At 37.7% G+C, this 144,179-nt stretch overlaps 3 protein-coding genes across 4 annotated transcripts; 1 reads left to right on the plus strand and 2 right to left on the minus strand.

Annotated features, from left to right (window-relative positions):
- Positions 1–28,595: 28,595 nt before the first annotated feature.
- Positions 28,596–29,939, plus strand: LOC110589013 (CCA tRNA nucleotidyltransferase 1, mitochondrial-like). Its single transcript, XM_021699397.1, is given in 3 exon segments — positions 28,596–29,337; positions 29,398–29,414; positions 29,416–29,939. Coding segments are annotated over 3 exon segments (1,251 nt in total). The 3' UTR covers positions 29,908–29,939.
- A 13,874-nt stretch (positions 29,940–43,813) lies between these two features.
- Positions 43,814–93,553, minus strand: IQUB (IQ motif and ubiquitin domain containing). The gene is made up of 12 exons (XM_021699346.1): positions 93,124–93,553; positions 90,141–90,275; positions 86,786–86,947; positions 86,527–86,699; positions 85,808–85,963; positions 75,072–75,282; positions 68,930–69,105; positions 60,306–60,476; positions 57,614–57,790; positions 53,989–54,237; positions 47,703–47,888; positions 43,814–43,996 (listed from the first exon to the last, which is right to left on the minus strand). Exons 1-12 carry the CDS (start codon positions 93,551–93,553, stop codon positions 43,814–43,816), a joined length of 2,409 nt encoding a protein of 802 aa, XP_021555021.1.
- A 10,745-nt stretch (positions 93,554–104,298) lies between these two features.
- NDUFA5 (NADH:ubiquinone oxidoreductase subunit A5) lies at positions 104,299–121,137 on the minus strand. 2 transcript variants are annotated; one of them, XM_021699318.2, is made up of 5 exons: positions 121,013–121,137; positions 120,649–120,693; positions 114,676–114,792; positions 109,448–109,513; positions 104,299–106,512 (listed from the first exon to the last, which is right to left on the minus strand). In XM_021699318.2, the coding sequence occupies exons 1-5, from the start codon at positions 121,031–121,033 to the stop codon at positions 106,411–106,413; spliced, it is 351 nt and encodes a 116-aa protein (XP_021554993.1). In that variant the 5' UTR covers positions 121,034–121,137; the 3' UTR covers positions 104,299–106,410. The 2 variants fall into 2 exon arrangements, with proteins under 2 accessions (XP_021554993.1, XP_044775923.1); XM_044919988.1 differs by lacking the exon at positions 120,649–120,693 and having other exon boundaries at positions 121,013–121,033.
- Positions 121,138–144,179: the final 23,042 nt, after the last annotated feature.

Genomic DNA, 144,179 nt, shown 5'->3' on the forward strand with positions numbered 1-144,179 from the left:
ATTCTTAATCTAAAAAAGCACATCAGATACTGAAATGTAAGGGTTAAAGAAAAGAATAAGGAGTCATGATGACAGTCACAGTCTCCCCAGTGGTTGGAGTTGGGGTTCTCCTACAGTGGAAGGAAGGCTCCGAGTTCATAAGGAAGTCAATTCTGAAGGTGAGGTACAAGTGAACAGAATAACAAAATTTTGCTTAAGGAATAAAAATTCGCAGTCAAATCATTTCCTGTGTCCTTATCAGTGTGTTTTCTTGGTATCCATTGTGTTCACAATAGTATATAAAGAGGGGAGGGACAGTCTCCAGGACCCACACAAATCAGCTTCCCAGCCCAAGTTGAGCTTAAGTCAAGACCTCGGCGATGGCGATAGAAAATAAGTTGGAGAAGAATTCTACTTGGCATATCAAGTACTCTATTTCTTTGGAGAGAAAATACCATACCTTGGGCATAATAGCAAATATTGGCAAATCTTAAAGGATATTTATTAAAGTGTTCTATTTTACTATAGATATGCCTTTTAGTATAACGAAGGGAAAAATTTTTTTAATCTCCTCATAAATGCTTTCTCACAAATAAGAACTGAGGAGAAAAATTTTGTTAACCTCTTTCCTTGTGCACCCTTGGAGAAGAGTCCCTTCCCACAAGAGACATGAAGGGCTTGAGGGTATGATTCACATTACCAAGCCACTGGATTAATTTCCCATTTCTTCTGTGTGTTACAATGGCTTTCCCAACCTGAGAGGAACATTTCATTTTTGGTGAACATTTTTATTTATTTATTTTATTATTGTTTTTTAAAGATTTTATTTATTTATCTGACAGAGAGAGAGACAGTGAGAGAGGAACACAAGCAGGGGGAGTGGGAGAGGGAGAAGCAGGCTCCCCGCCGAACAAGGAGCCTGATGCAGGGCTCGATCCCAGGACTCTGGGGTCTTGACCTGAGCCGAAGGCAGACGCTTAACGACTGAGCCACCCAGGCGCCCCTCTACCTTTTTTATTCTCTGAGTAAGTCAAATATATCGAGTACCAATATGTAGAATAAATAATATAGCCTGTAGCACAGCCTCATGGGTAGATACCATTACTTCCAGAAGTGACCTAACACACTGGAATTTTATATCCTCATGAAGTAAGTAGAGGGAGTATTTTCTGGAGGCAGGGTGAGCTGGGCATTCCATTTTCTGTCTGCTAAAACAATAGGAGTTCTTTCCTTCCAGTTAAAAATATTAAGCAAGTCAAGGCCATCTATGGGCAATAAATACTGGGCATGTAAGGTCTAGAAGACAAACACCTGTTGTACTAGTACTAAGGCCATCTAATGGTTTTTGTCCTAGACAACTCAAGGAAGGATATTTCCTAAAAGTTGTTTTTGAAGTATGTAGTGTTTTATGAAAAAAATGAAGATAATAAATATTACATATTAAAATGTTTGTAACAGGTGCATTTAAAGTCTTTTCTAACCTCCTGCCCCTAAGTGTGTTCACGTGATAACTTCCTTGAATAAATACTTAGTCTGGAGGCTATTCTGGAAAGCAGAGGTCCCTGATACCCTTGGTAACTATAGTTACAGTTGTCTCTTCTTTTCCTGGAATATAAAATAATATATCATCATCTCAGAAGTCATTTTGAAAGCCTTAATGAGATAAACACTCATTTTTTCAGGCAATATTCTTATTGTTGAATGCCAGTCATAATTTCCTTAATGATAAAAATGATGCCTAGCCATAAAGCAGAGGCGAGATGTGAATCCTAATGCCTTACAACTTGAAGAACAAATCTATTAATTAAAAAAGGTATTTCAAGGAAAATGTTTTTCTTGTCTTTATTAAAATAATTTAATTAATGATTATTCCAGAAAATGATTGTCTTGTGTTTTAATTGGCTAATCCATACAAACTTGGCAAAACATTAATACAAAACTCATTTTTAAAAATGTTCACCAAGGGGCACCTGGGTGGCTCAGTTGGTTAAGCAACTGCCTTCGGCTCAGGTCATGATCTCAGGGTCCTGGGATCGAGCCCCGCATCGGGCTCCCTGCTCGGCGGGGAGCCTGCTTCTCCCTCTCCCACTCCCCCTGCTTGTGTTCCTCTCTCACTGTCTCTCTCTCTCTGTCAAATAAATAAATAAAATCTTAAAAAAAAAAAAAGGTAGAGTCTAAAATCAGGTACCTGAATTTGAGTGCTGGATACTTCATTAACTAGATTTGTGAGCATGACCAAGTTATTTAATCTCACTGAAAGAGTAGTATCTTCCTCATAAATCAGTTTTGAGTTCTTAATCCTCAAGAAATCAGTATTCTTGAGGATTAAATGAGATAATTCAAGTATAACACAAAGTATAGAAATAGCAAACACTCAATAAATGTTCCGTATTATTGTTTTGTTAATGATGTTACATATGCATATCATAGCTCAGAAGTTAAAATTACATTAAAGAAGATATCCATGAACTTATTTAAATTGCTATATAAACCCAATTGTTAGGCTTCCCTGCATCAAGTGTTGTCTTTCTTTGGTACATTTGACAAATGGGTTGTGGGTTCTTATGTCCTCCCCCAAGTCATCCTCTTAGCACTCTGTGGCTCTTCTGGGCTTCCCTTGCTTCACTGAGATCTACTGTCCTTCTTGATGCAGTTTTAATGCCACAAGCTGCGCAAAACCGCACTTTCCTTAACTCCTCATCATGGCACTGTCCACATAATGCACAGGCTACAGAAGTATACCAGAAATGAGAAGGGTAAATTAAAGAAATTAGAACATTGGGGAAAAAATTTTAAATTACCTGGTAAGTAAAAGGCTGCCCACAGTCCTAGGAAAAAGAAAGTCATTTTTTTTTTTCACAAATCACCTCTCTGCAATGATAACCCAGTTGTTATCTTTGCTTCTCTGAGTTGACAGCTGCCTTTCTTCCTTCTCCTTAAAGAGTCTCTCTTCTTTATACTTTCACAGAGCCAGTATCCACCACCTTTTAGAAAAACATCACCCTTTCCTGTTCACAGATGTTTCTTCTAAGGATCCATTTCCCTTCTCTTACTAATGTGATTCATAGAACATAATGTACTCTGACACCTTTCCCAAAGATGTAGTTATTCAATTTGGAATTACATCTTGAGGGATAGCTAGTCGTTAAGCACACAGACAGTAGAACAATCCCGGTTAAAAATTTAACTCTCCAAGGCTTAGAATCTTCCAAGATATCTCTACCAGTGTTAAGAGAAGATAATCTTTCTTATCCTTCCAAGATAATCAGTAGGAAACTATTAAATACATACACACACCTCCAAAGGGGAGCAGGGGGGATTAGAGGCAGTATAACACTGAGGAAGGCATTTTCCACAAAGATGACAGCCTGTTACATTACTATGCACAGTGGCAGGGTTCCCTTTTGTCATCTATTTGAGATATCTGGATTACAATCCTAACCTCAGGCTATTCATCCTCGTGGGATTTCAACTCCCTTTGGAGAACTTCAATTATCCCGACTGTCTTAGCCAGAGTTGAGGGGAACCAAGGCAGTCTACCTAGGGCTGTTGCTATTACTCGCCAGGAGCCAATACAAGTCGTAGTATACAGAAAGGCTCTTGATTTTGTGACCAAATTATTAAGTTATCTTATTAGATATAATAAATTTCAGTTTATTATTTTAGATTTTCTAGGTATAAATAACAGCATTCTAAATTATAACTCAGAAATTCCTTATCTAATATTTATGCCTCAATTTTCATGACCACATTCTTAGAGGAAGCAATCTTAAATATACTCCTTAATTACTGATGTTGTTACAAATATGAAGGTTCAAATATTTGTCAAATATATCTATTTTTTTAAATGACCATTAATCTAATAGAAATAGTTTTGATTTCAAATCACACCAAAAAAAAAAAAAGAATGAATGAAATGTATTCAATCAAAATAAATACAATATATTTAGTCAGGACAAAAAAAAAGATAAGAACATGGTGAAGAAGGCATAATAAAAATTAAATAAGACTTCTATTTCTGAACTTGACAGAGCAACTGGTATAAGCAGGGTTGTCACTTGTGCTGTAAAAACTACACAATTGGCCAAAATTATATGAGGTCACTGTTTTCAGGTAGTGAACAACAGGCAGCACAGGACTATGATTCTCCAGAGAACAAAAACACATAATGTGAGCCTCATAATAGCCCTAGACTTCTGCCTGGAGGTATTTTTCTACTCTGACTCAAGGAGTGGGCACTAAGAGGAGTAACAGAAGAAAAGGCAGCAAAAATTGGAGTTCCGAGTTGCTAAAGAGTTTAGAATTTAGAGGGAAACTATCAGAGTAATAATGGTAGAGGACAAGCAGAAGTCTGCATAGAGACTGAACTTGGGTCATTAGGGTTGGCTGAAGATGCACAAGGTAAGACTTTGGGAAACTGAACAGAGATTGTCTGCTACAGGACAAAGAACTTTGAGTTCAACAAGTTCTGAAAAGGCATTTTCCAAGTGATTTACATTCATTTCAAGTTGATCACAAGGGAGATATTATTAACAATTACCTTTATCCAGCCTAATCAGAAAATGTAAACAAACACACAGGCTACTAGATGGAGAAACTAAATGAGAATGCAGTTAAATTAGCAAAGTAGCAAATTAACCCAGAGTGCACAACAGTCAGGTCCAAGAGTATTACACATAAAGAGCTTCAATGAGTTTCTCTATACTTGTTTTAAGAATTATTTTCTAACTTCCAGAGAAAATAGCAGAGTAGGAGGACCCTATACTCATCTCAACCCCTGGATACAACTAGATAACACTTGCGTCAGAGCAAATAACCCAGAAAAGGACCCAAAGACCGGCCGAACAAACTCCATACCTAAATGTAGAGAAGAGGCCACAGCAAAGAGGGTAGGAAGGGTGAGGACATGGTGGAAACCTAAACCCCAGTTACCTAAAGGCCAGAGGGAGGGAGCCACAGGTGTGGAGAGGAGCAAGAAACAGACTAGCATACTGGGGAGCCTACAGGGGGAAGAGAAATCTCTGTGGCATTTGGCTTTGAGAATCGGAAGGGCCAAATTTTGTGAGTGCTTGCAATCAGCGGGACTTGGGAATCTGGAACTTTGAAGGCCAGTGGGCTTGGCTGGTGGGGAGTTGGCGGGGGGGGCGGGGTGGAGGGCAACAGGGGGCTGAGCCCCTGCCATTGAAGGGACAGCACAGCAAATGGCTGTGGAGATGCAGCCTGGGAGCAAGAGTTTAGGGGGTGCCTGGGGCTCACAAGAGGGACAGTTGGTTGCTGATCTCAGTTCACTAAGAGACTACTCCAAGAACAGGGGAGCTGGCCAGTACCATTTTCCTTCCCTGCCCCTCATCATAAACACATAGCGTCCTGCAGGAACCAGCCCAGAGCTAGCACTCACTATCTAACTTGCTTACACTGCACCCACTCCCTCCAGCCAGGCCTGCCTCAGTCCTGGTGCTGCAGATCCTCTCCCCCCAGAAGACCAAGGCAAATCTCCCAACCTCCCATAGAGGATGCATGCATCTTGTTAAAACTGCACCCCTAGCCCGCGCATGCTTTGTGGATGGTAAGGCCGGTCCACATCTCCATGAAAGCTGCTCATCCCCTGTGGAGGAGGACCAGCGCCACCTAGTTAAAAGTGCACCTCCCACCCACTACTTTCAAAAGCAAGAGACTTAGCTGACTTTTCTAACACAGAGAAACAGACATAGAGACGTAGGCAAAATGAGGATACAGGAGTATGTCACAAATGAAAGAACAGGACAAAACACCAAGAGATCTAAGTGAAATGGATGGATATAAGTAACATGCCTGATAGAGAACTTAAAGTATTAATCATAAAGATATCCACTGGACTTCAGAAAAGAGTGGAGGACATCAGTAAGATCCTTAAGAAAGAGAAAGAATACAAAGAACCAGTCAGAGATGAAGAACACAATAAATGAAATTAAAAATACACTTGATGAAATAAATAACAGACTAGAAGAAGCAGAGAAATGAATTAATGAACTCGAGGACAGTAACAGAAAGTAATCAAACTGTACAAATCAAAGAAGAAATAATTATGCAAAATGAGAACAGACTCAGGGAACTTAGTGACTCCATCAAACATAATAACATGTGCATTATAGGGATCCCAGAAGGAGAAGAAAGAGAAAAGGAAGCAGAAAATTTATTTGATGAAAAAATAGCTGAAAACTTCCCTGATCTGGAGAAGGAAACAGATGTCTAGATCCTGGAAGCAGACTCCCCCAACAAAATCAACCAAAAGAGGTCCTCGCCAAGACACATAGTAAATAAAATGGCAAAAAGTAGTACTAAAGAAAGAAAAATAAAAATAGCAATAGCGAAGAAGACAGTTACATATTTAAGGGAAAGCCCAGAAGGCTATCAGTAGATTTTTCAGCAGAAACTTTGCAGGCCAGAGAGTGGAATGATATATTTAAAGTGCTGAAAGGGAAAAATCTACAGCCAAGAATACTTTACCCAGCAAGGCTATCATTTAGAGCGAAAGAGGAAAGAAGAAAAAAAGAGAGGGAGCAAGAGAAAGAATGAGACAAACCAAGAAGCTGACTCTTAACTATAGAGAACTGGTAGTTACCAGAGGAGAGGAGGGTGGGGGTGGGGAAGGGTGAAACAGGTAATGGGGATTAAGGAGTACACTTGTCTTGATAAGCATTGGGTGATGTATGGAATTGTACACCTGAAACTAACATAACACTGTGTGTTAACTATACTGGAATTAAAATTTCCAAAAAAAAAAAAAAAAAAAGAGAGAGAGAGAGAGAGAGAACTATTTTCTAGTAAGTCATGTAGAAAATATAGATCACGATTTTAGATATCTAGCTAATAAATATCATAGTAGATTTGTGGCTCATTTCTCTTTCTGTGGATCAGTTCTTAATTTTGCTGGACAATCAGAGCAAGAAAAACCAAAGAGACCAATATGGGCTGTGGTTTCCTCATATGTAAAGTAGAGGTAAATATAGGTGGGCTTCAAACATGAAAGGTACTGAATGAATACATTTTGATTATTTAGATTTATACTGCCAAAAGGGGCTATAAACTGCTTACAAACCATAATTTTATTATATTTCCCTGATTAACTCATTCAACAAATGATTTTTAGTATTAATATATGACAAGTACTGTTTTGGGCATAAGAATTAAGCAGTAAACAAAACTAACAAAAATCTTTGCCCTCATGGAGCTTGAACATAATCACAGTGTAATTAAGTTAACATGATCTAGAGGACTGAGTTGGCTTATTTTATTTTTTCTTAGTTAATATTTTTAGGAATAAGTTACCCTTTTCATTTTTTTTCAGTTGGTCTGGCTTTCTTCTTTATCTTAATATTTAGACTGCTTCTTAAAGAAAAATTACATCTGATTTATTAATAATAATCAAGTATCAGTAAGTAGTTCAAACATGCATAATATACTTGAAAATTGTACACACTGAAAATTTATTCTGGAAATAATTCAAAAATGGATAAAAGTATTTCACCAAAAAGATATTCATGACAGTTTTATTAGGGCATGCTTTATTTTTTTAATTCACATTTAAGTTTTTCTACAATGACTGTGCAGCGCTTTTGTTAGAAAAAGAATATTTTAAAATTTTAAGCATATTTCCTTATATGTCTATAGAAAATTAAGTCACAAATAAATAAATACAAAACTTGCTTTTAACATAATATTTTCTTGAACCTAGAAGTCTAGCTTTAACCTAGATAAATGGTGCAATTAGTTGAGACCTCTGACTGAAAAATGAGGACATTTCTTAAAGCAATGGACTGGAAAAAAAGCTTTTTGTGAAATAATTCGTTGGGTAATCAAGCTTTAACTTAGTCCTCTCTGATGTGCATTATAATATATTTTTATATGAAAGAACCATAATCTGTAGAAAGCAAGTTTTCTGTTGCTTAAATTGAAATGCCATTACATCAGTGACAACTGTCCTAAATTGAAGAATTGCGCTGGATGAATAATTAAACCCTTCACTGTTAACACTCCCCTGAAAGGAGCAGCTGAGGAACTTTTAAAAAAATGAAGTCACGTAAGTACAAAGATGCAGATTCACATATCCCATCTGACTGTCTTCAGAAATTTAAAAGTAAACTACTGTTGAAAGTCAGTCTAGTGTTTGTAGGTATAGATCTCGCTTTAAAAAACTGAACTAAAATAAAAGACACAGAAAGGCTTAGCCATTGAAACCTGTCAGTGAATTGGGCCCAAAGTCAGTATTTCCTGAGCCCCCTTTTTGTGAGTGCACTGTTCTGTGAGTTGCTATGCATTAGGTTTGAGATTATTGGTACATGAAGGATTAACAGAATACACCGTGTTTCTACATGCCCAGAAATGTGGGCCTTGGTAACAAGAAATATTTGGGTTCTTTTATTTTTAGCAAGTTATATTAGACTGAAGAAAATTTTCTCTAAATTTCATTTCAGTTTAGAGTTTGGTTCACTGATTGCTAATATCTGGATTTTTTTTTTAACGGAACTTTAAGAAACTCCCTTTCTTTTTGCAAAGGTAAATTAAGCTCTAATTATGGGTACAGTCACTGATTTCATCAGCACAAATAATTGCTATTGTAGTATAAAAAACTACTACCTGGACCTTTTAGGATTATGATTCTATAAATCTAGTGCTCTTTAGGTTCTTACCTCATGTTAGAGTGTGTTCTCTAAGTATTTTGTATTCAACAAATACTTCCTGAACATCTACTCCAGACTACTATGAACACTTAGGCACTGTGTGGTAGGCATTTGGAATTTGAAAAGAAGTAAGATAGACAAGATCCTTGCCCTTTGGAAAATAGATTAAAAATAAATGGATTATGTAGGTCTTGATGCATGGTTTTTTTAAGGATTTTATTTATTTATTTGAGAGAGAGAGAGCACTCATGCATGAGTGGGGGGAGGGGCAGAGCGAGAGGGAGAAGCGGACCCCCCCCCCACTGAGCAGGAAGCCTAGAGAGGGGCTTTATCCCGGTACCCTGAGATCACGACCTAAGTCAGCAGATGCTTAACCAACTGACTGACGCATGTTTTAGAGGAAACAAATAGGGAGCTGAGCAGAGAAAAAGAGAAGAGAATATACTTTAGATGGGACAGTCAAAGAGATGAAATGTAAGCTAAGACTTGCAGTCTAAGAAGGCGTCCAGGGAGTGAGGATGGGTGGAAGGAGGACAGGAAGAGAAGGGAAAGTATCCCACATAGAACAAAAGTCCTAAATGAAACAAAGTTCATTGTGTTCAATCGACTCAAAGAAGATTGGAAAGAGGTAAGGTTAGCCTCCTCTATGTCGTGAAGGCCTTCAGTTTAAGATTAGGGACCCTCATCTCAAAAATGAAAATTCACATGAAATTTTGTGTACAATTTTAGGGCTTTTCAAAGAATAACATTCATACCTGATTTGTCCTTGGTAGAAAAGACCCAGACCACTTCATGTGAGTGAAACACTTTCCTTCGTTCAAAGCCTCCCCGCAGACACCTGGAGACAATCTCTCTGCTGGAGAGCCCAGCAGGCTGCCCTCAACTCCCCAATATACAGGCACAAGCGCCAATGAACAACAGAAGGAAGTTTTAATTGACAGTGTAGAAAAATTCAAAGATGTTTCTCTTCACCAAGCAAGTTATGGTTTCTCAGTAACTTCATAATGTCTGACCATGAGTATTCCCACATGACACATAGGGTCCTGGTTCAAGATTTTTTCATCTTTCCTCAGTGAGATGCTCCCACCCTGTTCTTTTTGTCCTGTTATCCAGAGGCAGACCCTAACATGCAGGCTTCCGTTCTTCATGTGGACCTCTCCACAATCTCCTGAGCACTTAAATGTATATTGGCTGAGGATGCACAGAAGTCCTCATCCAGGCACATCAGCATGTCACTGTATGTGGAGATAAGACTCCAGAGTGAGGCTGCTCATCCTCAAGAGTGAAGCCACCCAACATGTTCAGTGCTAAGTCTGCCCCCACCCCAATCTGTTTCTTCTGCTAGCTCCTGGGACTAGCCTTCAAGTTCCTCAAGCAAATTTGAGGACTGGGAAGTGCTAAGTTCAGAATCCTTCCTCTGGCCACAGAGTGTTACACATACATCCTGACTCATTTTCTTAATACCTACAAACTCCTGAGACCACTAAAATTACCAGCTTTTAAATCTTATTATAGCAAATATCAATAATATGAAAACAACATGAGATTTTCCTGCACCAATCTGTAGCTGAGTCATTTCAAGTCAATATTCTGGGAAAATAAAGTATTCTGAACAAGTCCTTTAAGATTTGCAATAATGGAACTAATGAATAAATAGCATTTCATTGACTATGCACTCAGGCATGGACTCCATCTCCTAGTACAAGACTTCTGCTTCTAATATGTCATCGTGGTGCCAGTATAGGCTGAATTGTATCTCCCAAAAAGATATGTTGATGTCCTATCCCCAGTACCTGGGAGTGTGACTTTATGTGGAAATGGTGTCTTTGTAGAGATATTCAAGTTCAAATGCGGTCATCCTGGATTAGGGTGAACTTTAACCCAATGACTGGGGTCCTTATAGGAAGAGGGAAATTTGGACAAAAACACACAGGAGACAAGGTCATGAAAGACAGAGGTAGAGATTAGAGTTACGTGTCCACAAGGCATGAACACCAAGGATCGCCGCAACCACAGAGGCGAGGAAAGGAACGTGGAACAGATACTCTCCCAGAGCCTCCAGAAGAAACTAACCTGGCTGACAACTTGATTTTGGACTTCTGGCTTCCTGAACTGTGACAGAAAAAATCTCTGCTGTTTGAAGCCACCATGTTTGGGGCACCCCGTGATGGCAGGCCTAGGAAGCTAAAATAGGTACCAATGGCTTTATACAAAGGGAGGGCCAAACAGGATATCTTCTTTATTATAATATGCATAATGTCATTTGAAAAAAGAGAACAAAAAAATCTAACAAAATAGGAATGCTAAATACAGCTGATAGTCATTTTAATGCTTGAACTTCTATAATTCTGACTCTTAAACCAGAAAAATTGTGTAGTCAAGCAATTATCCACACAAATGGTCTTCATAAGGACCAACTTACTAATGTAAGAACTCTCCAAAATGTGGCAAGGTAGCCTTACAGTCTGGGTTAGGAAACCTTCACCTGTGCTCCTTGATGAAATATTATATTGATATTTCTTTATACCAAAGGAAATTTTTGGCCTAAATTATCCATCCTGCCTATCAAAATCAAGTTCAACAAAATTGCATGTATTGTATAAACATGGCTTTACTGTTCATATAATTGTGGTTTTTTTCAGAAACTAAATATTTAAAATCCTTTAAACCAGAGAAATGTTCATTTCTCTTCTAGGATACATATATTTCTAGTGTAAATTTTTTAAACAAAGGAAAACAATATAGATCTTTTCAACAAATGTATTTTAACCTTGAACCAAATAGAAGCAATTTAGTATTTTCTTGGAAAGACATGCTCATATAAAACAGAAAAAGAAAAACAATGGAAATGGTTTAAAACAAAGAGCTTGATTGGTTTAAGACAAATATAAATAAAGCAAAACAGAAAAGGTCTCACCCCCTACCAAACACCACAGAAAAATGTCAACATAGCAGAAAATGTCAAAAGAGAAAAAAATTTAACCTTCTCTAATTCCATTCATTTCTCACAGACTTCAAGAATCTTTCCTTTTTAAATAAAAATTGTCTTATTTTTTTCATTGCAAGAAAGAATATAAATCAATCTGGCACTGCCCTAAAACCAGACTGACACTAAATAGGAGCAACAAAAAAATGATCTTCCCTTTCCTAGCGCTGCCTTTCCTTCAAGGGCCTTAGAGCATCAAAAACAGAGACTACCTACAATCTGAGGCTATTCGCTAGAGAACAAAATAAGGGGAATTTAAGTCCACCCTTCTCTTTGCCCAGGGCAACAGAGCCGAGTGAAAGGACTGCCATTTTCACAGACCCAGGGGTGCCCTTCCCCTCACATAATCTTTGCAGCATCTCAACAGAATGGTTCAGAGCTGACCTCAGGAGTGAGTGGGTGGAGCCAATACGACTTCATTGCTTACTAGCCATGTCACCTTGGCAAGTTATTTAACTTCTGAAGCCTTAGGTTTCTCACCTATTGAACAAGACAATAATATCCCCAGGGTCATAAAATAATGCAAGTCCTTGGCATGTAATAAGGAACTCAACAAATCATATATCTATTGTTAATTATATAAGTTTAGGATATGGAAAGTGAAAGTTTAAACCTTTCTTCTGGGTCTCTCCTCTACAACTATGTTCATATATTTGTTACCCACTCTACCTCCTGACATTCTTATCTATTTTGTCTTAGCTATTATATTAAACAGCTAAAATTCCAGTTATGAGGTCAGATGTCGTTGAGAGAAGAGTTCCTTAGGCTGATAGAGATTTACCTTCCAATTTCCAACAAACAGTGAGAGACATTCAGGCCTCTACACTGATGCTGTATCAGTGGCCTCGAGAAGGCACTACTGTGAGTGAGGAGAGAGTGAATTAGAGACACAACTGGAGCCTTCATTATGCCCGTCATTAGATAAACATCTGGGGAGTTAGTGGCTAGACGAGTGTCCTTTCTGCCAAAACACTGGTGCTTTTTTTAAGATTTATTTTTTTATTTCAGAAAGATAGAGAGTGAGAGAGAGAGCTCATGAGCAGGGGCAGGGGCAGAGGGAAAGGGAGAGAATCTCAAGCATTCTCCCTGCTGAGTGCAGAGCCTGACATGGGGCTTGATCTCAGGACCCTGAGATCGTGACCTAAGCTGAAACCAAGAGTCAGACACTCAACCAGCTGAGTCACCCAGGCGCCCAACACCAGTGCTTTTTGACCAAAGAGCCAAAAGTCTCAGGCCGGACTGCTAGTCCTTAGTTCTTTAGGCACTAAGCCTCAAGAATGTACATTGAATTGAAGCTACAAGGTCACCCATGTCCAACACAAGGGAAGCAAGTTGATTCTGGGTACCTCTCTCGAATGTCAACTAGTGTGTCAACAATCTTGTGATGGAGTCGTTGGGCCAAGTATCAACTTCCCTTAGTACAAATAGTCCTCTGAGTATTTGACCCATTATATGAAGGCATCAATTGTATAAGAGTTTCTTATATTAAGTCACAGTACTACAGAGCTGGTACTGCCATGGCCAACTGGGGCTTAACCTTACAGGGGCCCCTTGACAAACCACATAGAATGCACCTCAGGATTAGTATTTAAAATCATAGCCCAGCTGACATCACCCAGAGAGATGGAGATGGGAAAATGAGATGAGGAATAGTAAGTTCTCCTATAAGGTCAGGGTATCAAAGGGAGTGAGCTGGGCAGAGAGGAGGTGGTGATCTCAGAAGGATACTTGAAATTGAGATTATAGAGTGTTATGTCGTAGTTCTTACATTGGCCCTTTTATTGTAGGACAGCTTCTTCCCCTTTCCTGATGAGGAAAGAAAGCCCAATTAAAGTAACTATTGGCTCCTCTCTGTGCCTCAAATCACTCTACCCCTGTGCAGATTAAATGGTTTATAAGAGCAACCCATGCTTGACTCAGCTCCACCCTTCCTCCTTTTGGAAGCACCTCCTCCAGAGAGCGCCAAGTTCTCCTCTGCCCTCTGTGCTGTAAGGTATGCAGGGCTACCCCATGGTAGGAGGAAGGGGAGGAAGAGAGGCCTGCTCCCACACAGTGTTGCTCAGGACAAGGTGAGAAATTTGCCTGATTCTTGGGTTCAGAATTGGAAGTTCATGGCTTATGAACCTAAAACTCCCTGAGGGAGGGTAAGATTGCTGCTGAGCATTTGAAACTCAAAGCTGACCTTATTCTAGAATATATGCCTCTTTGAAGTGGTAGAATCAGCAGTTTACAAAAAATGTTCCTTAATTAAGGAGAACTTAAGAGTCAAATGTGAGTGAACCTAAAGCCCATAGGGGAAAGATCCTTCTTCTCCTAGTGACTGATTTAAAGGGCTAAACAGGACTGTGCTGAAGCTGAAAGGTGGAAGAGAATGTACCATCCAAACAATCATCCACTCTTCCCTGAGGACCTGGATGCTGGCACGGAATTTAGGGAAGAACACGGTGCTAGAGTAAAACAAAGATTCCACTTGTGCCTTTGCCACTTGCTTGTGAGCTTCCTTAAAGCTCATTTTCTCATCTATAAAATGTGTCAGTAGCACCGAACTTGCCAGGATAGTATGAAGATTAGAAATGTGTGTGTAGGGGCGCCTGGGTGGCTCAGTTGGTTAAGCGACTGCCTTCAGCTCAGGTCATGATCCTGGAGTCCCGAGATCGAGTCCCGCATCGGGCTCCCTGCTCGGCGGGGGGTCTGCTTCTCCCTCTGACCCTTCCCCTCTCATGCTCTCTGTCTCCCATTCTCTCTCTCAGATAAATAAATAAAATCTTAAAAAAAAAATGTGTGTGTAGATGTATTGCAGCACCTTATGTTGACAAAGTTCTCATATGATAAATGGAAGCTGGAAGAAGATGCCTGCTTATAAAATGGGCAAAGTGATAGGGAGGGATTGAAAATGATCACATCCTGATTTAAACCTATGCCAAGAAAAGAGAAATACAGGAAACTTGCTTCAGTTGTGTATCATTTGCTTCCTCTGGTTATTCACAACATAGAGAAGTTTAGTTCAGTCCTGGAGACACAAGCCAGCCTCCTATGGACAATGTGGGGAAAGCCAGGCCTCCTGAAAGAAGAGGAAGTTGCTTTTGTGGACCTTGATAGATAAGCATCAAGGAGTTAACTGAGAGTTTTCAGGTTAGAGCAAATCTGAGAATATACCTCGCATTAATTTAAAATCCAAACATGATAAAATGTGGACTTAACTGAACACTTCATTTTTATTTTCTGAATCATTATTAACAGATATCCCTGAGTCGTCACTGAAAAATACTCACAAGCCATATAAAGATGTTTTCAAATGTGCTCAGCTAAACAAAAGCATGTTTAAGCTAAATTATTCTAATCTTTGATAATCCCCATGTCCTAATATTTCTCTGTTTTAAACTTAAATTAGAAATTTCAATAATGTACTGAGATAAAATGTTAAACAATATAGTAACCATGTAGAAAATGAATATTGTCATAAAAACAAGAAGAATATTGATTTTTTTCAATAAATATTGATTGCATGCCAAACAAGTACACTGATCTTGATATAAGAGATACAGCACATAGGCCCTTCTTCTGGTTTCTCCTTGATGCTAGAGGGAAGATCCAATTTCAAACCAATTTGTTCAAGACTCAAAGACTGTTTGGAGAGCTGTGGCAAGTTACAGAGTTCCATCAAGGAGTCAGTCTGCTTTGGCATATACAGAATGACCTCTCCTTTTAGAGACTTGGATTTAATAATAATAGTTCTACTTTTAGGTTTTTGTAAGTTGCCTCCAAACTCTGTACCTCAGGATCTTGGTCTGAAAGATGGGTAGATTAAGCATCAGAGACAGAATATTTTAAAAGAATAATTTTTAATTAGATTGCAAAAGCAACCAAACAACCAAAAAGCAAACTACTGAAAGTGTTCAACCTCATGCCTTAAAGAAGAGTTATATTATGAAGAGAATTGGTTTAATTCATGCTATTCCCATCTACCTTTTAACAAGTTTAAAAAGCTCCTTAATACATTTGATATTTTCTTGTCAAAGCATCATTTCTGTTTGTTTTCTACTCTACTGACACTAAATGGGTGACAGATATTTCTTTTCTGCCAAACTAGAGAAGAAAATTCACTAGGTACATTTTGTTTTCCTCTGGGTATCTCTAAAGTTTACTTAAGTAAACTTTATCTCCACATTTACTTTAATGAATCCCTTTTCAAGGATTTTCTCTGAGACCATGACCACAGCTTTTCCCAAGGATACCACCATTGGCTATCTGTCAGTTACAAAGCAAACCCTTTTGAGTTTGCTCAGGTTGTACACGTATATAGCCAAGGATCTCTGAGATCTTTGCTGACATACACAACCACTAAGCAGATATAACATGTGAAGATTCAAATTGACCTAAAAGATAAATTGAGAATATTTCTTCTTTATGAAAGGTCTTCTCCTGCCAACTCTGATGCATATCACCAAACACATCTTTAAAAAAAATTATTAAATACTATGTGTAAGTTCACTCTGTTAGGTCCATTAAAGAATGAATGACTGCTCCCCAAAAATGTACAACTGATTTGGGTACAGCTACATAAATGACTAACTATAACTCAGAAATTTTAAACCAATTACAAATAGGGGTTTAGACAACACGTTGTAAACATGGAGAAAAGAGAATAATACATTCTGGTTGAAATACTAGTAAAAACTTGGAAATTATCTTTCAGCTAAGCAGTAACATACCAGAAACATTTTTGATAAATGGCACAACATGCTGTCTTGGTGGCCTGTTCTGGTCCCCTCCAATCCCCTTTACTGCCTTGGTTGATGCACCCAAACCCTAGCTTCTATGGAGTGCTTTAGCTCAGAGTTCACTCTACTGATCTTCTCTGGAAGAGGGCCTGTGATTGAAACTAACTTTATGCCACTTATCCCATTGTCGATGCCAGTAATTGATTGGATGGGGGTACAAAAGCCCCACCGCCGTGTCCCAAGGTGGGACAGTATTTGTGGTGGAATTCACATTCCAGAATTCCCCATCATATCATGACGACACTAGACTCTTCTGAAACTACCAGGGATTGGATTTTTCCATATCTCTTTCCTCTTCCTGATACTATTTCTCTTTCTCAGATTTTACTCAAAGGAGCTACAGGCCTCGGCTCTACCAGCTAAAACCAGGAAAGTATACCTGGGAAGGGTGCTAATGATGCTTGCTAGACCAAACAAGAGCGGCAAAATGTAAAGCTGAATTAAGCAAAATTTATCAATATGGAGGTCCTCTCCTGTGAAACAAAATCTAGTGTCCTGGCAAGAGTGCCAGTCCCAAGTACACTTGGGAAAGTGCTGGCTTCCATCAAATGAACAGCACGGGCAGAAGTGCCCTGGCAGAGCACGGAAAGGAATCAAAGGCTCAGGGGAGTGGGCTTGTTAGAATGAATCTATTATGTAAATCCCCCAAACTTACAACAGACTGCTTCTTGGAAGGCCCAGAGAACTCTCCTTTCCTTGGTGGACCTAGCTATTGGTCTGGTGGCCAGGAGGGACGGTGAGGGCGGATCTTGAGGGCAGCAAGCCTTGTCCTGCAAGGTACACCTCTCCACCCTCTCCAAGGGTGCATTACAAAGGGATACCTGGTGAGTGTGGCCAGATGCACGAAGTCTGAAAGACAGTAGAGGTCACCTTTCCCTTAAAAACATTTAAAATATATGGAAAATAAGTAGAAAAAAATGCAAGGGAATTTAAATCCTTCCAAGAAAATCAGTGAGACTAAAGAAATAAGTCTGAATTAATCAGAGCTACCCTCTCATCCTTAGAGAAGGGCAACAACAATGGACAACGATCCAATTCAGAGGTTTTGGCGTCAGGGCCAATTCAAGACCTACATCACCCAGTCTCTTCCCTTTAGCCCAGCGATCTCGGAGTGGGAGACTAGGGACTTAGCACATATACACAAGACTCTGGAAGCAGCACAGAGCTGAACCTCTCCATAGCTGTGAAAGCTCTTAGCCATCAGGAAGGAAAACACTGTAGATGGCATGAAGTGTACCATAACAAGAGCAATTATAGCAAGAGTGATTACAGCCTCAAGGATCAGTGCTTCTGTCATTCTGTCACAGAAGGAGCATGTGGAGTCATTGACGCATGGTGTGTTGGGAAGGAACATAATGTTGGCCCCAGAGAAAGGGGCTCTGTATCCGTGAAAAATATGGCCCTTCTCCTAACAACATCCGTCACCTTTGCTTATGCCCAAAGTGTTGTTACTGTTACTTTTTTCCGAATATATTTTAGACTTTCATTTCAAGATATCACACACACACATCGCCCATCAACCCTATTATAGCACTTGCTGAGACATATGGGAAGAGTGAGGGGCAAGATAGCATTGGGAAAAGTAAAAAAAGAGCAGAGCCAACCCAGATTGGTTCTCATTATTAACCCAGAGTTCACTCAGAATGGAATCCAAGGAGCAAGAATATTTGCAAAAGCTAGTTGTTAGTTGTCCTCATAACATAAATCTCTTGAAGTAAACTCTGTCCAACTGGAGATAATATCAAATCAGTACAATATATACAAAATAAAGTGCTCATTATACTGCACATGCTAGCAGCCCCACTCCAAACACCATGCAAGATCTGCATGTCCTGGATTTATCATTAAAACTGAAAGTTAATAATTTATATTTGAAACCCACTGTGCACATTGTCTCTAAAAAAATAAAACAAAGAAATCTGGTTTGATTTAATCTGTCTCATTCCTAGATTCACTTGTTACAGCAAAGCAGCCACAAGATAGCACCACAATCCTTTGTGATTATATGCTGACCATCGAACCTCTCTGAGCTATAAGTTTGTCATCTGAAAGATAATTTTTTCTCTACTAATCAGCTACCCTGTTATCTGACATTCGCCGTCTCTCAATCATTAATGCCAGCATGATGCTATTAGCAATGTTTGCAGCCCTAGATCCTGAAGATGGATCACATCTCAGAGTTGTGGGTGATTTTTTTTTTTCCTCAAGAAAATTCCAACATTTTTCTCGGAACTTCATTTCCATACCTATCCTTTTGGATCAGAGTCAGTGCTTTTCTCCTTGAATGTCCTTTGGCACAGCTGATTAGCCAGAACCTGCTCTAATTTAAAAAAATGGCCTTAATGTCAAGATAGTTTTGAATCTCTATCAATGTCTTTTAGAATTTATTTCCTTTAATGCCTCCTTTTCAGAACCCATGACTCAATTCAAATTAGCTTAAAAACTACAACATTTACTTCTATTCCTCGTAACAGTAAAAGACCAAATATCCAGGAAAAAAATCTTCCCTTTTAAATACCCTTCTAATGCATACATGGTCAATGAGAAAGCTAAGGAAATTCACAAGCCCAAAACCACAAAAAAAGCACAAATCTAGAGAGCTGAGCCTGCGCTAACACTACAATTTCTCTAAGGACATGGGTCAGTCCCTGGAAGTTTTTGGTTTAGCTGAACATAACGAGGTGAGAAGACAAAACCAAGCCCTCTCATCATGTGGGAAGATGAAACCAGATAAATGACCTCCAAAAGTCAACACTCTCAATGGGTAAAGTTAAAAATCAAGCAAACATAAACACAAAGGGAGCAGGTAAGAAAATGTATCTATCTCAGCCTTGGCTGGTAAAAGGGGTTGGGTAGAGGAAATGCCTCCTAAGAATTCAAAACCACAAACTCACACTCATGCGAACTTGGGGCAGGAATTCACATTTCCAGTGAGGCCACAACGTCCCAAACTGAAAATTCCGGCGTTGGTGGTATAGTGGTGAGCATAGCTGCCTTCCAGACTGAAAATTCCGTTTGCTCCTGACTGGCAGTTCCTCCAGGCATCTGACAGAACTATCTAAGTCCTCTATGAAGAGAAACATTCTCCCCGTAGGCCACTTAAAATTCCCAAGATTAAACTCAGCCAAATGGGAACTAAAGATCTGAGATCCTAGGGTTTGAGGGATTAAATGGCAGTCTGTGGGGCAGCCAGTGATTCTGGCCTTGGGTTTCTAAAGAGTGAGAAGAAAGGGAAATAAACCTGAGATCCCCACAAAGACCCACACTTACCATCAAACTATAGGATAGAAGAAAATCTGCCTACTTGAGGCAAAATCTCAAAGGAAACTAAAATAATATCTGTTCCCTCCATGGCTCAGAGTGAGTGGAAACTAAAATACAGAAATCCATAGACTTTAGGGACACAAATAAAATTTACTTAGAAGAAATAATGGAAGAGCCGACTATATTTACTATATTTACTCTGCAAAAAATAACATATCTAAACATCTAAACAAAGAGAAGTGCAAGACTCACATGAGTAAAACTATAAAGCATTCTTGAAAAAACACAAAAATAAACCTGAATGAATGGAAAGACACTGATGAGTTCTTAGCTTAGAATATTCAACATCATAAAGATGTCTATTTTCCTGAGGGAAATTTATAAATTTAAAACAGTCCTAATAAAATACCATCATATTGTTCTTAAGTTACAAGTTGATTTTTTAGCCTATTTGTCAAAATGATTAAAAAGAAAAGCCAGGAAAACCTTGTGAAAGAAAAACAATGTGAGAAAGATAACCAAATTTTTAGAACATGTTATAAAGTCACTCTAAGTAAAACAGTGTAGTATTGATGCATAAATAGGCAGACTAATGAAACAATTTAGTATATCAGGATATAAACCAAAAGGAATATGAAATCTCAATATATAATAAAGGCATCATCTGAAATCAGAGAGAGAAAGAACTTCTAATAAGTGTGAGACAACCAAATAACAAATGGTAAAAAGATAAAATTGAATACATTCTTCAGATCATAGACCAGGATAAATGATAAATTGATCAATCTCTAAATATGAATAACACTTCTAATGTGGATATATATATAAATATATATATTCTATATAATGTGGAGAATATTTGTACACACACATATATATCTATGTATGTGTGTGTATACATATATATAGATACATGTACACACCAGCTTTCACTGAAAGCTTCTTTGGTAAGTGAATTGGTCCAGATGAACCACTACAAAATGTTAAAATTCACCACCTACTGAAATACTTGTGATGGTCTGATGATACAGTACATAAAGTATTACTTTTTTTTTCCAGATTTTATTTATTTATTTGACAGAGAGAGAGCACACAAGCAGGGGGAGAGGCAGGCAGAGGGAGAAGCAGGCTCCCCACTGAGTAAGGAGCCCGATTTGGGGCCCCATCCCAGGACCCTGGGATCATGACCTGAGCCGAAGGCAGACACTTAATGACTGAGCCACCCAGGCACCCCAAGTACATAAAGTATTACTAATTAACAATATTAAACAATGAACCCTCAAAAAATCAATGATGAGGTGAAGAGAATGATGAAAACTATATCTTCTAATTCATTGTGCTTACTTGAGGATGGTTAGATATGTAGGATGCTTTTCCAATATTAGGTTGTAGGATTCTGGAAATGTGTATATTAATGGTGTAATAAATTAGCACTTTACCTACTAAAGAGAACAAGCATTTTTAAGCACATTAGAAGCATGACTTATATACAGAACATATGGCTGGCATGCAGCAGTCACACAAAGGATGCTAATAAATCTAATTGCAATTCATTGTTGACTACTAATTAGTGAAATTCCCAAAGTAGTTTTCTTTAAATACTTAGATGCAAATACCATTAATATGGAAGAGAACTACAACTACATTGTTAAAATTTTTCCTAGCTAAGCTTTTATTATTATAAAACCAACTTTTTTACTTTCTCTTCCTTGCCTGAGAAAATCAATCCCAATTACTAACATTTTATAAATTCTACTGCTACTCAGGAGCGCCTAGGTGGCAGTCGGTTAAGCAGCTGCCTTGGGCTCAGGTCATGATCTCAGGGGCTTGGGGCTGAGTAGCCTCAAGTTGGGCTCCCTGCTCAGCGAGGAGCCTGCTTCTCCCTCTCCCTCTGCCTGCCACACCCCCTGCTTGTGCTCTCTCTCTCTCTCTGTGTCAAATAAATAAATAAAAACTTTAAAAAAAAATTCTACTGCCACTCATAATACATCATAGGTTGTAATAATCACTTTCTTATGACTTAAACAAAGATTCAAATTAATTCAAAAGTGAATTAGAGAGATTGCCCAGAGTGCTCCAAAGAAGCTTTCAAGAGAAAAAGAAATTCAAATAGAATCCTGCCATGATCTTAACCAAATAAGACCCAAAAAAGAACCAGATGAGACCCAAGGAAGTGAAAAAAGATAAGCCACCTTTTCTCACAGAGTCCACAGTAATTAGATCTAGATAGAATGCAGATCAGGATATTTCTGTGTCAACAAAAAGATATAGCAAGCAACCACTAGTTCATTTGTTGGGATTTTGAATAGCTTTCCACATCAAGATCAAAAAGATTCATGTTTAAATGTTTCAGTGCTCATCTTGTCATTACTAGTAATGCCTTCATCTTGAAACCAAATTTTCCCCTAGTACAAGCCAGCTGTTGTCTCCCTGCTTAGAACTGTAATTTGTTAACATTAGAATTACTAACCCTTGAAATTAGAGGTTATAGACAGCTCATACACTAGGAGAAATCTCTCAGTGTTTCAGCAGACTTTTCTAATCTTTTAAAGTAATCCTCCTTATTATGGCTTTCTGAATTTCATAAAATCTATTGTCCTTGCTTGGAGCTTTGGCAGGTGGAAAACCTCCCCGAAACCGCACAGGAGACTCCTGAGAAGAAGCAAAGAAGGGTGAGCTTGAATAAGGCATAGAAAACTATGACTAACGAAGCCAATAACAGTGTTCCATTATACAAGAGAACTGTTAAAATTCATTAGAAACTTGTAGAATAGCAAGCATTGAAGGCACTTAAGCCCAGCGCTCCTTTCTATACCCTTACAACTCTATAAATCCCACCCCCTTTAGTAAACTGAGGCTCTCAGGTTCAGATCTTTAGGCTTTTCTTCCACTCCCCCCATTGCTCTTTCTACAATATGTGTATCAACTTGTCTTTTTGGCTCCTTTCTCATGCTGTCTCTTCTATCCATCCCTCCATTTCTGTTTAACCCTGCTCTAATCCCAGTCTGAGACTCTGTACTTCTCCCAAATGTCCCATAAATTACAGCTAAAGATATAAAGAAAAGTTACAATGATGATCACTTTTTCTATCAAATCAGATGGTGACTGTCATTTGCAAAAAGCATAGTACATGTCCTCCAGATAATGCTGCAAAGGAAATTGGACATACCAATTTTTTAAATCTGAAAACCTTGATTGAATTCAGAAATCTTGGCTCCACAACTTTTTTTTGAAAGTGCCCCTATTTTTGGCATATGTATTCAAGCTACCATCACTGTGGAGCCGGAACCAGGAACCTAGATTCATCGCTGACCCTGCTGGAGATTTGCGCACTGCAGCTGAGAAGGGGCTGCCCCGCTACCTCTACCTGCGCTAAAGATAAAACTAACTATAGGGGCACCTGGGGGGCTCAGTCATTAAGCGTCTGCCTTCAGCTCAGGTCAGGATCCCAGGGTCCTGGGATTGAGCTCCACATCGAGCCCTGCATCGGGCTCCCTGCTCAGCGGGGAGCCTGCTTCTCCCTCTCCCACTCCCCCTGCTTGTGTTCCCTCTCTCGCTGTGTCTCTCTCTGTCCAATAAATAAATAAAATCCAAAAAAAAACCAAAAAACAAAACTAACTCTATACTGTACTAACTCTATGGAGCAGCTGTTTCCGGGGCTGCTGGATCCAAGGTCACTATTGAGGAACCTGAAGTTATCTCCCACTACCAGAGCCAGAAGCAGAACAGTGTCTCTCTTCTTGCCACCTTCTAATTTTGCTTTAGTACCTCCCCACTGACAGCCATCTATCTGACACCTAACCCTCAAGGGGTTCTAGAAAGCACTTTTGATCTTTCTGGAAACAGCAGAGCATGGGAAAGAGAGGGGTTGCAATCCAGTACTAGCCAACAAGTACCTGGCACACTTACAGATTTTAACAAGAAAAAACAGGTAGGAATGATACCATTTAAGCAAGCTCCTATCTTAATAGCACTGGGTTGATACAAGTATATATAGTTTCAGGAAAAAAAATTTAGAGAACAATACATAGTAAAACAGGCTGTTGACTCTAGTTAGCTTTTAGAGTCTGTTTAGAAAAATACATAAAAGCCAAGTTCACGCTGTGTATTGTTAAACCAATCTTCAGAGTTAAAGGGATTTTCTAATGTGGAACTTCACTTCTTAGTGAAATAAGAATTTGAAGCATTTATTATTTATTTATCCACTCAACATCATTTATGTACCCACTCAACACTTTGATAAGGGAAGGGCTACATGCATTGTTCTAACTTTGGTGGATAATGCACGAGGGCATCATCTGCAGCTTCACAATTGAAAGAGATAGTCTCCTAATAAAGAATTAGAGCATACTATAATGAATGTCGTATAACAGCTGTCTGTACAAAACACAATGGGGGCAGAGAGATGGGTTGAGAGAGAACATTTGAGGGCAGACAAAATAGCATATGCAAAGCCTCAGATGCATGAAAACAATTGGTATGTTTGGGAAATGCTACCCAAATGTTTCACAATATCAGTTTTACCTTGTAATTTTCCTGCATCTAAAACCCTACAGTATTGTCCCTTCACTCCAAAAGGAATCCCAAAGTCCCTACAAGGCCCTGCATGATCTGGACCCTGGCTACCACTTAGATCTCACCTTCTCCTACACTGGCTTTCTTGCTTTTCCCTCTGCCCAGTCTCCACCCCAGTTATCTGCCTGCCTTACTCCTTCACTTCAGTTAGGTTGCTGCTTAATATCATCTCATCTCATCAAAGAGGCCCTCCATGAACTTCTCACTTTGACTTTTCTTAATGGTATTTATCTCTAGCTGAATTATATACTTATACTTTTATATTTAAATATTTATATATATTTATATACTTACATGCTATATTACTTATATATTATTTGCCCCCCACCCCCACGTGCACATGGGGGCAAGAACATTGCTTTATTCACTGCTGCACTTCAGCACCTAGAACAGCCAAGTACATAGCTGATAATAATTATTTGCAAAATGAACTAATAAATAACTGAATGAACAACTGAATTGACAGGTAGGAGAAAAAGGTAAAGAGCTGGATAGAGTACCCTGGTGGGAAAACAGAATGTAATATGAGGGAATCGGGCTCTGGTATTTGAGGTCCGAGAAGGGCCAGCCAAATGAGTGAATACGTGGTAGGGTGAAAGAGAGCCCCAGTCACTTTTTCCAGGGTCTGAATTTTGCCTACCGTTGGCCCTTTGGCACATCAGTTTGGCTTTTAAATCCAATAGGAAATGCTTTTGGTATACTTAAGAGACTTGCAAGAAAGAAACTACATCATCACACTTCACACTTAAGCCTTAAAAATAAAATCCAAGATATTTGCTCCCAAATACTGTGGCCAGGATAAATTATGCTAGAGATAAAAGTATCACAGAACTCTGGTTGAACGGCTACCTTGTGAAATCCTATGCCCATCCTCCCTTCCCAATCACTGTCTCCCACAATAATCACAGGGAAATCTCCTAGAGATACATGTAGTGAACAAGTGATCAGTTCAAAGGGGGGCGGGGGGGGGGGGGGGGAAGGCAGGACAAAAATTAGAATGATGACAAAGCAAGTAAAATTAACACCAGAAAGACAAAAAAACCTTGGAACCCAAGTCAGCCTGGCAAGCCCAAGCAACAGCTCCACTCAAACAGCTGCTGTTCCCTGGTGTATTTTGAGGGGGATGGAGAGGGCTGTGCCTTTGTCCTTCCCAAAGAACCTCTCCCAAATGACACACTTGCTTAGGCTCCTCTCCAGCCCTCGCCCAACACTCTCTCGTTCCCTCCCTCTGTCTCCCTAACCTTAGTCCAGGCTTGTTTATCCTGGTGCCTTGCCAAGAACAAGATGTAAATTCCACGTAAACAGGAAACAGGACACTGAAGTTCCTCCTTGACCTAAAGAGTTGGCTTCCCTGGCTTAGTTAACAGGAGCACTAGTGCATAGATTTTCTAAATTTATTTAAAAACATAAGACATTTAGCAGAGAACGTCAGGGAATCTAGATTGGGAGGCAGGATACCTTCTGCTGCCCTAGAAGGGTTTCATAAATTGGTTGAACAACTTGTCTTGCTAAAATCATTATAATAATGTGCATTATTTATATAGATAAGCACAGATAAAAGTGAAATTAAAACACCATTAATTAATTTCACCATGTTCTGTTTGGTTTTGCTGTGCTTTATAGCTCTTGAGAATGAAAGGCCTGGGGAGGAGTATGAAGAATGAAGAAAGTTTATTAAAAATAATGAATAATTTTTCTGGTTCTAGTGAAAGTCTCCAATTCTCTGCCTGCTGCCAAATGAAATGAGGCACACAAGACCAAAGAATTACCCCTATAATTGAGTTGCTAGATTTAGCCAATAAAAATATAGCAAATAAACATTTAAATTTAACTGGACGTTCTACGCCTATCAGTGCCAAAATTACCTTTGTAATGTTACTGCCATCCTATGTGGGAGACAGGATACAGCTACAATAAAAGGATTACTTTTGCAGGTCATGGCCACTGTTTGCAATTTATCTATTTAATACTGTTTTCCCAGATGGTCAAATGAGATCGTCTTATAACTTTAAGTTTGGGGACAGATACTTGGCTTCAATCTTTTGGATTGCCATACATGTCTTTCTCCTGTGGAAATACAGTTTTGGCTCCTGTGGATATTAAAATGTATAAAATCATCCTTAAAAATAAACTGAGATAAAAATAAGTGATCTTCCATTATCCAAGCTTATTATAGGATCTCTGGGATCCATATGTTGATTCTAAAGATAATTTTCAGAAGCCATATCCATACATAAATTTACACTGGCAACATTTATTTCTTCCTGCTGTAATGCTTTAAAATTCAAATGCAAAGAGACCATCTTTAAATTATCTTGCCTTGTGAGTGATATCCTCTGTTAAGGCCTAAATTTACCTCCAGCCCACATAGATCCAGTGCTCACAGAGTTTGCTGCTATGAATTTTAATAGCTGGAATGAAGAATAGTGGCATAGAGCTTTGAGAAATCACTTGTGCTGAAAAAAACAGCCTCACATCAGTTTAGATATCCTTTCTGAACATTTAGTTTCAAAAGAAGGAGATTTACAGAGGAACCAATTGCAGACCCAGACTCAAGAAGAAGTAAGAGGCATGAGTCAATATACCTATAGCAAGTAGCCTGTGTTTTGTCACCTGAAATCAAGAATGGCCTTGGGGAAAACTGTGTGGTGCTTCCCAGTAAAGCTGGAGTTAAAGGGAGTGGGGTGGTGTGTCCCTTTGCAAAGAAATTTCAAAATTTATGCTAGTCTCTGTGGAAATAAGTAATAGACATCAGGTGAAAAAGTTAACCATGCAATTTCTAGGTATCAAATGAGAGGTTATTATACCAAAAATGGTAAAAATGGTTTTCTATCCTCACTTACAGTGGAACAGAGGACATAGGCCTTGTCTGTGACATGAGAGAAGTTGGTTAAATGATAGGAATTTCCCAGCAGGGAGGACTTGTAGATTGTGGAAGGGGTTAAGAAATTAAGCTGTCAGGGTTTCATTAGTGAAAGCATTTTGGAATCTATATTCACTCATGTATTGGTTACTTCTATTTTTTAGAGTGATAAATAGGAAAATGTACTTGATCACTAGCCCAGTGCCTATTGCCAATGCTCTTCCCAGTAACCAATGCATTCCCCAATTAAGGGACAAGTAACAAGAGTTCATCTTCATGGATTATGGGGCACCTGGGTTCATCTTCATGGACTCTTGGGGCACCTGGGTGGCTCAGTTGGTTAAGCATCTGCCTTCAGCTCAGGTTATGATCCCAGGGTCCTGGGATTGAGCCCCGTATCAGGCTCCCTGCTCTGTGGGGAGCCTGCTTCTCCCTCCCCTGCTCCCCCTGCTTGTGCTCTCTCTCTCTCTCTGTCAAATAAATAAATAAAATCTTTAAAAAAGATTATAAAATAAATAGAAACAATAAATTAATAAAAGAGCAGATATCAATGAAGTAGACAGCAAGGAATACAGAAAATCAATTAAAGTACCAATAAAGAATGGAGAAAGGATATCCCTTTCAACAAATGGTGCTAGCACAACTAGATATTCATATTTAAAAAAAAAAGAAACTTTAACCAATCCCAATCTCACTTAATACACAGAAATTAATTCAGATAAATCAAGGACCTAAATGTAAAGCTTAATACTTAATACTTAATACACAGAAATTAATTCAGATAAATCAAGGACCTAATGTAAAGCTAAGACTACAAAGCAAGTAGAAAGAAACAATACCTGCTAAAAGTTAGGGAAGGCAAACTCTTCTTAGGACACAAAAGCATTAACCACCAAAGAAATAAATGATTATAATTTTATAATTTCATAGTAAAAACTGTTATCATGAAAGGACACAACTAATACAATTAAACAGAGAGCCACAGACTGGAAGAAAATATACACCATACATGCATCTGACAAAGGACTTGTATCCAGAATGTATGAAAAACACAACTAAATAATAAGAAAACCTACCCAATTAAAAAATGGGTGAAGCGGCAGGGAGGGAGGGCGTGCGGGTGCGCGCCACAGGGAGGGCAGTGGGGCGATGGAGCCTCCTGGGGAGGGTGCGAGCCTGTGGCGGTGAGAGCCGTTCTCTCCACTGCGGAACAGAGCTCAACGTGCAGGTCGTGGGGCCACGTCCCTGCCACGTTCCAGTAACTGCAGGCTGAATCATCAGGCTTCCCCGACACTTTCCGTTCTTTGGGGCCGGCCCCCCGAGGGTCTCACTAAGCTTTTTCGGTCTGGCACCTGGTGTGAGGGGCGGCACACGCCTCTTCAAAGCCAGGGTCCTCAGCGGGTTTTTCTGATTTTAGGCGGAGTTGGAAGGACACTGTTTTTCTTCCCCACGTGGTCTGGATGTGTGGTTGGTGACCTTGCCCCCAGATGCTGAGGTGCCTGAATCCCTGGTGCAGGCCATTACTGAGCGGTAGTTGGAGTAGGCTGTGCTTTTTCAAGCAGTATCTATTTACAATGAAGTTGCAGTCTCCAGAATTCCAGTCACTGTTCACAGCAGGATTGAAGAGTCTGACAGAATTATTTGTCAAAGAAAATCATGAATTAAGAAGAGCAGGAGGAGCAGTGAGGGATTTATTAAATGGAGTAAAGCCTCAAGATGTGGATTTTGCTACCACTGCTACCCCTGCTCAAATGAAGGACATGTTTCAGGCTGTGGGTATTCGTATGATAAACAACAAAGGAGAAAAGCATGGAACAATTACTGCCAGGCTTCATGAAGAAAATTTTGAAATTACTACACTGTGGATTGATGTTGTCACTGATGGAAGACATGCTGAGGTAGAATTCACAACTGATTGGCAGAAAGATGCTGAACGCAGAGATCTCACTATAAATTCTATGTTTTTAGGTTTTGATGGTACCTTATTTGACTACTTCAATGGTTATGAAGATTTAAAAAATAAGAAAGTTAGGTTTGTTGGACATGCTAAACAGAGGATACAAGAAGATTATCTTCGAATTTTACGATATTTCTGGTTTTATGGGAGAATTGTAGACAAACCTGGTGACCATGATCCTGAGACTTTGGAAGCAATTGCAGAAAATGCAAAAGGCTTGGCTGGAATATCAGGAGAGAGGATTTGGGTGGAATTGAAAAAAATTCTTGTTGGTAACCATGTAAATCATTTGATTCACCTCCTCCATGATCTTGATGTGGCTCCTTACATAGGCTTACCTACTAGTGCCAAGTTTAGAAGAATTTAACGAAGTTAGTAAAAATGCTGATGGTTTTTTACCAAAGCCAATGACTCTCTTGGCCTCATTATGCAAAGTACAGGATGATGTCACAAAATTGGATTTGAGGTTGAAGATTTCAAAAGAAGAGAAGAACCTTGGTATATTCATAGTTAAAAACAGGAAAGATTTAGTTAAAGCAACGGATAGTTCAGAGCCACTGAAACCCTATCAAGACTTCATTATAGATTCTAGGGAATCTGACGCAATGACCCGCGTGTGTGAACTCCTGAAGTACCAGGGAGAGCGGGGTCTTCTGCAGCAGATGCAGCAGTGGTGCATTCCTCCATTTCCTGTGAGTGGCCATGACATCAGAAAAGTGGGCACTTCTTCAGGAAAAGAAATTGGGGCTCTGTTGCAGCAGTTGCGAGAACAGTGGAAAAAAAGCGGCTACCAAATGGAGAAAGACGAACTCCTAAGTTACATAAAGAAGAGCGAAAATTGATGAGAGCTGGCACTAAATAGCAGAAAATTTGGGGTAAGGCTAGGTTTTCTTCTCTCCCTCTCAGCGAGATTTAAGAGACTTGAATGAAAGCCAGCTTGGAGGACCTTCTCAGATCAACAGAGGTCTTTGTGAGTTTCTGGCAGTAAACTCAAGTCTACCTCCTCTTAAATCTCATTTATATCCTTGAACCTTCTGCTGCTTCTGGAATAGTTCCTGCTGTGAATAGTATAGTTGGCTTCCCCTGTCTAGGGTTTAATTTTTTTTTTTTTTTCCGGTGTAGCGCATTACTGATCTTAAAAAGTGGTAACTATCTTTAAGAAAAAAGTGTTTGTTTGCTATTGAAATAACTACATTATTTTATCAATGTCTTTAAGTGTTAGTTCTTACTTGAATTTAACACATTTAAATGAATTTAATTTCAACACAAAATAAATTTGTGTTGAAATTAGTTGACAGAATATCCTGTATAAAATTATGAAGACCAGGTATGTCCTGGGTGGCTGACATTCATACACCTGAAACTTGTTCTAGCAAGCTCTAAGTTTTAGTATGTAGTTGATACCTTCCTTTGTCATAATGATTTCTTTACTCATGCTAAGCCTGAGAAAGACTGGCTTGACAGTTACTCTTGAGCCTTTAATAAACATTCCCTTTGGAATTGGAAAAAAAAAAATGGGTGAAGCATTTGAAGAAACACAATCAGAGTGTATAAGAATGATACAATAAGAACATGAAAAGTTGTTCATTAGGCAACAGGGAAATGTAAATTAAAACTACAATAAGATGGCACTTCACATCCAATAAGATGACAAAAAGACCTACACCACTAAATGCTAGTGAGGATTCACAGCAAATACAGTTCTTACACATTGTTGGTGGGAATGCAAAATAATATCACCAATTATGGAAAAAACTGTTTAGCACTTTGTGCTACAGTGGCAGATACACCTACCCTACAACCCCACAATTTCAATTCTAGATATTTCCTCAATAGAAATGAAAGTATATGTCCAGAAAAAGACTTGGTAAAGGAAAGTTCATAGCAACTTATTTATACCAGCCCCCAAAACCTGGCAATAATCCAAATAAAATACCATTCAACAATAAATATGAACAAATTGCTGATGCATTCAACATCAGTGAATCACAAAAATATTATATTGCACAAAAGAAGCCAGGCACAAAAGAATTCTTTATAAAACTCAAGAACTAGCAATGCTAATCTTTGATGACTGGACTCAGAATGGTGATTGTCTATGGTGGGTAAGAATGGACTGTATGGGACCACAAAACTACTTTCTGAAGTAATGTAAATGTTCTATAACATATTGGTTATATAGGTATACACATTTTTCAAAATCCACTAAATCATACATATAGGGTCCATGTATTTCACTGTTTACAAGTTTTACCTCAACAATAAAATGATGCAATAAAAATAAGTTCCTTATGTACACTTCACCCATTGCGAATAAAAACTGCAACTATAGGTATACTCAGGGACTTAGGATCCTATTTATGAGTCATAGGTTGTCAAATTTATGTCTTGTGTAATATGGCTTTTATTAAAAGAATAACATGACTACTTTTGCTATTTCTTATCATAGCATTTTTATTGGCATATCGATGCTTTTAAAACAAAGTACTATTACGATTTATCAAATATCCAAGGCTGCTTTCTTTTTCCACACTTGCATACCTGAAGGGATCGTGGCCACTACTGTGACATTTTGGCTTCCACAGTAGGTTTTCCCCTAACGGTTATTTACAAGTGGTTTAAAAGGCAGATCGAGATAAGTTCAGTCGAATAATAATGTAATTTAAAAGCTGGAAAAAACAGCAGACATTAAATTCATCCTAAAGATAGTTAATATCTCTGGAATTTTCTCCAAAGAAAATAATCACAAAAATATATTGTTACTATAAAACAGCTGGGGTGGGGCGCCTGGGTGGCTCAGTCGGTTAAGCGGCTGCTTTCGGCTCAGGTCATGATCCCAGGGTCCTGGGATCGAGCCCCATGTCGGGCTCCCTGCTCGGTGGGAAGCCTGCTTCTCCCTCTCCCACTCCCCCTGCTTGTGTTCCCTCTCTCGCTGTCTCTCTCTGTCAAATAAATAAATAAAATCTTTTTTAAAAAAATAAATAAAACAGCTGGGGTTTTTGTTTAGCAGATAAGAATTCTTTATTCTTTATTCAAAAGCAACTTAATTTTTTTTTTTCAACTCAAGAGTCTTTTCTGGCTACTTGCTGTGCATAATACAAATTAGTTTCTTACAATGCAAGACCAACTCCAGTTGGTTTTATTCATATCAACTTAAAAACAGGTAAGGAAAATAGAGCTATCACAATATGTAATATTTTTATTCTAATAACTGATATTTTAAAAACTTTTACATTAAGAGGATATTTGTAAATTATAAAGGGTAAAAAGTTAGGGACGCCTGGGTGGCTCAGTTGGTTAAGCAACTGCCTTCGGCTCAGGTCATGATCCTGGAGTCCTGGGATCGAGTCCCACATCGGGCTCCCTGCTCGGCAGGGAGTCTGCTTCTCCCTCTGACCCTCCCCCCCCTCATGCTCTCTCTCAAATAAATAAATAAAAATATTAAAAAAAAAAAAGGGTAAAAAGTTAAAGACCATATACAGTTCTTTGTTTCAAAGTCAAAGCAGTTTCCCAAAGTTTGAGAGATTTACTGGCTTTACAAATTAGAAAAGAGAGAATTAGTGAGTTGTTGTCTTCCTAAAATTGCGTAGCTGCTTCTAATTCAGGGAAGATAAATGCAGGTTAGGAAGACCATTGGAAGCTGCCAAACACAAGCATTAGTCAGGAGCCAAGCTGAGTGGAGGAGAGAACCAAGCAAACAATTTGCAGATAAAGTTGTTGTGAAGATGGGTTTTTCTGAGGAAGTGCCACAGAAGTTCATAACCTCTTGAACACCTGTAAAGCTCACAGCTGCAAAGTATCACAGTAGTTGTTCACTTTATACACCTGGAACATTCTCAGAGTTCTGTCTCTTTTGAATAAAAGGAAACAGTAAAGACAAGGGATGACTCATGGGTCAAATTAGCATCCACTGGCTGTTGGGCAAACTCCCGGAGAGCCATGTCACTATCTTATAGTTAACAAGCATGTAGGCCACACACAAAAAATGATCAGTCATGAGAGGACAGATCTAATTCTGAGTGTCCCCCCAACAACATATTGCATATAAAATCATAAAAGAAAAAAAAATTATGCTGTCTTAAAAAACATTTAAAGGAAGCAAACTTTAATCCTTCATTTAACATTTAATATTTCCTTTCCCCCTATATTTTACATATACCATCTATATTTTAACAATCCTGCAGCTGAAGTATTGCCAACTTTATAGATGAGGAAGCACAGAAAGATTGCAACTTTTGTCTATCTATTTACCTGGGTTCCTCTAGGGCATGGATAGTATTTTACTTAACATTGTGGCCCCAAGGCATAATAACTAGTCCATAGTAAACCTGAGAAATATGTGCTGAATATATGAGTAAATGAGTGAATGAAGTACAACTGGCTGGCCTTAAAAAATAAAATAAGATTAGAATTAAGTAGAGACATGGGAGAGAAGGTAGAAAAAAAAAAAACAACCAAGGGTAATATCCAGCATGTGAAAATGCATACTGTGTAGATAACAATTTGAAGAGCTATTAGGAAAAAATAATCCAGTCCCTTTCTTTCATTACTTGTTCTTGCACCTAATTCAATTCACAGATCCAATACTAGCATGAAATACTAAACTCCAGTATATTAACTTATTGGAGAGTCAGAAAAATACAGACTTCCGACTTGTGCAAAACTTTTATACTCTGTTCAGTATCAATTTGCTTCTGCATCCCCTATATTCATCTTCACACTAGGTCATTTGCATCCGCAATGATTAAACATTGCTCAGTTCAGTTTTTGATAAGCTCGTAATTTCAGTTGACACGATGCAAATGTATCAGCTCTCTAGATTCTGAGATCACTTTTAACATGTATTCGTTGAGATTGTAATTTAATTCTACATTGTTTATGGGAAAGAAGAAGTTCAAATTCAGTTTAGATTTCACAGACGTCTTGCAACAGCTGTACATAAAATGCTATGAAAAGTAGACACTGTCATTGTCACTAACTGTTCATAGTTGAGCAGTTCATTGTTTGGTAAATATTTTCCTTTCCTGATTACATAAATGCATAATATTTATGGGGACTGTAGTGGAAATATTTCTTCCTGAATCATTAAGACTGAAAACCGAGTATAGGTATATGTTTTTTAAATTGACTCATCTATTTTATGTGTATTATATGTGTAATATAAGAAATGTTTTTAAAAATCTACAGTGAATTAAATTTAAGTTTGTAAAGGATTGTTAGAATTCTTTCCAAGCCAAGAGCATCCAGGGGGCTTCTGGTACAGCACGTAAAAAAGCTTAGAAGTCCCCACATTTTATTCAAAATAATAGCAACAATGCATTCAATTGTGTGTGTTTGTATATATCACCTATATGCTTATATATATGAGTGAAATGAATAACAGCAATGATACAAGGGATGGAAGGGAGGAATTAGGATTATTTTGTTATGGTTAGGGACTTCAACATCCTTCTGCCAGAATGTACAGATCCAGCAGCCAGAAAATCAGTAAGGACATAGTAGAACTCAACACTACCACCAATTAGCTGCATATAATGGACATCTACAGACTACATCATCCAACAGAATATACATTCTTCTCAAGCAAAAGCATCCAGTATATTATTCTTTTGACTAAATTTTTTCAATTCTCCCTCTGAAAGTCTTACCTCTAAATATATATATTACCGTTCTACAAAATTTTATGTGTGATAGTTTTGAGAGTGCAAAATGATATTTTATAATGCCCATATGGAATGATGCATTATTCCCATAAAGCAACGTGGAGTACTGCCTCAAATAGGGCACCATAGCATACTATCTGGAATATCATTTGGAGTTGCCAGGGACTTTTGTGAGACCTGATGAGAATAAAATAATCTTAAAACGAAAAAAATTATGAAAATGTTCTTTCTCAACCAGGTATTGGTAACGCTCAACTTGTAAAAGATAGAAATTATGACCTGTTCACTTAGACACACTTATCTGACCATTTGTGCTCTCTAAAGAATTGTGTTGTGAGTCTCAAATTCCAATTCAGTGGGAATATTACTGTGTTCCCTGGAGGAATTTCTTCTTTGTGCATTAAGACCTACAAATCCATTGAGTCCAAGGTTGAAGGAATGGAAAGTGATAATTTTACATAGATTATGTGGCATAATAGTGAAAGGGGCCGCATTCAGCTTTTTCCTTTGGTTCCCAGGTCTGTGTACTTTTAGGATGGGGAGACAGCAACATCCACTAGTCAGCTCTGCCCATTTTTTTCCCCAGACAATGCATTCTGGCTGTGAAGGAGACAGCACATACTGACTAATGATTTAAGGCATATACTACATCCTGTAAGGCAGCACTCCAATACTCCAGGGTACTGTCACTCAGATGATGCCATAACTGAGCCTTTAGTAGGCCATTCTAGAATTTTATCAAGCCAGATATTTCTAGGTAGTAAGGACATGGTAAGACCAGTGAACTCTGTGAGCATGAACCCATTGTCTCACTTCCTACTCTGTGAAATGAGTCCTTGGTTGAAGGTAATGTAATACATGACATCATAGTGATAAGTAATGCTTCCTGTAGGTCCATGACAGAATTACTAGAAGCAAGGAAGACAAATCCGTATGCGTATTAAACATCCATATTTGCGAGAATGCCCTCTCCCTGATTAAAAAAAAAATCCGGTATACTCAACTATCCATCAGATCGCCAGCTGCTTTCCCTGGGAAATATTATCAGCTTGTAGCTTATTATTGTCCTCTACCATTGGTAAATTAGACACCCAGCTGTGAGGGTAGCTAAATGAGCCTTGGTGAAGCAAAATCCCTGTTGTTAAACCCATAGATGAGTCCCATCCATACTGTCAAGGTTAGTTTATACATGAAGCCATTGAGCAAACCCCAGAAATCTAGTAAAAGAAGCTGACTGAGATACACAGGAGGATAACCTCGAACGCTTGATTGACAGCGTCCTCTGTAGTGGGATGCCATCTGGAGTGCTCTTACCTAGGACAGGCTTACCCACACACATCTCCCCCAAACTCCTTATCACCAATATTTAAATATTATTCTAAGTCTCCTTCCAGTTGATTAACCTTTTAGGCACTGCCCATGGATCTCTGTGGATCTATACCACCAACTATGTCCCACTGCACAAAAAGTGGATAATGAGATGGCGCCACTTGAAATTCTTCCCTCAGAGAGAATTCTTTATCTGTGTCTTCCATGGCCTTCCAAAGCGGAGCTGTAATACAGTGGAAGCATATGTGCAGACCTTTCCCTAAACCAGACCATCTATTGACAGTATGGTGTGCAGATCTTCCATATGCCAGGTTTCTTTTCTTCCATTTAAATGACCAGAGGGAACTCTCCATGAGCCATAGTTGTTTGTTGAGGGCTAAGTGGGAAATCAGGAGGAGCATATACCACAGGAGTCTGAAGTACCTATTTCGTGTGGTTTACCCGTAACTTCCAAACCTGCAAGGGCATTCTTGGATATACAATTTCCACTTTACATTGGAATGATGCTGTGTACATTTGACTTTATGACAGGGTGAATCTGATAACACACAGTTCATTATGGGCATTTTTTAGTAATATAGTCACTTAGTGAATCATCCAGTGATCAGTATCCTCATAAGAGAAAGAAGAGAAAAAAGAACTCTTTTTCTCTGATGATTAAACTTCACCAGTTGGCTTTTAGCATTGGGGATTCACATTGTTCCCATCAAATCAGGTTATCAAATTCTAGTACAGCATGCCCCCTGTCATCTCCAGCCTATAGGGAACAACTACCGCAGAGCTTCTCAAGGATGCTGGTAATCCACTCATGACTGCATTTCTTAATGCCTTGGTGAAGATCCTCTTGTGGAGTACCAACACCTCTAAGAGGTGTCTGAGAAAGTCACACATAATAGAGCCCACCCCTACAACCCATTTTCCTGAGTAATGTTTTCCAGAGAAGTTCGTACATTTTGAGCTCATCAATATACGCCATTTTTGAGTCCAGGCTTCAGTTAACACATCTAGCAATTCACAGGGCCTCCAACCAACACATAAAATCCTGAATTCTAGGCAAGCATGTGAATTTGGCTTGATACAATCTTTTGTTTTATCCTTTTTGATCTAATAGTCTTAGAATAAACTCTTATACATGCTCCCCTGACTCTTAATAAAAACTGACACAATCCTACAACTCTTTCAGTATATAGGCTAACTCATACCAGACCATACCTTGCTTGTTCTTCCTCACCACTATCCTTACCTTAGCATGAGATCTAGCTGCGGTGCACACTTAATTGACAATACAACTCTATAAGCCTTACACTCGGCTCTAGACTTAATCCTCAGCCACCTCTGCCATGTAAACACATGAGATCAGTAATTTCTGTAGAGTTCTCATAAAGGCTTTCTAAATTTCTCTCTGGGCCTTGTGTTGGACCTTCAAGGCTTTCAGTTTATCCTTTCCCTTATGAACCCTTTCTGGTGTAAGAAATACCATCCTATGGTGCAATCTTTGTCATCAAAGTGACTAACTGGCTCAGCCATTTGATCTCGCTATGCTTATCCTCCACATGCACCCCAGTCTATGCCACCACTTGTGATATTTTGAGTAATCATGATGCTACCACATGCTACGTATCACCAGTGTCCTATTTCCCCCTGGCAAGGAGGTTATCCATATGTTCTTCTATTATGTGAGCAGCCAAAGCCTAGATTCCATTTTGAAGTCTGTTTGCTGGGATCGTTCCTGGTACCAATCACTGTTTTTGTCAGGGTCCAGCAGGTACACTCAAACTGGTTAATTTGAGAAGTATTTAGAAAAAGATTTGTTTACAAAGGGAAGGGCACTGTTTAAGGAAATCAAAATGAAAACTTGAAACACCTTAAACCTAACTAAAAAAGAAAGCAATTCACCCATAAGCTGACGGAGTAAAAAGAAGGAATGAATGTCAGAATTCAAAGAGAGCTATAGAGTAGAAGGGCTGACCATGCAACCAGAGATATGGTCTTAGGCACATAAATGCAGTCACTGACCATAACAGATCGAAAAGACAGAAGAAGCCAGGGGAAAAACACCGTACCTCTGTCTGTCTTTCAGACCTCAAATGTCCTGCTGATGCTTCCCATTGACCAAAGACAACTGGAGGACATTACATAGTCACTGATGCAGTGCATAAAGAGCAGCCTCTCAGGGCACAAAGCAGAGAGAAGGGTGGAAGGTAGATCTGAAGAAGCAAATGAAGAATATCCAGCAAAAGCCATGTTATTTTATCTTCTAATATTTTTAAATTTTATTTGCTAATATTTTGTTTAGGATTTTTGCATCTATATTCATTGTGAAGTTGGCCTATCACTTTCTTTCTTGTACTAAGCCTTGTCAAATTTTGATATCAAGGATGTGTTGGCCTCATGAGTTTGGGAGTATTCATTCTTCTTCTACTCCTTAGAAGAAGAATATCTATAGAATTAGAATTCTTTGTTCTTTCAATGCTCAATTGTGACACAAGACAATTTTACTCACATTACACTTTGGGCAAAGCATGTTATATAATCCTGCCTCATTTCGAGAGCATGGAGAATTGCAATCAGTCACCCAGCGCTCCTGGAAAGAGAAAATAAACAACACTTTCTACCTCTTGACTTACTTCTCTTTTTTTCATTTTTAAAGTTATCTGGGTCAAGAACTGTGAAGGGTCTGAGACACTAACCAATTACAAGCTAACAAATTTGCCTGCCAGAATTTCATAGATGACAGCGGAAGACATGAGACTCCTGGGTCAGAGATGAAGCACAATTCATTGTTCACAGAAATAGCAGCAGCCAGAATATCAGCATTTTGCCCTAATTCCCCCAGGGTGATATAAAGTCCGGATGACACAAGCACACACATTGCAGGGTAGAAATACTAGGCGTAGAAACTCTGAATCTTTTATAGCGAACAGTAAACACTATCCCTATCTTCCAAGACTGCTTGCTATACAAACATCCTTCAAAATAAGTCTAAAGAAAAGAACTACTATCTCTGCTCAAAAGAGATGCAGAAGTGCAAGAAGCCTATGGAGAATGGTTTTTCAAGTGACTTTTTAAAAACTTACTTTTGTATCTAACAGAGATTATTCATTTATATTGTGAATAATAATTTATCAATATAAAGTAACTCCCTTTGCTCTGCTATTTTTCTTCTCAGTTTCATCCTTGAAATTAATATTACCAACATTTTTTGTTGTGTGCTTATATGTGACTATTACAATTTTACTAAATATCATTACTTTTAACCTTTATATGTCATTTCATTCGGGGTACGTATCTGGTACAGAGCATTTAGTTTACTCTTTTGATACAACATAATAACTCTCCTTTACTAGAGAACTTTAACGTATCTGAATTTATGCACTGTGATATTTTTAACCTGTTTTTTCTCTAATATGTACTTCTTCCTGCTGACCTTGGAAAACAAAACCAAAACCCTTTATTTCACAATAGTTCTCAAGTTTGTTGTTGTTCCCCTTTTCTCTCTAGAAATGTGTTTATAATTTCATCCTCATTCTGCTAGCAGTTGCCTTTAAATTTTTAAACTAAATATTCGAATATCTACTTTCCTACCTATCTGTTGACCCTTCTCCCATTAAAAAGACTTGGAACACTTTCCATGAGAGACTATGGACTCTGAGAAACAAACTGAGGGTTCTACAGGGGAGGCGGGTAGGGGGATGGGTTAGCCTGGTGATGGGTATTAAAGAGGGCATGCACTGAATGGGGCACTGGGTGTTATACGCAAACAATAAATCATGGAACACTACATCAAAAACTAATGATGTAATGTATGGTGACTAACATAACATAAAAAAAAAAAAAACTTGGAACACTTTCATCCCTCTGAACCCAGACATTTTATTGGAATAGTCAGGCTATTATTTTTGTAGATTTTTTTTTTTTGCCGTATAGATGCTCGAGGAATTATTTTTGTTCATTACATTGTTTCATACAAATGATCATTTAGAAAGGATCTTGAGGTTGTAGCACTCACTGCCATTTCTCATTTATGATATCATGCCCATACCTTACTTCTATAGTCTTAAGGTCGGCTGGAGTACAGAATGGGTACGCAGAGATTCATGATATGCTTTCCGCTTAACAATGTCTTTCTATTGTCTTCATAAGTATTTGCCCCAAGGTAAAATTCTTAGGTCATTTTTTTTTACCCTCAAAATTCAAAATCCTTCAATAGAAATGTTCCTCCCTTCTGGCATTCAGTGTTGGAGAAGAGAAATCTATGATGTTGCTATTGATTTTATTTTCTTGTGGCTAACTTTTCCTCTCCAACTTTGAATGCTTACAGAATTTGTCCAATATTCTTGAAATTCAGAAATACCATGAGATTGTGTCTATGTGTGTGTCTATATTAATTTTCCCAGTACTTGGTAGATTCTTTACACAACTAAAGTTATATGTCTTTTTATCTTAGGAAAATTGGCTTTAAGTCTCTCTTTGCTAATTGTTTCTTTTTTATTCCATTCTAGGCTCATATTATCTCTAGTGTAGTTAGAGCAAGATTATTAAACTTATTATTTTTGCTCATCTACTTCATTAATTTGTCCTTTTCCTCTAAATTCTAGGGAACTATCTTGAGCTAATCCATCAAATCTTTATTTTAGATTCATCTTTAAAGTACCAAATCTGCTGTTCATTGCCATCTATGGGTTGTTTTTTGGTAATTTAGCAATTGTTTATCTTGTGTAATAGCAATTTTTCCCAGTATCATTTTTTGCCCAAAGGATGAAAAATGCTATCAAATATCCTTAACATGAATCAAGAGATTTGATAAATGAATATTTGTTCTCATTCCTCAGAAGGGTCCCTTTTTGATTTTTGAATCTCTACCTCTATCTATCTAGTGACTATTCTTCATCAGCTTGTTTTTATAATTTGCCGATATAAAATTCTGTCCTATTATATTATTTAGGCATCTGTCTATATAACACAGTCCTCATAAAGGAGAAAGAAGGAAACACTTTCTATAGTTTCATTTGTTAGTGGACCAAGGGAAGTATCATCATCAGGTCCTAAACTAGAGGAATGCAGATACTATGAAGGCAGGAGAACCAACTGCTAAACGAGCTGTTGCTTCCTGTATGCTAGAGTTAGGTTTTTAGTGGGTAGCAACCTGACTTTTCCCCCACTGATGGCTCTCTAACCAGATACCTCTTCTAGCCCCTTCTGCTTTGGATTTTCAGATAGCTGTCTAAATTGAGAACTGTACTTCCAGAAGGATTAAAAAGCGTTTATCAGATTATTGGGGAAAGTCTGTTCTTGAGCTGTTTTTCCCCCTTAGTGGTTATTCTCCCAGCCCTATAGGTACTGCCCCTTTCCCTACATGAATTCAATTGCTCTAGCTGGTCCACCCCTCTCTGTTGTATTCCACAAATCTTCCATACCAGGAGCAAATGCTATCTAGTCAGTTGCTTCATCCCTAGGGTAAATAATGGAATTCCCAAAGACCCTTATTTGCCCCTATCTGAATATTTCTCCCTTGATGCTTGCCTCCCCAGCCCTTTCTTCTCTAAGATAGGATGTTCTCATACACTGTCTTGTGAAAATCTGGTCATTTACATTCCAGCGTAAACCCACTGTTGTCTGCTTTGAATTGCTACCTGTTTATTAGTGATCAAAATGGTCTCCAATCTAACCCCATCTGTAATTTGCCATTTAGAAAGTTCCCAGAATGTCTGAATTGTCCATGGAAACCTGAAAATAACATCATTATAGCACTTCCCTCCTTGATGTTTATTTCCTTAAAAACAATCACCATGTGCCATGATTTTGCTAAATAAAAAAATAATTGTAGGGCGCCTGGGTGGCTCAGTTGGTTAAACGACTGCCTTCGGCTCAGGTCATGATCCTGGAGTCCCGGGATCGAGTCCCGCATCGGGCTCCCTGCTCAGCAGGGAGTCTGCTTCTCCCTCTGACCTTCCTCCTTCTCATGCTCTCTGTCTCTCATTCTCTCTCTCTCAAATAATAAAATCTTTAAAAAAAAATTAAAAAAATAATTGTAGATGTCCTAGAAAATATGTTGCTGAAATACTGGCAAATATTTATGTAGAACAAATATTAATATTTAGATTGAATTCCTTGAGCACTAAACTGAAGAGAACAGCTCATTAACTACTGATGGGAATTAGGAGAAAAATTCTCCCCTCACCCCTCTCTCTCTCAAATTATGTTGTGTGTGTGTGTGTGTGTGTGCGTACGCACGCTTGTGTGTGCGTGTGTGTGTGTGTGTGTGTGTGAAATACTGCTACTTGAGTTATAGAGCTTCACTTTAAATTCTTTCTCTCTAGCAAGATATCTTCTATTTAGCCATCCAGATCCTCTATCCCTATTATCTACTCCACTCTTTGCCCTGAAACTGCATGAATTATGCCAACAGAATTTTATTTCTCCTGCTTTCCTTCTGGGTTCTACCGATAGGAAATGCAAGCAGGAGACTAGAGGAAGGGAGAAGTATGAAATCAGAGTATTTATTTCTCCAGTTCATGAGACCACCTGGGTTGACTATCCCATGACAGTTGGTTTCTGATTCTCTCAGTGATCATCTTTATACCAAGCATTCTCAGACATCTCCCTCCGCAGGTTCATTTAAGACTAGGGGTCGAGACAGCTTATCTCATATTGGCCCTGAGTTCCTGCACTATTCCTTTAGTTTCCCTAAATACTGCCCACACGTTATAATAAGTCCTTTGTAAATATACCCTCCTTGAAATTTTCCTATTTTGAATGTGCTATTAATTTCCTATTAAGACTGACACACATACCCTGTTCATCACTGTAGGTCTCTGACATGCATGTAGTCAAGGTTATTCCTTTGGCTTATTGGGGATGGGGCTGTTACAGTTTACTTAACCAAGTTTGTCCTTCCTCCAGAATGTCATCATTGCCCCATTGGGAGTTTTCTTCCCATAGGATAAAATATAGTTCTACTGTTTACCCTGTTTTCCAGCATAGAATGCATTTGTTTGTTTGTTTAGAAATAATTCCAGTTGTTTTACTGGGATCTTAGGAAGGATGGAAGGTGAAAGTAGAAAATAAAAAGTGAAGATTCATTGGGGCGCCTGGGTGGCTCAGTGGTTAAGCGTCTGCCTTCAGCTCAGGTCATGATCCTGGAGTCCCGAGATCGAGCCCCGCATCGGGCTCCCTGCTCAGCGGGAAGCCTGCTTCTCCCTCTCCCACTCCCCCTGCTTGTGTTCCCTCTCTCGCTGTGTCTCTCTCTGTCAAATAAATAAATAAAATCTTTGAAAAAAAAAAGTGAAGATTTAAATCGCTGTATTAAAACATAGCATTTTTTATCCTACCTGTAAAGATTTTTAAGAAAGAGAATTTTATGTTTCCTATCATCCATATACTGACTATTCTACAACTACATTTAACCTAAAATAAATTATTTGAGTTGAAAGTTAAAACTAGCTTTTGTTTGTGGTTTTATAGCGCACTTGAAATTTTAAAAAAATTTTAATGTGAAAATATGAAAAATAAAATGTTCTCTTTGCCTTAAAATATTAATTTCAGGAACAAAACTGTATTTCAGTTTTCACTAAATGTCTAACAATAAAACATTTATATAGGGATGTTTTGTCTTCATACAACTTATGATACTATGAGAAACAAAAAACAATTAAAATCAATAAAAAGATAAAATTCTATTTCCATACTGTGTAGCCGCTGTATTCCTCTATTAGCAGTGGACAAAAATGCTGATCATCAAGTAGTCCTGGATCTTCTAGGGACTAGGCCTCTGGGACACTATAATCTTAGGAGCTGTTTCTGAGTGATACTTCTTTCTGATCTCATCTATTTCACCATCATCAAGTACAAATGAAGCCAGCACTGGAATTTGAGAAAAATAGTTCTTAGCCAGGATATGTTTGTGTTTGATCTTGTGAATAAACAAGGGTTCATATCCCTGAAAAGAAAAGAAAATCAAATTCTATTAAATGTCACAGATATATTTTGCCAAGCAAAAAAATAAAAACACTTTCATATCTCGGTGCCTTTACTTATCTGTTCTCTCAGCCCAGAGAACGCTGCTTCCTACTTTGTCTGTCATCTTTCAGGGCTCGGCTATGATGCTCTAACCTTGAGGCCTTTCCTGACTCTCCCCCTCTGACCTCTGAGTCCAAACTAATCCCTCCTTCCTCTCACTTGCAAGTACTATTATGTATTTTAATTGTAATATTTAGTTCATTCTGCCTTCAATTTTACTACCTGCTTGAGAGTCTCTCCATTATAAGAAATACTCCTTGAAGGTTCAAACTGGGTTTTTTTAATATAAGTGTCTCTCAACACCACCCAAGTTCAATTATTTTTGAATGAATGATTTTGTCACTTTGTTTCACTCTCTAAATCTACTTCAACACTGATACAATTACCAGCTTTTGACTGAGTTATTTTTTCTAAAATTGGTACTTATATCCCGATCTCCAGGGTCCAAAACAAAGATCTCAGTGGTATTCTGACAGTATAAACTTCTCTTTGCTCCCTTTTTACTGCCTTAGATTCCCACCTCATGAGTCCATTTTCTGTTTTCTAAATAGAAAATAACCTTTCTGTCTTTATCAAGCCTCTGTACCTTTCCACTTTAATTCTTAATTAATGTTTAGGCTTCTTGTCTCTCCACAGCTAGCACAGAACTTTGAACTTTTTCTGTTATGTAGCAATCCACCGTATAAGACCATCTGTCTTCTAATGAGAGTGGCAGACTGCTTGCTGCCAACCCAATATCCACTCTCTATTCCACTGGTATTTAGAGGCCTGATTTTGTATTTTGTGATGTGCTCAGCTTTCCTAGCCTTTATTCTAGCGAGGGGTGGGCATGTGACAAGTTTCAGGCCATTATACATATGTGTATATATAGAACAGAAGCCATTGGACAAAGCTTACAAGAAAGCTTTTTAAGAGAATGCAGGAGATGATGTAGCTATCTTATCCCTAAGAGTCCACAAGCATGAGAATGAAAGTCAAATGTTAAGTACAGCTGAAGAAAAAGCTAGAGGGCCTGGGTTTCTGAGAGCATTGTGGAGCCACCATCCGGACCCCAGACTGCCAACCTCTGGACTTCTTGCTTGATGGACACTAACTTCACATTTGACTAAGTCATTATCAATTGCTTAGTATGTTATTTGCAACCAAACTTGAATACAACTGAAACAATGAAGAATTGTGTCCATTACACATCCTGGTTTTTCTCCAAGCACATAGCACAGTATGAGGAAAGCACATTCAAAAGAAAATTCTGGTTGAATTAATAAATACCATCTATTTCCTTTATTAATCTTATCAACCCTTCTTTTCAACCAAATCACAAATACAACTTGTACCTCCTCTTAAAATTTGTCTTCTAAAAGTAAGACATCCCTCACTAAAGATCCTTCCATTGTGTCAAAACAAAGGTAAAGAAAGCCTGGAGAAAAGGAGCCAAAGCACACAATATTCTGGCAGAGAGTATTATGTAGGAGAATACTGGGCTTGTTTTTAAGTTTCCTCTCTACAGACACATATAACAGGGCAAAATACTCATCCTTTGCACTAAGTGTGTTCTACCACTTCTTAGTCCTTACGTCATTAAGAAAACTAACACATTTCTATTACGCAACATTAAATTACATGTGTACAAAACTTTATAGGTTTTCAAAGCACCTTTATAGAACAAAAATGTAATCATTAAAGGTAAGATAAGCATAGTATGGTACATACAAGCAAAGGAACAATAAGCAACTTTTAAAGAATAATATAATATGGAAAGATATCCAATATATATTATCCCCTTTTCATATTATCTCCTTTTTACAGATGAGAAAACTAGGGCACTGAGACATCAGCAAATTTGCTCAACCTCTCTCAGCTCCTGAGTGACAGAGCCAGAATTCAACGAGGGCTGCTCTGATCCTCTGTATTGATTTCATGTTTTTAGCTGACCTTTATAAAAATTGATGATGCAAAGAAGGCAGGTCTTAATGTCCTATAGATTGATTATTAGTGACAGAAATGGGGAAATACTGGGTCAGGTCTCCTGACTTTAAATCCACTGTTGTTCCTACTTTGACCAATGTGCACACCACAAGAAACTGCTCTGCCTCATTTACGTTCAGAGAACAGAAGTCTTTTTCCAGGCTTTTCCTATAACTTGTGTCATGACTGCAGGGAGCCAAGATTATTTTATATTTTGAGCATTTTTTTACTTACTGGGAAAGCAAATATCTCTGTGCATTAAGGAAATTCTAGAAATGCTTTAACTTGTGGCAAGATATAAACTATTCTTTAAGGAGGCTGAAAATTAATACTTAACAGATTAATGTAGGCCAAAACCATAAAAAGGCTTTTTTTTTTTTTAGTTTGTCTGGTTGAGAACCTTAGCTCTATTTATAGAAATTCAGTAAGATCAGTATCCTGAAATTAGAAATGCATGTGAATAGAACATTTAATTTGGTACTGCAGTAATTTGATTGAATACACAAAGAGAGTGTGTGGATTAATTGAAGCAGTAGAATATCAGCTTTGGGAATGAACTTCAATCCCACTATGGGTCCTAGATGAAATAATACTGTAGTGTTGGCTATGCCTCCAGTGATTAAATATTTATGAAGCAGTTGAGTTTACTAAATATAATATTTAACACAGTTTCAGTTTCATGCTGCTCTTTCTTTCGATCCCTAGAGTGAAATTTTTCTTAGCCTGGCTTCTACTAGAAAATTATTCAAAAAAGCTAAAAATTTAACTAGTTTCTCCTCCTTATACCTTCTCCCTCCCCAATAAAAACACAAGCAGGGAATAGCACCATTCAAAATGACTATTAAATTTGAAGTCATTTCTTTCTCTTAACTGACATTTTGAATGAAATTAATAGTATAGAAATTTAATCAATAGAAGGCAGAGAATCAGTATCAGCTGTTGGAATCCTAAGCTTGCTCAGTGTCAGTGAAGCTCTCTGATGAACTCAATTCTGCTCATCAAAATGTTTTACAGATTGCATCTTGTAAGTTACTAAAATTAAATGGTATTGAGTTTTTACAGCGCATTCCCCACTCCCAGTCAGTTGGGAGAAAATGAAAAATGGAGCCTCAAAACCATATCCCATCCGTATGATTTCCATTTAGAGCACAAGATTATGAGAAAAATTTGAGAATTTAGTGTGCTTTTTAGGCAGACTCATGATGGTTAATCAAAGAAGGGCAGATTCTAGGTTATATAATATCTATCTGGTATTTCATTTATTCATTCAACAAATACTCACTAAACCCCTAGTCTGTGACAGGCACTGGTGTAGTTTATTAAGAGATATAGACATGAATAAGCTAAATAAAATCCCCGCCCTCATGGAATTTACCATGGAATGACATGCTCGAACTTGCTATTATTAGCAGAGAGGGGAATCAAGTTTAGATACTTGTAAGATGTTTGCATCTCTTATCTTGTCTTTTTCTGTGCCTTAGCTTCCTTTTAATTTTAATCTCAGCCATACATACCATCCACACATTTTGTTACTGTTATTCATTCTGTTTCTTAATCCAATGGAAGTATGTAAATTATTCATGGAATGTAGTAAAAGGCAGTCAAGTTATCCTCTAATATTTTCAATGATTAAATTAATTCCTCAAATTCTACTTTCTTACCTCTTCAATACTTGTTAGCTTGAGATGAGCAACACCTTCATCTTTGGTAAGAAGAATGCAGTTCCAGGGGGACCATTCCAAGGACTTATCCCACCTGACCATGACCAGATCGTTGAGATCCTTCCAGGCACTGAGCACTGACTGCGATGCCCAGATGTTCTCTACCAGGTACTGAATATCTTGTAGCTGCATGTCGAAACAAGTTTGAAAAATCATGTTTTCTTCTAAACATAACACTTCTTTAAGATTATTCTATTACTTGAGGAAAGAATCACATTGAGTATATGTTTAAAAGAGAAACATTATTCATGAAGTTTTTAGTGCTTCTTACAGCTTATTTTTTGCCAAATCTCTGCTCACTCTGCCCAAGCTACATTATCAGTTTCACAGTCATGATTGCATCTTTAACCCAGAGAAAGCTGCATGTATTTCTTCCAGTATGCTAATTTTACCTTACATGTAAATGGTATTCAGTGCTTTTCAAAATGTATTTGCCACTATCCTTATCCTTATCCTAACCCTTATCCTCAGGGTTATTGTAGGTCATTTTTTTTCCACTTTACGAATGAAGAAACTGAGATTTGATAAAGATTAAGCAATTTGCTTAGTGTTATTAAAAAGACTGTTGTTTTAATGAAAAAAGAAGGAAAATGGGGGAAATGAAGTAACGGTTTAAAAACTTTTTTTAAATCGGAGGGGGAGATGAACCATGAGACACCATGGACTCTGAGAAACAAACGGAGGGTTCTAGAGGGGAGGGGGATGGGGGGACGGGTTAGCCTGGTGATGGGTATTAAAGAGGGCATGTATTGAATGGAGCACTGGGTGTTGTTTTTTTTTTTAATTTTATTATGTTATGTTAGTCACCATACATCATTAGTTTTTGATGTGGTGATCCATGATCCATTGTTTTCATATAACACCCAGTGCTCCATGCAGTACGTGCCCTCCTTAATACCCATCACTGGGCTAACCAATCCTCCCTCCCCCTTCCCCTCTAAAACACTGTTTGTTTCTCAGAGTCCATAGTCTCTCATGGTTCATCTCTCCCTCCAATTCCCCCCCCAATTTTCCCTTCCTTCTTCTAATGTCCTCCAAGCTATTCCTTATGTTCCACAAATAAGTGAAACCATATGATAATTGACTTTCTCTGCCTGACTTATTTCACTTAGCATAATCTCCTCCAGTCCCATCCATGTTAATGTAAAAGTTGGGTATTCATCCTTTCTGATGGCTGAGTAATATTCCATTGTATATATGGACCACATCTTCTTTATCCATTCATCTGTTGAAGGACATCTCGGCTCCTTCCACAGTTTGGCTATTGCAAACATTGCTGCTATGAATACTGGGGTGCATATGGCCCTTCTTTTCACTACATCTGTGTCTTTGGGGTAAATATCCAGGAGTGCAATTGCTGGGTCATAGGGTAGCTCTATTTTTAAATTTTTGAGGCACCTCCACACTGTTTTCCAAAGTGGCTGTACCAACTTGCATTCCCACCAACAGTGTAAGAGGGTTCCCCTTTCTCCACAACCTCTCCAACCTTTGTTGTTTCTTTCCCTGTCCGTTTTTGTCATTCTAACTGGTATAAGGTGGTATCTCAGTGTAGTTTTGATTTGGATTTCCCTGATGGCTAATGATGATGAACATTTTTTCATGTGTCTGTTAGCCATTTGTATGGCTTGTTCAGAGTAGTGTCTTTTCATATCTTCTGCCCACTTTTTGCTTGATTATTTGTTTTTTGGGTGTTGAGTTTGAGAAGTTCTTTATAGATCTTGGATACCAGCCCTTTATCTGTAGTGTCATTTGCAAATATCTTCTCCCATTCTGTGGGTTGCCTCTTTGTTTTGTTGACTGCTTCCTTTGCTGTGCAGAAGCTCTTTATCTTGATGAAGTCCCAAAAGTTCACTTTTGCTTTTGTTTCACTAGCTTTTGGAGATGCATCTTGAAAGAAGTTGCTGTGGCCGATGTCAAAGAGGTTATTGCCTATGTTCTCCTCTAGGATTTTAATGGATTCCTGTCTCACATTGAGGTCTTTCATCCACTTTGAGTTTATCTTTGTGAATGGTGTTAGAGAATGGTCAAGTTTCATTCTTCTGCATGTGGCTGTCCAATTTTCCCAGCACCATTTATTGAAGAGACTTTTTTCCATTGCATGTTTTTTCCTGCTTTGTCAAAGATTATTTGACCATAGAGTTGAGGGTCCATATCTGGGTTCTCTATTCTGTTCCATTGGTCTATATGTCTGTTTTTGTGCCAGTACCATGCTGTCTTGGTGATCACAGCTTTGTAATATAGCTTGAAATCGGGCAACGTGATGCCCCCAGCTTTGTTCTTCTTTTTCAACATTTCCTTGGCGATTCAGGGTCTTTTCTGATTCCATACAAATTTTAGGATTATTTGTTCCAGCACTTTGAAAAATGTCATTGGAATTTTGATCGGGATGGCATTGAAGGTATAGATTGCTCTGGGTAGCATAGACATTTTAACAATGTTTATTCTTCCGATCCATGAGCATGGAATATTTTTCCATCTTTTTGTGTCTTCTTCAATTTCTTTCATGAGTGTTTTGTAGTTCCTAGAGTATAGATCCTTTACCTCTTTGGTTAGGTTTATTCCACGGTATTTTATGATTTTTGGTGCTATTGTAAATGGAATCGTTTCTCTAATTTCTCTTTCTACAGTTGCATTGTTAGTGTATAAGAAAGCAACTGATTTCTGTGCATTGATTTATTAATTTGGGTCCTTTCTCTTTTCTTTTGGATAAGTCTGGCCAGAGGTTTATCGATCTTATTAATTCTTTCAAAGAACCAACTTCTAGTTTTGTTGATCTGATCTACTGTGTTTCTGGTTTCTAATTCATTGATCTCTGCTTTAATTTTAATTATTTCTCTTCTAATGCATGGCTTAGGCATCGTTTGTTGCTTTTTCTCTAGTTCTTTAAGGTGTAGAGTTAGTTGGTGAATTCGGAGTTTTTCTATTTTTTTGAGTGAGGCTTGGATGGCTATGTATTTCCCCCTTAGGACCGCCTTTGCAGTATCCCATAGGTTTTGGACCGATGTGTTTTCGTTCTCATTGATTTCCATGAATTGTTTAAGTTCTTCTTTGATTTTCTGGTTGACCCAAACATTCTTGAGCAGAGTGGTCTTTAGCTTCCAAGTGTTTGAATTTATGCCAAATTTTATCTTGTGATTGAGTTCCAGTTTTAGAGCATTGTGGTCTGAGAATAGGCAGGGAATAATCTCAATCTTTTGGTTTCAGTTGAGACCTGATTTGTGACCCAGTATGTGGTCTATTCTGGAGAAAGTTCCATGTGCGCTCGAGAAGAGTGAGTATTCTGTTGTTTTAGGGTGGAATGTTCTGTAAATATCTATGAGGTCCATCTGGTCCAATGTATCATTTAAAGCTCTTGTTTCCTTGTTGATTTTCTGCTTAGATGATCTGTCCATTGCTGAGAGTGGAGTATTGAGGTCTCCTACAATTAACGTATTGTTATCAATATGACTCTTTATTTTGGTTAACAGTTGGCTTATGTAGATGGCTGCTCCTATGTTGGGGGCATAGATATTTACAATTGTTAGATCTTCTTTGTTGGATAGACCCTTTAAGAATGATATAATGTCCTTCTGTGTCTCTAATTACAGACTTTAGTTTAAAATCTAATTTGTCTGATATAAGAATTGCTACCCCAGCTTTCTTTTGAGGTCCGCTGGCATGGAAGATGGATCTCCATCCCTTCACTTTCAGTCTGGATGTACCTTTAGGTTCAAAATGAGTCTCTTGTAGGCAGCATATGGATGGGTCCTATCTTTTTATCCAATCTGCAACCCTGTGCCGTTTTATGGGAGCATTTAGGCCATTCAAGTTGAGAGTGATTATTGAAAGATATGAATTAATTGTCATCATGTTGCCTGTGAAGACGTTGTTTTTATAGATTGTCCCTGTAAATTTCTGTTGTAGATCACTCTTGGGGTCTTTCTCCTTTTATAGAAGCCCCCTTAATATTTCTTGCAGGGCCGGCTTAGTGGTCATATATTCTTTCAGTTTCTGCCAGTCATGGAAGCTCTGCATCTCTCCATCCATTCTAAATGAAAGCCTTGCTGGATAAAGTATTCTTGGCTGCATGTTCTTCTCATTTAGTACCCTGAATATGTCTTGCCAGCCCTTTCTGGCTTGCCAGGTCTCTGTGGATAGGTCTGACGTTATTCTGATGTTCCTCCCTCTGTACGTAAGGAATCTCTTCCCCCTAACTGCCCTTAAGATGGTTTCCTTGGTTCTAAGATTTGCAAGTTTTACTATTACATGCCGGGGTGTTGGTCTGTTTTCTTTGATCTTGGGAGGGGTCCTCTCTGCCTCTAGGACGCAAATGTTTGTTTCATTCCCCAGATTAGGGAAGTTCTCAGCTATGATTTGCTCAAATACATCTTCTAGCCCTCTCTCTCTCTCCACTCCCTCTGGGATTCCAATTATTCTGACATCGGAATGCTTCATGGTGTCACTTATTTCTCTGATTCTATTTTCATGGATTCTGAGTTGTTTTTCACTGTCTTCCTCTTTTCCTTTTTTATCTATTATATTGTCTTCTAGGTCGCTTATTCGTTCTTCTGCCTCAGTTACCCTAGCTGTTAGATTATCTAGATTGGATTGGATCTCACTGATAGCATTTTTAAGTTCTGCCAATTCAGCTTTCATTTCTGCCCTTAGAGACTCTATGTTGCCATTAATTGATTTCTCCATTCTAGCCATTGTCTTCACAATTGCTAGCCTGAATTCCATCTCCGACATCTTGGTTATATCTGCATCCATTTGTAAATCTGCAGCATAAGTCATAATCTCTGCGTCTTTTCTATTTTGGGGGCTCCTCCTCCTAGTCAGTCTGTTGATGGGTGTTTGAGGGAATGTATACAGTCCAAATGCTTGACCAGAACCCAAGCAAGATGCACCTGTTTTCTTGGGACCTTAGGGTTGCTGGCCTCTTGTTTTCCCAGCCTATCTTCTGGGGGAGGGGCCTGCCGCGCTGTTACTCAGGCAACCCTGTTTGGGCGGAGTTGCCCTGCGCCCCTGTGGCGGGGGATGGGCTCAGTGGGAATCAGGCTTTGGGGCTTTTGTTCTCTGGCGCCTTTCCCTGGCGTCTTTCCGCGTCTCTTCCGCGAGTCAGAGCAGAAGAGACCGTTTCCAACCCTCTGCCTCAGAGCAGAGAGACCGTAGTCTGTTCTTCAGTGAGCTCTCCAGGCCACACCGTCTCCATTTCTGTCCGTGCTGCTATAAACTGCAGCGTCCTGGGTTGTGCGCCCCTCCGCCACGCTCCCAGTCCTGCCTCCAGGTCGGGGCACATCTCTGCCCTTTGTGCTTCTAAAACCGCCAGCCACCCCCAGTTTGCAGGCGCGACCCCGCCGCTCCGGGTTTCTGCCCCGAGGGCTGCCCTAAAGTCCTTTCCCTGCTGCTACTGGTCTGTGAGTCTGTGCCCCGTCCCCAGCGCGCGAGGCTGTCGCTCACCAGTGGTGTAGGATCCCCACGGCCAGGCACCCTCCCACTCCCGTTTATCCTCTGATATCTGCCCGCGGAATCACTGCTCCCTGCTTCGTCCTCGAAACCAACCGCCTGCGATATTCTGTTTATAGAGATCCGATCTTCTTACATCTCAGGCTGGTTTCATGGGTGCTCAGAGTGGTCTGGTAGATATCCAGCTCAATTCCGGGGACCAGTTGAAATAGGGTCCCCTACTCCTCCACCATCTTTCCTTCCCCCCAGCACTGGGTGTTATACGCAAACAATGAATCATGGAACACTACATCAAAAACTAATGATGTAATGTATGGTGATTAACATAACATAATAAAATAAAAAAAAAACTTTTTCTTTTAATCTAAACCAGAGTAGCTAAAATTCTTGAAATGTTTTTTTTTTTTTTTAAAGATTTTACTTATTTGACAGAGACACAGTGAGAGAGGAACACAAGCAGAGGGAGTGGGAGAGGGAGAAGCAGGCTTCCCGCTGAGCAGGGAGCCCGATGCGGGATGCGGGGCTCGATCCCAGGACCCTGGGACCATGACCTGAGCCGAAGGCAGATGCTTAACGACTGAGCCACCCAGGCGCCCCTTGAAATGGTTTTTTATCACGAGGTCTGTATAGACTTAAAATTGCCAGAGGGGCAAACTTCACAAAGTATAAGCATAAACAAAGGAACCATTATTTTAAAAGGTTTCTGTGGGAAAGCAGGAATCTTTTCTGTAAAATCAGTGAAGAAATTTCATCCATGATTGGCAACCCTTACTGATCATACCTGCATCAGGAAAGCAATTTTGGAATCATCTTCATAATCAGCTTCTGAATAGTAGAGCCGCTGAAGTAAACATTTGTACTTCAAAAATGATTCTCTTTGTCGAGTCTCATTGTCAAGGTTAATACAGTGACGACACCGGTATATGCGGTGTAAGGTGGATGAGACGGCAAACTCTGTGGAAGGCAAATAGAGCTGGCAACCGTGGCAAAAGTAAATCTTCTTATAAAACTTCAATGGGTCTTGAGGGACCTAAATAGTAAAAAACAAAAAAAGTTACAAAAGTCAGGCTAAATACTAATCAACCGAAGCACTGAGGGCTAACTTATCTTAGAATGAGATAAAAAGTTGGTTAATTTTTAAAGTCCTATTTCCCTTAACTTCCTATTCTACACAAAATTTAAATTTCAAGCAGTATTCATTTATCCTGCCAAAATGTTAAGGAATCTGTATTATTTTTAAAAAGAATTTAGATTTTTGGTGTCATGCTATATTAATCTTACAGGCTAGATTCAAATATAAGTAAAAGCCCACTAAACTAAGTGTTTTTCTCATTTCATTTATCTTAACACTAAATTTGGATTGACTCAAAGATCGATATCCAAAACTTGAAACTCTGCATCATATAGTGGTTCTATTTTTAATTTTTTAAGGAACTTCCATACTGTTTTCTGTAATGGCTGTATCAATTTAAATTTCAGAGAACAGAACACAAGGGTTCCCTTTTCTCCCTATCTTTGCCAACACTTGTTATTTCCTGTCTTTTTGATACGAGCCATTCTGACAGGTAGAAGAGGATATCTCATTGTGGTTTTGATTTGCATTTCCCGATGATTAGTGACATGAAGCATTTTTTCATGTACATGTTGGCCATTTGTATGTCTTCTTTGAGAAAATGTCTATTGAGATCTTTTGCCCATTTTTAAATTGGGTTAAAATTATTTTGCTATCGAGTTGTAGAATTTCCTTTTTTTTTTTTTGGATATTAACTCATCAGATATATGGTTTGCAAATATTTTTTCCCATTCTGTAGGTTGCCTTTCATTTTGTTGATTGTTTCCTCTCTGTGCAGAAGGTTTTCAGTTTGACACATCCCATTTGTCTACTTTTACTTCTGTCACCCTTGCTTTTGTTATCACGACCAAAAAACCATTCATTGCTAAGGTCAATGTCAACAAGATTTTCCCTATATTTCCTTTTAATAGTATTATAGTTTCAGGTCTTATATTTAAATCTTTAACCTATTTTGAGTTGATTTTTGTATGTGGTGTGAGACAAAGGTTGATTTTTTTGCATGTGGCTATCCAGTTTTTTCAACATCATTTAGTAAAGAAACTATCCTTTCCTCACTGTACATTCTTAGCTCCTTTGTGGGTTTGTTTCTGGGCTTTCTATTTTGTGGCACTGATCTATGTGTCTGTTTTTGTGCCAGTATCATACTGTTTGAACTATATAGCTTTGGAATATAGTTTGAAATCAGGAAGCATGATGCCTCCAGCTTTGTTCTTTGTCGAGATTGCTTTGGCTATATGGGATCTTTTGTGGTTCCATACAAATTTTAGGGTTTTTTTTTTTCTATTTCTGTGAAAAAGGCCATTGGAATTTTGATAGGGACTGTATGGAATCTATAGATCACTTTGTATAGTATGATCATTTTAACAATAGTAATTCTTTGAAAAAGATTTCTTAACTACAAAGTAAATGCCAAAAGCATGATCCATTTTAAAAATGGATAAATTCAACTTCATTGAAATAAAAAGCATCTGCTCTGTTAAAGATACTGTTAAGAGAATGAGAAGACAAGCTGCAGACTGAGGGAAAATATTTACAAATCATGTATCTTACAAAGGACTTATATATAAAATATATAAGGAATTCTCAAAACTCAGTAATGAGAAAATAAACACCTCAACTTTAAGAAGGGGGGGTCGTGGCAAAAGATATGTGCAGATACTTCAACAAAAAGTTATATAGATGGCAAAAAAAGATGCATGAGAAGATGCTTAATATTATATTCATTAGGAAATCACAGACTAAAATATAATGGAATACTACTATACATTTATTAGAACTCCAAAAGTAAAAACAGAGACTGGCAATACCAGCTGCTGACAAGGATGCAGAACTAGTGGAACTCTCACATTACCGTTGGGGATGAAACAGATGAAACTGACTTAGGTATAACCAAATAGTCAATTTTACCAAAGGTAAATTTAAAAACTGAATAAAATGGTATGTTATGTGAATGTGTAGAATATTAAAATCTATTACTGCAAATGTATAAAAGCTGAGTTAAGTATGTAGAGGACTAGAAGGTAGCTTGGGCAAATAAAACACTAATTTGAATAAGAAATAATATAATGGGCAATTTTTCTCTTGGAGTTTTGTTATATATTTATATTTTTTAAGATTTTATTTTTAAGTAATCTCTACACCCAATGTGGAGCTCGAACTTACAACCCTCAGATCAAGAGTTGCATGTTCTACAGACTGAGCCAGCCGGGCACCACTGACGTTTTGTTATATTCTCTTGCAATACAATTAAGTTTTAAAAATCCATTAAAGCGGCACCTGGGTGGCTCAGTCAGTTGAGCATCCCACTCTTGGTTTCTGCTCAGGTCCTGATCTCAGGGTCTTAAGATCGAGCCCCACATCAAGCTCTGGGCTCAGTGGGGAGTCTGCTTGGGATTCTCTCTCTCCCTCTCCCTCTACTTCTCCCCCTGCTTGCACATGCTCTCTCTCTAAAAATAAATAAATCTTTAAGAAATAATAAAAATAAAATAAAGATCCATTAAAAAAGAAAATATAAAAATTAATTTTATTTTTCTAAAAGGTTTGACCAAATACTGAGATCTTATATCAAAAAAGCAAAATAGATATTTAGCTGGCTTCTTAATAAATTATAACTTTAAATATAATCACTAGAATAAAACACTATTTAGAATTCTTTAGTAAACCACTCCTTTCCAAACTTTACTAAAAGTGTTTTAAATAGTTTTGGACAGTAAAAAGGCAATAAGATACTTTTCTTGGCTCTAGACAGCAAAATCCTCATAGAAGCCTAAGCCTGTTGGAGCTGGAAAAGGTAGTTTAATTCAAATACATGTTACATTTGAAGTTCTCTGAGGATATCTACACAGATCTGTTCAGTAATAACTATGACTAAGCAATAAGTCTTACAAGGAAACACAAACAAAGCACATGTAAAATCTCAGAAATGAAAAGTTTAACTCTCTCTGAGGCCTCATGAAGGAGGGGACCCATGAATTAAATGTCAGAAAATGAACAAGAGTTAGCTGAGTGGAGTAGGGAACAGCATTCCAGGTGGAAGTAACAGTATGTTCGAAAGCATGACAGGGTGAGAGGTCAGGATTGCACAGTGCAATATTCAGTTTGGTTCAGAGAGGAGGGAAGAATTCAAACTTAAAAATACAGACACAGAATAAGTTAAATGACTAAGTTTAATATATTGACATAAAAAACAATCATTCAAAAGAGATTTCACCAACAAGATGGTCTTCCACATGGACCCCAAGTAAAGCATTAAAGCAAAATTTGAATGTACTTCAATTTACTATAGCATCTCTCAGAATTCTGAGAAAGGAATACAGGAAAAAAAGTAGAGTACCTTAAGATGTCTTGCAACTTCTGGATTAAATAGAGGTGTTTTGATGTAATGAGAAAAGAGTGTTGCAATTCTTTTTCTGAGTCCTTCAAGATTATGATGTTTGACTCCTCTCATCATAAGGTCCACCTCTCTGTCAATCAGTTCTAGAATTTCCCGAGTCAGTTTACATTCATGTTCCTATACAAAACAAACATATTCAGTATAGAATTTTTAAAGTCACTAATTTAATTTTCAAAATTACCACCAAACAAACTGAAAACTATATTCCAAAAGAAAGAAATTCCAAAAGAAACTGGTAGGAGTGTACCAACAACTAATCTGGAAAAAAACTTGACATTATCTAGGAGAGCTTCAGATATGTGTAATCTACAATCCACCAATTCCACTCTTTAGAGTGCTTTAGAGAAATGTGCATATAGAATCATTGTTCACAAAAGTTCAAAATTAGAAACAACCAAATATCCACAAATAAATTGATGACATAAATAAGTGATGGCTTATTCATACAATACATATACTGATAGAATATCAAATGTATGGAAATGAGTAAACTACAGCTATATACAATAACAAGCTTAAATCTTACAAATTAATGTTGTTGAGCAAAAGCAGCAAGGTACATACATACACATAAGTAGCAAAACTATAAAGAAAATCAAGGAAATGACTGCTATGAAAGTCAATATTCTAGGGGATGAGAGGGTGAACTAGGATTATAAAGAGAAAGGGGGATACTCGCAATGTTGGCAATGTCCTGTTCTGGGGTCAGAGAAGGTTACATGGTTGGTGACTTCATATTTGTTAAATTGTGTGTGTGTGTGTGTGTATGTGTATAAAATACATTTTTTCTGCAAATTTGTATAATTCACAATTTTTTAATAAAGTCACAGAAATGAGTGTGGTTGAATAAGAAAGCCCCAAGTAGAAGTTAAGTGATTAAGGTAGGATTTATGAGTAGTAAAATAGAAGTAAGTTGATCTAATTGCTCAAGAGAGGATTAAAAGAAACACAGTTTGAATGAAGGAGTCAGAACGTGAAGGCAGTGTGACTGTAAAATAATGTTCTCCTGTACTTTTTAATACATACTTGGTAAAGCTAACTCAAGAGTCTATTATCAGGGGCCCTTGACCCTGAAGGCATATTAGAATGACCTGGGGGAGATTTTTAAAGGTTTTAAGATTGCCCTCATACTTGAGGATCTAATTTAACTTCTCTGAAATGGAGCCTAGATATCATCCCTTATTCATTTATTCTCATATTCTCTCTCTCTCTCTCTCTCTGTCTCTGTGAATCTTGCTCTCTCTTTCAAGCTCTCCAGATGATTCTAATGTGTACTCAGGTTTAAGAGTCCCTGGTCTCTCTTAGTAATTGTCATCAAAGTAATACCTATTATTCATTGAGGGCTCCCTATTTGTAAGCACTGAGATATATAGATTATATTTATTTATATTTTATAGATATATATTTACATATATACACACATATTTATAACCTCCAAGCAACTAATTTTACAAATGATGAAATTGATTTTCAGAAATGTTAAATAACTTATCTAAGATTATACAGCCTAATGAATAGATCCAGAATTTGAGTCATGCTTAAAGGCCTTAATCCTCCATCAAAATATTGTTAAATAAATGTACATGCAGATATATTAGGTTAAACATATTGTTTAAGATATGCACAATTTATTTTTTAAGCCTATCCTTTGTTTTTGTTTTCTATTATTATTATTGTTATTAACCAGGTTATGTTCCTAAAAATGTCAGTTAGGAGGATTTCTACTGTATTCCCTACCTGCACTCTTTTTTCCAATCTGGCTTTTTTAATGCCCACCATGGATATCATATTCATTTCCAACCTCTAGACCTCCTGCTTCTCTCTTTCTTCCTATCTCTATCTTCCAATGTTAGTCACTACACAAACATCTTTAAAAAGGTAATCCAGAACAAAGGCAGTCAACGCCTAATCGAGTCAATGCCTCTGTTCTCAAGATGAGGAGAAATGGGGGGGCCTGGGTGGCTCAATGGGTTCAGTGTCTGCCTTCAGCTCAGGTCATGATCCCCAGGTCCTGGGATGGAGCCCCGCACTGGGGAGTCAGCTTCTCCCTCTCCCTCTGCTGCTTCCCTCCACTCCTGCTCTCTCTCTCAAATAAATAAATAAAATCTTAAAAAAAAAAAAAAAAGATGGGAAGAAATACAAGAGATCTATGGAGACTTACCTCCCAAGAAGAACCATTTACTCAACTAAAGTGTCTTAAATCAATAAATAAAGAGAAAAAAATTAAAATACTCCAATGCTGCTTTAAAACTGCTAAAAATAAAATTTTCACTGGAAAGTGTCAAAATACATAGACAATTGCTGCTTTACTGAACTGAGTGGAGTATTAATTCCATGCTATATATTTGTATCCATTGCATAGATATGGGTATATTTATGTTTAGAATATTCATTGTGCTACATTTATATTTATTATGTATCATAATGTATAGTTTGAGAACTTTTAGATAAATATTAATGCATAAGCCACATCCTCCCCAAATTATACCAAAACAGTAGAGCTGTTGACAAAATAAATTCATATATATAAACATTGATTAATCATCTTTATAATTAATACAAAACAGTTTATTTTAGTATTCATTTTTTTAATTGATAGTGATACCTCAAAACTAAGAGAAAGTTAATATACCTTCACAGTATGTTTAAGCGTTAGGAGTACATCCAGCCTTTCATCTTGAGAGATATTTTTCAGCATAATGCATTTATAGATGTTCTGCAGCTCTCTGGCTCTGATGGTGAACTGTGTATCCATCTCAATTATTTTGCCACTAAATGTTCTCCATACCTTTGGAGCTGAACACTTAAAAATAATATAAGTTTATAATTATCAGTTAATTAAAGGTTAAAAAATAATTTTGTTACTTCTACTAAAAGCTACCTTAGTATCATGTGCTTTATGAATAAAAGTATCACTAAAACTTGAGGAAATTAATTGAAGAATTTGTAGACCATGGGAAAGTAAAACATTCTAGGAAAAAAGATATAAAAGAGCTATTTAGTCTGTGGAAGTGCAAACATTTCTACAGGATTCAGAATTTGCTACTAGTTTGTACTAATTCTTATGTTGAATGGCTTAATGGGTATATGGAATAACTCACTGCCCTTTGGGAAAGGCATGTTATTTGGAATGTTTAAAAAAAAGGATCTGCTTGGTTCAGTTATAATTTATAGAAATGTGTCTTGATCATGCTTTGCCAATTGAAGACAACTTTTGCGGAGCAATTGTTACAATCCTCAATGCATTAGACCTACAGATACTGCAAAATGGGACTCTGTGAGTTATGGTTTTGTTTCCAATAAACGTTAAGTCTATAACAAGTTCACAGTTCCTCACAAAGCAGGTGTCGATAGTCAAACTGCTATATTTAGCTATCTTAGCAGTGCTGTGGTCCCTGCCTCCTGATGATGGCTAATATTCTCACTCCCTATTTCCAGATCTGGCTTGGTGCCTCCCAACCTAGCCCACCCTATGAACTGAGGGTTAAAATGGCGATCCCAGGGTTCTGGGATCAAGCCCTCCGTCAGACTCACTGCTCAGTGGGAAGTATGCTTCTCCCTCTCCTTCTCTCCACTCGTGCTTTCTCTCTCATTCTTTCTCCAAATAAACAAATGTAATTAATTAATTAAATTAAACAATCAAATAAATAAATAAATAATAAATGGTGTTCACTTGCCCTGAAGCTCATCTGCGGACTCCTGGGCTGAGAAAGGAGATGGAGTGTGGAGTGAGACACCAGACACCACTGCAATCTTTAATGAAGATTAAGTCTGGCTTTGACACTGTTCCTGTTCCCTCTTACCAAGACTTTTTTTTTTTTTTTAGATTTTTTATTTATTCATTTGTCAGAGAGAGAGAGAGAGCACAGCAGAGGGAGAAGCAGGCTCCCTGCTGAGCATGGAGCCCGATGCGGGACTCGATCCCAGGACCCTGGGATCATGACCTGAGCCAAAGGCAGACGCTTAACCGACTGAGCCACCCAGGTGTCCCCTTACCAAGACTTTAAGAAAAGATGCATTCACCTAGAAATTTCACTGTGAAAACTCACTATTTTCTCTTCTTCTTTATGGTATAAAGCTGCTCAATTTCTTTCCCTGATTTTAATCTATCAGAAACAAGGCTATTTTGATCACGACTATTAACTGTCCAAATGCTGGATTTTTTTATAGGCTGAATGGTAATTGCTTTGGAGACCTGCAGTCCAATTTATGCCATACTTGCAGCCATTTAAATCTTAGATTTTATATAATTTAAAGTTTAAAGAGAAGCCCATGTATGGGAACAAATCATCAGGAATGCAGACTAGCCAAACAAAGAAATAATATAAGGCTGTATTTAAAATGACAGTTATCATGAGGAATTTTTAGTTGCAGCCTTAAATTACTTCTAAAATTTTTTACATTTCATATTAGCTAAATTACATTGAAAACTGAAAAGTACCATCTAAAAACAACTATATTTGATATGTTTTTAAAGTAATGGCAGCATTTTCTGATCAAAGCCAAAATAAGTGCAGTTCAGAGCTACAAATTTTCATCAGAAACTTTAGATTCTCAGTTCTAGTTTTAATTCAGCAAATGAGAGGCTGCAACCCTATAATTAATGTATATTCTTAAGGCGTAAATCTAATATTAAATAATGTACTGCTACTTAGCACACTGATAGAATTAACTAAAATTTATTAAGGATTATAAAAGGGAAATAGCTCAACAAGAAAGTATCTTGTAGAGGGGCCTGGGTGGCTCAGTCAGTTAAGCGTCTGCCTTCAGCTCAGGTCATGATCCTGCGGTTCTTGGATCAAGCCCCTTGAGACCCTCGTCAGCATGGAGTCTGCTTCTCCCTCTCCCTCTGCCACTCCCCCTGCTCATGTGCTCGCTCTCTCTCTGTCGCGATCTCTCTAACTAAATAAATAAAATTTAAAAAAAAGAAAATATTTTGTCATTTATTATCACTTAGAATAAGTAATAAATAAATAAATGTATATGTATTATATATTTTTATATATATTATATATGTATCTATATATATATTGTTCTAAATAGATACAGCCTTCCTTGGAGTAGGCCTCAGAGTGTTACCAAAGTTTAATGTTTGTTTCAAAGCTCCTTTTAAAAGTTTTAAGGAATAAGCAATCTTAGGCTAAGTTTCATATTGTGATATTTTAAAGTCTAACTAATATCTTAATCTTTCCACACAATTTTCTTCAGGGTGGTTCTACTAAATGCAATTTCCTTTCTTCCAGTAATGTGGACAGTACCTTTTGCTCTGCAGGTGGTAACTTACTTCATTTGTAATAATCCAAGTATAATTACCTTTTAAGGAAATGCCTAGTTCATCTACTAAATTGTATTTTAGCTGATAGACTGATTTAACTCCACCTCCCCTTCAAGTTTTTAGCCCCATATAATATAGTATGATGTGGTAATATCTTGGATTTTTTCCAAATATACTCAACATCCAAAACCTTCCCACCCTCCAATTTTTAACTCAAACCCTACCTTTCCATAAAAATTCTTAACTACTATGTTTTAAACCAATGAAATTGCTAGTATCCGAAGTGCTATTGTACTTGTAAACACACACACACACACACACACACACACACAAACACATACAAGTATGCAGCGTCTCTATTTCAAATCACTCAGGGCAATGAAATTTAAGTCCAAATTGTTCTAGAGTTATCTTGTCTGTTAATTTTATTTCTCCCAAAAGATTATAAGAAATAAATTTCTCATGTAGTTCTGTATATCTGATAGGGCCTACCATACTCATTCATTCATTCAACAAATATTGGTTGTGTTTACTATATATTAGTCAGTGTACTAGGCAGAGTAAATAAAATACTATACTGATTTCAAGAACTCTCAAATCTAATAATATGTAAAGATAAGAAAAGAAATAATTAAAATAAAGGGTAATTATGCTTGATGATTGCAGGTAAATAGGTAAGTAACCACAGGTTGCTATGAAGCAATTACTTGGTGAAAAGAAAATCGTGTCTAAGATGAAACCTGAAAAATAACCAGGAATTAGCCAGAATAAAGGGAACTGAGCGATATAATCAAAGAATTCTAGATGTGAAGTTTGACTTTCCCTAGTTAGCACTAAAAGATATAAAAAAATTCTGTTTCACAAAGCTGTTTTTATACATGGATGTATTTCTGCCAACACTGATAACCTGATCTTCATTCAGTTCTAAGCTTCTTTGATTTCAGGCCTTAAGGTATTTTTTTTTTTAATCTGACACAGGAACATGCGTCAACTTTACTTATTTCTCTTTCCTATTTCCTTTTTTCTTTGAAAGCTTTGGCTGTAATAAGAGATGTACAACAATCATGTTCTTAAATTGCTTCAGAAGACAGGAGTGTAATAAATTCCATTAAGCTGCCAGCAATTGAGCCAGGGCAGACTCCAGAGGAGAGAAACAGAAGAGCAGCAGGAAGACACGTTTCAAGGAAGGGAAGGTGGAGAGGTAACAAAACCCTTGAGAGCAGCAGGCTTCCACAGAAGAGAAGAAATGACTGCCCTGTGAAAGGAGCGCTTTATTCCTCCTAAATTCATACTCAGGTCCCCAAGGGCACGAATTAAGAAGCCTAGCCCCCCAAAAGCTACTGCGTAGTGATCAACTTCTTTTACACAGCAAAGGGGTTTTGTTCATACACAGAGAACACCCCTGTAAACTGCGGTGCTCAGAGAGAAGCAAAAATCCATTGCATTTTTCTATCCCACTAGCTGTTGGCCACCAGAGTTCAGGAGAGAAAAAAAACATTCAAATGACAGAGCTCACAAGGACTGCAGTTTTGTAGCTTGTGACTGTGAGAAGTGGTATGGGAATCAAAGAAATAAACGGCCTTGACTCTAGGGGAAATGTCTTGCAGAAATTCAAATTGTCTCTTTAACACAGTTTGGGTGAAGAGAACCCAAGATACATTAGAAACTGGCTGATGGTTTTTTATTCGAATTTCTTGGCCTGCCTTTTTTTCATCTCTGTCAGCTTGTGAGTTTTTAACATTTGATAACCTGCCGCCGAGGTCAATGTTTGATGGTTAAAATGACAAATTATTTAACTTTTATGGAGAATGAAGACTTAATATGAATCCATAATAGCTGATTAGTTTAATGCCTTGACTGGACTAATTGGAAATCATATCATTCATTACTCAGAGAAATTCTATGTTCAGGATAAGATTAAAAATAAAATATTAGTTCAGTAAACCACATAATATTTAGATACAATGAAGTTAAGCTAAAACCAAACATAAAATTTATTCTCCAAAGTTATTTCCAAATTATAGGAAAGTAAATATTTTCTTTATATATCTATATGTTATGGTGCTAAGTGTGGATCTTAAAGTCTGCATTATGGCTCTGGTTGTTAGTTTTGACATTTGGAAAAACTCTGACCTTGTCTAGCTTCAGGGATTAAGTATAAGCTACCTTTTCTTAATAATAAAAAACAAAAACAAACTGTAGGATAATAAGTTACTTCAAGTTTTATGAAATCAGCACTGTCTCCTCCTGAATATTAGAGACAATGCTAGGTATGGGGTAGGGGAGAGGTAGACAGGCCTAAAGAGGAATAGATATTGTAGAAGTATTTCCAAGGAAAGACTATAAAATCTATCTCTATTGTTTTCTATGATGTTTAGTATAGCATCCTATACAAAAAGTTGATTTAAATGAATTTAAATAGAATAACGAAGATTTTATAATTTACTGTAACAGGTTAAAAGTAGGCCAAAGTCACTGTTAGTCAATATTTTTAATGACTAGACTAATTAAGCTATGTAATGGATTAGGATCAACTTCAAGTGTAGCAGTTCCAACCTGTGGATGTGTTCTCCCTGCCTTATACAACATTTTGGTCAAAACGGAGGTAAAATTCCCTTGTATCAGCTAAAATGTCCATTTCCTCTAAATCTTAGCCTAAGGACTGGTGAGATTAACTGTATAAGCATTAACAAGAAGAATTTTAAATAGTTTATAGGACGGGTGCCTGGGTGGCTCAGTCGTTAAGCATCTGCCTTCGGCTCAGGTCATGATCCTAGGGTCTGGGATCGAGCCCCACATTGGGCTCCCTGCTCCGCAGGAAGCCTGCTTCTCCCTCTGCGGCTCCCCCTGCTTGTGTTCCCTCTCTTGCTGTGTCTCTCTCTGTCAAATAAATGAATAAAATTTTAATAAATAAATAAATAAAATAGTTTATAGGAAACAAAGCATCAGAGAAAGCCTAAGTAGGAATTCCTGTAGACATTCCAGCCTCAAATAAGGAAGGGTAGGTGTCACTTGTCTTCCCTGTCCACTGTACCTCAGAGGCCCCCAGCTCCTTCAAACATTCTGGATCTCTGCTGCCCTAAGTCCATGCTGTCCTCATTGGTAAGGTTAACAGTCAGACACATAAGGAACACAGTTCCTGGTGGTGAAGCCAGATTCAAGATAAAGAAACTTGCTAAAGGAATAAGTTTAGTTTGAAATATGACTCTGGAAAAGTATGAATATTATGCTTCCATCTTTCCTAGAATGAAGATGTTCAAGAACCTGAAATGGCAGTATCTACATTGCATAATTTCTTGATAATACCTGAAATATGAAATTACACAACAATTACTTCTGTTCCTTAGTTTTCCTCCCTGCCTTCCTCCACAAGCATTTAGTAATACTCAATGATAAGCACTGTGCTGGATATGAGGATACAGAGATAAAAGATAGCTCCTGCTTAAGAAACTCAGTATCTAGGAATGACTCAGACATGTAAATAGATATAATAAAAACTGACCATTATGTACTAAAACAGAAGTGAAACAGGGTCTCATGAAAGCGTATAGTGCAGGCTAGAGTAGGACGATCAGCAGACCCCTTCAAGAAGAAGGGGCGGGCGCCTGGGTGGCTCAGTTGGTTAAGCGACTGCCTTCGGCTCAGGTCATGATCCTGGAGTCCCGGGATCGAGTCCCACATCGGGCTCCCTGCTCAGCGGGGAGTCTGCTTCTCCTTCTCCCTCTGCCGCTCCCCCTGCTTGTGCTCTCTCTCTCTCTCTCTCTCTGTCAAATAAATAAAATCTTAAAAAAAAAAAAAAAGAAGAAGGGGCATCTGAGCTTGTTTTGAAGGGTGCGTAGCTAGCTACTAAGGAAGGAGGGAAAGGATGTTCCATGTAGAGGCGACACTGGATGCAAAAGCATGGACAGCACACGGTCTTTCTGAGGACGTGCAGGTAATTGAGCATAGCTGGAGCAGTGTGGCCACAGTGTGCAAGGAGAGATGACACTGAGACAACAGGACAGGTGAGGTGTGCTGGCAATCGATTATGGAAATCCTTCCTCCCTGAGGACAACAAGGAGGGGCAGGAGCAGAGCTGTGTTTAGTGAGGTCACTATGGCAGCGTAGGGATGACAGGAAGGTACTGTGAAGGGAGACTGGAGGCTGAGAGCCTAATTTGGAGACATAAAGTAATCCAAATGAGAAGGAAATCCACATTCAACTGAATCACTGTCAAGCTCACACACACAAGACCTGTCTCATGACAGCCTCTGAGGGAACATAGGGAAGCAAAAGAAAGGACCCGCTCCATAGCATCTCTTCAAAAGCCTCCCATCCTTTCATTTTCCAGCAGGATCACAAGGCATTCCTTATGAATGAACCTTATGAACCACAGATTAGCTGTGGTTCAAGTCTTTGCCTACTGGCCTGTTTGGGTACATGCAAGGTCATCAGGGGGGCCATGGCAGAGCCATTTCCCCATACGCAGTAGTGGTGGCTTAGGAGGAAATAAAGGATTGAGAAGATTATTAAAGTAATAGAACAAACTGGTCAGTGGTTGGATGGGATGTCAAGAATAATGCCCAGGTGTCTGCCTGAAATAAATAGATGATGAAACATTCATGAAGATAAATTATGTGAGTGCTACAAAACAGGATCAGTTTGGAGATGAGGGGCCTGGGAATGGTGAGATGATTTAATTTCAGTGTTGACATGTCAACTTAAGGTGTACTCTTGGGACACCCAGAGAGCAATAACAATAGGCAACTGGATATGTGATTTGGAAGCTCCTACGAGAGGTCTGGTCTGGACCTGCAGGGAGTTCCAGGCTGTAGGTAGTAAAAGCCACAAGAAAAATTGAGATCAAACAGGAGAGTATATTAGTAAAATGAGAAGAGGGCATTTGTAGTATCAAAAAAACATGGCTTTTAAGAATGAATGCTCTCAGGGGCGCCTGGGTGGCTCAGTTGGTTAAACGACTGCCTTCGGCTCAGGTCATGATCCTGGAGTCCCTGAATCGAATCGAGTCCCGCATCGGGCTCCCTGCTCAGCAGAGAGTCTGCTTCTGCCTCTGACCCTCCCCCCTCTCATGTGCTCTCTCTCTCTCATTCTCTCTGTCTCAAATAAATAAATAAAATCTTTAAAAAAAAAAAAAAAAGAATGAATGTTCTCAAATAACAAGAACCTTACAACTAGAGTCACTATAGGCAAAGATCTTGAAGAACACTATCCCTTTTCTTCTTGTGTCTGGGTTGGCTTTTAATTGTCTGGAAAGATCAGGTTTACAAAAGGAGATTTGGTCACTATGGAAACAGGCTATGCAATCAATATCAAACAGGCAGTTTCAACACAAAAAGATAATTAGTTTTTCCCTTAATTGTATGTTTTCATGGTTTTCAATAATCATATATGCTTTTGATCAGAAAGTTCTAGTCAGTTAATGACCTGGTGAGCAAAAGCAAAAACACTAGTCTATAGCTCTTTTCCCTGGGTTGCTTTCTATGAGGCATCCTAAACCCAGACATTTTGTGACTTCAATAACTCTCCATTTCATCAGGGTGTGCAATTCATCTAACTTCCACAGCCAGCCTAAAGCTAAATGAACAGTCACAAGGAAGGTATCTTTATTTTTTCCTTCATGGCCAAAACTTTTCAGTTAAGGGCACGTATTGAATGGAGCACTGGGTGTTATACACAAACAATGAATCATGGAACACTACATCAAAAACTAATGATGTAATGTATGGTCATTAACATAAGATAATAAAATAAAATTTAAAATATATATATATACCTAAAAAAAAAGAACATATTAATTTCATGTTGTCAACTGTTAGTCTAGGCCACAGTTAAAAGTCTAAAACTGTATCAGAAAAAAGAAAAACACACACACAAAATTTAAACATGCAAATTCATACAATGTAAGTCTCTTCTTTAGTTCATTATTCTACATTTTTAAACTCAGGATACATTCTTTCTTAAATAATTGTTACTTTACTAACCTTATCCAAAAAAGCTTGTATCAATGCTTCCCGGTTTGCTATATATGCGATGTATCTATGCCTCCCAATGGAAGCAATTATCTGGGTCTCTTTTTCCAGAAGTTCACACAAAGCAGCTTTCCTTTCAGCTCCAGTGAAAGACTGGTTAATGCGGGCAAATTCTTCTTGCTGCCAGACTAGAGGAATAACATGAATCACTCTTGCGTTTTTAAAATCCCACACCTTTTCAGAAAATTTATTACCATCGTATCCTGACAAACAGTATTTTATGTCAATTTAAATAAAATTATACACGAATATAAGCATTCATACTGTACACCTGACGTATGAAAAAATAGGATAAAATGGAAGCTGAGAAACTTAAAGCAATAAAATTAGAGTCAAACAAAGAGAAGCCAAAGGAAATCAGCTCAGGTAATGTCAAATTATGCATCCAAGTAAGCACGTGCTCTCCCCAGGATTGAAAAATATATGGTTTGGGTTTGTAGCAGCCACGAACATGTTATTTAGACCCCCCTTCAAGAGAATACCTGCTTTTGCTACGTAAGCAAAATAAGGCAGTCAGAGAAAGACAAATACCATATGATCTCACTCGTATGTGGAATTTAAGAAACAAAACAAATGAATAAAGGGGAAAAAAAAAGCGGGGGGGGGGTGGCGGCAAACCAAGAAACAGACTCTAGAGAACAAACGGATGGTTACCAGAGAGGAGGTGTGTGGGAGGAGAGGGAAACAGGTGATGGGGATTATACACTTATTGCTGGCTCATTTGGTGGAGGCTGCAACTCTTGATCTTGGGGTTGTGAGTTTGAGTCCCACCTTGGGTGTAGGGCTTACTCAAAAAAAAAAAAGAAAGAAAGAAAGAAAAAGGAGTATACTTATGATGAAAAAAATAAAACAAAATGATAAAAAAAAAGAATAACTTCCCTCAGGAAGATACCCCCCCCAAAAGAAGATACACAGAGGGTAACATGTTATTTCCTTCCTGTGTGTGTGTGTGTGTGTGTGTATACATAAATGTGGTTAATATTTTGATATATATATATTTCCCATATATATATAAATGTGTTAACTATTTTGATATATGTGAAAATACCTATCACTGAATTGATTTTTACCTTTCCAGCTAAATTCCCCTGTCAGATGACTCAAAGTTCTTAGTTTTAAAAATAATGATTATTGTTTTTCTTAAAGATTTATTTTAGGGGCACCTGGGTGGCTCAGTTGGTTGAGCAGCTGATTCTTGATTTCGGCTCAGGTCATGATCTCAGGGTCCTGGGATCAAGCCCCACGAGGGGCTCTGTGCTCAGCCAGGAGTCTGCTTGAGATTCTCTCTCTCCCTCTGCCCTCCCCCTCCCTGCTTTCCCCCACCACCCCCACCGCCCCGCTCATGCTCTTTCTCTCTCTAATAGTTGTTTCTGGTCTTCTTCTGTTATAACCACTGCCTTTGATGATATCTAGTTTTAAAGCTTTATCAAACTCTTTCTTCTTCCTCTCAACTTTCAATTTGAAATCATCCTGATCAGGCCAAGGACATGCCAGTGATATTTTTTATAAGAATCCACTCTGTCCCTTACTGGGAATACACTATTCAGACACTGCACAGCTTCGTCTGTTCAAAAAGAAGATTTTTAAATTTAAAAGCTAAATTGTCTTCAGCAAAAGGGTTGTAAATTTAAGGGCTAAATTATGTTATGAAAGTCCAGGAAATCTATGATTGATGAGTTTATCCTTTAAGAGTAGTTCTCCCAACCAAAAGAACTTTAAAATTTGACAAAATCCATATATCCAAAGGCAGCATATGAATGAAGAGAAAAATTGCTTGCTTGTGGAAATAATAACTGAGAATATTTATCTCATGGGATTATATAGATGTTTCCAGAAAGCAAATAAAAATTGAATGATATAAGTATGCCTATTTTACTTCCAGTTTTACATTAGAAACCTTTGGGACCAGTAATAAATTTAGGCCACTAGGACACTACTTAAGCTATCCTGCCAACCTCAAATAGCAATTTATTGCTCTTCTAGACTAATACTTAAGTCCTGGGTGAATCTGGAGATATATACATATATGTACTCAAATTCACTTATATTCATATATATTGACTTTACATTTTGCTTAAATTATTAGTATGATTTTTTAAAAGGGAATGATCCAGTGAAGCTAATTAGAAACGAAAATAATGGGCTTTAATTCCAATAAAATTCTCCATTAGATGAACAACCTCCCTGTAAATCTATAGTAAGGAATGGAACATGACATCAGAGAAATACCATGTCCTAACTACCAATAAGGAATAGAAACACACAGGAATCAGGAGTAGATGGACAAAACTTATTTTCTATCTGAATTAACAGTTTCCAGACCTATACAGAAAAGACATTGAAGAAAACAAGAGAAATTCTGCCCACTTTCCTAAAACATATGTTCCATAGGGATGATGATAATAAAAACAAAAACAAAGCTGGAATACTGAATTAGTTTTCTAGGACTGCCATAACAAGGTACCATAGACTGGGTGGCTTAAACAACAGAAATTTATTGATGTCCTCACAGTTCTGGAAAATAGGAGTTCAAGGTCAAGGTGATGGCAGGGTTAAGCCCAGGGCCTCTCTCCTGGGCTTCTAAAGGGCCACCATCCTCCAAAGTCTTTACATGATCTTCTGTGTGTGTGTGTGTGTGTTTGTGTGTGTGTCCCCTAATCTCCTCTCCTTATAAGGACATCAGTCATACTGGTTAGAGCTTGTCCATATGACCTTATTTTTTCTGAATTACTTTTTCAAAGGTCCTGTCCTCAAAGTCAGTCATATTTTGAGGTACTGGGGGTTAGGACTTCAACATATGAATTTTGGAGGAACACAATTCAGTCCATAACAGATGTCAATAGCCACCAATATTTTTAAAGAAAAAGATATTAAGGAACTAGTTCATTTGAAAGAATATATCTATTTTATCTCCTTAATTTATCTTCCTGGACAAATCATCCAGTTTCCAGGGTCTGAAGTTCAACTATAAAATGAAATGATAGGACTAGTCCTAAAGTCTATACACATTCTAAAAAAAATTTTTTTTAAGATTTTATTTATTTATTTGACAGAGAGAGACACAGGGAGAGAAGGAACACAAGCAGGGGGAGTGGGAGAGGGAGAAGCAGGCTTCCCGCTGAGCAGGGAGCCGGATGCGGGGCTCAATCCCAGAACCCTGGGATCATGACCTGAGCTGAAGACAGACGCTTAACGACAGAGTCACCCAGGTACCCCACATTCTAAAATTTCTGAGATTTAAACTTGCGATTTCCAAATAAGAAATAGCAGAACATACAAGATTTTGTCCATCACTAGCAGTTTATATGCATCTGCTTTTTAAAATTCTCATTCACAGACTGAAAGCCTGAATGGAGAGAACCAAGAAAGATTCAGACTGAATGCCCAGAGCCCGATTATGTCAATGGCCTCCAGAAGCTAGAAGTCAAGGTACCTTGAGATCAAGAAGTAATAATTAGAGAAGAGTCAGAAAATGCCATCAGCACAAGTTAAAACAAGGCAAGGGGTTAGGGGATTCAATTCAACAAATATTTACTAGATATAATGAGCAAGGATCTTATCAGGCACCCTTGGTACAAATGTAGACAGTTAAGAAAGTGGTGTTTACAGAGAATCATGGACAAGGAAAAGAGGCTCTGAGCCTAATTCGTGCTGTCAAGAGAAGTTTCCTAAAGATAATGACTCTTCTGAATCTGAAGTAAGAGTGACAATTCAGATCAATGAAGGAGTCACCTTCAACACACTGCTATAAGAAAAAGAAAAAAAAAAAACATAAAAATAAAATAGTGTTGCCTGGAAATGGCCTTGACTTTGATCCATTATGTTATCTTACATAGTTAAATTCATTTTCATACATAGTTAAATTCATTTTCTTAAAATGATATAATTTGCTTTTATTACTGAGGGACATAATACCCAAAGGAAAAATAAAACTTCTATTAGGAGTTGTAATTCAAACTAGGCAATTGTCACTAGGAGCCACAAGAGGGCAGCAGTTTCAAAGACAACAACAAACAACTTACAAATTATCTGAGAGTTTTAATTTCTAATTTTAGGGCTGGAAGAAAACTAAGAAATGCTTTTTTTATGTAAGAAATTTCGTTTTCTCCCACACAAATCATGTGTAGACATACAAAGTATGTGTGTTCCATTTTAATATAGAAAATCTGTATAAAATTATTTACCATGTAACAGTAACTTACATATGCATAAATCTTTGCACTTCTAAAGTATTTTTTTTTTAAGATTTTATTTATTTATTTGACGGAGAGAGACAAAGTGAGAAAGGGAACACAAGCAGGGAGAGTGGGAGAGGGAGAAGCAGGCTTCCCACTGAGCAGGGAGTCCGATGCAGGGGCTCGATCCCAGGACCCTGGGATCATGACCTGAGCCGAAGGCAGACGCTTAGCAACTGAGCCACCCAGGCGCCCCAAAAGTACTTTCATAAATGCAATATTTATTTTCACTTTATAAAGCCTGTGCAGTAAATATGCCAGAGATCATTAAATCCTTTTATAGATGAAGAACCTGAGGCTTAGGAGAAGTGAGTGACTTGTCCAAGTTAACAGCCATTAGTAAGTAGAAAAAGAAGAACCTCATTCAGTATATTTTCTGTTGTTTTGCACAACTGCCTGTCAACTGAACAAAATAACAATAATATCCTTTGATTTGTTCATATGTGAATTTGGAAAATTATTTGGATAGAGTTCTACTATAACAGAACTTTAGTTTTATGCTTGTTAATAAGACCTTTCACGGACACTTTGCCAACAGTGCTGTCTTTTAACTCTTAACACTTAGAAACAAACTTTGTTTTCATCTGAGAGAAAATGAAAATAGAAGTGAAGTTTAAAGTAAAACAAAGTATTTGCAGAGGTCAACGATCAGGAGAAAGAGAAGGCAGATGTAAAGCCGAGGGAGAAGGCTATTACCTCAAACACTGCCACATTCCTAAAGCCACTCAATTTTGCATGTTACCAAAGAGAAAAATTTATTAATGTTACTTGTTAGACCTAGTGTTTAATTGTTTCATTTTCTGGTAAATAGTGTGTTACCATATAGCAATTTAAACAGACCCAATATCTGACACCTATAATTGTATTCAATTATATGTTCTGTTACTCAAGCTAGAGATGGCTCCCATCATCTTTGGGTTTCCCCTTCATCAACCCACTCATTCATTCTATCAATATTAGTTGGGCATTTGAACTAAGCACAGAAAAAGAGATCATCAAAAAAAAAAACAACAACAAACTAAGTTATTCTCTCATGGAGCTTATAATCCAGTGGTGAAAATTAATGTTAAACAGATTGTTTAACAAAATGTTAAACAAATAAATTACAAACTGTGGTGGTGACATAAATGAGAAGTTTGGGGTACTCTGGGAACCGTGATGACAACGGGGTATCCAAGTTCTACTGTCAGTCACAGAAGCCTCTGAGTAGGCGACAAAATTTCAGCTGAGATTGGAAGGAGGCAATGGGAAAAGGCTTCAAGAACAGTATATCTTCTGCCCTGAGGAGGCACTGCTTGGCCAGTCAAGTCACTGAAGCTTTTAATTGTGTCAATGACTAGCACACCTCTTGTGGAAGAAATAAGGCATAAAAGCCACTTGTGTAGAGAATATACATTTATACTGATCATTAATGGGTGGGAATTAAAAGGTATTGCCCATCCCGCCTCTAAAGAGCATGTTGCTCCTAAAGAGGATGTTGAAGTGAGGGATTCCAAATGGCTCAACTCTGAGTTTACAAACTCCCAAGACCATCAGAGAAGCAGATTGGACAATACTTTCTCTTTTTACTTCACAGGGATGATCAAATGAGATAATATACTAAAACCACATAATTTACAGAGCAGTATGCACATTTTACTTACCCATTGTTAATATAAAAGCATTCCCAATTTCATTCCTGCCTTAATTCCTGTCCCAAATGTAAAACATTATTTATCTCTTTAAATTCTCCAGTCCAAGATTCCCAAGACACCATCCTGAAATAATAAGGTCTTATTTCTGTCTTTAGTAAACCTGTTTTTCCTACTAGTGAAAAATTATAAAATTAGTATTTTATGCAAAGGCTATTTCAAACTTACGTTCCAGTGCATTATAAAGAAGCTCAAAATCTTCTTTTGTTTGAGGATTATGCCTCCGGTAATAGTCCAATTTGATCCATTCTTCTTTTTCTCGTACCTTCCTTAGTTCTTCCTCTGCTTCCCACTTCAATCTTAACATTTTCTGTCTTTTTAAATTCTCTACCACAACCTTAGCATGCCATTGTCTATAGTAAGTCTGTAGCACTATTACCTATAGTTAAATTAAAAGGAAATAAAGTGTTTATTATCAACTATATCAGATAATAACAAAAGGCAATGGTGATTATTTCTATTCCAATGTGGTAATTACTAAAAAGTACCGAGAGTCTAGATTTAGCTCTATGCCAGATATCTCGCACACATTAGAACATACAAGCTGTGGATAATGCACATCAGCAATCTGGCTTTGAAATTTAGCAAATATGCCTTCCTAGGAGGCAGCAGTTGTACAATGCTTAAGAGCATGGGCTCTGGGGCCGCCTGGGTGGCTCAGATGGTTCAGCGTCTGCCTTCGGCTCAGCTCATGATCCCAGGGTCCTGGGATTGAGTCCGGCATCAGGCTCCCTGCTCAGCAGGAAGCCTGCTTCTCCCTCTGCCTCTCTCTCTGTCTCTGTCTCTTATGAATAAATAAATAAAATCTTTAAAAAAAAAAAAAAAGAGCATGGGCTCTGGAGTAAAATTTAGTCTAAATCTTCCCTCCACTACTCACTAGTGTTTTTGATTTTGGTTTATTTTGCATATAAAGTCCTTAGCTTAACCCTGATATATCACAAGTCCTCAATAAATACTACTATTGTTATAAATATTGTCTCTAGTTTATCTTAACTATCATTAGCTTAGGCTCATATTTAAAACAAAATTTCGTTAACTAAACGCAAGGCAGGTAGGTTATGTGTAGAACCCACCAAAGGCAGGTTAGATAAAGGAGAGACTTAAGCAAAAAGTATTTATTAAATTTTGAGAAATACAAATATGTCTGAGGTTATAGTATAATACTAGATCCTCAAGAAACTTGCAACGCAGCTGAGAGAGTTTATATTTGTATTTACTAAAATCATAAATAAAAATAAAATGTGGAGAGGCTAGATCAAAATTGAGGACAGAGAATATGCTGACTCATCCCTTTACCATATCCTAATCCTTGGTAATTACAGAAAATCATATAAGCAGAAATCAATAAGGACACTGAATCATACTAAAGGAGTCCTCCAAAGGAACAGAAACTATGAAGAATCCCTTCAAGAAAGGAGACAGAATAAATTGAAGAAAGAATCTATGCCTAATCATGCAAGGGAAAGGTGGAAAGGCAAGCTAGAAAATACAGAAGATTCTATAAGACAGCTTCAAGCCCTAAATCAGTGGATCCTATGAGCAGAAGGGGTGTTAGGGCAACTGACAAGGTGACCGCTTGAGAAATGCAAAAGGAACAGGCTTCTCTAGAGCAATTTAGGTAAACAGCAACAAAAATATTTGCCTCTAGACAAGAACAGTTAGTGTCCCAGAGGCTGGTGACACCCAGGATAAATAGAAGCTCCCTCTTCAGAAAACTCTCTCTCTTCCAGAATCAAGGCTTGGCCATCCCCTAAATCCACTGTGGTAAGGCTGTAGTAAACAAATATGCGTAGCACACTGGACATCAGGGACCTCAAATACCCTACCTACACACACTCAAGAATAACCAAACATTTGGGAAGAGCCCACAAAATATAATGCTCCTCACTCAACAAAGAAAAGTTTACTATTGTGTGAAACAGAATTACTAGAACAGTGGTTCTCAAAGAGTGATGGTCAGACCAGCAGTTTCATCTGGAAAACTATTAGAAATGCAAATTCTCAGGCCCCACCCCAGAGCTACTGAATCAGAAATCCTGGGTAGGGCACAGATTCTGTATTTTACAAGTTCTCCTGGTGTTTCTGATGCATGCTAAAGTTTTAGAATGACTGGTAGAAAGCTCTATGATATTCAACAAATTCAACACCTAGGGCGTCCTACTTTTATGCCCTAGGTGGCTGGTTCATTTCTCATCATCTTTCAACCAGTAGAAAGGGAGAAAAAGACAAAAGAATTGCAACCCAGTCACTTTACAAGCAATATCCAAAAGTGGCACACATCGTTTACCCTCAAATTTCATTTTCCAAGCCTTAGTTACTTGGCCTCGCCAATATACAAAAGAGGTTATGAAATGTAGTCTGCAGTGAGGCAGCCATGCGCCCAGCTAAAGCTTTACCACAATGGGAAGAATGGATATTGGCTGAGAACAAGTAGTTGACTGTAAGCTGATCTGCAGAATGTGCAGAGCCTAAGAGGGAATTAGTAAGCAAGAAACAGGTGAGAAAATCTTTTGGAATGTAGAGTAAAAGGTCGTAAAAATTATAAAGAATGAAGGAAAGTTAAGAGACATGGAAGATAAATGCAGACATTCCAAAATATGTCTAAGTTCCAGACAGAATGAAGAAAGTTGATTAGAGAAATTACTCAAAACATAATAAAAGAACATGTCCCCAAACTAAAGAAAGACATGAGCACTCAGATAGAAAGGGTTCATGACCAAGTCTCAAGCATATCACAATAAGATTACTAAGCATAAAGTAAAAATCCTAAAAGCTTCCAGAAAGAGGAAACAAATGAGAAATTGATGTCAGACTTTTAATCAAATATTGCTTCAAAGTCATAAAAAAAATTATCTTGAAAATAAGTTTAAATCTAACTTTCTACACACACTCAAATTAAACTTTAAGAATGAGGTTGATTCAATAGGACTAAGATGATTTATCTCCCATGCATAATCTCTGAAAGAATTACTAGAGAATGTATTCCAGAAAGAAAAATAAGTTAAAAGGGAAAAATTAAAGAATTGAGCAAAAACTTCCAAGAGAGCTATCAAGCTAAACACATATTATTTGGGGCGGAAAAATCATATATATCAATGTAAATATATAAAACAACAATAAGCAGTAAAAATTATATAGGAAATTATAACTATATAGTAAATTATATATATAATTATAATTCCAGATCAAATCTCACTCGATAAGAGGAATGAGGGAGGAGGACAAGGAAATGAAAAACAGAAAAGCCTGTTAAAGATTTTCACTTCCTCAGTTTAAGTAAGTCAAGGTAACATTTCTCCATCTGCTTTACAACTTTAAAGTAATTGACACATTTACTCTTCTCTCTTCTCATGTATTCTTTGTTCCTGTATGTTTATATTTTTTTATTCCTCTAAAATCATTTTACTGGAGTTTGGAAAGTGTTGTAGAGATTTCCATCTCCTCACTTAATATCCATTCTCCCTAACTTCCTTACTAAAAAAATTATTAAGGAGCAACAGTATGAAACTTTAAAAATGAATTTATCACACACTCGCAGGGATATCACCTGATGCAGCTCAGGCCAATAATATGTAACTGGAAGTCACTGGGTGGGGCTTTCAGGAAAAACTCTTGAAGGTAGCATACACGGTGCATGCTCCCTTGACTGCTCCCTTCTTCCTGCATAGAATGCAGACACTATGCTGAAGGTTGACTAACCATTTCATTATCATATAGTAACAAGCTCATGATAAGTTTAATGGAATGGAAAAGTAAAAGGAGTTAGGATCCTAATGACATCACAGAGCCACCAACCAAGCCCCCTGTACAGTAAGAAAGTAAAAATTAGTTTGGCCTGAAAACATAAAAATCTATCAGGCTGGAATAACAGGCACTAATAAAGTAAGCTATGAAGTTAACAGGAAACAGTATTTCTTCCAAGGACATTCTGCAGCTATAAAATGTCCTAACAATTCCCTCCTTGGAGTAACTACTATTTTCTTACTCACTGAGAAACTTAGTTCTCTAAAATCATCATCTATCAGAAACTCTGCTATGTGAAATTAGATAACTAAGAATGAACTATCCCACTCTTGCCAGGAGGACCTATGTCACTTTGACAGAGAAAAGCAGCCTTGATTTACAACCATTATACTGAACTTCAAAGAAGAAACATTCTTCATCTCTCTTAACTTTGTTACCAAAGGGACAAAGCTGAAGATACCATGCTCCCTGGTTTCAAACTACATTACAAGTCTATAGTAATCAAAACAGTATGGTATTGGCATAAAAACAAACATAACAGATCAATGGACGAATAGAGAACCCAGAAATAAACTCATGCATATATGGTCAATTAATTTACAGCAGAGGAGGCAAGAATATACAGTGGAGGAAAGGACGGTCTCTTCAATAAATGGTGCTGGGAAAACTGGACGATCACATGCAAAAAAAATGAAGCTAGACCATTATCTCACACCATACACAAAAATTAACTCAAAATGGATTAAAGACTTGAATGTAAGACATGAAACCATAAAACTCCTAAAGGAAACATGGGTGGTAAGCTACATGACGTCAGTCTTGGCAATGATTTTTTTTTTTTAAGATTTTATTTATTTGAGAGAGAGAGAGATAGCGAGAGCAGGAACACAAGTAGGGGGAGTGGGAGAGGGAGAAGCAGGCCTCCTGTGGAGCAGGGAGCCCGATGTAGGGCTCGATCCCAGGACCCTGGGATCATGACCTGAGCCAAAGGCAGATGCTTAACGACTGAGCCACCCAGGAGCCCCTTGGCAATGATTTTTTAATCTGACTCCGAAAGCAAAGGTAACAAAAACAAAAATAAACAAGTGGGACTACATCAGACTAAAAAGCTTCTGCACAGCAAAGGAAATTATCAACAAAATGAAAAGACAACCTACTGAAGGAGAGAAAATATTTGCAAACCATCTATCTGAGGAGCAGTTATTATCCAAAATATATAAAGAACTCCTAAAACTCAAAAGCAAAATAACAAACAATCCAATTAAAAAATGGGCAGAGGATCTGAATAGACATTTTCCCAAAGACATACAGATGGCCAGCAGACACATGAAAAGATGCTGAACATCACTCATCACCTGGAAAATGCAAGTCAAAACCACAATGAGATACCACATCACACCTGTTAGAATGGCTATTATCAAAAAGATAAGAAGTAACAAGTGTTGGCAAAGAAGTGGAGAAAAGGGAACCTTTATACCCTGTTGGTGAGAATATAAATTGGTACAGTCACTATGGAAAACAGTATAGAGGTTTCTCAAAAAATTAAAAATAAAACTACCATTTGACCCAGCAATTCCACTTCTGGGTATTTATCCAAAGAACAAGAAACACTAATTCAAAAAGATACATGAACCCTATGTTCATTGCAACATTATTTATAATAGCCAAGATATGGAAATAACCTGTCTATTGCTGATGAATGGATAAAAAAGATGCAAGATATATATACACAATGGAATACTACTCAGCCATAATAAAGAATGACATCTTGCCATTTACAACAACATGGGTGGACCTTAAAGGGAATTATACTAAGCGAAATAAGTCAAAGACAAATACCATATGATTTCACTTAACACGTGGGAAAAACAAATGAACAAAACAAAAATCACAGATGCCACGGACAGAATGATGGTTGCCAGAGGGGAGGAAGATTAGGGCACAGGTGAAATGAGTGAAGGTGTCAAGAGGTAAAAACTTCCAGTTATAAAATAAGTAAGTCATAGGTATGTAATATACAGCATGGTGACTACAGTCAATAATATTTTGAAGCATACTTGAAAGTTGTCAAGAGAGTAAATCCTAAAAGTTAACCTCATATGGTGACAGATGGTAATTGGATTTACTGTGATGATCATTTCACATGTATTACAAATATCAAGTTGTGTTATATACCTGAAAAAAATATATTATGTGTCAATTATACCTCAATAAAAATTTTAATTTTGAAAAAACAAATAACAAAATATATGGTGTACTGGACAATTTTGAGTTGGTCAGTAAGACGGTAATTCAAAGAATTTGATATAGACTAATTTAGAAAATTAGTCAATCTTTGGCCCTAATAATTAGATGCTTTCTTCTGAATCTCAAAAAGAAGGACTAAAAGAGCAAAGAACATCTTCTGATTTAACAGCTTTCAGCACTAGATGGACATTGAGTGGGGAGGAACCTGTTTATAATTCTCATAGTGGTATGCAAAATGTGGCCTATGATTCTAGTGCTGGCCCATGGACTGCTTCTTACCTTGTTACCAGGCTACAACTGTCTTCAAGAACCCTGCACCATGATGTAAATCAAACACACTATTTAATTTAGTTGACTTTTTTCTCATAGCAAGATTTTTTCAATGAAAGAAGCACTGAATTGACATATTCTGGCACAAATTCTTTAACTTTTCACATACTTGTACTTGTGTTGCACTAGCCTGACAGGCTTAAGTCTTTGTCATCATCAAGGACTCCTTCTGTTCAAATGGTACCCTGAGCGGGAGACCCAGCAAAGCTGAGTCATAATCCAAGAGGACCCTAACACTGAGTCTAATCTGCCAGAAATATCCAGCAAGGAAGAAGGAGGATTGCTAGTCAGTACTACTTTCTTCACTATTAAGTAGGCTTCTTTTCCACTTTCAAATGCCTAGTGTTAAAAGTATGCAATTTAGTTGAGCAATTTGGGGTAGGAAGAAACTAATAGGTATTCTTTAAACTTAACCCAATCCAGAAGCTATTCAGTAAAGAATTCAAGACACATAATTTGACACACAGTATGCTCACAATTGTGTTTTATATATGTGGAAAATTGCTGAAAGGAAATATTCTAGCCAATACAATAATATGAGAGAGTATTATTTTTTAAAAAATTTCTATTTCAACTTCACCCTTAATAAAAGCCAGGCAAATTGTCCTGGTTGGTCTCCCTCCTTCAAGTTAATGAGTCCTATTGCATGGGTTGTAATTTCTTTGCTTCCTCATGGAGGTAGGTTCCTCAGGACACATTCAGGTCAAACATAGGGCTGTTGACAGTGATCCTGCAGGTGGTGAGAGTATGGTAGTTGTTATATGAGTGATCTGGTAACAAATGAGCTGGAGCATGGAAGGAAGCCTGTGTGTTCTTAGGCCTCCTTGCTCTCCAAACTACATTGCTGTGGAGCAACCAATCCAGCCTACCTTCCCCAGACCCTAAAAGCCTGTACCAGCTACAGTGTCTGGCCGACTTTCCAAAGATGATGCAAGAAATGGACAGGGCATACCTTCTCAAATTAAGAGCAACCACCTTACCTATGGGTTGCCTGCAGCCTCAATTCTATACAAGTTCAGACATCTGCCAAGCTCCTTTAGGAAAATACACAAGAAGACAACAGTGACTGGACCATACATATAAATGATTACAGATTACAATTTTAGGAACACGTGTGTGTGCATGCATGCACATTTCTGATAAAGATCCAAGAGATTCATATTTTAAAATAGATTTTATGTATATTAAAATATCTCCTATTTCAATTGTGAAAATTCTGTCATGTCAAAATAAGTCACTGAAAATTCTATTTGGACCTGGGAGCAGGACTACCAGATTGGAAAAGTAAAAGTCTCAGCAAATACTCCGTCCAAAAAGGAATGATAAAACTGGACAAAATTGTTTTTAAAAAATAATAACCATCTCAGGATCCTGGAAATTGACCAAAGGCATACATCAAATAAATGTTTATTGAAGAAAAATTACTAAACCTCAAGTAGGAACACTGATAGTCTGTGGCAGTTCAACTTAGGGCTGCTCTCATATCCCCCTTCTCCTCACCCTGGTTTCATCTGTGTCCACTTTCAGGGGGCTGAATTGATTTAAAGTGAAGCAAGGAAAAACTCCATACCCCCTAAGCAATGTCGCAAACAACAGTAATCTCAGTGCAAAAAAAAAAAAACCCACAAAAAACTAAAAACAAACCAGCCAGCAACTCAGCTGAGATTGTATTCGGGAGCAAGCAATAGATAGGCAGACTAGCCAGAAATTAATCAGGGAGATCAGGAAAAGGAGATAGCCATAGTGAACCATGGTAACCTCCCAAATATCCCTTGTAGCCTGAAGGCTGAACACATGTACAAGGATAAACACATACTCAGGAGAGAGTGGAAAAGGCCCTCCCTATTTCCATATCCCAGGCTGTGAGGTCTTGTGCAGAAGAAATGCAAGAAGAAAACCCAGCAGAAAATAAAAGCCAGGATAAACAGAAACTGAACTTGTCTGAACTTTGAATGCATCCTTCAATCCACACATGGGTCCATTAGTGAAAGCGGAAGCTTTACTAGATCACGGAATTTGAGTACAACCTCTGATCAATCATTACCTAACCATTAGGCTATGCTAAACCAGGTGCAACCCTCAGGAAGCCAGACTTAAAATAGAAAAACGGCAACAACCAAAAAAAAGAAAAAAAAAATTGAGCAGAGACATCAATGGCTACCTACTGTGATAGAGACAGACTCAGAAGCAGGTTTCAGCAATGGCACTGTTGATAGTCTGGAACAGATAATTATCTGTTGCAGTGGGGTTGGAGTTCCTATGCTTATAGGATGTTTAGCAGCATCCTTGTTCTCTACCCATTAAAGTACGGTAGCATCTCCCCAATGTCATCATAATCAAAAATGTTTCCAATAATGTAAAACGTTGCTAATAAGCACATGAAAAGATATTCAATATCATTAGCCATCAGGGTATGCAAAATCAAAACCACAATGAGAAATCCCTTCACACTTACTAGGATAGCTATAATGAAAAATACAGACAGTAACAAGTGTCGATGTGGATGTGAAGATATTGGAATCCTCATACACTGCTGGTGGAACATAAAATGGTGTAGCTGCTTTGGAAAACAATCTGGCAGTTCCTCAAAAAGGTTAAACATATACTTACCTTATCATCAAGCAATAACACTCCTGGACATATATCCAAGAGAAATGAAAACATATTCCACATAAAAATTTGTACACAAATGTTTATGGCAGCTTTATTCCTAACAGCCAGTAAGTGGAAACAGCTCAAATGTCCATCAACCGATAAACAGACAAAATTCAGTATATACATTGGCATGGATACAATAGGTAAATCCAATTGAGTATATACAATGGAATATTATTCTGCAATATAAAAGAATGAAGTATGGGTATATGTCACAACATGGATGAGCCTTGAAAACCTTATGTTATGTTTTAAAAAAGCCAATCACAAAAGACTACATATTGTATGATTCCATGTGTAAGAAATATCCAGAATAGGTAAACCAATAGAGGCAGAAAGTAGATTAGTGGTTTCCTAAGGCAGAAAACATTGGAGGGCAATAGGGACTGATTGCTATTGGGTCCAGGACTTTTTTCTGGAATGATGAGACTATTCTAAAATGTTGTATAACTCTGTTTATATAGTAAAAATCATTGAATTGTATACTTTTTTTAAAAGTATATATTATATTGAAAATAAGGGTTTAAGTGGGAAAAAAAAAAAAGAATTAAGATGTTCATTAGAAAATACCTATTTAGGGCACCTGGGTGGCTCAGTCGTTAAGCGTCTGCATTTGGCAGGTCATGATCCCGGGGTCCTGGGATTGAGTCCCGCATTGGGTTCCCTGCTCAGGGGGAAGCCTATTTCTCCCTCTCCCACTCCCCCTGCTTGTGTTCCCTCTCTTGCTATATCTCTCTCTGTCAAATAAATAAACAAAATCTTAAAAAAAAAAAAGAAAAGAAAATACCTATTTAACATAAAAGACAGTAAAGGAAGAAGAGAGGACAAGAGAGACATCTGACATACAGAAAACAAATAGCAAATGGCTGATATAATCCAACCTTATCAATAATTGCATTAAATATAAATGTATTAAACACTCCAATCACAAGGTAGAGATTATCTGACTGGATAAAAAGACAAGATCCAATTATATGCTGTCTATGAGAGAGATATTCTAGATTAAGACTCAAATAGGTTGAAAGTAAAAGGACAGAAAAAGATAGGCCATGCAAACAATAACATAAAAGGGATGGAGTGGCTATATTAATATCAGAGAAAACAGACTTTAGTGTCCTTTTGGTTTCAATTACTCTGGAAAGCTCCCTAGGTGATTCTACTGTCCCAAGGATTAAGGCCAAGGTATAGAGAAGACAAAGCTAATAATGGCCAAAGGTAACACACAACCCTTAGGAATCCCTAAGGGAAAGGGAAGGATTAGGAGCATTTAGGATTATGGTTCCTTTTACTGGGGGGAGACTGGAGATAAAAACTGCTTTTAATACCAATGAAACATAACTTACACTGATAAAGATTCTCTCCTTGACCAAACTCTAATCAGGCTCCTCTGAGCAGTTTTTCAATTAGGCCTCAACTGTTGGGCTTCTGTGATCATCTCTGCATTGTTCAATTTCAGCAAAAGCCTGTTAAGTCAGTTTAACCAGAATCCCATCCTCAATATTTAATGAGGCTCCTTAACTTACAATATATCCCCCCAGATGATGCCTAATCAGTTTGGCCTGCCTTCAATAAAATATCCTGTTAGAATGGTTTAGCCAGAATCTTCCCTTACCCCTGATGTTTTCTTAGTAATTTTCCATACATTGACCCCTACCCTACTCCTTGGCTATAAATTTCCACTTTTCCTTGTATGTAGAATTGAGCCCAGTCTGTCTTCCCTACCACAAAACTCCATTGTAGTAGCCCCTCTTAAATAAAGTCTGCCTTACCATCTTTAATATGTGTTATGAATAATTTTTTCTTTGACAACACCCATGCGGGTTGTTTCGTAAGCTAGTGTGGCTTAAGGAAACACACAGAGACACACACAGAACAACTGGCTCATTTATTTCATTTTTAGTATTCACTCATAATAAAAATTATCTTACCGCCTGTAATCTTTGAGCATGGTATTCTGCTGCCGAAAAATATTTTCCTGGTGTTACCAGTTTATCAGTCATATTTGATACATACACACCAATTTTAGTCATCTGTGTGGATGTTGTATTTGTAGTCTGTTGGAGCTTTTTTCTCTGAAAAACTGTCTAAAATAAAAACATAAAAATTTAAATATCCACTATATACACAGCTAAGTGAGTAAAGAGCACATTTTTCTGTGTTCAGTTAATTTTCTATTATTATTTGAACTACCATATAATTCCTTGGAAGATTTTAACTTAATTTTTTAAGTTTTTATTTAAATTCCAGTTAGTTAACATACAGTGTAATATTAGCTTCAGATGTACCATATAGCGATTGAACACTTCATACATCACAACAAGTATACTCCTTAATCCCCATTACCTATTTATCTATCCCCTCACTCCGTCCCCTCTGGTAAACATCAGTTTGTCCTCCATATTAAGAGTCTGTTTTTTGGTTTGCTTCTCTCTCTCTTTTCCCCTTTGCTTGTTTGTTTTGTTTCTTAAATTCCACATATGAATGAAATCACATGGTATTTCTTTCTCTGATTTATTTCACTTAGCATAATACTCTTTAGCTCCATCCACATCATGGCAAATGGGGAAATTTTTAATTTTAGAGAGGTACACAGAACATTTGTTGATTCTGCAGTTTCAAAACCTACAAATAAAAATAAAAATATTACCTGGGTATCCCTACAAAATACATTGTCTTTTTCGGGAATCTTTTTAGGTACAGTTTGTGTTCCAGCATTGTGATATTCTATTCCTGTTATTTTATGTCTGAATCCACCAAGAAATGGTTTGTGAAAGTCAGATTTTATAATCTCAACAGCTACCTCCTGGTACTTAGTAATACCTAAGGAGGTAAAACCAAGATTGAATGAAAGTTCACCTACAAAGGGACTCTAAAATACTTTATCTAAAAGACATTGCATAACTAACCAGTTTGTACTCTGACAGTTATGATTTGAGAGGCATCATTTAATCCATGTATTCTTTTGATTGGAAATAGATCTGGATCTGTAGAAAAAATTTCCACTTGTACAATATCTTGTGGCTTAACTCCATGTTGCAGTAGAGTCTCATTATTTTTAAGAATCATTCCTAAAAATGACATGAAATTAGAAGTGTTATGACAAAGAAATAACTATACATACTCATTTTAAGGGGATGGAAAACGTCAAAGATGATTATATGAACACATATAGTTCAATTACTGAATAGAATATTGATGATGTCCACCCCTTGCTGAAATGTTAGTACAGAAAACACCACAACGGGAAAAGTTAAGTGCAAGAATTCAGCATTATAAGTAAAGCTACAACGCTCACAGGATTTCTCATCAGAAATACAAATACATAATAAACCATGCAACTCTGTAACTATTTAAAAATAAAAAACATACTCTATGAGCATACTCTAAACATTGACTCTCTAAAAAATCACAATGTGTTATATGTAAATACAGGCAATATCTATATCAGGGAAAATTTGATTATTTTCATACCCATTCCTCTCTCCAGTGCAGAAAAGCATATACTCAGAGTTCCATCCTTCCCTTTCTGTTTCTACAACCAGGAACTCATGTAAATAAATTCATGAAAAAGTGGAGTTAAGCCTCAGGTTTGTGCTGGAAAAAGTGTACATCACTTTATTTCTACATTATTTTATATCTTTTTTAATTCTCTCTCCTTTCATTGGTTTATTCTGTAAATTTACTCAAAGTTTACTTATCTATTTTAAGGAATACAAAACTATGTATAATGTTATTGGCTGCTGTTTTGATAGAATCTCTATCACTCTTCCAATGCATGGTCTTCCTAAATTACAATTAGTGATTTGGACATAGCAAAGATTTTGTTACACTCGTTCTTAGAAATATATCAGATACCACCAGTCTATTTTAGCTATGTTTAAGAAAGCACAAAGATCCATGAGTTTCAATTTCACACCCCAAATTCTTAACTTAAAAAATTAACATGAATATTATATGGACTATGTGATAGGTTGCCCCAGAATATATCCATGTCCTAATCCTCTGAACCTATTAATGTTAACTATTATATAGCAAAGATGACTGCAAATTTTATTAAGTTAAAAATTTTGAGATGGAGGGGCGCCTGGGTGGCTCAGTTGGTTAAGTGACTGCCTTCAGCTCAGGTCATGATCCTGGAGTCTCGGGATCGAGTCCCACATTGGGCTCCCTGCTCAGCGGGGAGTCTGCTTCTCCCTCTGACCCTCCCCCACTCATGCTCTCTCTCTCTATCTCATTCTCTCTCTCAAATAAATAAATAAAATCTTTAAAAAAAAAAAAATTTGAGATGGAGAGATTATCCTGGATTATCTAGGTGGGTCCTAAATGTAATCACAAATGCCCTTAGAGAGGAAGGAAGGGAGATTTGATTACAGAGGAGAAGATGATAAAACAGAAGCAGAGAGAGATTTGAAGATGCTCTGCTGCTTGCTTTAAAGAAGGAGGAAGGGGCCATGAGCCAATGAATGCACGGTGTACAACTCTAGAAGCTGGAAAAGACAAGGGAGTAGATTCCCCCCAGAACCTCCAGAGGGAGAATAGCCCTGCCCACATGTTGGTTTCATCTCAGTGAAACTGATCTACGATTTCTGGCATCCAGGACTATAAGAGAAATCATTTGTTAAGTTATTAAGCTTGTGGTTAATCATTACAACAGCCATAGGAAACTAACATAGATTCCCAGAGCCCTCTTCATTCCTCTAGTTTGTATAGTAGACTTAGTCCCACCAAATTTGAACTCCAATTCTAGTACTAGAAAAAAACACCTGTGTTAGAGAGCAGTTGACATAGAATCAAGCTCTTTTATTATCATGGCTGACATAAGCCTGTTACCTAGTGGTGATGACTGGCACCTACACATAAAGGTTGGTTATGAAGTACAAAGAACAGAGAGAGTCTCAGGTACCACTGGCTAGCTACTCCAGTCTCAAAGTGCTCTCTCTTCTCCAATTTTGAACTTCATCTTATAGTTAATGCCAAGCAAGCAGTTTCTTCCCTTTTGGGAGTCATACCTATATTTAAGTTCAGATTCTACCACTCATTAGCTGTGTGAATTTGTACAAGCTTCCCAAGCTGTAGTTTCCTTCCTTCAAAAAAAGTTAATAATAATACCTACCTCACTGTTGGTTGTTGTATGGACTGAATGATAATGTGATAATGCAGGCAAAACATTTTGTAGATGGACTAGCACAGAGTACATCTCAACAAATTAACCATCATGAATGTTATTACTAATAACTATTTAAATTTTAGCGCTGTTTCCCGACCCAAGCTTTAATAATCAGTTGTTTGAATACATGAGCATCTTAGTATTACAGCACATTCATTATAAGTTTTCTAAAAATAATTTTGAAATTGAACTGATTGTTTTCTCTGATTTGACGAGGAGGAATTTAATAGGTATGGCTTACTCCTTTTTAGTGTTTAGGATTTTCCTACCAAAAAAAAATGTTTTTATTTCCCTGGAAAATTTTTTGTGGCATCTTTATAAGTTAATACCAAAACTTCAAAACTAAAATATTAGCATCTGTGCAGACATATTCTATAGAAACATTTATTTAGCTATGTTGCTCTCGCTCACTCTTTCAGTTACAAGGACTACGTCCTCTCGTGATACAAGGCTACTATAAAGTGGGCTGCTCAATACTGCCCATAAAATATAAGTAAACTTGGACACCATGGGAATGTGAATTGACCTCAGTGTATAAAGACTGATAGATAAACCATTTTTAGTCCTTTTCTTATTCTATACATACTCATTCCTCAACTTCTTTTAACCTCATTGTCTCCCACTCCCCACACAGAATCGACTTCTAGCCGCTCTAAGCTTCTTACAACTTCACCCAGAGTCCCAGATTTTCTCACCTCTTTGGGACTTAGCACAAATATTATCACTTTTATTAAATGAAGCATTCTAGACTCTCCCAGTTTCTTTCCTCTCTGTTCTCCACAGTTTTTTGTGCATATCTCCATTAAAACATTTACACATTATGTGGTAACTATTGCATACATCATCTTTCTGACTAGTCTGTAAACAATTTGAGAGCAAAGATTTTGTTTCATGTTTCTTTACATCTTCAGTTCTTAGCTAAGTATTTAGAACAAATATGTCCTCAATAAAAATGTGTTGAATGAATGCATAATCATAATATAATGTTCAAACAGTAGATATCCATATATTTCATTTAACAAATCAAAGATCTTGATTATTTACAGGATAAAACCAAAGAAGTCTTAGTAAGTTTTATTAGCTTCCAAGCTTACCTGAATATCTTATCTGCAGTACATGAGATGGGATCTTCAGTAGGTATGAAAAATGATCCTTGAGGTATTTTACAATGATGTCTATTTTAAAAGGCATTATAATTTCCTGGCCCAGAGGAAAAAGTACAACTTTTACTGTATATAAAAAGAGAAAAGAAAGAACCATAGTCAAAAGCAAGGGTCAGCAACCTACAGTCCATAAGCAGATAGAGAATGATGGAGCAATTTTTAGTCACATAGAATGCAGACTGCCTTTGCCATGTTCCCCAACTGTACTTCCATGGTAAGAGTTACTTTTTAATTTCTATGAAAAGTGACACTCAGATTTTCTTTTGCAGATTAATCCAGAATCTCAAGAATTAGCATCAGTGGTCAGTACCTGTTCCCCCATCCCCAGCTTCCAGTTCCGATCTTTTTTCTATTCGCTGCTCTGAGGATCAGTGCACGTTCAGGATCACCTCTTCGCTCAGAATACCACAAGAAATAGGAAATAAAACTAAACTGCTTTTCAAGAGTCCCAATATTTGGTATTATACGGGTATTAATTGGTACTAATCTGGTATTGGTATCTGGCATTATATTACTCAGATATAAATATAGGAACATTTCAGAAAAATCAAGCATTTTTGTGTACTGAGTATTGGGACAAGAGACCCAGAGACCTAGAGAGTGTCCCTGAAGTTATGATGTGCATGTGCATTCTTTGATTACATATTGATAGCATGCATCAGTAAAGCAATGCATATTCATGAAATTAAGAAAATCCAATAGAGAAATTTTCAAAGAAAAAGGTATCTAAGGGGCGCCTGAGTGGCTCAGTCGTTAAGCGTCCACCTTTGGCTCAAGTCATGATCCCAGGGTCCTGGGATCGAGCCCCGCATCGGGCTCCCTGTTCCACGGGGAGCCTGCTTCTCCCTCTCCTACTCCCCCTGCTTGTGTTCCCTCTCTCTGTCAAATAAATAAAATCTTAAAAAAAAAAAAAAAGAAAAAGGTATCTAAGTCCATTCTTCTTCCCATAATTGATTTATGTCTATAGTTGTCAAAATGTAAAACAGAAAATCACTGTTCATTACAAATATCTAGAATAACTACATACAAATCTACTTTTCACAAAAATAGACATTATGTGGTTCACTACCCATTCTATAAAATAGAAAATCAAGGCATTTACATGTTGATAATAAAGAAACACTTTTTAAAAGCTTATTATAATGGGGTAAATTTTCTTCTTTTACATCTACAGACTTTAAATTTTAATGGAGAAGATGTAATAAGTAAGATGTAAGAAGTGAGTAATAAGTAAGATGGAGGGCAGAGTGTACACTGTTGGCAGAAAAAGTTTTGTATATTTCTAGATTCCTAATACATGAAAATTTTCATAAAGCTAAATGAGACATTTATCAATAATCCCAGAATAAAATTTAACTAGGCATTGTTGATGCTGAGGTTCTTTGAGATTGTTAAAACTTATTTTCACAGCTATCAACAAAGAAAATACTCTCATAGATGTTAAATTATCAGAAAGCTATTTCAGTTGTTTTATAGATTCAAATTTCTATGATTAATATATTTTAACATTTTCATAGCAGTGACTTCCTAAGCTTTGGGAAGGGGAGGTGTGTGAAGGAATTTGTGAGCCTCAGAAAGTACAGGACCAAGACAACTTTATTCTAATCACCATGTGCTTGTTATATACTACAATATCAGGCAATCACAGAAATATCAAAAAATGGAGCCCAGGGGGTGCCTGGTTGGCTCAGTCAGGAATACACGTGACTCCTGATCTCAGAGCTGCAAGTTTGAGTCCCACGTTGGGCATAGAGATTACTTTAAAAAAACAAACAAACAAACATGTCTTCTTGACTGGATTATTTGTTTTTGGGTGTTGAGTTTAGTAAGTTCTTTATAGATCTTGGATACCAAGGGGAACCCTCTTACACTGTTGGTGGGAATGCAAGCTGGTACAGCCACTCTGGAAAACAGTATGGAGGTTCCTTAAGATGTTAGAAATAGAGCTACCCTACGACCCAGCAATTGCACTACTGGGTATTTACCCCAAAGATACAGATGTAGTGAAAAGAAGGGGCACCTGCACCCCAATGCTCATAGCAGCAATGTCCACAATAGCCAAATTGTGGAAGGAACTGAGATGTCCTTCAACAGAAGAATGGATAAAGAAGATGTGGTTCATATATACAATAGAGTATTACTCAGCCATCAGAAAGGATGAATACCTACCATTTGCATTGACATGGATGGAACTGGAGGGTATTATGCTAAATGAAATAAGTCAAGCGGAGAAGGAAAATTATTATATGGTTTCACTCATATGCAGAGGACCCATAGGGGAAGGGAAGGAAAACTGAATACGAAGAAATCAGAGAGGGAGACAAGCCATGAGAGACTCTGGAGGCTGGGAAACAAACTGAGGGTTGCAGAAGGGAAGGGGGTGGAGGGATTGGGTAACTGGGTGATGGGTATTAACCAATAATGCAAGACAACAACAATTTTTCCAAAGCTAAATATAAAGTTAACCCTAAGCAGAAGTATGGAAATATGTAAAAGTAACAAGATATGAAGAATGAGCACTGGATATGAAATTAGGAAATCTGGAGTCAAGTTCCATTCCAACTCTTTCTTGCTAACTATGAACAATTAATTCCAAAGAGGCATGCAAAAGAATTACAATTATACTCAAAAATTTGTCCATTTTCCAAGGTCCCTAAACATTTTAAAAACCTACTTTATTTAGAAAAAAAATGGATCAATATCAACTTAAAATTTAATGGTATTCGTCTATTTAGGGAAAATAGTACAGAATAGAGTACCTTCACACTTGATTAAGAGATCAAGTGGCAGTAGCTACAGAAGTTTGGTGGATAAAGGAAAGGGAAAGTAATCAAATCTTCAAGCAAAACAAATCTGAAAAAGCTACCATTCTTCAAAATGAGGAAAAGAAATGCCTATCTTCCCTAGGTAATACCTGTTGCTAAAGGATCTTTCACTGATGCTTTCAGAGATTCCTTTATGGCCTTTATCTTATCCAGAAATGCCAGGGATCCAGCATTTGAATACCGTTTGGCTGACTGCATTGCATTATCATCTTTAGTTACATAGTGCTCTGTAGAATTTCTGGGAGAATATGAAACTTGTTTGGGCAACAAAGCTTCTTCCATGAGTTGTTCTTCATCTTCTGGTTCCACATTTGATAAGCTCTGGTAACTTTCCTCCTTAACATGTGTTGTAGGGCCCTCACTGGATGGTTCAACTTCAGATTCATTATCTTCTGTTTGATCTGACTCTGGAAACTCTTCTGAGGGAACTGGAATACTGATAATCTCAAAAGCATCTTCATTTTCTTCTGATGCATTAACAACATTCTGAGAATCAAATTCTTCTTCCTGATCAGACATTTTCCTGAACCAAGAAAAATAAATACATTTACTACACATAAAAATTTCTACACCAAATATCAAATTCATTGGTGGTATACAGCAATGTTCGTAACATACTGCAATGTTGCTCATTATTTTTTTAAAATACTGATTATTTTAGTAATGGCATCAGGAAAAAGCATTGGTGAATTTTTAATAAAAACACCACAGAAAGTAAAAATTATACCAAAAGAGAACCTCAAAACACAATCAATTTGAGAAAAATCTACTGTCTAGAATATGCTGAAAAGTATTTTAAAATATATTGTCACCTCTTCCTTATTCAAAGAACAATGCCTTGTGAAAGGACTTATTTGAATAGCTTTTTTTCCTGAATACAAACTAACACAGGATTTATGCTTCTGGGATTACAACTGATTAGAAGCTCCAAGGAATCTGCCAGCTCCACAGCAACCATACCCTGGATAGCATCACTCTCTGCAGTAGTTTTGTTCTCACAAACTGTAGCAAGTCTCCAATGACCTTTGTTCCCCAAAACAAACACATCAACAAACAAATGTGAGTTGCTCTTGGAGCTGACTGGGGCCTGAGGCACAGCAACCAAGAGCTTTGGCTTGGGAGACAGTATGACAGCATCCAGGACTGGGGCCAGAGTGGGCTAGGGCAGCCAACAGCCAGGCTGCAGGGGCAGGAACTGGATCAGAGCACTGAGGAGCCCGGTACAGCAGGGAGCCTAAGTATAGAAGCTGGCAGCCAGGAAGGGAGGATAGAAGTGGCCTTGAGGCATATTTCTGTGGCAACAGCAGGGGCTGATAAAAATTTAGAACAGTATTGAGGTGGGAAAGCTGTGTTTGGGGCTAACAAATTAAGCACAAATCCTTATAGAGAGAAAAAAAATAACTTTAGTGAAGTTCTCTGGCTACAAGATGACAAATTTCCAAAAATGTGGAATATCTGGAATAAAAATATGTATTTGTTGAATTCAATGAATATAGCATTAGAGTTGAAGAGAGAATTAGTAAACTAGAAGATAAATAAAATGATTTTATATAGAATGCTGCAAAGAGATAAGGATATGAAAAATATGAGAGATTAAGGGCCATGCAAAAGAGAAAAACTCTAGCATATTTTACTGCTAAGTATATCTCACTGTGAGCTGAGAATGGTTTTGTACTTTTAAAATAAAAAAATAACAAAGAATATGCAACCAAGACTATATGTGGCCTGAGAAGCCCTTTCCAAAAAAAGTCTGCCAGCCCCTGATCTACTGTATGCCAAATCGGAATCCCAGAGAAAACAAAAAGATAGAAGAGAGAAAATATTTTTAAAGGTGATGGCTGAGAATTTTACAAAACTGATGAAAAATATGGATCCAAAGATCCAAGAGGCATAACATAAATATAAGGGATACCCAATGGGATATGTAAAAATAATTCAAAGCCATATACACTGTAATTACATTACAGAATAACAAAGAGAAGGTCCAGAAAGCATATAGTGATAAAGGACATATCATCTACTGTTTTGAATGATATTAATTTGCTAACATTAATACAAAGGAAAGAAAAGTAAAATCACTGCAGATTTCTCACCAGAAATATAGAAGCCAGGGTAACAATGGAATAATTAAAAGAAGATAACTATCAACCTAGAATTGTGCACCTAGCAAAATTCTCTTTCAAGAAAGAAAATAGAAATATTTGCAAATAAGTTACCATCAAATACCTGCTCTAAAGAAAGTTCTAAAGGATACACTTGAAGGAAGAGGAAAATGGGCTCAACAGAAGTCCAAAGTGCAAAAGGAAAGGTGAACAAATAAATTATAAACATACGGGTACACAAAAACAAATACTGTCAACACAAAATAATAGTAGAAAACTGAAATATTAGACAACAAGAATATGTAATTGGGAAGGGAAAGATAGAGTGAACTGTTCTCAAATTCTTATAGTGTTTACAAAATTGAGGAATATGATATTCTTTTTTTTTAATTTTGATAATTTATTTTGTTTATTCTATAATATTTAATAGTATCATTTCAACATGTAACCAGCATGAAAAGATTATTAGTGAGATGTTATGCATTCTTTTTTTTCTTTCTGAAGATTCAGAATCAGTATTTATTTTATACTTACAGCGTATCTTTTTTTTTAATATTCTTTTTTTATTATGTTAATCACCATATATTACATCTTAGTTTTTGATGTAGTGTTCCATGATTCATTGTTTGCGTATAACACCCAGTGCTCCATTCAATACGTGCCCTCTTTAATACCCATCACCAGGCTAACCCATCCCCCCATCCCCCTCCCCTCTAGAACCCTCAATTTGTTTCTCAGAGTCAATAGTCTCGCATGGTTCATCTCCCCCTCCAATTTCCCCCCTTTCGTTTTTCCCTTCCTACTTTCTTTTTTTTTTTTTTTTTAAAGTATAATGTATTATTTGTTTCAGAGGTACAGGTCTGTGATTCATCAGTCTTACACAATTCACAGTGCTCACCATAGCACATACCTTCCCCAATGTCTATCACCCAGCCACCCCAGCCCTCCCACCCCCCATCACTCCAGCAACCCTCAGTTTGTTTCCTGAGATTAAGAATTCCTCATATTCGTGAGATCATATGATACATGTCTTTCTCTGACTGACTTATTTCGCTTAGCATAATACCCTCTAGTTCCATCCATGTTGCTGCAAATGGCAAGATTTCGGGGGGTTTTTTTTTGATGGCTGCATAATATTCCATTGTGTATATACACCACATCTTCTTTATCCATTCATCTGTTGATGGGCATCTTGGCTCTTTCCATACTTTGGCTATTGTGGACATTGCTGCTAAAAACATTGGGGTGCACGTACCCCTTTGGATCACTATATTTGTATCAGGGATATGATATTCTTAACCCTAGACTTTGTTAAATTAAATAGGCATAGCTGAATTTCAAGTACAACCAATGAAAAAACTGAAATAAAGTTTTACACTTCCAAAATAATAAAGAGGAAGCCTGGGTGGTTCAGTTGGTTAAGCGACTGCCTTCGGCTCAGGTCATGATCCTGGAGTCCCAGGATCGAGTCCTGCATCGGGCTCCCTGCTCGGCAGGGAGTCTGCTTCTCCCTCTGACCCTCCTCCCTCTCATGCTCTCTGTCTCTCATTCTCTCTCTCTCAAATAAATAAATAAAAAATCTTTAAAAAAAAAAAAGACAAAGTAATAAAGAAAAAAGCAAAATTAGAAAAAAAACTGAATAAAAACTCAATTTTTAAAAAGCTCAAGAAACCTCTTCAGGTTCTCACCCACAAAAAATTTTCCTTTTTGCTATTTTCTCCTGTAACAGGGCTTAATAGTCTGATTAGAGAGAGAGCATCATAAAGAAGCCCTGACTCCTAGCAACATACTCATCCCACCCCTTTGGAGAGGCTGAGGTCATGTTTTTGTTACTATCTGGTGGGTCATCCTCCCCGCAAATGGCCAAGATGTCATCTTCTAAAACAGCAACAAAATCAAGAATGTCTGCTCTTCAAAAAACATAACTAGAATAATAAAAAGACAAATCATAGCCTGGGAGACAATTTTTTGGACCAAGGACTTGTAACCAGAATATATAGAGAACTCTCAAAACTCAATAAGAAAAGAGTAACAGTTTAAAAATGAGTAAAATAGTTAACAGGTAAGTCAACAAGGAGTATATACAGAAGGCAAAGAAGTGGGGCCAGGACTAGAGTGGCACAAGTGTGACTTGTGTGCACTGAGCCACACTTGCAGGTGCACCTGAAGTTAAATGCCTCCTCAAATTTGGAGCCTAGTTGCCTCAATTGCCTCAGTCTAGCCCTGGCCCCGAAAACAAGCACCTGAAAAGATGCTCAGTATCACTAGTTATTAAAGAAATGCAACTTCAAATACATATTTTTAGCCCAACAATATCAAGTGTTGCTGAGTATGTAAACAAGTGGAACTCATAGCTTGATGGTGGAAATGAAAATTGGTACAGCATTTGAAATAACTGTCAGTTTTCTTATAAAATTAAACATACACGTATCATATGACCCAGCAATCTATGTTCTTTACCCAGACAGAATGAAAAACTACATTCATACCGAATTTGCACACAGAAGTTTATAAAGCCTTTATTCTTAATCACCGAACTCTGGAAACAACACAAATGTTCCTCAGTTGAGGCATGGATCCACATACTAAGAGACATTCACAAAATGGACTACTACTCATCAATAAAAAGGAATACACTATTGATACGACCTGGGTGAATCTCAAATGAATTATGCTAAGCCAATTCTAAAAGCTACATACTTTATGATTCAATTAATGGGAAAAGCAAAGCTGATGGTTCACAACCTCTAGAGTTCTCTAGGGTAAAATCCGATACTGAGCTCCAAACATGGACTGCAAGGAGAAACCAAAGAAAGAGGCAGCACTCCAGACTGGTAGGTGGCAAGTTTAATAAGTGAGGGAACTTACACACAAAGCTTATCTTTGGCAGCTGCAAGACAGTAGATCTCTGGACCCACCAGCCAGAATCTTAAAGAGTTTATATATAGAGGCCTTTACTGGGTTCAGTCAGGAATCCAGTCTAGATGGTCTCAATAGCACATTACTCTCTCAAGGCTAGATCCTTGAAGCAGCCCCTAGCCCTGGGGCTTTGGGTGGGAGGTCCATTCTAAGGACAGGGGAGGAGCCTGTGATTGCCCCAGTTCAGTTCACTGGTCAACCAGCAATCACATCTCCTCCATGACTGCCTCCAACAAAAACACATGCCAATAGCACGGAGAACCATAGGGGAAAGGTGGGAAATCTGAAGGGGGAGAAATCAGAAAGGGAGAAGAACCATGAGAGACCATGGACACCAGAAAACAAATTCTGGGTTTCAGAGGGGAGGGCGGTGGGGGGATGAGATAACAGGGTGATGGGTATTAAGGAGGGCACATGTTGTGATGAGCACTGGGTGTTATAACTAATGAATCACTGAACACTACATCAAAAATTGATGATGTACTATACAGTGGCTAACTGAACATAATAAAAATAAAATAAAATAAAATAACACATGCCAGGAGCTACCATGTCACAGGTGCAACTAGATATTTGTATAGGGATAGAATAACTGTGGAAGATAAAGGGCAGATGGGAGGACACGGGTGTAAAACAGATTTTCACTGCACATTCATTCTTTTTACTGTTTGAACTTTCATGTTTACGTTTACCTATTCAACTGTAAATGTTTTAATCTTAAAAAATTGTTCAAAAAGCAAAAAGCAGTCCCTATTATGATTGCATACCAAAAATGTCCCTCTTTCACCAACAATGCATGATTTCACTGATGTATCTAGAATGTTAGTGTGACTAGTAAGGCAGGGATCCAGTTTTGCCTTCTACCAAATAAACCTGTTGAATTTTTAAGTTTTTTTGGAGGCACGGCAAAGACCATGGGAGGAGAGGAGCGTGCCAAGGAGGAAAGTGTGAAAGCCCTCTAATTACTAGACTGGAAATGTCACCACGGATGTCTACACGTCTTCTAATGCCAGATCTGGGTTACACACACGTCTTCTTTACTATCACTGTGATAAGCACTCCGGGTGGGAAATGAGGTACACCTCCCACCTTGATGCTGCTGCTTCCGAACCCCAAATCTGAGATACAGAACCAGAAAAGGAACCAAGAAAAATGGGATGCTTTGCACAACTTCTGAAGTAGAGGTGGGACATTCTCCATCAGCCACGCAGTCCCCAGAGCTCAGGCGGGACAAGCGCCCCGCGCAAAGTTCTGGGAGTCCAGCGCCGTAGTCCCCGGTTCAAGGCCGGTCTGGGGGTGGGGCCAGGAGAGGGCAGCCCAAACCTGTCCTCCTACCTGACTGAGAAAAGCAGCTACTCCGGTCGCAGAGGTTTCTCAGGAAGCGCTCGGAGGAAGCGGCGTCCGCGCCCGCCTTCTTCTGTGTTGCGGCTATATCCTAGCAACGGCCCTGCAGCCACCTCCTCCCGCCAGGCTCAGGTCCCGCGAGAAGAGGCGGTGCTCTCGCTGGGAAGAAACGCAGGGGAGGGGAGGGGCGGGGCCAAGGGGCGAGCGGCCGGGGGGAGCAGTGAGGCAGAGGGAGGGGCGGGAGGAGGAAGGCGGCCGGGAGGGCTGTCCGGTTCAGGTTACCTATCCCAAAGTGAATGGGACGCTCTTCTCCATACTCCCTTACACTTGTGAACGGCACAGTTCTCTGAACCAAACGCTGACAGCAATTTGGCTTAGATATAAAAGATCGGGATTGGCGAAAATGTAAATATAAAGTGAGAGTGAAGACCTTGACAGAGAACACAGTTGTACACAGTAGGTGCCTACTTGCATTTATTAAGATTAGAACTTGGCTCTTAGCTTCCTGGCAGCCAAAGAAAAAAGGGAGACAGGAGCTATTCCCTTTTTTAAGTCAGGAGAAGCAAAACTTTTGTTAATCACGGAATTATAAAGGTGTTTTTCTATCACTATAAATTCTTTAAGGTTTTTAAAGAAGCACGTTATTGGGGAAAAGGATCAATTATGTTCCTATTGCAAATGTAGTGCTAACTATCATGTGGCTTCATAATAATAGCTAATATTAAGTATTACTTGTTACTAAGCACTTCATATATATTTCTAATTTAATCCTTACAAGGATTTTATTGATTAGCCTCATTTTACCAATGAGGAAACTAAGGCTCAGAGAGGTTTAGTTAGGGAGCCAGGATTAAACCCAAGCAGTCTGATTCCAGAACCTCGATTTTAAACCACTATTTTATGCTGTTTGATTTAACACCCTTTGATATTTAAAAAGCATGTAAGATTAAGTGATGAAAATTTTTGTTGTCTATAGTACAAGTCCATTCTTCCTTCATAATGTTCATTGCCTTCAATCATTTATAGCATTCTGCTCAAATTGCATTCTCATCTCCCCAATAACTTCCTAATGTCCAATTTCATTTTTGCCCAATGTCCTCATCCCATTTTATGACAGATTTCTTACCAGAAGAATATAAAATATGCATTACATTCTCAAATACAAGTCTTTAATAATGGTTTTAAATAAAAGCAAATGTGTTTAAATCATTTCATGAATCCACCATTCATAAAGAGCAGAGAAAAGAGTTGTATAAGATCATCTCTACAGCCAACTATAAATAAAATATGAACATACAGTGGTTATCAAGTCACATTTAACACTGGGAAGTACTTAAAGTTCTCTACCACCAGGTTTTCTTCCCTCCATCTCTTGCCTGTATGCTTAAACCCAGTTTTTTCATACCGTCCCTATTGAGCAAATGATACATTTTAAAGAGAAGACCCAGAAAGGTGAGTGTTTTTAAAACCAATGGAATTCTCATTACTAATAAAATTTAAGATACATTATGATTTACCTGGTTTGCCCATGAAGGACTAACCCTAGCAGTTATATGAATGCTTCCCCCTCTTTTCTCTGTTCTTTATGAATGGTGGATATAATGAGCCTAACTTAATTGGTAGGTTTCTGAGGTAGTGTCTGCAGGTGGAAATGGTTATTATGTATCAAAATCACACACACACACACACACACAACCCAAACACACACACATATACACACACACACAAATATATAGTTGTTTGGTTATACAAAATAAATGTGAATGCAAACTGAAAACCAATAGGACTCTCAATTCTGAAAGTGGTAATTTTTAAATTTCATATTTTACTTTTCACAATAAACTTATGCATTTTCTCAGGATTTAGTGCCCAAAATGACTTATCTTTTTTTTCATGAAACATCTACCTTTATCTCAGTATTTATTTATACAATAAGTATTTCTTTTAATGTGCTTTTATTTCTATAAAGATGCCACCTAGTGGCTTTATGAAATCAAGCATCTCAAAGTATTTCCCATTGTTACTCCAAGCTAAAATGTATTTTGATAGAAATGAGTGAATGAGAGAAAATATTAGAAGAATTTAGAAAACCTGAAAATAATGCTTTTGGATTAAATTTGGATCATACCTCTATGACCTTGTTAGGAGACTGTATAAATACAGATCTATAGTCCCTTTTCTGAGACCTTAACAGACAGATGTGAATTAATTCAGATTTTTGAAAGGTAATATGGGCATATACTGTATATTCTGTAACACTGTCAGTAGGTCTGGGGAAGTAGTCCAGAATCAAATACATTAAGAATTCTGTGGCAAAAATATACCATATTCACACTAAAGTGAGATAAAGACCACAAATAGCTTTATGTTAAGTCAGGTCAGATTTTGCTTCCAAATGAGTTATCAAAAAAGTTTGGTTTTACCCAGTTATAGAAAAAAAGAGTAAAATGAAATATTCTGTCATAAAATGGTAATGTTCATCTTTAGAAATGCCTAAAATGTTCACCTGAAAAAAAAACAACACATATTTGAAGATCATGAGAAATCCCAAAAAACAATCTCTGCAATGCTTCTCATTTAGTCATATACAGAAAGAAGCTAATCCATCATAAATTCCATTTAAGAACACTACAAAAAATTAGCTACTAATATAAACTTAAAGATCACTTTGGGAAAACTCATTATTAGCAATGCATGGCAAGCTAAATGTATGAGTTTTAAAGCACATTCAAAAATTGTTTCCTTTTTTGCTTCTGCATGTGATTGGTATGTTCCCTTTCCCCTGCCCTATGGTTATGGAAGCATGTGTTGAGATGGCATCATCCTCAGCCCAGATCCCTTATGTGACTCTTTTGAGAACTGTCAACCCTCATTAGGCATGTAATATGAATAAGAAACAAACTTCTGTTGTGTTAAGACATTAGGATTTGGGGGTAGCCTATTCTAATTCACTATTTTTCTCACTACTTTCCTTCACTAACTAGAGTTTTGGCTTATTCCCTCTAAATACTTTAAATTTCTCCAGTCCCCATCAATAATTTAAATCACGTATCACATTTCCACTTCGATTTCTTGTGAACTCTATTAAAAATAAACCTCTTCATCCCCCTGTAAGCCAAACTTCTATCTTCTCATTTACTTTTTTCTCAAAACGTTAGTATTACTATTACTGTAGCATAGGCTGCAATCTCATTAAGTACTGAGTTTTAAAGGAAATTCTATCCCCAGATGGAAAACACTCATAGTATGTTCCTCGATTTACTACTTTACCCTAGACACCAGAACACACTTGCCTCGGTTTCTTTAACTTTTGTTTATATAACCATGGAGCCTGGGAGGAAAAAGAAAAAGCGGATATGAGCCAAAATATGGAAATTTTCTTATACAGAACATTGTTGATTTCCTTCCTTTGACAGAAAACATGAGGGTATAGCATCTGCCTTCCAGTGATTGACACCTGTAGATAATAGGGAAGTGGCATACGAACTCTGCTCTGCAGTTGGAGCACATGTGAAGCAAGGTCCTGCAAGACCTGAAGATCTTGTCTTCTGAGAACAGTGAAACTGATCTCTTAGACTTCATGGGAGAGTTCCTGAATAAACAGAACATAGACTCTCTGGAATACCATCTTGGCAGTCAGAAGGAATTATAAGAGCTGGCCCAAAGGGAATGTGTTTGAAAAGCCTGCTAAAGTATCAGGTGAAGACTTAACGTCTGAAGGCAACACAGCAAGCCTCCCCATTGTAGTAGGTTCCAGTCAGCTATGAAAGACTGCTATCACTTTTATCTAGTATCTTAATCCTCATTGTTGTGCTTAAAAATATACCTGCTTTGCAGGGGCGCCTGGGTGGCTCAGTCGGTTGTCTGCCTTTGGCTCAGATCATGATCCCTGGGGCCTGGGATTGAGCCTTGCATAGAGCTCTCTGCTCAGTGGGGAGCCTGTTTCTTCCTCTGCCTATTGTGATCTCTGTCAAATAAAATCTTTAAAAATTTTTTTAAAAATAAATCTGCTTTGCATTATAACAATAGCAGCAAAAAGGTCAATTAGCTTCACTTCTCTAATTGCACTTTAAGATTAGAAAAGGAAAGGACAAAGATAAGCTCCTTTTCTTCCATCCCTCAATTCTAAGGGGAAGCTTGTGGGGGGAGGGAGGAAGGAGGGGCAGACAGTAGAATAATGGAGAATGAAGGGACACAATAAAACCTGAGGCCTGGTGGTTCACAATGGCTGCCACTGCCGACATATCCCTTCTACCCAGGTTAAGACTACTTCTCTAACTTCTGGTGTAGAAACGATGGCAGCCCTCAACACTGAGTGTTACTCCAGTGGGTGCCACATACCCTGTTTGCCCACGATAGTCATAGTTTATACCTGTTACCCTTATGAAATTATTAATACTTCCTTTTTCTCTCAAAATCATTACAGGTTGAATGAAAAATTGTATGATCATCCTAGATACAAATCATTTCCATTCCAAAGGAAAGAATGGGATAAATTTGAATATTCTGCACTCAGTTCACAGATAGAAGAAAGGGAGCATTGACTTTGCTGCCATTTTCTTGTTTGCAAAGCTCAAACTGATTAGCTTCTTTTTCTTTTGAAGTGTCTGGTGTATGATTAATCTGAATGAAACATGAGAGCCTAGGAGGAGTTGAAATGAGCCATTCTGAAAATTACTCAAATTAGTCTAGAAGCCACTCAGCAACACTGAGGATCTGAAGAACTATCTGTAAAGTGGTAAGGAAAGCCTGATCTGGAAGTTATAGGAAGCAACCAGAAAATATTTGAAGGAGTAAAAACTATCAGGTGTAAGGTATATGAGCAGTTGGAATGGCAGTTAATAAATGTAAAAACATGGACCACACAGCAATGCCTTTTAAATATGTACCCCATTTACATTATTTTCCTATAATCCATATGAAGATTTTTACACAAAATGAAATCCAGTTTACTACCCCTGTTCCTATTTATTCTTTATAGTCATTTTGACAAAACAAATCAAGAAAGCAGGAAATAAGTTCTTTTGGTACAGGCAAGAGTGACAGCAACCCAAGAATATTCATAAAAAATAATATAATGGTTAGGAACATGAGTTCTGGAGCAAGACAGTCTAGGTTCAAAATTTAGCTCATCTTACTAGCTATGTGACCTTGGTTATTATTACACCACCTCTTCACCTGTTTTTCCAAGGTGCCCATGTTGCCTACAATGGCCTATAATTGCAGAAGAGCACTACTCACACTGAATCTTGGTTTCCTTACCTGGAGAAATGGAGATGATTTGCAGGATCACACTTTTAAGAGTTGTAGTGCAGATATAAGAGTGAAATTAGTCAGTACTTAGAATAGTACCTGGCAAACATTAACAAGTATTAGCTATTATTATATTATTACTATACTACTACTATCCTACCACTAGCATTTCTAGAGCAAACATTAATACTGTCCCCTTTTTATTAACAGCTACAGGAGCCCTGTAGGTGCAATATATGACACCCAAGAATCGTGGAAGGTGAAGCTAAAAAGTCTGATAGACACATCAAGCCATCTTTCTGTTTTCATGTGCTCAAAGGACCTGAAATAAAATGGTTGGTTAGGAAATTTGCTTGAAAGTATCTATACAGATATGCTTTAGGATCATGTATTTTTTTACATCTATAAATATAATGTATTATATTTAAAGCAAATATTTAGAACTGAAAAGGAAGTTATAAATCATAAGTTCTACTTTTTTTTATAAAGAAGGAAATAGGTCAATCTGAGAGGTTGACAACTTGCCTCCACTTGAGTTGATAGCACTAGACCCCTGGGATGAGAACCCCTGGACTTTTGACTCTCTCTAAAGCTTTTCCCACTTCCCCCACAGAAGCTTTGTCTTGCATTCTGACTGCTGAAAAGTAACTCAATCCACTTCATTTAATATTTATTTACCATTCAATTTACAGCTCTGTAAGGAGAGAAATATATCAGAAAAAAAAAATACAATTTTCTCTTTCTGAAAATTCTGAATGATTCTACTTTGCCCCAAGGGATAGCAAAAGACACAAAAACATATGTGTATAAACACACACAAAAGTACTATCTTTGAAGTTAAAAAATACCAAATATAAGTATTTAGAAATGATAGGGTCTAGGGTGAAAGGGTGAGGACACGTGAAAAGTAATTTATGCCAATTGTTTCTTTCCTTGAATTAGCACTTATCTTGGGTTTGATACCCAACTGCACTCATATTGGAAACTTAGTGAAAACTACCTAGTGATTCCACTTTGAAGTTACAACCCATGTATGAGTACGATGTTCTGAATATAAGCCTATGAAAAACTTTAGGAACTCTTGATGTCTTTCCTTTTACATAAATTCTATCTCTATCCTGATGTACTTTGGGTGATTAGGAAAACTAAAGGCTAAGAACAAAAAGCTAACTTCTTTAAATGAGACAAATGGAAAAGTTTTTTCAACTACCACTGTAAGAAATTTTTTCTTTCAAGAAAGAAATTTTTCTTTCAAATACCAAGTCAATTTCCTCAACTGTACAACTATAACTCGATGGTTTTTACTCTTACTACTTCACTTTTAAATTTGTCTAAACCATAATAATAATTAAGTATCTTTCCTGGTTTTTTTTCAGGATAAAAATCATTAAATGATGTGTTGAAGATACCACTATAAATACTTCACATTCTGGTTATGGCTTCTGCATTGAAAATCTATGGAATTTTTCCAATTAACTTTCAAATCTTTCCACGATCTCCCTGTAAAAAAAAAAAACAAAAAACAAACAACAAAAAAACCCAACAACAAAAAATCTTTAAGACAGCTTAAATGAATGCTTTACATATCAAAAATGGATTCACAAGTCCCTATTACCATAGTCATCAATTTTAAGAAGTGTCCTAAATAAGCTCTGTATTATTTTTCTTGATTATGTCAATAATATAGAAACATTTTTAATATAACAGAACATTTAATTACATCCGTTTCCCATGAACACACTAGTCATTCAATGATGATTATATTGGCCACTTCCATTGGTTGGCAGGAGGCTCTTCCACTAAAGGCTCCCATGGTTTCCACTGTAACATTTTTCTGGCCAGACTTAGTTCATTTTCAGCCTGTTAATAAAAATATTTAAAAGATCATTTGATTACACTGTTCAACAGGTATTTATCATAGCTAATGATTGAAATATAATTATTAGAACTATTGTCAACATATTAATACCTAATAAACCGTTCTACCATCAAATGTTGAACATTATTAATAAATTATCTTAATTCTCATAGCTATACATAATCATGAGTAAGAAAGGATGGCTTTTGATTTTTTCTATTTGATTAAAATTTGCTATTAGAGTGTTCAAAAGTTTACTTGGTGAATTTTCAATCTTAATTGTCTGTTTCACCATTAGACTACAAATTCTTTGAGAATGAGAAGTATGTCTCTTCATCTATGTTTTATCATGGGCCACAGTAAAACACAACAAATTCTACTAAAGGATCCATAATACATATATAAAAGTAAAAAAAAAAAAAACTAAAAATATCATTACCTTTACTAGCTATAATACGTTATTTTCTATTATTTTTTTACTTGCTAGTCACAACTCTTCTGATTTCTTAACCCATAATCACTTAAGACCCACAGTTTGTAAAACAGTGATCTATGGAGTGTAGAGTATCATAGGTGCACAAAAATTATTTATTGATTGAATTAATTTCCTTAGTCAGATTATTTTACATTTACTTGTTTCCCTTCAAGCAAATTTATAACATATTTAACAAATATTTTAGATATCTTTTTATTCCACATTTTTATACAACAAAAAGACCTATGACAACTCTAGCCAACTTAGAAGAACACTGTTAAACACTTGTCAGGATGTCAGAGAAGGAATTCAAATACAGAGTAAGTGCCAGGTAAGTGTAATGCCTCATTATGCCGGGGGGGCAAAAGAGCCAAACTACGTTTAGCAGCAAGTCTAAAATGTATACAAACAATGAGTTAAAAAGTAGATTAATAGAAATCTGAGGGTAGAGGGATTTACTAATGCTGAAATGAGAAAATAGCATAAATACTAACTAAAAATATCCCTAAAGATGGCTGTTTCCCTGATGGCCCTTTGGCCTGGGTCTCTTGACCATTCATGCTTTCTTTAAGCCCCCAAGGCATTGTGTAGTGTGAGGGCCTGAACACCACTGAGGTCAACCCCAATTCAGGTAGCTGACCCAGCTGCATGAGACCCCTGTTGCCTACTCCTACCCTCCTTCCTTGGCTTCTTCCTTTTTTTTTTTTTTTTTAAGGTTTTATTTATTTATTTTTGACAGAGAGAGACACAGAGAGAGAGGGATCACACGTAGGGGGAGTGGGCGAGGGAGAAGCAGGCCTCCCGCTGAGCAGGAAGCCCGACGCGGGGCTCGATCCCAGGACCCTGGGATCGCGACCTGAGCCAAAGGCAGATACTCAACTGACTGAGCCACCCAGGTGCCCCTTCTTCCTTGGCTTCTAACACACCACTTTTCCTTATTCCTCTCATACTATCCCTCTAGAAATGGGCTATCCAAAATGGTAGCTACTACCTACATGTGACTGAGTAGGCATTTGAAATGCAGCTGGTTCAAATTCAGATGTGCTGCAAGTATAAAATACACAAAAGATTTTAAAGACTTAGTATAAAAAAAGAATATAAAATATGTCAATATTTTTATACTGATTATATGTTTTAATATTTTAAATATATTAGGTAAAGTAAAACATTATTAAAATTTAACTTTAATACTGCCCATGAAAATGTGGAGAATGGCACAGCTGACATAAAAATACCTATTGTACCCTGAGACTGTAACAGCATGATAAATTAATGTATAAGTTAAACTAAAGTCATGATCAAAGTGAGATCTGACAGAAAAGAAAGAACAGAAAAAGGACAATAATAAGTTAGTAGCAAGTTCCCATATGGTACAACAAACAGCTGGCAAATGAATAGAAGGCCAGGAAAATAGGCCTTTGAATGATTGAAATAGTCTACATTCATAAAAAGCTGTCTGAATGCCCTATTCCTCTTTTAACAGTGCCATCTAACTATTCTTTTGAATTTGTATATCATGTCTATTGGTGATATACCTCCCTAATCACCAATACTACCCAATATTTCCTTTTATTTGTCCTTTAATAAAACTCAAGAAGAAATGGTTGTATTTTTTTAAAATACAAAAAATGTACAAATTAAATGAAACAGAACTGAATATCAGACGGCTTCTAAGGGTAGACATCTAAACCTATAATATTGGGGCAGGGAGGGGGCGGTGATTTGACCAAATAAAAATTTTAAAAATCTCTACATGGGAGAAAATATTGAGTTGAAGTCAAAAGGCAAAGAAGAGACAGAAAAAATGTGCAGATAATATAGCAAAATTTAGGTTAGTATCTCTTTTATTTTAAAAAACACTCAAAGAAATATAGAAGAAAAACACTAAAAACAAATGATAGGGTAAAACCACTAATGATATAATTTATAAAACATAAAATACAAGAACGTATTTTAAGTTTAACCTTACTAGTAACTGGGGAAAAAATGTACAACTTAAAAAGAAAAAGGCATAGATGTGTTAATCAAAGTCAAAAATAAAAATACATTCTAACTTTATGATTTTATGATTCAAAAAATCTGTATTTCTCCATATTCAAAATATACTAAGCCTTTAAAACATAAAAGTATGTATCTAAAAAGATAAAATTATTCAAGCAACAGTAATATTGTGTTACTAGTTTGAGTTAAAGGCTAAGAAGAACATGCTGATTAAATTCAAGGTGTATCCAACTCCAAATTTCCAAAAGCCTCATAAATTCAAGTTATAATTATTGATAAATATTTAATTGACATATACATGATAGAAATATTTCCTATACGTGATTATTCTTATATTTGAGAGTTGATATAAAGAAATTTAGTTTTCCCTTTTTTTCTGGAATGTCAGTTTTATGTCTCTAAGTATTGTGCCTCTGACCATTTAAAAAGCCAAACATCTAAATATTCAACTTTTTCTTTACCTGAAGAATCACCTCTTCTAGCTGGCCACCCTGAAGTTGGTCTTCTAATTTCTTAACATCTGGTTCCTGTAATTTAAGGGAAAAAAAGAAAAAAAGATTTAAAGAAAGGAGCACAGTATCTGATGTTTTAATATCCTAATTAAAAAGACCCAAATATAAAATAGCGCTTACTATAGCAAACATAATTAATTTTTCTTTCATTAAACCCTTACTAATGTTTGTCAAATATCTGGTGGAAACCCATTTTATCTCTCTACTATTTTATTGCTTTTCTGCCTTAATATTAACTTGCTTATCAAGAGTAAGAAATATGATGTCCAACTCGGTCTTTCTAAAATACAGATTTTAAAATACCACTTTATTTTCTTAGTATTTCCTATATTTCGTCTGAGAGCATTAGTATTCGAAATAAATGCTATCCTATGACCCAGAATTCCACTCCTAGGTATATACCAAACAGAAATGTATAATACATTAACCAAATGGCATGTCCAAGAATGTTCACAGCAGCACAAATTATAACCCCAAACTAGAAATAATTCAAATAATCATATATAGAATTAATGAATAAATTATAGTATTTGGATATAACAGAATACTACATAGCAATGAAAATATACGAATTAAAACTATACATAAAAACATAGATGATTCTCTCAAACATAATATTAAATGAAAGAAACCACACACAAAAGAGCACAGACTGATGATTCCATTTATCAAAAGTTAAAAACCAGGTGAAATGTATCTGTGGTGACAGAGGTCAGAAGAGTAGTTATCTTTAGGAGGGTAGTAACTTGGAGGGGAGAAAGAGAGGGTTTGGACATTCTGGAAATGTCCTCTTTTTGATTTGGTGTTAACATGGGTGTGATTACTTTGTGAAAATTCATCAAGCTCTACACTTATGATTTTTGCACATTTTAGTACATTATTCTTCAATAAAAGGCTTTTTAAAGAAGAAATGCTAGGGTGCCTGGGTGGCTCAGTCGTTAAGCATCTGCCTTCGGCTCATGTCATGCTCTCAGGGTCCTGGGATCGAGCCCCACATCAGGCTTCCTGCTCCGCGGGAAGCCTGCTTCACCCTCTCCCACTCCCCTTGCTTGTGTTCCCTCTCTTGCTGTGTCTCTCTGTCAAATTAATAAATAAAAATCTTTAATAAAAAAAAAAGAAATGCTAATGTGGTACCTAGAAAATACAATGACATGTATTTATTGCTAGTAAACTGAGCTTTGTGAGATCCAGAAACCATGTTCTATACATACTTACACTTATATAAGTAAGGTGTAAATAGGATGGTTTTTTGGCCCACAAATGAAATGAAAAGAGGGAGAAAAAAACAAAGCTATTTTCTACAGGAATTGCATGCTTCTGCTTCTGGGCATCTGCTGGCTGACCACGGATATCTGCATGGCTTGTTCCTTCACTTCCATCCAAGTTTTTGCTCATATATCACCTTCTCAGTGAGGCCCAGTCTGATAATAATTTATATTGTGGTAGGCTAAATAATGCCCCACAAAATGTACATGACCTAATCCATAAAACCTATGAATGTTACCTTGTGTGCAAATACTTTGCAGATGTAATTAAGAATTTTGAGACAGAGAGATTATCCTAAATTCTCCAGGTGGGCCCTAGCAATTACAGGTGTTCTTATAAGACAGAGGCAGAGGAAAATTATGCATAGAAGAGAAACTAATGTGACCACAGAGGCAGAGATAAGAATGATGTGGCCATAAGCCAAAAAATGCTGAAAGCCACCAGAGCTGGAAGAGTCAAGGAACAGGGTCTACCCTAGAACCTCTAAAAGGAATGCAGTCTTGTCAACACCTTGATTTGGGCCCTTGGTACTAATTTTAGAATTTTGGCTTCCAGAAATGTAAAAGAATAAATTTCTATTGTTTTCAGCTACCAAGTTATTTAGAACAGGCAGAGGAAGCAAATACATATTATAACATCCCTCATCACCCGGATACACATCATTCTCTTTTCATTTTCCTTCACTGCATTTAACTACTTTCTAACATGCTATGTAATGTACTTCTTTGTTTACTTACTTACTTCTTTGCCTCCCACCATTAATGTATAATCTCTAAGAAGGCAGGGATTTTTATCCGTTTTGTTCATTGTCATATAAGCACTGGCTTCCATGCCTACAACCATACATGGCATATAACAGGCATTCAGTTGTTTCTTGAATAAATGAAAATAGTTGGAAACGAAGGGGGAGGAAAGCAGAGTAACATGTTTGAGAAAGATTGTTTAACTCAGAATTAACTGAGCTTTAAAGCCAAACTTCAAAAGCAAAACAGGGAAGGTGGTCACTGTTAAGAGACCCAGGAGAGTGAAGAAAAGAAGGCAAGAAAGGTTCATTATTTTCAACTCAAGAGAATCTTGTGCTAGGAAAACAACTCAAAATTTGTCTTATTGAAGGTAAGTTAATAATATGACCTCTATTTATCAGTGGCAGAATGTAATTAAGCTTAATAAGCTACCATATTCTGATCACATGTGCTTGCAATTATGTTAAGCACTGTACATGTATTACCTCACTCAGTCCTAACAATAAGTATTCAGGTAGGTATTATTATACCCAACTTTTAGATGAGGAAACTGAGACAGAGAAATGGGTAATATGCCAATAGTCACTCAGCAAGTAAGGATTAGAGCTGAGATGAAAATTTTGGACAGGCCACAAACCAATACTTTTCACCAATATTCTATCTCCCTAGTATAATCTGAAAAAATATTTACTTTTATTTCCATTTCTGGCTTAGTAAGTAGATACTTTAAAATAATAACAATATTTACTGAAGACTTTGTGTAAGACTCTATTGAGGGTTAAAAATCTGTAATAATTTTACCAAAAATAGGAATCAGTGATACAACTATTATGCAGTGCCTGGGATTGTTAAAAACTACTTGTATGTAGCCTTCTGGATAAACAAACATTTCTGTGGGACCTTATATAAGCACCAGGTACCATGCTAGGTTCTTGGGATACAAAGATGAATGCAAACATCAATCATAAGTAGCTTATGGACTAGTAGAGAGGACATAAATAAAATACAGTGTGACAGGTACAATGGAAGAAAAGCAAGGAAGTTGTTAATCTCTACTTGGGGAGATAAGAAAAGGTTTCACGGAGGAAGAAGTAACGGATCTTGAGGCCCAAGTAAGAACTGCCAGGAAGACAAGGTAAGGGCATTCCAGGAAAAGGGAAGAGAAAATACAAAGAAACACAAAAATAAAATTGCATGTAATTCATATAACTATCAGCTGTTTGGTATTCTGAAGTATAGGGTATGAAATGGAAATGACAAGGTAAGACTGAGAAGATAACCCAGAGTCAGATCTTGGGGCACCTTCCATACCATGCTAAGGACTTTATCCTGTAAGCCAGTGGTTCCCAAACCTGGCTGTACATCAAAGACTTGCAGATAAAAGTAGTTAGGTGAGTTTCATACAATTAACTCAGCAAACATTCTTAAACTCGGCCTCTGAGAAACACTAACCAATAAACCACAGGAAGGTTTTTAAGCAGGAAGAACCTGGATCAGATTTATATATTGAAAAAAAAAAAAATCACTCTATTGGCAGTGTGGGGCATATAATGAAGTATGATGGAACTACACACAGACCAATAAGTTACAAGGCAATTAAAAGGGCCCAAGTCAGAGAAAACTATTTTAGAACTAATAAGTGAAAGTAATGACAGTAAACTATTCTTTGGTTGACACTGGCTAAGACAGAAAAGAAAAATAGGGCAAAAGTAAAGGAAGATATAAAGATAACAGTTTTTAAGATAGGAATAAGTTAAATACATTTTGAGGCTATCTGAAAGATAAGATCAGAGGCTAAAAAGAGAAATAGAGAAAAACGATTGAAGTGGAATAAGGTTATGGAGAAGGAAAGCAGAGACTCAGAGTTGAAGAGCTTCACCTCATGAAAGAGAAAGGGAAATTTCTTACTCTGTGATGGGAAAAAATTCGTAAGCCCACTTACCTTAAAGAAAACATGAAATCAAAAGAAATGTTGAACTTCCCCTTAGAGACTTTAATTGTAAGTCACTTTCAGAATTGCCAAACTAAGAATAAAAGTTCTAAATCAAATTGCATTGTTTTGCTGCATACCTAGGGAAAAATAATTATTCTCTTTGGGCTAGGGTTTGGTAACATAATAATAAGAAAAATATATTAGAGCCACTTATTACATACATGTAAATTACTTTTAGAGTTTATGAACATTTTTGGATAATCACAAAAGTCTGTGAAATAATTGCTGGTGTGAAAATTTAATAATTTAAAAATTTAATTGCACAAGAGTACAATATAGTTTGATATAAAAGAACTAGCAGCAGTCTATGGTGTGTCTGGCTAGGGCCTTTGATTTAAAACCTGTAAAATGCTTGTATTAGTCTGCTAAGGTTGCCAACAAAATACCATAGATTGTGTGGCTTCAACAACAGAAATTTATTTTCTCACAGCTCTGGAGACTGTTAGTCCAAGATCAAGGTCCAATAGGGTCAGTTTCTGATGAGAGTTTTCTTTCTGGCTTGCATATAGTTACCTTCTCATTGTGTCCTCCTCATATGACTGTCTCTTCTCATAAGAACACTAATCCTACTGAATCAGGGGCCAATCTTATGACCTCATTAACCTTAATTACTTCTATAGATGTTCTACCCATACTGGGCGGGGGGGGCGGTTAGAGCTTCAACATACGAATTTGGGGAGGGAGGGGGGAAATACAGTCAGTCCATAACAATGTTTGATACAATTTTTGGTAATTTAAGAGACTGACTTGGTTTTCTTTGCAACAAAGCACTTTCTAAAATAATAATTTCTGGGAATTTTTTTTTAAACACGACAGACATTTTTTGTTTTGCTTTCATTCTTCTCTACTCTGAAACTAAAGAAAAGAGGTAAGGATTGATGTATCTATAGAAAGTCAATAATCAACAAAGGACCTGATAGGGAAGAGAGGTAAAAGAACAATGTGAACTTAGAGACTTGATGTTATTCTTTCACTCTGGTATTTAACAGTGGCTTGCACATGGAATGCACTTAGTAAACAGGAGTTTGCTGAATAAAGGGGAAAAGGATGGAAGGAAAGCATAGAAGAAAGAATAGAGGAGAGGAAAGCATGTAGAATATGCAAAAAATAAGCAACTGAACTTTTTTGTTAATATTGCATTGAAACCATAAATCCAAATCAAGACAGCTACTTACCGCTTTAACCATACTCAGCTTCTCATTTGTAATCTGTTCTGTATACTTTCTGTATGCTGCGTTTTTAGGAATTTGCTCAAGAACATCAAGAATCTTTGTATACAATATTCTTAGCCTCTGAAAAGATAAATCATATACATTTCCAATTTAAAATATCATCAAAGATTCAATAGAACACTTTAAAAAGTCTCACAAATTACCAAAAAAAACCTCACATCTGTTTTTTAAAATGCATTTAACTCTTTCTTGTTGCAATTTCTTCATGTCTATGCCCTATCCATCACCTTTATAACTGAGGAAAAATGTGAGTACAGTAGACCCTTGGACAACGCTGGGGTTAGGGGGCCGATCCCTGGCATGGTTGAAAATCCACATATAACTTATGACTCCCCCAAAACTTAACTACTAATAGCCTACTGTTGACTGGAAGCCTGAACAATAACATAAACAGTTGGTTAACACATATTTTATATGTTGTATGTATCACATATATTCTTACAATAAAGTAAGCTAGGGAAAAGAAAATGTTATTAAGAAAATCATAAGGAAAAAATATACTTAAGCACTGTACTGTATTCACTGAAAGAAATCAGCATTTAAGTGGACCCATGCAGTTCAAACCCGTGCTATTCAAGGGTCAAGTGTATAATAAATATGGATACTTTTTATGTTGCATGAACAAAAGTTGTGTATAAGCCAAAGGTATGATAAGAAGTAAAAATAAAACTGCATTCTAATGGTGAACGCTGTGAATTGTGCAAGACTGTTGAATCACAGATCTATACCTCTGAAACAAATACATTATATGTTAAAAAAAAAAAAGAAGAAGAAGAAGAAGATAGCAAGAGGGGAAGAATGAAGGGGCAGGAAATCGGAGGGGGAGATGAACCATGAGAGACAATGGACTCTGAAAAACAAACTGAGGGTTCTAGAGGGGAGGGGAGTGGGAGGATGGGTTAGCCTGGTGATGGGTATTAAAGAGGGCACGTACTGCATGGAGCACTGGGTGTTATACGCAAACAATGAATCCTGGAACACTACATCAAAAACTAAGATGTAATGTATGGTGATTAACATAATAATAAAAATAAATAAAATAAAAATCAACTCATTTTGGGGTGCCTGGGTGGCTCAGTCGTTAAGCGTCTGCCTTCAGCTCAGGTCATGATCCCAGGGTCCTGGGATCGAGCCCCGCATCAGGCTCCCTGCTCGGCGGGAAGCCTGCTTCTCCCTCTCCCACTCCCCCTGCTTGTGTTCCCTCTCTTGCTGTGTCTCTCTCTGTCAAATAAAATCTTAAAAAAATAAAATAAAATAAATAAAAAATAAAAATCAAATCATTTATTAAATCATTTTTTCTCAAACTGATATCCTAAGCACTACAAATTCGATTGTTTTTTTCAATTTTTCTTATTTGAATTTCTGTAGAAGTAAAACATACAAACAATGATTATAAAGGATGATCAAACTTAACTAAATATAGTCATAATACTTCAGCTTATGATGATTGAGTTGGTATCATGTGAATGAAGGTTTCACCACAGGCTTAAAAGGAACACGAGAACTGAGTCACTGTATAGCCTGTATTAGAGCACACTGAACTTTAAGTTCACATACAGCAGTCAGTAGTAAAGTCACATGGTAAAAAGCTGTTATAGCAGATCCTAACTCACAAGTGTTCACAAGTAGTAAGTATAGTCATAAATATACATACATGATGAAGAATTTTTTATTATTTATTTGTATTTAATTTGAAATTTGTTTTAGTTTAATTGTACAAAATCCATAGGTGTTAATACCTAGTTTCATTCATATATAGTCACAATATACATTCAAATAAGCAAATAAGCAAATAAATCTTCAGGGCCTCTAAGAATTGCTTTTCCTAAAAAGTAATCTGCATATTTAGACATTATATATTTGAATATGATGTTCCATAAGAGCGTACTGTAACTATACTAATGTAGAAATTATTGGATAACATATAATCTGAATTATATGTGGGTTTTTTAGCCTCATTTTTTTTTTTTTTTAAAGATTTTATTTATTTGACAGAGAGAGCGAGAGCAGGAACACAAGCAGGGGGAGTGGGAGAAGGAGAAGTAGGCTTCCCGCTGAGCAGGGAGCCCGATATGGGGCTCGATCCCAGAACCCTGGGATCATGACCTGAGCCGAAGGCAGACACTTAACGACTGAGCCACCCAGGTGCCCCTAGCCTCACTTCTTCTTAATTTTAGCAAAGGATATGGCAATAGAAAGGTCAGGTTAAGAGACTTCGGTTCTAAAATGGAGATGTTAATAATATTTGCTTCACAGGTTGTTGTAGGACTTAGAACAGTATCTGGCACACATTAACTTTCAATAAATGTTAGTATTATTCTATTGGAGGGAGTCACTTCAGCAGGTATCAGAGAAAGTTTCAAGAAAAAGAACTATCTGAGATAGACCTGGAGGAATGGTAGGACTTGGATGCTCTTTTAAAGACGTAGGAAAAGGGCGCCTGGGTGGCTCAGTTGGTTAAGCGACTGCCTTCGGCTCAGGTCATGATCCTGGAGTCCCGGGATCGAGTCCCGCATCGGGCTCCCTGCTCGGCACGGAGCCTGCTTCTCCCTCTGACCTTCCCCCCTCTCATGTGCTCTCTGTCTCTCTCATTCTCTCTGTCTCAGATAAATAAATAAAATCTTAAAAAAAAAAAAAAAAAAGACGTAGGAAAAGACAATTTTATACATGGAATAATACACACATAGGATTGAATGGCAAAAATAAAAGGAACATAAAGCCATCAGTATATAGTTCTATTTTCCTTAAACTGTGCTGTTCAATAGCCACTGACCAAATATGGCTATTGAGCACTTGAAATGTGGCTAGTCTGAACTCTTAGTTCACTGTAAATATACAGTGGATTTTGAAAATCTAGTATAAAAAAGAGTATAATATACTAATTTTTATATTGATTATATTGTGAAATATTTTATTAAAATAAATAAAACATATTAATATGCTTTAAATATATTAAATAAAATATATTATTAGTTTTTACCTTTTCTGTATTAAAAAAAGTGAGTCCTAGAAAATTTAAAATTGTAAACATGGTTTACATTTATAACCCACATTATACTTCTATTGGACAGCATGTGGCTAGAATATAGAATACACAGGAAATGTTTAGGAGATAAGCTTAGAAAAAGAGTCAGACTGTAAGTGGTTTTGTGTGCCAAGTTAGAGCATTTGAGATTATTCTGTGGGCAATTAAAAGATTTAGGGAAATTGCATGATTAGATTTGTGCTTCAGGAAAATTAACCAGGTAGTAGTGACTTAAAAGACTGGATGGAAGTGAAAAAGGCAGAAAGGCCCGTAACAAAGTTGCTGCAATTCTCTAAACAATAGCAGAGGACGAAAATGGGGTAACAGGCAGAAAAGGAAAGACGTCAGACTGGAGAGCTGTTACAGAAAAGGATCAACAGAACTTGTCACTGGAATTAACATGAAGATACAGGGGAAAGAGAAATATCAACTGTGATGTTCAGCTGCCAGCCTAGGGAGTAGAAAGACTCTGATACCATCAGGAAAAATAGAGTCAACAGTAAAAGAAATAGATTTAGAAAAGGAAAACCATGAGTTCCGTTTTAGACAATAATGAGTCATTATGAACTCATAAGAAGTACACAACATTCATTCAACAAACCTTATATTTGCTGAGCACATACCATGTGCTGGTTATTGTTCTAGCAGTGAACAAAATAATAAAAAATCCCTGCCTTCATGAAAACTTATCTTCTAATACAGAGAGTAAATGATTAAAATAAATTAGTAGTATACAGTGTGCTGATTGGTTATCTGGAGGGCCTTTGTTAAGACTCTTCTATTGAAAGTGAAATCAAAAGCCAGTGGAGGGTTTTGCAGAGTGACATGACCACCAGACTCACATTTGTCAGGCTGACTCTAGCTTGGTTGAAGAAAGACCAAACTGAAGAAGTGACAAGGAAGGAGAGGCAGTTAGGAAGCAAATGCAATTATCTACAGCTTAATGATGGTTGCTGCTAACATGGTAGTAGCAGAGGAGATGGTGAGAAGTACTCAAAATCTGGATATATGTTAAAAGTAGAAACCTAGAAGATTTAATGAAGTACTAAATGTGGGGTGTGAGCAAAAGAGAGAAACTAAACATGAACTCAAAGTTTTTGACCTGAGTGAACACAAGAATGGAACTGCCATTCATTGAGGTGAGCAAGCCCGAAAAAAGAGCAGGTTTTAGGCAGAAGAACAGGAACCCAATTTTGGACATTAAGTCTGGGTCGCCTGTCTGACATTCAAGTGGAGATATCACTAAGCAATTAAATACAGAAGACTCTCATAAAGAGACGTCAGGGCTTGGCACAGAAATCTAACAGTTATCAGTGTACAGATGGTATTTAAAACCACTAGATTGGGGCACCTGGGTGGCTCAGTCATTAAGCGTCTGCCTTCGGCTCAGGTCATGATCCCAAGGTCCTGGGATCGAGCCCCATATGGGGCTCCCTGCTCAGCGGGAAGCCTGCTTCTCCCTCTCCCACTCCCCCTGCTTGTGTTACCTCTCTCGCTGTGTCTCTCTCTGTCAAATAAATAAAATCTTTAACAAAAAAATATTAACAATAATAAAACCACTAGATTGGGTCCAGACAAGGAGACAAATACAGAGAAAAGTTCCAAGAACTAAGTCTTAGCACTCCAAAATTTGTAAATTGGGATATGAGAAATAACCAGAAAAGGAGAAGGCAAAAAGTGTAAGGGGGATAAAAGACAAACAAACAACAACAAAAAAACCCAGGAGACTGAGATGTTCCCAAGCACAAAGTGCTTGATGGAGACAGTGCCAAATGTGGCAAGAGCTGTTACTGGGTCAATTAAGATGAGAAACGTGAGATGACCAATGGATTTAGCAGAACGGAAATCATGGTGACCTTGAAAAGAGCAGTTCTGGGCTCCTGGGTGGCTCCGTCGGTTGGGCGTCTGCCTTCGTCTCAGGTCATGGTCCCATGGTCCCAGGGTCCTGGGATCGAGTCCCGCATCGGGCTCCCTGCTCTGCGGGGAGCCTGCTTCTCCCTCTCCTCCCCACTTGTGCTCTCTCTTTCACTATCCTGTCTCTCTCTCAAATAAATAAAATCAAAAAAGAAAAAAAAAGAAAAAAGAGCAGTTCTAGGGGCGCCCGGGTGGCTCAGTCCTTAAGCGTCTGTCTTCGGCTCAGGTCATGATCCCAGGGTCCTGGGATCGAGCCCACATCGGGCTCTCTGCTCAGCGGGGAGCCTGCTTCTCCCTCTCCCACTCCCCCTGCTTGTGTTCCCTCTCTCGCTGTGTCTCTCTCTGTCAAATAAATAAATAAAATCTTTAAAAAAAAAAAAAAGCATTTCTAGCTAAGTCTGAGTGGAGTGAGTTCAAAGGGGAGTAAGAGAAATTGGAGACAGTTAAGTACAGAGAACTCTTCCGAGTTATCTATAAAGGGGAGGAGAGAAATGGTGTGATTATTGAAGGGAAGAAAGGGATCGAGGGAGGAGGTTTTTGAAGTTTTTTTAGATGGAAGCATTCCCACTAAAAGGGAAAACTGATGACACAGGGGGTTAATTGCTAGAGCGATATATTCGGTAAGCCAAAGTGTATTGGAATCTAAGGCAGCTAGGCAGAAAATGTGAGGCGGGGTTAAAGGTGGAAAACGGAGATATAGGTATGGGAGGGCATTCATTAAAGTACAAGTGAAGCCACGAGAAGGCTACGGAAAAACTGAACAAGAAAAGTGGCTTATGAACGCGGTCATAGCACACGCACACACGCACGCATACAAATACACGGCACCAATCAAAGTAGATACTGTTCTTGTCTCAAGACAGCTCTCAGGCTGAGCTGTAATTTCACGCTTGAAATACCCGCATCCCCTTAGCCTTTCCAACAAGGTCACAGAGTTCTAGTCGCCCTTGGGAAGTCAGGAATGAAGCAGCACGTACCTCGTGTGGACTCTCACATACAGCCAGTCCCACAAGGCCGGTGGTCTGTTCAAAAACAAGACATGATTCACGCTGTGTATTCCGCACACCCACCACACTAAAGAAAGGCAAAACCACCAGTCCCCTGGCTAAAACTGGCCTAAAAGCAGCTATCGGTCTCTCAGAGCCACCAGTTTGGAGCGTTTTTTCTGCCTCTCCGAGCGGAGCTACCAAATCTGTCATCCCTGAAGGCACAGCAAAATGGGTCCCCCCAAAACACCGGCAAGCCCGCGCCAGTTGCGGCCACCACCCGCGGGATGAGGGGCTTTCGGGCTGACTCTACCCCCACGGTCTAAATACCAACAGTGACCTCCATTCACCTTACCTTCTTCAGCAAACCCGCCATGACGGCGCCGACAGGACGGGGACGCGCAGCCCTCTGGGAACCTCGCTCAGACCTGCTCAATCCACCACCGAGGCCGCCACACCGTCACCTTGGAAACAGCTTCGTTCCGCCGGGCTCAGGATTTCCACCCAGGCAAAGGCTGCGCCCCGCCCATTTCTAAGGGGAAAGTTGACGCATGCGCAACGAGTACGCAAGAGTCTAAAGCAGACGGTGGAGGAAGCTGTTTAACGTCTCGGTTCTTGCTCTTACTACCGTTGACGGCTTGCCCAAAGGTTGAGGGAAACACTCCAAATTTCCAAAAAGCTCCGAAAGAACCTGCGTTCGGCTTAACCTTTGGCGAATTCCTCAATCTCCCTTCCATAGTGTAGTGTGTAGTAAAATGAGAGTAGTTCTCTGGCGCTATCATCTAAGTGGTCTCATGGCAGCGAAGGTTAATTCATAGCGCAAGCATATCGGTGTTCTCAGTCTAATGCACCAAAGCAGTTTGCAGTGTGAGGCCATTTCCTGTCTCAACCTTTCCCACTTCACTTTCGGAAGTACATCATCCACTTTCTCATTTCCCCAGGTGAAGTGATAACGGACCATACCACGTCTCCCCAGTTATCTCTGCAAACATTTATCGAGTACGCATTATGTGTTAGTTACCGGGACATAATTTCTAAGACAGGATCCCACGTCCTGGAATTTACTAAACAATGATGAAAACATGCATTAATATTTGGTAAGTGTTCTAAAAGAGGTTTGTGCCAAGTGCAGTGGTTGCAGGGAAGAGGAAATAACTAACCAAAAATGGTAGGTAACTGGAATTAAAGTAGGCATTTGCTAAAAAGTCAATGGGAGAAAAGCACAAAAAAATTGAGTGAACACGTGTACAAAGAAATATATATATATATTCTGGGTAGCAAGTGGTGTAACAAATAGTAAAACAACCCGTAGAATGGAAGAAGATATTTACAACCACATAAAATCATCAAAAGATAAGTGGCACCTGGAATACACAGGAAACTTCTATAAATCAGTAAGAAGATAACTGATAACCAGAACAGGTCTACCCTCTTCCATTCTTGCCTCCCACTCTGGAATATATTAAATGAGTTAACATATGTAAGGCGCCTGGCTCAGTGCATGGAACACAGTACCACACACGTGATTGTCATTTAATTTTTTATTTCATGGTTATTATTCTCAAACAAGTAACTACAATAATCCTTTTAGAACGTACTGTGCTCAAAATTCTCGCATGGTTTTTCACTCAAGGTATAAAAATCAAAGTCCTTTCATCTGCCTATACGGTCCTGCACCAGCTAGCCCCACAGCCTCTCATTTCTCAGACCTGACCTCCTATTCCCCTCTCCCTGCTTAGGTAGCTGTTCTTCTAACCCTTTTCTTGGAAAACCCTTCCACCCGATGGGTACATGCCTCCATCTTTCAACTCCTTCAAGTCCTTGCTCAAATATTACCTTCTAATTATGGCCTGCCCAGGCCATGAGATTTAAAATCACAAATTACCATGCACTCCTTGTGTTCTTCTCTGTTTTGTTTTCTTCATAGTCTTTATCCCCTTCTAATATGCTATCTAATTATCTTACTTATTTTGTTACTGTGCATCACACTTTCTAGAATATATAAACCATATGCAGTGGAAATTTTTTCCTACCATATCTGAAATGCCTAAAATAGTACCTCATACCTAATAAGCACTCAATAAATATATTTCTAATGAATACAATAGAAAAACAGGCAAAGGAAATGAATAGGCAATTGACAGAACTAGAGACAGGAACAGTCAATAAACATGAAAAAGATCCAACCTCCCTAATAATCAATAAAATCCAAATTAACTATAATTTTACTGCCATCTTATGAACAAAAATTAAAGACCAACAATACCAAGTGATAGCAAGGATGTGGAGCAACAGGAAAACTCATACACTGCTGGTGGGAGTGAACTGGTATAATCACTTTAGGGAATAATTTCACAATAGTTAGTTGAAGATATGCAAAACCTACAACTGAGTGTTGTAGCTTGAACTATGTCCCCCCAAATTCATATTTTGAAAATGTGACCTTATATAAAAATAAGATCATTGCAAATGTAATTAGTTAAGATGAGGTAATTAGAGTGGGCCCTTGTCTAATACGACTGATGTCCTTATTAAAAGGAAAAATGTGGACACAGAAATGTACACAGGAAGAATGGCAAACGTAATGCAAAGATGAAGGCAGAGATAGGGATGATGCTTCTATGAGCCAAGGAACAACAAAGAGTGCTAGAAAATCACTAGAAGTTAGGGGACAGGCAGGGAACAAATTCTCTTAGCCCTTATAAGAAACCAACTCTGACTTGATCTCAGACTTCTAGCCTCCAGACAGATGAGCTAATACTTTTAATGATGTTTAAATCCCTGAGTTTATGGTATTTTGTTACAGCAGTCCTATAAACTAACATTGAGTAATAGATTTATTTGATCATATGTTCCTCTCTTCTATTAGGATAGCTGTCCCTAGAAATATGAGCCATGAGGATCATGTTTTTTCAGCTTCATATTCCCATTATGGGGGTCATAATCTTTCCAGCCCAGATTACTCAAGAATTAGTTAGGCTTCACCATAACTTCCATCACAATTTCTAACTTCTAATATTTAAATCATTCACCATGACAATTCAGGACAGAGGAAATATATATTAACACACATGCACGTATTAATGGCATTCTAAAGATACAAGCAGACATGTGTATGGATGTATACACATACAAAAATACAAACTACTGAACTGGAACAAACCATCTGATGCATCAATTTGCTCCTGCAACAGTGACATTTATATTTGGACACACTAGATTCAGGAAACGATATTAGGATTGAGAGGAAATGTCATTATTTTTCAAACCAGATTAACACTGAAATAATCACCGGAACTTAGATGAATGGAAGTTTATGAGGTCACAAACTTTATTCTTTGTCCCTCCAGATTCTAAGAATTTTTGTCATTGTGGATGTGTTCTAGAATGTAGAATCATGTGATTATAAAAGATGCATGTGTTTTCATTTGTTGTAGCTTTGGGAGTTCAGGCTTCTGCCGTACCGTTATTGCTGAAGACACCACAGTTAGACAGACCTAGCTGATCCTGGCTAAGGTACTGCATAGCTAACCATTTCTATGTGGTGGGAAGATGTGTTGGTTTTCTGAGGCAAATCCCTTGCAGTGCGAGGCTACGTATGGAGGGGGCTTGATAGTGGTGTCCTATGGCTGGTGACAGTAGAATTCGCTACAAAGAAATCAACCTTGGCACCTGTGATATCAGAAAGGGATTTGGGAATATCTTATTGTGAGTAGCAAGGACATCAAATGCATGATAGTCTCAGCTGGGAGAGAGTTCCCAGAGGGTAAGTGTTAGAATCCTCCTAAGGAAGGAGACAGATGTTAGGAAGTTCTGTAAACAAAATTAGAGCAGGCCAGGTGACTTAGAACTAAAATCTGGATCTCAAGTTTTACACAATATGCTGTGGAGGACCCCAGCCTATCCCATAAGGAGGTCTTGTTTCCCCAAAATTAAGTAACTGGAAGAGTTATGACCTTCTACCTGCTTCTTAATGACAGAGGCTCTTCTGTGAAGGGCTGGGTCTTACCAAAGTTAGGTAGTTAAAGTGTTTCTCTAGAATCTAGGGCTCTGGAGCTATGCTCCCCAACCAGTTACTTGAAGGGGGCATGAAAACAAATGGCTGAAAAAGAAGAAAGCATCTCAATTTTCAGGGCACAAGGGGCTCATTCCTAATAATCTAGAGGAGATAAGTACTACCTTGGCCAGTTTACTCTTAGTTTTCATGGTCAGGGAGCAGGGGTAAAAATAATGTCCCCTCAGGGAGTATTCTTTCCTCTCCCAGACTTAGCAAGAAAGAAAATCATTTTTTTTTTCAAGTTAGTTCTTAGACCGAAATATTAAAATTTGAATTGTTTGGATATTACCCATCTCTTGTGCCTCCATTCACATCAGGCATATTCAAAACATTTTGGATTTTTTCCAGGCTTTTCTATCTATGTTACGGATATTTGTAAAAAGCATCCATAACCAGATAATTTTCGATATGTTTTCTATATGGTGGTTTTTAGAACCTCACTCTAAATTGGGGTAGAACTTAGGTGAAAGCCATTACCAAGTTTTATCGTAGTGCCTGTCAGCTTCCATGTATTTGAGTTACCGACACTGCAGGGCCAAGGAACAACAAAGAGTGCTAGAAAATCACTAGAAGTTAGGGGACAGGCAGATATCCGATATCCGACACTGCCACCCAGATTTAGGATAAGTTTAACATTGAGGTTAAACACAGGTATCTCTACTGAAAAACAGAACCTATGGAAGGATTGAGCAATAAAGATTTCTAGGGGCGCCTGGGTGGCTCAGTTGGTTAAGCATCTGCCTTCGGCTCAGGGTCCTGACTGCATGGATTATGAAGTCATAACTGGCTTTCTACGGAAAACAGAGGCAGTTTGGGATATTTTGTAATACGTCTATATTACAGGATTACTTTGTAATGGAGAGAGGCAAGTTGCCTGAATGTATAAGAAGATCCCTGTTTTTTACTACATTTTATATTACATATTATAAATTGCGTAATATTATATATTGCAAATAATGGAGCTCTTGGGAATTAAAGCTGGGTTGATAATGAAATTCTTATTTATTTATTTGAGGGAGATGGTGAGTCTGCTTCTCCCTCTGCCCCTGTCCCCTCTCTTTCTCTCTCTCCCCCCTCCCCCCATCTCAGGGATCTTTGTCAACAATACGGAAAGCTTATAACTACTGCCATTGTCATGGGTGGTAGTGCTTTTCTTCAGACCATCACACCATGCTCATAAGTCTCAGACTGTCCCTTCCAAGAAAGCTGCCAGGACACTGTACTAGTTGGCAGTCACGTGATGCTTTTTTTTTTTTTCTTCACGTGATGCCTTCTTGACTGGCCTTTATTTCTGGGATATTCTAGGCATGAGCAAGAAAAGCTGAATATAGTAAGAAACTGACTTCCTATGTCCTCACTTACTCCAGCAGGTACGCCCGCTCACCTCTAGCCCTGGGCTTGAGCCCACCTACCTTGACAGATGATGGTCTGAGTGGGTATTAGTTCTGCAAGGGACACACTGCAAGGGAGATACTAAGCAATTTCTCCCTCCTTATCCTTTATTTAGAAGAGGCAAGTGGGCTTATATATCATTACTTTTTCAGCCCTGCCCATTTCCCATTCCCATTCTCATATGTATACCTCTCCCCTATGGTCTTTTCTTCCAAATCATTGCGAACTGAAAAGGATTCTAAGCAGGAATGTAGTTCTGCAATTTACCAGCTTTATGGCTTAGGCAGTTCCTTCAGCTTCACTGGTCCATCTGTGAAGCTCACAATGGTTGGATTAAGTCATCATTTCCTGACAGGTGGTTCAAGAACCCCTAGCTGTTCAAGACTGCATTCTGGGGCATTCAGGTCAATATAAGTTGTAATGGTATTTGTTTTGACTTCTATTTGTAGGTCATAAATAAACACTTAAAAATTTTCCTATTAGGGGCCCTTGGTTGCTCAGTCGTCAAGCGTCTGCCTTCGGCTCAGGTCGTGATCCCAGGGTCCTGGGATCGAGCCCTGCATCGGCGGGAAGCCTGCTTTTCCCTCTCCCACCCGCCCTGCTGTGTTACCTCTCACTGTGTCTCTCTCTGTCAAATAAATAAATAATCTTTAAAAAAATAAAAATAAAAAAATAAAATTTTCCTATTAAAACAAGAATATCTGGGGGCGCCTGGGTGGCTCCGTCGTTAAGCGTCTGCCTTCGGCTCAGGTCATGATCCCGGGGTCCTGGGATTGAGCCCCGCATCGGGCTCCCTGCTCAGCAGGAAGCCTGCTTCTCCCTCTCCCACTCCCCCTGCTTGTGTTCCTGCTCTCACTATCTCTCTCTCTGTCAAATAAATAAAATCTTTAAAAAACAAAAAAAACCCAAGAATATCTGAAAGCCTCCAAGGGCACAGCAGATGAATATGTGCTGTGCTTAGTGGAGGTCAGATGAGTTTGGGAGCAATTTATCACACTTGCACATAGAAAGCCTCAACAGTTTTGACTGTTATTTAGAATTAAGTTGCTTTTAATTTTCGTCAGGATAGTCAAGGCACAGAACATTTCCTTTACCGTAAGGATCTCTCATGTTGCCTTTTTTTTTTTTTTTTTTTTTTACACGGGGCTTGAACTCATGACCCTGAGATTAAGACCTAAGCTGAGATCGAGTCAGATGCTTGACCAACTGAGCCACCCAGGCGCCCCTCTCATGTTGCCTTTTTATAGCTACTCCACTTCCCTCTCATTCACCCCCTTTTACCCCGGGCAACCACCAGTCTGTTCTCCATCTCGAGAATGTTCTATAAATGAAATCACACAGTATATAACCATTTGGGATTCTCTGTCTTCACTCAGAATAATTCTCTGGAGATGCATCCAGATAGTAGATGTACCAATAGTCTGTTCCTTTTTATTGCTGAGTAGTGTTCCAATGTATGGATGTATCACAGTTTGTTTAACTACTCACCTGTCAAAGGACAACTGCTATGAACATTCATGGTCAGATTTTTGAGTGAACATATGTCTTCATTTCTCTGGTATAATTAACTACACAGGAGTGCAATTGCTGGGTCTACTATAATTTCATGTGTAAGTTTTTAAGAAACTATTAAGCTGTTTTCCAGAGTGGCTGTATCATTTTACATTCCTACCAGAAATGCACAAGTAATCCGGTTTTCCACGTCCTTGCCAGCATTTAGTGTTGTCACTATTTTTGTTTTTAATTTTCGTCATTCTGACTGGTGTAGAGTTATGTCTCATGGTGGTTGTAATTTCCATTTCCCTAATGGCTTGTTGATGTGGAACATCTTTTCATGTGTTTATTTGCCCTTTATATAGGGTCTTCTCACCAAAAATAAATAAATAAAGGTAGCGACGTGAGGTATGGGTGATAGATGTATGAATTACCTTGAATGTGATAATCATTTCACAATATGTACATATATCAGATCATCGCATCGCACCCTTCAATATATACAATGTTGTCAATTATACCTCAGAAAAGTGAGCAAACTAAAACATCACCAGCACACCACTAAATTTAGAAATAGTTTAGTTTCTGCTTCCTCTTTGCTAATTTTGAGAGCAAAAACCAGATTTTTACTTCTTGTACTTTCCCACAGCGCTCTCTATGGAGCTAGTGGTATTGTAGGCAAACCTGACAAATAGACTTGAGTCAACTGCCAGATTGTCAGTGCACTGAGGGAGTCATCAGAAATTGGAAGTGATGGAAGAGGTGAGATTTGAGAACCATAAAACATTCTCTTTTTTACCACCAATATTCTGGTTTTATCGTCAGTATTTCAGACTTAAAGATCACGGAAGGAAAACACTGAAGAAGGCTCTGAAGACAAGTCCAGAAGATCCTGCATACGCTATTCTCTGTTCTTCACATGCATATTTTCCTCTTTAAGCCTAAATGGCCTGAGGCTGTACTATTTAGTGTTTATTTGTTTTTTAGTAATCTCTATTTACTCTAGCAGTTCATTCATACAACGAGGCAGTTAATTCCTTAACCCACTGTACTTTGTTCAAAAGAACTTGTATCAAATAGTATTTTTTTCTTGAAGAACAGAGTCATGTCTTATCCAGTAATGGGTGGTTCGTATCATGTTTAAGTACTTCCAGTCTCATTTTCCTTCACAGTACTCTTTTATTTTTTCTATTTCAGTCTCAGATACTTTACTGGATTCACATCCTACTCTGTTAACTTCCAGCTCCCTTGGGCTCTATTTACGACACAAATGGGAAAAAAATATGGAGAGAAAGGTAAGAATTCTCCATGAATGTGTGAAATTGATCCTCTTCCTTAATCAATAAGTTAGGCTCATTTACATTTACTGATATAACAGGTGTATTTGCTCTAATTTTTGTAGTTTTTAAAAACACCTTTTCCTACACGGTCAGCTTTTATTTCTCAGGTAGGTCATCACACATTTAGAAAAACATGCATTTTTTATTTAGTGGTTGACTTTATATTTGTAATATTACATAATTCTCTTGGTTTCCAATTTTTTAACAGTTGCTGTTAGTTCCCTACTAGGAAAAAATTGATGAAATAGTCATGTTCCTTCTTCCACCCCACCCACCCCCTGCCTCCCTGGGTTTTCTCTACCACTCAATTTTAGTAAAAAAAAATATTACTTTTCTCTGTGTTCACCTTTATATGTTACATGTTTTTATACTTCCATGATATGGTATGTCAAATTTACTTTTTATCATTTTATTCCCAGCCACACCGAGGCAGTTAATACTGCACTAACCTTCTGTTCCTTTCTGTCCCAAATTTATGTTAGCTGTATCATTTCTATGTTGTCAGGGTATGTAACATCAACATTCTGTTCTGTAACTCTAATTCCTACCTTGCTTTTATTACTAGTGCTACAGTGAATATTTTTTTCAATATTCTCTGCTAATCCATATGTCAAAGTTACCCCAGTCATTTATTGTTTTGGCTAAATTAATCCTTTAGCAGTTTCTTTAAGAAGGTCTCATCGGAACAATATACAGTATTTTTTGAATTTTACAAGTGGATCCTTAAGGGACAGTGTGACCAGATACAAGATTATTGGCTCATGGTTTTTTCCCTTGAGGATCATTATGTGCTGCTTTGGAGAAATTTTATGTCAGATTGCTATTCCCTTTATATATATATATATATATATATATATATATTTTTTTTTTTTTACCCTAGCAACACAGTTTTCTTTATCTTTAAAATCCAGTAGCATTAGTAGATTATACCTTTGTATTAACTTTTTAGGTCATTTTCCCCTGACACACAGTGCATCCTGTAGCTACTTATATTTAAATCTTTTCTTTCAGGAAGTTTTTATTTATGTCTTTCAATTCTTGTTTTGCTTTTTTTTTTTTTTTAACTTCTTCCTTTAGAGTCTCTGACTATGCGTTTGTTGGACCTTGACTGTTTTAAACATGAAGATATATAGATATATACTCTACTATCCTTTTTAATGCTTTTAAATTTGTCATTCTATTTTGTTTTCTTTTCTCATTTTTATCCCCTGTATTTCACACTGTGTCCTCTTCAGGGTCTACCCTCCCTAGAGAAGTCTTCCAAATTTGATCAAAAAAGCTTGCTGGTTTTTTGTTGTTGTTGTTGTTTACTTTCTGCTTTTCTATTTCCATCTGTTCACTTAGTTCTCACATTTCTACTTTATAGTCTTTTCACTGATGAAATTGTGTCATTGTTACTTCACTTAATGATAAAATAGATGACCATAATTTTCATCTATTCAATGGCAACACCTTCTGTATGAGTGTAATTTATCTGTTGGAAAGTTCTGCTACTCTCATCCTTATCTTTCATTGTATTTACCTCTATCCTATAAGATTTCGGTATTTATTAATCATTTTAAAATAAGTTGGATTTTCCTGGGCTGACTATGTTTGGGAAAGGACAGAGAGATTGCTTCCTGCAACTATCACTCCTCTGTGTGGTTCTTGGTGTAGCTCCCTCCCTCTGGTTCTCTGAACCAAACCAGATACAAGAAGAGTTTGTGCCACCACCGTCCTGTCTTTAGACACCACACTTATTGCTACAGTCAAAGGTAATAGCTTTTACTACAGAACTCAATCTGAACGTGAGGGCTTCACCTTTAGAAAATGTGTATGTGCTGGTGTTTTTAAGATCGGCTGCCACCGGCCTTCTGGCTGTTCTGTACTTCTTTTTACATCCTCCTGCAAAGATTTATTTCTAGTCTTTATGCTTCTAGCAGCCCTTACTTTTTTGTGAAGTCTACTAATTATTTTAGTCTGGTTTTGCTAAGAATGACGTTTACATTTGTCTTGTGGTCATTCTCCTTGTTGCTTTGGCATAATTTTCCAGGAAAAAAAAGAAAAAAATAACAAACGTATTACCCATGTTCAAACCAGAAAGCTTATTGTCATCTATTTTGATTGGAAAACTATTCTTTTATTAATGTCCTATAAGTTTACGATTATAGTTGTAAAAAATAGCTATAGCATAACTAACTCATACTTAATTCACCAACTGAAATCTCTGGGTTGTTGTTGTTTTTTTTTTTTTCCATATTATTGGCGGGTTTTTACCTCACAGACCTATGACTAATATTTTGAGCTTCAATGTATGGCTTTACTATGTTCTTGATAAATTCCATTGTTTGATTTTCCCCATCTTTCTAGCATATTGAGATAATTTTGTATTTTGATAAGAACATGGGCACTTGTGTTCTATTATTTCCAGAGATATGTTTCACTATTATTTTCACTATGTAGTTCACTATTTTACTATTATTCACTATAATATTATTAGCACTGTCACCCTTCTAGAACCAAGCGCTGTGTTTTACATTAAATAGTTCTATAAATGACCTGGTTTCCCTTAACAGCTTTCAGAAAACTTAAGGCCCGATTTTGGGTTCATTTAAGACAGGTGACCCCATCATAATTATATGCACTTTTACTTTAGTTCCACTTTTTTTATTCCGATCCATTTTAATTCATGCAGTTTTGTCCTATTCTATTTATCATCCTAAGTCAACTCGAATTCTTTCTACAATAATTCTCTCCTTCCCAGGTTTGGAAAACCCCCAAATTTTCTGCTCATGGCAATATAACTTAAAATGTTAATAAAGACAGGGAACTTCTTGAACAACAAGGTCAAATCGACATCAGCCTTTTAGTAAGATTTTCTTTGGGTCTGGTTATTCAGTCTTGAACCCACTAACCTTTTCTTCATCCATGTTTCTTTACCTCATCCTTAGGGTTCCTAGGTGAGTTTCTGTTGAAGGCCTTGTGGAAATTATGACCTCCATTTACGAGCTAGTGTTCCTTGTGGGAAAAAATGCCAAGCATTTAGCATTAGTTGTTTCTAAACAACTTAGAAATCGTTTTTATAATATTGGATAAATAAAAGGGTACATGAATGGTAAAGTAAGGTTCATATGATAAAAGTTATTCACAATCCATACTGGATAATCTATTTCTGTCCTAACTGCTCATAGATTCGCTGCTTATATTTTACATCAGTTAAAAAAAAAAATCACCACAGCATTTAACCATCCAAAGTCACCTTATGCCTTTTTCATTCTCTGTCTTGCTCCCAACTTTACCAGCAGTATTTCTGTGATCGGAACTGGGTGTTTTTCAGTCTCCAGGAGATAACTTGCTTTGACCTACATACCTGTTATTTTAATATTTTCTGTTCTCCTAAACTGTGAACATACCTCTCTTTCCTACTTCTACTTATCTTTCTCTTTAAAGAACTGTTCTTTAAACAGTCATCTCTATATTTTTAGTATTCATTCATGCATGCATGCATGCATGCATGCATGCATGGGAGCTCAGTTAATTTGAGGCTTTAGTTTTCCTAACATTATCTATATATGTATCTGCATTATAGGGACCTTGGCCATCTTTTGGATATGTCCTTTTAATGTTAAAGCTCATGAGAGAGATTGCTATGAACTACAGAAATTTCATTCAATGCCTCGCCCTTTCCTTTCTCAGTGAAACCTGTGTGTGCATGGTTAGAATTTTCTGTCTTATAGTCCACCCTCCCTCTTGTAGATATTCAGGCAACTGAACCGTTGCCATCAGTAAACTTTATGAAGTCTTATTTCTCCTATTTCTTATCTGACATATCCGGTTTTGTCTTTCTTAATACAAATCTATGATAACACAATTTATATTCAAGATATTTTATATGCAAAGGTAAGAAACAAGAAACAGTACTAATAGTGTTGTCTAATATATGAAAATGGGGGTCATGTTTATTTTACCAGTTATATTTGAATACATTGATTCCATTGTAATATGTCTTCCTTAATAATGGCAAAGCTTAATTGGGAAAGAATCTTAGATAAAAATATCTTTTTAGTTAGAATTAAAGAAGAAGAATCTTAAATTTATTTTTTAAATGAATATCGTTAAATTTCTACATTGCCATAGACTCACTGCAGAGGTTATAATAGTTACGTTTGTTCTCTGAAGTCTTTTTTTAATACCAATTCACTTCTATGTAAAATGAATTCTCTATAAATATTCTCAGAAATATTCAGAATGGCTTTTCTATTTCTTTCTTCTACTTAATTTTTGCTTAACTTTAGCCTGAGTGTCTAATAGACAGTCAGCCAAAGTGAAAGTTAAAAATTAACTCTGAACTAGTTGCAACCTGCCTGCTACCAAGAGATTTGCAGTTATAACTTGTTTGGCTCCTGGGAGCTGAGTTAATTATGGCAAATCACACTAATTAAATTATTCACTGGGTCTTTATTAAAAACAAATCTATTATATTATAGAATGCATTGTGGATTTGCCTTCAGACTCCCAGCTTCTCATTCCCTGTGTTATGAAATGCCTATTTAGACGTTTAGTTTAAATGAGAACATGAAACATGGTGAAGCTGCAGGGTTTTTTTGCTTTTGTTTAGGTCCCCAGGCCTTTAATTTAATTCCCATTTACTGCACTCCTGCTTTGCACAAATCCTACAGGTTACATCCTGTGTCTTCAGAGGTTACAGATAAAAACCCAATGTAAGAAATGCACATAGCTAATTTCAGTATAAGGCAAACAAAAAATATATAATCAGAAAATAAAGAAGAAAAGAAGATGGACTCTGACAGGATTGGGAAAACGTCATAGAAGTGGAGAAGGAAGAGTGAAGGTGGGTCTGAAAGGAGCAGGACTTCTATACACAGAGTTGGGGAGTGACGACAAAGGACATTGGAGATGGGTGACAGTGTGAGTAAGACATGGGGGAAGAATGTGCATAGCCTGTGCAGAGAGCATACAAGTTAAGCTAAAGTAGCAGGGGAAGTCTTGAGGTGCATGGCAACCCTGGGTTCTCCAATGCAATGCTCGATGTGTTTTTGATTTAGCTACTTGTTGAGGTGCTTGAGTCATTGAGCCAAGCAGCCATTCAATCAAACTTGCCAGGCACAGGGACAGCTCTGAGCTGGCCGCTGCTTTGGGCCACTTGAGCAGGAGTTCCTCAGTAGTGAGAAGACATTGCACTACATCTCTCGCTCCAGCATGGGGATGGAGACAGTGATCTGACATGTAAGCACCTGCGCGCGCGCACACACACACTCACACTCACACTCACACTCGCACTTCCAGGAGGTCTCTTAGCATATGGTCAAGTCCGTCTGGGTTACAATCCTAGCTCTGCCCCTCATAGTTATGAGAACTTGGACAATTTACTTAACCCTTCCTGAGGCTTACTTCCCCATTGAGAAAGGACCGTGATAATATAACACCTACTTTGCAGGAGTGTTGTGAGGATTAAATGCACATACAGGTCTGCATTATACGGAACCTTTGTGCAATTTAGAAAATTTTGACCCTCTCTCCAGGCAGGCACAACCGTTCGCCAGAGCACTCATATCAATGAGTGGAGATGAAGATGATTTCATTCCCTTGGTGCCTTCACCCAAGGCATCCCTGTGCAGGGCGCAGCCTGCACAACTGTACACAGAAACCCTGGGGAAAGGACAGCCTAATACTTCGTTACAACAAGACCACAATAAACATTGGCCATCATTCTAACTATTAGGTGGCAAACCATTGCAAAATGCAGAGTTGAGGCTCAGTTGGAGACTATCTGGGTAAGCCGGTGATGAAAAGAGACTGCTGTATTCACAATGCACCCCTAAGTCTTAGAAAAGTGTTCAAAATACAGAATTGGAAAGCATACCAATGGGTGTCCACGCCTGTGTGACTCTCCTCCCACTAGATGGTGCTGTCCTTCAATGCAGGCGCAGCTTCAGCTTGTTTTGGGGGAACTGATCTCCGTTTAGAAATGGCCTTTATTTACCAATAACTCGGTCGATAGCCAGGTGGTATCTGTCTCCCACAGGCTTCCTTCAGCTCTTTGTGGAGGAGGAGGTGTTCCTTCTCTCTCCACGCATCTGTGTTCCACAATATACTTAAGCACTGCTCCAAGGAAATGACTCTCACTAGATGGTAGAAAGCTACAGGAGGGCTGTGAGCCGCCATGAAGAAAGTCCATTAACTTCCTGACTCTTTAAAGTCAGAAACCAGAATATCATCAATAATTAATTGACCACATAACAGCCTCACTTTAGCATCTGACCCCCTTCGGCATTGTTTTAGTAAGAGGGGAGGCAAGACAAGATCATTCAACTGTGTGGTTATAAAAAGCTCTTCTTCAGACACCTAGGCTCCAAGCCGGGGGAGGAGGATCCTGCCCAACTTAAGTCCTAAGGTTGTATTTTCATTATTTCTGTCTTCCTCTTTTTTAATGCATTTCATTCTAAGGAATTTGTGAGCTTCACTGCCCAAAAGATAGGTTTCCGACAAGTCCTTTACTTGAGCTTTAGTTGTGTGCATATCACATTATAAGGATAACTTGCTACTTAATAAATTATTCAACAAATTATTTTGTAAAACGAAAGTTTTCTTTTGTTACTGTTGAAGTGCAGTTGGGAATTTACCACATATGTTTACATAGTTTTTCCCTTTTTGTCACTCCGAAGTCTGACAGATTTTGAGGAAAAAATGTGAGACTTCGAGGGTATTTTTCAAAAGATTTCTGCAAACTATTTAAAAACAATATAAGTGAACTTTTTAGGTAAAGCAAATGGATTGGTTAACAAACTGAAAAGAGCCTTTTGACTGCTCCAGTCATGCATTCTGGGCAACGCTGGGCCAGACATGCTGCTCTCGTTCCACACCCATTTGTGAACAGAACACATCCTATTAAATTCCAAACAGAATCTACATCTCAATTTTAATGGTAACATACCTGCAAAACTAGAAGAGGGAGGAGAAATCATCAAATCAGATCATGACATTTTCCTACCTCAGATGCTCCTGTGGCTCCTTCTTGCCTCCTGTAGTGGTTCTCAGACTCTGACACATTTGGACAAACTTACTCCACAGCGTTTGAGGATTATGGCTTTTTGGAAGGGAAGGATGTGTGAGGATGGGAGGTGGGGTTATACTGGAATGCCCCAAGGGAGTGCATATTCAATGTTCAGAATATACACACAGCCTTTGAGACTCTGGTGAACAATACCACACACCCCAGTTAATGCCCAGGAGTAAGTCCTTTGTCAATTCCACTGCCCTGGAGGAAGAAATAAAATAAAACATAACTTACCTCGTTTAGTATATAATGTTCTCCATATGCCGACTCCTGCCAAAAACTCCAGCTCATTTACTACAGGCTCCTCAGTGCATTCTGTGACCTTCCTCCCACATATGCCATTTTCCTTCAGTTATGTGCGTTATCTCTGCCTGGAATGGCTATCCTTTTTTTAGATTATTAAAAAAAAAAAAGTCCTTCTCATCCTTCTCAGCTCAAGCCCTTATCTTCTCTGTGACACATTCTTTGTCCCCTCCTGGAAACTAAATATCACCCTCTTTTGGCCATCTCTCTAGGAAGAACTGCCTTGGAGATTACCGTTGTACCTGGCACATAGCTAATAAATCCATGCCTAGTAAATAAATGAATGCAGTACTATTCAAGGGGAAACACATTGCATTTAGATTGCTCAGCTCAATGGTAATGTAGGATGTAAATGCTATTTAAGGGCTAATCTGTTAGCCTGTTTTTCTTAAAAAGATTATTTATTTATTTATTTATTTATTTATTTGAGAGAGAGAAAGGGGGGAGGGCAAGAGGGAGAGGGAGTGTCTTAAGCAGACTCAAGCTGATCGCAGAGCCTGACCTCACAACCCTGAGATCATGACCTGAGCCGAAACCAGGAGTTGGACACTTAACCGACTGAGCCATCCAGGCATCCCCCAAATAGCCTGTTTTAAAATCTAAGTCAGATAGAAGGCGAAGGAATGGCCAACATCACACACAGAATATTTTAGCAGAATCTGAAACTTTAAAAGTAAAGACTGTTCAAGCTATAGAACATAAAATGTAGAAAGCATTATAGATTCTTAAAATTGAAAGGGAAACAGCTCATCTAATTCCAGGCCTCATTTTAATATTCTCGCTGAGAAAGGGAAGATCAAAAGAGGTAAGAGATGGACCCATTTCCAAATGTCCCAGCCATTTCTGATCTCAGGTTATGGGAGGAGCTATCGTGGGGAATGAGCTCGGAGGAGAAGCTAGAAGTGAGGGCCATGAAGTGCAGCAAAACTCTGAACAGTTCCAAAAGCCCTCACGTGTGGTGCTTAGCGCTCTGGTCCTGCCCTGCACCTCACCCACTTGCTCATCCTGCACTGGGTGATTTTCTAAGGAATTAGTAAAATTGTAAATTCTACTTAAATGTCTATTATATGACATTGTCTCATTCTAAAGCAGTTGCTAGTATAAACTTTAAAAGAACTGATTTTTACAAATCCATGTCCCTTATTCAACATAAGGCTAACAAAATGAGCAGAGAGACATTTTTCAGAGAGAAAAGGTATAAGAAAAGGAAGCAACATTCCCCGATTGAAGGAGCTACATATGGGTCCTATAATCCCCCAAACATAAGAACACTGTCTCCCTTCCCCATACCGAGAAGAGGGGCAGAGTGGGAGAGAGACGGGAAATCACAAAAGGAAGCCTGGATGGTTACTGAGACGATTTTGGAATAGAAAACAAACCTAAAGTTTGCTGAGTCCAATGGTCAGTTCTTAGTCCTCATCTTACTTGACCTAGCAGCAGAATTTGATACAGTTGGTCACTCCCTCATGCTGCAAATATTTTTCTTCCCTTGGCTTGCATTCTATCTTGAAGCTTCGGTTAACCCCAGGCCTCATCCCTTGAATGTATTTATTTTTACATCTACAGGTATTCATTTGGTGAGCTCATCTAGCCTCATGGCTTTAAATATCACTAATTTATTTCTGCAGCTCAGCCTTCCCCCCACCTCCCTAAATATGGACTCACATTCACCAGCCTATTGAACTTTTCCTCTTGGACTTTAATAGGTATTTCAAGCTTTACATGATCCAAACTGAGCTCCTATTCCTCCTCTTTAAACCTGCTCCTTCTGGAACATTTTCCATCTTAGTTAATGGTAACTCTATCCTTCCAGCTGCTTGGGCTCCATCCTGGTCTCCTCTCTCATAAACCCAATGTTCAATTCAAGCCAATACTCCAACAGATAAAAATCCCTGTATGTCAGAGGGTAATATATTTTATTCATTCCTGTATCCTGAACAGTATGTCTGGCACATAGCACTGCTCTGAAAAGACTTATCGAATAAGGGAATGTATGATTTTGAGACTAAGTAAGAATGAGTACATATTTTATTTATTTATTTATTTAAGATTTTATTTATTTGACACAGAGAGAGACAGCGAGAGAGGGAACACAAGCAGGGGAAGTGTGAGAGGGAGAAGCAGGCTCCCCGCAGAGCAGGGAACCCCAATGTGGGGCTCAATCCCAGGACCCTGGGATCATGACCTCAGCAGAAGGCAGCCGCTTAACCGACTGAGCCACCCAGGTGCCCCATAACAAAAATATTTTTAAAAGAAAAATGATGAGGGATGACTTGCCCTCCCAAATAACACACCATTCTATTTAGCTGTAATAATCTAAATAGTGTTATCCTAGTGAAGGAACAGATGGATATAGGAATGTGTTAGCATTTCCTTGTGTTTTTCAGTTGCGGGATATAATTATCTCAATACAGAAATCAAATAATCTTGTACTTGAATTGGGTACCAAATCCCCCTCTCGGAGACTCATTTTTTCTGGTTAAATTTTCTGAAAAATAAACTGCTTAACCTTGTTAAGTGATTAAAGAAACACACAACTTGTTTGAAACAGGAAACGCCTCCTTATTCCCTAAATCCCAATTTAGTAAGCACTAGAATTAAGTCCCCAAACTGATCCATTACTTGTGGGGATTCCTATGTGACATATTTGTTACCAACGATTGTCATGCTCATTTTCTTCATAAAGTTTACTACAACTTATTTTCTTGTTTAATATTTACTTCACCAACGTAAAAGTAAATACTTCAAGAATAGGGACCTGGTAGGTCATTGGGGGCCTAGGGCAGTACCTGGCAGAGTACATGCTCAGCAAATATTTGCCAAATATAGCACGGGTGAGAATCCTGTATTCATCTACTTCTCTGTGTCCTACCATTCTTGACTTTGTAAGATGCTCCATAGCCGGTGAATCGGTTCACTGTTCTATCCCACCCAAAGTCCCCTTGAAAGTAGTTGCTTACACTGAGACTAAATGGTTCAGATCTTCAGGATTGGGAAATTACCTAAACATTCCAAGCTGCATAAAAACACCTTAACAAACCTCAAAACTTGGGGCACCTGGATGGCTCAGTTAGTTAAACGTCATGATCCCAGGGTCCTGGGATGGAGCCCTGCCTTGGGCTCCCTGCTCAGCAGGGAGTCTGCTTCTCCCTCTCCTTCTGCCCCTCCTCCCCCACTTGTGTTCTCTCTCACTCACTCTGCTCTCTCTCTCATATAAATAAATAAATAAATCTTTAAAAAAAAGAAACCCTCAAAACTCAACTTGATTTTAATATTTTTGATATTATAGGACCTGTGAAGGAAATGCGAATTGCCCTATTTGTATGATAATTGCATATTAGAGCCTCAAATCAAGTCACAACTAAGCCAAATATTTAGTAGAAATACCATTTTGGAAAATCCAGACTATTCTGTCCCATTACTTATACTGTTTTACTAGAGATATATCTAAGTCTAGCAGAAATAATCACGTTTTTCTAGTTTCCTCAAAGAATCACCAAACTTACCTTTTATATTGAAATCATTTGAACACACACAAAACAGTGGGTCAAAGTTGAAGTGTAAAAAAATAAAGATCTGAAAGCAAGAGCAGCAAGAAGAGGGTCTTTAATAGTAGAAAGGGTGGATTTACATTGAGATTGTTGGGTTTTAACATGGTAAGTTTTCTTTACCAACTTCAGATAACTTTTATATAACAATTAATATTACAATGTTCTTGTTCATAAACAAATATTAGTTGATGGAATTTCATGCATTAGTAGCTTCAAAAACATTGAAACATAACAGGTGCACATGAAAAACATCCTTCTTTTCAGAAAGTACAGTATACAATACTGAATTTTCAGTAATTCAAATTTTACTTTGGTTACCAATATAAAGTTCTATTATATAGTCTTGATTATGATTATGTTTATCTTAAATAAGATACTAAGAGTATCAATCCCAATCAATTTGGGATAGATAAGAGATCAATATACAAAAGACAAGAAGAAAAATAAATACTCTCAAAGTACTTTGATGGTCTATTGATGTAAAGCCATTTTCTCTTTCTAAAACTCAAACATGTGTATGTCTTTGTTCTCTGGCCTTCTCCTCTAAGGCTACTTATGCATTATCACTCTTACCCAATTCTGGCTTCTTTTCTACTTATTTATTCTCTACACAATGGTAAACTTCTTTTTTTTTATTATTTATTTATTTATTTTTGAGAGAGGGGAGAACGTGAGTGACAGTGGGTGGGGGAGGGGCGGAGAGAGAGGGAGAGAGAGAATCTCAAGCACACTCTATGCTCTGTGCAGAGCCTGACATGGGGCTTGATCTCACGACCCTGAGACCATGACCTGAGTTGAAATCAAGAGTCAGATGCTTAACTGACTGAGCCACCCCACAATGGTAAACTTCTTAAGGACCAGAACTGCATGTCCCACCTCTCTCCACATGTATATCCTTATGTGGCCTCGCACCACTGCACCATTCTGTGTATATTACAATGTGTGTGTCCACGTATAGACTAGGCAGCCAAATGGGATAGTTTCTTTAATGTCCATTTTAGGTCTCCAAAATAAAATACAGCTGACCTTTGAACAACATGGGGATTAGGGACGCCAGCCCCCATGCAGTCAAAAATCCGTGTATGACTGTTGACTCCCTCAAAACTTAACCACTAATAGCCTAGTGTTGACCAGAAGCCTTACCAACAGCATAAACAGTTAACACACATTTTGCATGTTATATGTGTTTTCTATAGTATTCTTATAATAAAGTAAGCTAGAGAAAAGACAATATTATGGAGAAAATACATTTATGGTATTGTATTAAAAACATCTATGTATAAGTGATCCATGCAGTTCAAACCTTCAAGGGCCAACTGAACAATATGATAGTAAGTACTCGATCTGTAGAGTGATTACTATTTTTTCAAAGAACTTCCTAATTATGCTCTCATTTTACTCTCATATGAATGATGTGAAATAACAAGAGCAGAATTATTATATAGGTGGAAACCAGGGCATAGACATTTAAGTGATTTGCCTTAACTCACAAAAACATGGGCACATCTGAAACTAAAATCCAAATTCCCTGCCTTCTTTCAATCCAGGGTTCTTTCTCTTTGATGTTCCTGAAATGTCTTCCATGGTAGTGAAAATTAATTACATCAACCTGCTTTCTTGAAATTTACTATGACTAAGTTTTAATTGAATTAAACTTTAGTTAAAATAAATAAGAAATAAATGCGGGGGCACCTGGGTGGCACCGTCGGTTGAGCTTCCGACTCTTGGTTTTGGCTCAGGTTGCAATCTCAGGATCATGAGATCAAGCCCCATGTTGGGCTCCACACTCAGCACAGAGTCTGCTTGAGACTCTCTCTCCCTCTGCCTCTATCTCTCCTCCCCGCTCTCTCTCTCTCAAATAAATGAATGAATCTTAAAAAAAAAAAAAAAAAGGAAAAGAAAAAACTTCTAACCCAGATGAACAAGTCACAGTGTTTAGAAAGCATTTAGCATATATTTCATGTGTGCTTCCAACATGGTGAGCACTTTAGCAGACACCGGGGATAAAGTGCGCATAACTAAGTGCCAGGACAGAACACTTCCCCTTTTTTGCTCACCATTGGCTTAGCGTGCTATCTACAGTGGTGCCTTACTAAAAACTGCTTTCTTGTCACTTGCCTCTTTGCTGCTATATGGAAACAAGATGGCAGGAGCGATGCCAAGGATGCAGCTTCCTCAGAGGCCTGTGACGTCAGCACCCTGGTGGAGTGTGGTGCTGATCCATTTGACTCACAGGTTCGGTTTTTAAGTCTGAGAAACAAAACAAAACAGTAGAAAGCACGGTGAAAGCAAACCACCAATTATCAAAGTCCTTGGGTGAACACCAGAAATAAAGTATTTCTTGTCTTTCTCACATTTTTCTGCTGTTTTATATACAATTGAAATGAAATGTGCATTTTTTAATCACAACCCCGCACAACCAAAATAACGAACAAGTGCAAGAAAGGGAGGAAGAAGGAGGAGAAAATTGGAAATACTGTATTTCAAAGTAAAAATGAAACCAAGTGACACATACATAGATGTTGCTTACTAAACTGCAAAATAATGGGACAAAACAAAGCAGCGTTCTCCAAGGAGTTTGGACCATGCCATTTTGCCCAGAAGGCAAAGATAAAATTGCAGTCTGATAAGGCTTTTATAAAGAAAGGGCCGGATCAGAAAGGAATCTGATAAATGGCTTTGTCGGGGTGGGGGTGGATGTGATTGTTTGGCTAATCTTAGCAAGATCTGTATTTTTAACTCACCGGCAAAGGCCTGCAAGACCCATGTTTTCAGGAACACGTAGTACCTGTGAGCAAGTAAGGAGTGAGTAGCAGCAGGTGCCTTAAACATGAAGGCCAGGAAGCCACGTGCTTTCTGGAAGTTAATGTACAATGCTACCCAAATCCTTCATTCCCCAAATAAGATGGGTGCTTCCAGGGACAGTCCTTCTGACACTGTGCTTCAACCCTTTCAACCTAAGACTCCTCATTTTAGTTGCTATAATTATCATTGTGGAACAGGACATGGATTTCTTGCCATATAAAGATACAAGGACATGTATTTGGATGTCAGTATCATTATATGTGCCTTCCTCAGAACAGCAGTTGTATACAAAATTCACAGCTTGATCATACTCTTTGCTTGAAACACTCTTTCCAGGCAAACCCAAAGTCCACTGTTCAAAAATCTGATTCACTTTGTTTCCATTTTGAGAAGATCAACAGGAAAAGCCAACTTCCAAAACAGACAAATATGGAAATGATTATAAGCATATGAACAGATCATTCTTTTAAATATTTGAATTACTCAAAACATGCTTTATTATGTGTGTAGAGAAGATTAACTGTTCGAGGAATAGGCCTCTTAAAAATGGTGGGTGTCATGGTCATTATATTATTATTTTCATTATTATGGTTATTATTATTATTCATTTCAGATGAAAAAATTGAGTCTCAAAAAATTTAAACAGCAAATCTAAGGTGACAGAGACAATAAGTGGTAAGGTAAGACTTGTTCATGGGCCTACGACATCAGGAACATATTTTCATTTATTTGGCACCCAGTCTCTTTTTTGTCCTTTGTTATTTTAAGCATTATTTTAAATATTGTGTGATCTAAGGAAATCTATAGTAACTATTATATAAATGGATAAAACAGCCATAAATTTATTGGTATAAGAGCAGAAATGTCCCTGAAATGTGCCAAACCACATTTTTAAATGTTGGGTATAGATTTTATCCATAAATTTCACTGTACTCTAAGCCTTCATATGAATTTTTAATATTGTTAGTTTAAAAACGTACTGTATAAAAATTAAAGGGTTTCACAATGCCATTTGTTTTTTATAAGAATTTTTATTGAAAAATTCCAAATTATATTAATAGTTATAAAACATGCACAATGTTCTAACCCTCAACCTTGACCATTTCAAGATACAGTTAATAGTGGTATAAATACATAATATTTCTCAAGGTCTGCTCTGAGAATGACTGAAGTACAAAACTTACGAATAATTGTGTCTTCTATCACAAAGAAGAGCCAGGACCTCTGATTTCATGTTTATGACATTCAAAGTTTGAAAGTAAAACTGGTAAATTCACTACAGTTGATGTGTTTATTCATTGACACCAAGTCCAAAAAATGGGTCAGACAGAAGGAAAACAAAAGCATATAGTTCTCCCCGAAGGCTGGGAGTAGTCAGTTCAGGAGAAAGGGAGGGACCGACGGCAGAAATCTAACAGACGGTCTGAAAAGTAATACACACAGTGTCTTTAGACACTAGGGGGACATTGACGCCCTTTAGAGGAGTTGTTTTAGTTAAGTGCTGGGGACAGAAGCCAGATGGC

The sequence above is a fragment of the Neomonachus schauinslandi genome, chromosome 12 (genome assembly GCF_002201575.2).
Source record: "Neomonachus schauinslandi chromosome 12, ASM220157v2, whole genome shotgun sequence".
In the NCBI taxonomy this organism is placed as follows: Eukaryota; Metazoa; Chordata; class Mammalia; order Carnivora; family Phocidae; genus Neomonachus; species Neomonachus schauinslandi.

Coding starts and splice junctions, on each gene's coding strand:
- NDUFA5 (XM_021699318.2), bottom strand. CDS start 121,033: ATGGCGGGTTTGCTGAAGAAG. Junction 114,793..120,648: donor TATGTGAGAGTCCACACGAG/GTACGTGCTGCT, acceptor TTATCTTTTCAG/AGGCTAAGAATATTGTATAC. Junction 109,514..114,675: donor AGCTGAGTATGGTTAAAGCG/GTAAGTAGCTGT, acceptor CTTAAATTACAG/GAACCAGATGTTAAGAAATT.
- IQUB (XM_021699346.1), bottom strand. CDS start 93,553: ATGTCTGATCAGGAAGAAGAATTTGATTCTCAGAATGTTGTTAATGCA. Junction 54,238..57,613: donor AAGTTGCAAGACATCTTAAG/GTACTCTACTTT, acceptor TTTACTATTTAG/GTCCCTCAAGACCCATTGAA. Junction 47,889..53,988: donor AAATTGCTTTCCTGATGCAG/GTATGATCAGTA, acceptor TTCGACATGCAG/CTACAAGATATTCAGTACCT.